This window comes from Glycine max, chromosome 6, assembly GCF_000004515.6.
Source record: "Glycine max cultivar Williams 82 chromosome 6, Glycine_max_v4.0, whole genome shotgun sequence".
Classification (NCBI taxonomy): domain Eukaryota; kingdom Viridiplantae; phylum Streptophyta; class Magnoliopsida; order Fabales; family Fabaceae; genus Glycine; species Glycine max.
In genome coordinates this window covers 23,349,913-23,494,091 of record NC_038242.2, presented here as the reverse complement: position 1 = coordinate 23,494,091, position 144,179 = coordinate 23,349,913, and the positions used below count along the sequence as shown (strand labels likewise).

General features: G+C 39.1%; 3 protein-coding genes and 1 non-coding gene across 5 annotated transcripts; 2 read left to right on the top strand and 2 right to left on the bottom strand.

The window, feature by feature from the left end:
* Positions 1-54,157: 54,157 nt before the first annotated feature.
* LOC106799039 (protein MAIN-LIKE 1-like) lies at positions 54,158-55,437 on the top strand. The gene is made up of 5 exons (XM_014776991.1): positions 54,158-54,200; positions 54,282-54,517; positions 54,623-55,000; positions 55,151-55,282; positions 55,375-55,437. The coding sequence occupies exons 1-5, from the start codon at positions 54,158-54,160 to the stop codon at positions 55,435-55,437; spliced, it is 852 nt and encodes a 283-aa protein (XP_014632477.1).
* A 1,345-nt stretch (positions 55,438-56,782) lies between these two features.
* Positions 56,783-98,639, top strand: LOC100789027 (nuclear pore complex protein NUP1). 2 transcript variants are annotated; one of them, XM_006582019.4, is made up of 9 exons: positions 57,057-57,186; positions 57,303-57,331; positions 61,450-61,505; positions 63,798-63,964; positions 65,060-65,273; positions 77,529-77,834; positions 77,923-78,000; positions 96,816-97,490; positions 97,958-98,639. In XM_006582019.4, exons 4-9 carry the CDS (start codon positions 63,822-63,824, stop codon positions 98,402-98,404), a joined length of 1,863 nt encoding a protein of 620 aa, XP_006582082.1. In that variant the 5' UTR covers positions 57,057-57,186; positions 57,303-57,331; positions 61,450-61,505; positions 63,798-63,821; the 3' UTR covers positions 98,405-98,639. The 2 variants fall into 2 exon arrangements, with proteins under 2 accessions (XP_003525901.1, XP_006582082.1); XM_003525853.5 differs by lacking the exon at positions 57,303-57,331 and having other exon boundaries at positions 56,783-57,186.
* Positions 98,640-104,713: 6,074 nt separating this feature from the next.
* Positions 104,714-107,857, bottom strand: LOC102662850 (protein MAIN-LIKE 1-like). Its single transcript, XM_006582537.1, has 3 exons — positions 107,694-107,857; positions 105,336-105,699; positions 104,714-105,223 (listed from the first exon to the last, which is right to left on the bottom strand). The coding sequence occupies exons 1-3, from the start codon at positions 107,855-107,857 to the stop codon at positions 104,714-104,716; spliced, it is 1,038 nt and encodes a 345-aa protein (XP_006582600.1).
* A 3,167-nt stretch (positions 107,858-111,024) lies between these two features.
* LOC113002045 (small nucleolar RNA R71) lies at positions 111,025-111,131 on the bottom strand. The gene has a single exon (XR_003267573.1). It is a non-coding gene; the product is annotated as a small nucleolar RNA R71 (small nucleolar RNA).
* Between the last annotated feature and the right edge of the window lie 33,048 nt (positions 111,132-144,179).

Genomic DNA, 144,179 nt, shown 5'->3' with positions numbered 1-144,179 from the left:
GTTCCCCGAAAAGTGACCGAAGGGTCATCCAGGTTCCAACAATTCTTTTTAATATAAGCCAAATTAATGGTTGGGCTTAAGGATTCAAAGGTCAGAGAATCAGATGTGACTCCTTGGGCCTTGCATAAAGCAGTAATAAGGGCTGGAAAACCTAGCCTCAAGGAGTCATGTTGCGCAATGAGAGAAATTTAACCTGAGATGAGGGATCCCAAGTTCATATTCATCTGCATTACAAGCCCATAGATTAACTTAGCCCTATCCAAAGTAATATTTGAAGTATGAGATGTCGGGGCTACGTTAGAAAAAGATAGAACACTCCAGGTCTGGGCCAAAGTAGTAAGATTCTTCCTCAAAATCTTCAGAGGCAGCCCGTCTGCATTCAGCTCAAATCCCCTCCCAGGGATACATAGACGGGCTGCAAGCTCTTGAGGATCTGGCCTTAACCTGTAGAACCTGGAGTAAGAGGGCAAGCTCTCCCCTTCCTCGATGACCACTGGTGTCTTCAAAAAGGTGTTGAGGGTGTCATCATCAAATTTAATTAGGTGCCCTCGCACCCTCACTTGCTTTGATGATTTATCTTCAAGGTCTTAAAGGTTGGTATAGAATGCCTTCACTAATGGCACGTCAATTCTCCCTTCAGAGAAGTTAGTGAGCTCCTTATGCCAATTCCTCCTCTCAATTTCTCTCCTGAATTCATCAAATTATGTAATGTACAACTTCATATTCATTTCCGGAAGGATCTTCCGGCCAAGGACATTGTCTGCGTAGCGGTCCCAAGCATCTTGCGATACAAATCTTGATCTATCATACCTAGTCTGGGACACTAAAGCTGGTGCTTTTCTCTTACGGGAAGCCATCTACAAAACAAAAGAATCATAAGACAAGATTAGACAAGATTTATTCAAAGTGAAAAGCAGAAAATAAAACTGAAATTAAGGCTGCGCGATGGCTGCACTTAGCGCGCCTTATGAAATTTTACTCATGAGCTAAGCACGATAGCCACGCGCTTAGCAGTTGAACACATAAAGATTTTTTCTACAGAATAGGCTTAGCGAGCAGGCTCGCTAAGCCCAATTCCACAATTTTTAAAGATAGAGAGGGATTAGCACTTAGCGCTGCAAGGCGCGCTTAGCGGGACTACTCTACTGGACAGCACAGGCTTAGCGAGCAGACTCGCTAAGCCCAATTCCAAGAAATATAAAAATAGAGAGGTAATTGCGCTTAGCGTGACAGGCACACTTAGCGCACAACAAAACACAAAAATTCTAAGTGTATGATACATAGCACTCACTTAGCACACAGTTGCGCTTAGCGAGTTCAACAGTTAACTTCAATAGATAATATGAATGCGCTTAGCATGACAGGCCACGCTTAGCGTATTCATCTGGAAATCCAGATGTTCATCGAAAATGATGAAATCGCTTAGCGTAGCATGGAACTTAGCGCGTTCATCGCGATTTCCAGAAAAACAGGGGCTTTCTCAGCCTCTCACTTAGGCCCATATTAGGCCATCTAACCCTAATCAAAACAAGCACATTGCAACAAAGATAAAACCCTAACTCTACTCTAACTAATAACTAACCTAACAGAACTAAGTATTAACAAAAATTCAACCTAACGCTAACTATGTTGACTAACTTAGAGTTCAAAACTAAAAATGAAAATCAAAACAAGGTCAAGAAGCTTACTTGGATTGTTGAAAGTAGTTGCGAAAAGGAAGTAGATGCAAGAACTATAGGAATGTGAGCAAAATGCAGATGAATGCAAAGAGTGAGAAAGATGCTTTGTAAGAGTGAAATGGTAACTGCCCAAGGCAATTGTGCCTTATTATTTTTAGCAGTTTCTTATGACTCGCTTAGCTCACAGTCGCGCTTAGCGAGTCCATATGACGTTTGAGTTTTAAAGGCCCATACGCTTAGCGCGTCTGCTCGCTAAGCCTAATTCAAAATAAAAACAATCTAGAGAAGTTTTTGGGATTAGTGCGAAGATATGCGCTTAGCGCATTCTGTAGCTCTGATTGGTCCTATAACTCTCTCTTAGCGAGCCGAGGCGTTCTTAGCGAATAGAATGCTCCTTAATTGCAGTGATGGTCGCGCTTAGCGCGAATAGGCTCGCGTAGCGTAATTCGAAAAAATTAAATTCCAGAGAGGTTTTTGCGCTTAGCCTAATTCCAAAAATTAAATTATAGAGAAGCTTTTGGGCTTAGCGCATCAGATGCGCTTAGCGAGAACGTTCAGCCAATGATCAGGGGTCAATGCGCTTAGCGCAAGCAAGAGCTCGCTTAGCGCATGAAGAAAATGGCGCCTAGCGCGAGTGATGTGCTTAGCGAGTGGAAAACAAAAAAAAATTAAGTTATTTTTTTGTCCATAACTTCACAAAAGCTTTTTAACCCCTTTTTCAATACTAAACATGCTAAATTCATACAATCACAAGCACTCAACTTAACTAAATGCAAGAAAAACAAATTTAAAAAGGGCTGGGTTGCCACCAGTAAGCGCTCATTTAACGTCATTAGCTTGACGCATAGTTCTTTGTTATCTTGGATCAATCTTGGTTCTCTCCTTCAGAACCTTCTCATCAAACTCCTTCACCTGTAAACAAACATTCTGGTCCAGCAATTTTCTTTCTTCATTAAATAGATCAAAGCTGATTTGTTGGTCTTCAATACCCATTTCTAACTTTTTCTTCCCCATGTCCACTACACAGCTTGCAGTAGACATAAATGGACATCCCAAAATTAAGGGAATATATGAATCTTCCTCAATGTCCATTACAACAAAGTCCGCAGGAAAGATAAGATGCTTGACCCGAACCAGAACATCCTCAATCACTCCATAAGGTCTGGTGATAGAGCGATCTGCTAACTGTAAAGTCATCCTAGAAGGCAATATCTCCAACTCTCCAAGTCTCCGACACATGGAAAGCGGCATCAAATTAATGCTGGCTCCCAAATCAATAAGATTTTTGCCAACAGAAACTTCACCTATAGAACAAGGTATAGTGACGCTGCCTGGATCTTTATGTTTTGGTGGAAGGATACATTGAATTACGGCGCTACAACTTCCCTCCACAACTATGGTGTCACTATGGTTGTACTTGTTCTTCCTAGTTAGCATGTCTTTCAGAAATTTAGCATAGAGCGGCATCTGCTATAGAGCTTCTCCAAAGGGCATGGTAATTGCTAGCTGCTTGAAAATATCCAAAAATCTAGCTAGATGTCTTTCTTTGTCCTTCCTAGAAGGTACCAAGGATATGGTACTTCTCTCCCTTTAGCTGAAGATGCTTCTTTCTTTTTCTCTCTAGCACATTCACTCTTGCTTTTTCTCTTTCCTTCTTTTCTCTCTTTTTCTTTTTCATTTTTCTCATTTTTTTTCATTTTCTTTTTCTTTTTCTTTCTCTTTTTCTTTTTCCTTCTTTTCCTTCTCACTTATTTCTTTTTCACTCACAATTATTGGTATCCCCTTTTGCTGATCATCTTCTACTTCCACTTCTTCCTCAATCTCACTCAAAGGTTCCACCACTGGGTCAATTGCTGGCTCAGTCACCAGCTATTGTTTTTCTTCACCTATCCTCTTCTCTCCTTCATTCATGCTCATCATTTTGCTTCTAGTCATAATAGCCTTGCACTCCTCCTTAGGATTCTTCTCTATGTTGCATATCTCAATATAGGTAGCTAGATCTGCATACGAGTCTTCATTAGGCAAACCATGAAACAAATTGTTCTGAATCAACTGAATTAATGAATGTGGATAGGTTATATTCTGAGCTTGTTCCTCTGGCCGCGCAATGCTTGTGAAGAATTGCGGCACAGAAGTACTTGAGTAATCTTCCAGGGTCACTCGTCTTGGCTCATCAGCCATGATATTGGCTTCAATTAATACTGTGTGAGATTCCCCTTTTTTTGGAAAACTAGAAGATGCCTCAGAAGATAGAGGTTCTTCCTGAATTGTTGTTGCCTCAATGTCCTGCAAAAAAATTCTATTTATTTCGGCATTCATTTTCCTGCAAGTTGCATTAATTTCCAAGTCTATGGGAATTAAAACACCTGCAGAAGACCTTCTTTGTATGCAAAACAAGCAAAGTAGCAGTTAACCAATTCCAAAGAACAATGAATTATACAGTAACTAAATCTTCACAAAATAAACAATGAATAAAAAAATAAAATAAAAAATAAACGCCTACAATTTGAACTAAACTTTTCTAAATAAAAAAGAAGATTCCCCGGCAATGGCGCCAAAATACTTGTTTCTGCCCCTAGGAATACTACTTGTTTGTGTGGGTGCGAAATCTACCGGCAAGTGCACCGAATCGTCAAGTAAATAATTAAAATGGAATGATCTAAGTATCGAACTCAAGGAACCTATTTTACTTGCAAAAGCATCATTCAAAATACAACTGTTTGTAAAAAGAATTAAGTATCATGAATTGAAAACAAAGGTATATTCTATTATAATCAAAGAAACAGTAAACATGAACAATTGAGTGTGAAAACAAATAAGTAAAAGCGTTGGGTCCTCCCACCGAGATACTTGATGCCATTAGGGTTTTTCTCTATTTGAAATTATTCCTGTGTTCTATACTGAGGACAAAAATACCAACACCGATGTCTCATGAGTTTGGACTAATTTAAACTAAGCTTCGTTCGCAGATGTCTATTGTTGAACTTAGCCTAATTTAAACAGCATTATAAGCACAACATAATAAAAACTAGAACCCTTCACACTATGTCTAGCACTATAGTTATCTAGCCCTGCTCTATCAAGTTCCAAGGAAACAGTACATTTGTCAATGCTAAAGTTCCTAATAGCACACACCAATGGGTGATCAAACCATAAGCATGCATACAATAAGCTTAGATAGAAACATTGAACACATGAAAATAACCTCAAATAGATAATAAAAATATTTACATCAAGTACTCAGTAGAAATTCCCAACAAAGGATTTTAGCCCTCCATTACAAGGGAGCAGCTTTCACAAATAGGAGAAGTGTTTTAGAGAAAATACCAGATTACAAAGCAGTGAGGATGTCTCCTCCACCTCTAAGAACCTAGAAAATAACTCTAAAACCTAGAATCTACCAAAAAGTTAGGACCTTTGCTTCCTTGCTTAGCTTATCCTCTATTCTTTGCACACAATTCGTAGTCAATTCAGACCTCTTTCACGTTGTCTGTTAGTCGATGAATATGACTAACTTGTGTATAAAACCTGTGTAAATTGTATCAAACTCCTCCAATTCATGGTTATTTTATAGTGTTGTAATTACATTTTGTTAAAGATAGGTAATAAATACTTAGTACTCCCATTTTGTGTGTTTAATAATCATTTCGTCTCAATTTCAGGTTAATTAGGCAAGTTTGTGAAGTGTTGATTTTCATTCTCTTGCTAAGCAAATCTTCTGGCTTAGCGAGCCATCCATTGAGCGCAACACTCCTCAGCTGCGCGTGAGGAAGAATCTGGAAGAAGGATGAGCTGTGCATTCATGCTGAGCGAAGGGTCATCTCGCTAAGCGCACTGCTTCAGTCCATCCGTTGAGCAAGAAAAGCACGCGCTAAGCCAAAATCCACTAATGCGCACTGAGCGATCCATAGTCGCGCTAGCACAAACAAAGCCACCTATTTAAGCTTGAAATCAAATTTTGGCCATTTTCTCGAAGAGCTTCTGCATGTGAGAGATTCAAGAGAGAGAAGGGTCTGAGTCCAGAGAGTTTTGAGAGATTTAGTTGTGCGAAGACCTGCAGAGAATGGAGTTAGAAGAGGAAGTCGTCCTGAGAGCTTGAGATGAGTTTGTGGGTGATTGTGAGGTTCTAGAGGTGGAGAAGACATCCTCACCGCTTGTATTTCTCCAATCCTTCATTTTTCTCTTCTCTTTGTTGTAAAAGAAGCTTCCCAATTATGGAGAGCTAAATCCTCTGTTGGTTCTTTCTTGTAGGTACTTGATTTAAATACCTGTATATCTATTTAATGATGTTTTATGTGTTCTCTGTGCTATCAGTACGTCATTTCAGTGTGTTTTTGCCTTGATCACGTAGATGCATGCTTTGTTAGGATCATTCAACAGTGGAAACTAGTCTGATTCTTAGAACTTGATAGGATAGGGCCAGTTTATTGTATTATCACGAGGGATCAGGGTACGGTAACCTAGTTGTTTGTATGTTTGTCTTAATGCTATTCTGGTCGAGTTTAGTCCAACAAGAGGAATCTGAGGATGATGCTTGCTCAGGATTAGGCTAGACTATCATGAGGAATCGGGGTTTAGCATTTTAGGAGACACCATAGAACACATGAGCATTGTTAAGAGTTAGTCGGTGAAAATGACTAACTTTTGTGTATAAAACTTGTATAAATTGTATCAAACTCTCCCAATTTATGGTTATTTTGTAGTGTTATAAGTATTTTCTGTTAAGTATAGGTAATAAATACTTAGTATTTTCATTTTTTGTGTTTAATAATCATTTTCTCTCAATTTCAGGTTAATTAGGCAAGCTTTGGAAAGCGTTGTTTTTCACCTTCTCGCTAAGCCAATCTGCTGGCTTTGCGAGCGTCCGCTAAGCGCAACACTCCTGGGCTGCGCGAGGAAGACTCTGGAAGAAGATGAGCTGTACAGGTTCACTAAGCACACCGCTTTATCTCACTAAGCGTACCACTTCAGTTCATCCGCTAAGCGAGAAAGGCACGCGCTAAGCCGAAATTCACTAATGTGCGCTAAGCGGTCTATAAGTGCGCTAAGCGCACGAGCACGAACAAGGCCACCTATTTAAGCCTAAAATTAGATTTTGTGAAGAGAGTTTGGACTGGGATTTAGAGCTTTGCATGTCTAGGGTTTCTAGAGAGAGAAAGGTCCAAGTTCTAGAGAGTTTTGAGAGATTTTGCTGTGTGAAGATCTGCAAAGAGCACAGCTTGAAGCAGGAGCCGGTTTGAAAGCTTGAGATGAGTTTGTGAGTGATTATGAGATCCTAGAGGTGAAGGAGACATCCTCACCACTTGTATTTTTGCAATCTTTCATCTTGTTCTTCTCTTTGTTGTTAAGAAGGCTTCCTGGTATGGAAAGTTAAATCCTCTGTTGGATCTTCCCTATAGGTACCTGATATAAATATATTTCTATCTATTTAATGATGTTTTGTGTGTTCTCTGTGCTATCTGCTTTTCATTCCAGTATGCCTTTACCTTGATCACGTAGATGCATGCTTTGTTAGGGTCATTCAACAGTGGAAACTGGTATGACTCTAAAGTCCTTGATAGTACAGGGCCAAGTTGTCGTACTATCACGAGGAATCAGGGTGCGATAACTTAGTTGTGTATGTGTGTCTTAATGCATTCCTGGTTGAGTTTAGTCTTACAAGAGGAATCTGCGGACGATGCTTGATCAAGATTAGGATAAACTATCATGAGGAGTCGAGGTTTAGTATCTCAGGAGACACCATAAGAACACATGAGCATTGTTAATATCTTTTTAGCATCAGGCACCTATTACGAAGGCCAACATGTTTTCTACTTATTTTTACACATCATTTCTCTCGCGTGATTTTCTTTCTTTTTGCACAGATAGTTTATACACCTGTTCATATTCACACTTACCTTTACACAGAAGACACCTATCTGTTGAAATAGCTTACCAAATAACACAAGTTCCCCAAGTGTTCGATACTCTGTTCTTACCGTTTTATACTACTTGTGTGATCCGGTGCATTTGCCGGAGGCCGAACATTAAGTAGAGAATATCCTTTTAACATCAGGCACCTAATAGGAGACCAACGCGTTGTCTACTTGTCTTTACACATCATTACTCACGTGATTTTCCTTTTAATAGTTAGTTTACATTCCTGTTCATAGTCCACACATCTCTTTTCATACTAGACACCTATTCACTGAATATAGCTTTACCAAGTAACACAAGTTCCTCGAGAGTTCGATACTTGGTTATTACCATTTTATACTACTTGCGCAATCCGGTGCACTTGTCGGCATCGAACAAGTTTTTGGCGCCGTTGTCGGGGAACTTCTTTCTATTTGGAAAGTTAGTTCAGTCCTAGGTGTCTATTCTTTATTCTTTGATAAAGTGTGAATATTTACTTTCAATTCATATTTGTTTTCCTCTTGAACTGGATAACCGCTATTTCTGTTAGTGTTTTATATGTATAGAATCTCTTACAGGTAGCCTAGTTATTCCGAAGAAATACAATCTCCTATTGCCCTATCATAAAGATTGTTATCTCTATTCCATTAATAAATTGTGATTTTGCTGGAGGAGAACATTACCAGGACAGTTGTTATTTCTATTCTATAAATAAATCCGACTGGAGACAGGAGTCGACCATGTACATTTATCATGAGAAAGGAAGAGCTCCTGATTTTGAAAGTACATTGGCAGACTTCACGACATATCAAGCTCGCTCTAAAGGTGATGGCTATTCAATGCAGCAGCAGGAAACTCAGTTTGAAAAGGACTATTCATTGGCAGATTATCAATGGGAGTCAGAATGGCAACCTTATTATCATAATGAAGCAGAAGGGTTGTCTAATCTAGATGACCTATTAATGTTATTCAAGGGTACAGTAGATTCAATGCAACAAGCATTTAAAAGAGCTGAGACTCAGATTGGTAAGTTGGTGGACGACATGATTAAAGTTGTGGTCAGAAGAGAAGAATAGTATGCAAAGATTGAAACACATCAAGAAAGCATTCTTCAAGTTAACAAAATACATCATCAATTGATCACCAAAGAAGAAAAGGATGAAGTCTCCATTATTCCAGAATATCCCTACAGAGCAACTACTGGATATGTTGTAGGCAAAGATAAAGGTCGGTTGGAACTCAGTGTAGAGGATCAGAAAATCTCCTTTGACCTCTTTGAAGCAATGAAACACCCAGATATGAGTGATGCCTATTTTGAAGAAGAAGAGGCAGAGCAGGAGATAGCATTATTAGCTTCAACCATGGTACTGCAGTTCCCTTTGGAAAAAACCTAATTATGTGACAAATTGCCTAGTGTGTGATGAAGAGCATGATGATCCAAAAGACAACTTTGTTGGTCATGTGGTTCTTAAAGAATTAGAAAAAATTAGACCAACAGAAAAGCCTAAAGCAGAATTGAAGATCCTTCCAACGCATTTAAAGTATGTATTCTTGGAGGATAATGAGACTAAACCCGTTATAATTAGCAGCTCCTTGTAGAAGGAAGAAGAGGATCAACTGGTACAGATTCTAAAAAGTCATAAAGCTGCTATTGGTTGGCACATCTCTGATTTAAAAGGAATCAGTCCATCATATTGTATGCACAACATCAATTTGGAAGCTGATTACAAGCCCGTGAGACAACCTTAGAGAAGATTGAATCCTATGATGAAAGAAGAAGTAAGAAAAGAAGTGCTCAAGTTGCTAGAGGCGGGGCTCATCTATCCAAATTCGGACAGTTCATGGGTTAGTCCTGTTCAAGTTCTCTCGAAAAAAGGAGGTATGACAGTGGTCAAGAATGATAGAGATGAGTTGATTCCTATAAGAACAATCATCGGATGAAGAATGTTTATTGATTACAGGAAGCTCAATGAAGCCACAAGGAAAGACCATTACCCGCTTCCCTTCATGGACCAAATGCTTGAGAGACTTGCAGGGCAATCTTTCTACTGTTTCTTGGACAGATACTCGGGCTACAATCAGATTGCAGTAGATCCTCAGGACCAAGAAAAGACAGCTTTCACATGCCCCTTCGGTGTATTAGCTTATTGTTGCATGTCGTTCGGTTAATGTAATGCCCCAGCTACTTTCCATATATGTATAACGGTAATTTTTGCTGACATGGTAGAGAAATGTATTGAAGTCTCTATGGACGATTTTTTTATCTTTGGTGCATTTTTTGGAAATTGTCTAGAAAATTTAGAGAAAGTGTTACAGCACTCTGAAGAATCTAATTTGGTGCTCAACTGGGAGATATGTCACTTTATGGTTCAAGAAGGTATCATGCTGGGACACAAGATTTCTAAAAGAGGAATTGAGGTGGATAAAGCAAAACTATAAGTTATTGATAAACTTTCACCTTTAGTTAATGTGAAAGGCATACGGAGTTTTTTAGGTCATGCTGGATTTTATCGGTGATTCATTAAAGACTTCTCCAAAATTGCTAAACCCCTAAGTAATCTGCTGAACAAGGATGTTGTGTTTGTGTTAAATGAAGAATGTTTAGAAGCCTTTAACACTCTCACAGCCAACTTGGTCTCTACTCCTATGATTACAGCACCAGACTGGGGACAAGAGTTTGAATTGATGTGTGACGCAAGTGATTATGCAGTAGGTGCTGTGCCGGGGCAGCGGAAAGGCAGAATGTTTCATACCATCTATTATGCTAGCAAAGTTTTGAATGATGCTCATATTAACTAACTATGCCACCACTGAGAAAGAATTGCTAGCAATCATTTATGCACTTGAGAAATTTCGATCTTATCTGGTGGGATCAAAGATAGTGATTTACAATGATCACGCAACAATTAAATATTTGTTGCACAAAGCTGACTCCAAGCCACGATTGATCAGATGGATACTGTTGCTTCAAGAATTTGATTTAGTCATCAAGGACAAGAAAGGTTCTGAAAATATGGTAGCAGACCACTTTTCCAGATTAGTGAATGAAGAGGTCACTTTAAAGGAGGCTGAAATAAAAGATAAATTTCCTGATGAATCTTTGTTTTTCATTGCAAGGAGACCCTGGTTTGCTGATATGGCTAATTTCAAGGCAGCAGATGTCATTCCCAAAGACCTCAATTGGCAGCAGAGAAAGAAATTTTTTCATGATGCCCGACATTATATTTGGGATGATCCACACTTGTTCAAAGTAGATGCAGATAATTTTCTTCGAAATGTGTGACAAGTGAGCAGGCTAAGGGCATATTGTGGCATTGTCACAATTCACCATGTGGCGGGCATTATGGCGGAGACAAAATAGCAGCTAAGGTTTTACAATCAGGATTTTTCTGGCCAACACTCTTTAAAGACGCTTATCACTATGTCTTAAAGTGTGACCATTGTCGAAGAATGGGGGGAATTTCCCAAAGGAATGATATGCCTCTGCAAAACATTATGGAAGTTGAAGTTTTTGATTGTTGGGGTATTGATTTCATGGGTCCATTTCCTCCATCTGCAGGAAATGAATACATTTTGGTAGCTATTGATTACGTGTCTAAATGGGTGGAAGCTATGGCCACTTCAAGAAATGATGCTAAGACTGTGGTGAAGTATATCAAGAAGAATATTTTTGGTCGATTTGGGGTACCTCGAATCTTAATTAGTGATGGTGGTTCGCATTTTTGTAATACTCAACTTCAAAAGGTGTTGAGTCAATATCATGTAAATCATAGAGTGGCATCCCCCTACCACCCTTAAACTAACGGGCAAGTCGAAGTATCCAATAGAGAATTAAAGAAAATACTAGAGAAAACAGTGGCGTCAACCAGAAAAGATTGATCAACTAAATTGGAAGATGCACTATGGGCTTACAGAACTGCATACAAAACTCCAATTGGTCTGTCTCTTTTTCAACTAGTGTATGGCAAATCATGTCATTTACTAGTTGAAATGGAACACAAGGCATATTGGGCTCTGAAATTTCTGAACTTTGATGAGAAGGCATTCAGGGAGCACAGAAAGATCCAATTGTTGGAGCTGGAAGAAATGTGATTAACAGCTTTTGAATCTTCAAGACTTTACAAAGAAAAAGTCAAGACCTATCATGACAAAAAACTATTGAAGAAAGACTTCAAACCAGGACAACAGGTATTGGTTTTTAATTCAAGATTGAAATTATTTCCTGGTAAGCTGAAATCCAAATGGTCTGGACACTTTGTTATCAAGAAAGTTCGATCTTACGGTGCAATAAAGCTATACAACCCACAATCTCAGAATCCTGACAGAAATGGGTAGTAAATGGCCAAAGGTTGAAACTGTACCATGGTGAAGAATTTACATGGGCACACAACACAGTACATTTGATCACCCATTGAGGTAAAAGTGTCAAGCTAATGACGTTAAAAAGCGCTTCCTGGGAGGCAACCCAGTTCTAATTTCTGCTTTCGTTTTCTTTTATGCATTGTATCATGTGGAACTTGCTTCATAACCAGTACATTGGGGTATATCAGCTTGTTTTTAAATGATAGATATAAGGGTTTTAAACTTCTTGAGAAAATGAGAGAGTTATATCTTAGAAAAATTTTCTGAAAAACAGTCTTTTCGCTAAGCGCAAGCCTCACGCTAAGCGCATCTTTGGTCATGCGCTAAGCCGAGAGTCTCTAGCACTTAGCGCTCAAACCTTGCATCTCAGGCTGATTTGGTCCGCTAAGCTGGCCAAGGCTGAGCTAAGCCCATTTCAATTCGGTTTGAATTGGTCAAAGTGATGGCCTTCCCGCTAAGTGCATTGCATTCACTGGCTAAGTGCGACACGTCACTGCTAAGCTCATTTCCTTGCGACCATTCAGGACTCTATAGTGATAATTTTCCTTCTGAATTTAATTACCGTGAAAAGAGAGAGAAAATAAAAGAAAAGAGAAAAAAAAATTCCCATGGTTTCTGTTATTTAAATTATTACTATTAAACCAGCCATTATTTAGGGACGCCACAATTGGTGGTATCAGAGCCTAGTTGGATTCTAGTGAACCTGTCCATGGTCTTACTGTGTGAATGTTGTGTATCTCTGAAACTTGGAAGTAGGTTTCGGGGAGTGACGTTCAGTCACAAATTGTGTGTAATTCTACTTTCTTGTCTTAAGCAGGAATGTGCAATTGATTTAGTAGAATTGTTGTAGATATATATATATATATATATATATATATATATATATATATATATATATATATATAAAGAGAGAGGGATATTGTTGTAACTGTCATAGCCTATATGGTACACTCTCTCAGTAGAATTTCTTGGATACTAATAGCTTCCCTACAGGTTAGGTATGGCAGGACGTGGTAGGGATCAGAACCGTGATGTCCTAGACCACATCACAGCTGTGCTGGAAACTCTAGTGCAGGAACGTGATGTGGAGCCGGCAGAGTATCGGGGACTCATGGCTTTCCGTAAGAACCACCCGCCGAGGTTCAGTGGGGACTATGATCTGAAAGGTGCTAGGTTGTGGTTAGCTGAGACTGAGAAGATTTTCGAGGCGATGGGTTGCCTCGAGGAGCATAAGGTCCCTTATGCGACATTCATGCTCCAAGGAGAAGCTGAGAACTAGTGGAAGTTCGTGAGACCTACATTTGCTGCACCTGGAGGCGTGATTCCTTGGAATGCCTTCAAGGACAAATTCCTAGAAAATTATTTTCCACGAGATCTCAGGAAGCGAAAGGCGAGGGAATTTCTGGATTTGAAGCAGGGAAACATGTCCGTTGGGGAATACATGGCCAAATTAAATGAACTTCTACAGTACTGGCCTCAATACCAAGATGCTCGGAACGAAGAGGACTTATGTGCTCAGTTTGAGAATGGGCTTCGATTGGAGATTCAAAAGGCAATTAGCTACATGCAGATCACAGATTTCAATCAACTGGTGACAAAGTGCAGAATATTTGAGGACAAGATGAAGGAGAGGCAAGCTAGAGGCTTTGGAGGACCACAGAGAAGCCATCCTTTTAGAGGAAACAGTAATAAGATGATGAAGCCATATTCTAGCAACAAGGGGAAACAACCTATGGCTACGTCCAACATGAGCTTGTCAAAAGGGACTGGGGTACAGTGCTTTCAGTGTGGAGGACCGCATCTTAGAAGAAATTGCCCACAACTCCAGCAGACACAGGAGAATCGTTGTTATATTTGTGGCAAGGTAGGCCATTATGCTTGAGAGTGTAGGATGACTGGGGGACCGACGGTAACTACCAATTCCAACACAGTCAATCGTGGGTCTACTAATCCCACAAGGAGCGGTAATGTTAGCAACAACAACAACGCTAGTGGTGGAAGACCAAAGGTACCCTCCCGGGTATTTGCTATGAGTGGATCAGAAGCTGCTGCCTCCGACGATTTGATACAGGGCAAGTGTCTGATTGCTGATAAACTACTAGATGTACTCTATGATTCGGGTGCCACGCATTCGTTCATATCTCATGCATGTGTGGAGAGGTTGGGGTTATGTACGACGGAGTTACCATATGATATGGTGGTGTCTACTCCGACTAACGAGCCTGTAATCAACTCTCGGGTGTGTTTGAAGTGTCCTATAACTGTGGAGGGTCGATCTTTTATGGCAGATTTGATTTGCCTACCTTTAGCTCATCTAGATGTGATCTTGGGGATGGATTGGTTATCTACTAACCATATCTTTCTAGACTGCAAAGAGAAGATGCTAGTATTTGGTGGAAATGTAATTCCAAATGAACCATTGAAAGAGAATGCTGCCAACAATGGAGTGGGGGATGTTCGAACCTACATGGTGTTGTTCTCCATGAATGTGGAGGAGGTCTCTGAAGTTAGCAGTATATCGGTGGTGTCAGAATTTCCAGAAGTCTTTCCTGATGACATCTGTGAATTACCACCTGAGAGAGAAGTGGAATTCATTATTGACTTGGTGCCTGGGGTGAATCCAGTTTCGATCGCGCCCTATAGAATGTCTCCAGTAGAACTAGCAGAGGTGAAGGCACAAGTGCAGGATCTCTTAAGTAAACAATTTTTTGCCCAAGCGTATCACCGTGGGGAGCGCCAGTCTTACTGGTTAAAAAGAAGGATGGAAGTATGAGAATGTGCGTAGACTACCGGCAGCTGAACAAAGTCACTATCAAGAACAAATATCCTCTACTGAGTATAGATGATTTGATTGATCAATTGAGGGGAGCGACGGTATTTTCAAAGATAGACTTGCAATCAGGGTATCATCAAATCCGAGTTAAGAAGGAAGATATCCCAAAGACTGCGTTTCGAACTCGGTATGGGCATTATGAGTACTTAGTCATGCCATTTGGAGTAACTAATACTCCGGCTATCTTCATGGACTATATGAACCGTATATTCCATGATTACTTGGATCAGTTCGTGGTTGTGTTCATTGATGATATCCTAGTGCATTCAAGGAATAAGGAGGAGCATGAGAAGCACTTGAGAATTGTGTTGCATATCCTGAGGGATAGGAAATTGTTCGCCAAATTGTCGAAATGTGAATTTTGGTTAGAGAAAGTACAGTTCTTGGGACATGTGATTTCTAAAGACGGGGTTGCGGCGGATCCGATTAAAGTGGAGTCGGTTATGGAGTGGCAACAACCGACAACTCCAACACAAGTTCGAAGTTTCTTGGGGTTGGCTGGCTATTATAGAAAATTCATTGAGGGATTTTCTAAGTTAACACTACCCCTAACTAAATTGACTCGTAAGAATGAGAAGTTTGTCTGGAATGAGAAATGTGATCAAAGCTTTCAAGAGTTGAAGAGGCAGTTGACAACAGCTCCAGTGTTAACTTTGCCCGACCCTAAGAGACCATTTGAAGTGTATTGCGATGCGAGCAGGCAAGGCTTGGGGTGTGTATTAATGCAGGAGGGAAAGGTAGTGTCTTATGCTTCACGCCAATTGCGCCCTCATGAAGTTAACTATCCGACTCATGATTTGGAACTAGCAATTGTGGTCTTTGCTTTAAAGATTTGGAGGCACTATTTATATGGTACTCGTTTTGAAGTTTTCAGCGATCACAAGAGCCTCAAATACTTGTTCGATCAGAAGGAACTCAATATGAGGCAAAGAAGATGGATGGAGTTCCTCAAGGATTATGATTTTGATCTTTCCTACCATCCAGGAAAGGCTAATGTAGTAGCCGATGCACTGAGCCGGAAGTCCTTACATGTTGCGACCATGATGAGTCTGAAAGGATTAAGAAGGACACAACCGGGTTAATTAGATACAAGGGGAGGATATGTGTACCGCCTTTAGATGATTTGAAAGTTAAGATCTTGGAAGAAGCACATAAAAGCCGTCTTAGTTTCCATCCAGGAATGACTAAGATGTACCAAGATTTGAAGAGAAGTTTTTGGTGGCATGGCATGAAGAAAGATGTAGCTGAATATGTAGCAAGATGTTTGGCATGTCAAAAGGCTAAGGCGGAGCACCAGCGACCATCGGGAGAATTAAAGCCACTAGAAATTTCGGAATGGAAATGGGAGAGCATATCTATGCATTTTGTATCTAGTTTACCCAAGACTAGTCGTGGACACGATGCTGTGTGGGTCATAGTAGATCGACTCACCAAATCTGCTCATTTTATTCCGGTGAATAAGAAGTATAAAATGGAGAAGCTAGTAGAGTTGTATATCAAAGAAGTAATATGGTTGCATGGAATTCCTTCCAGTATTGTATCACACAGGGATCCGAGGTTTACCACACGATTTTGGACAAGTCTGCATGAAGCATTAGGGACAAAGCTGAAGCTCAGTTCAGCTTATCATCCTCAAACAGATGGTCAGACTGAGCGAACTATTCAGACTCTAGAAGATCTACTCCGAGCGTGTATTATAGAGCAACAAGGCAGTTGCATGGAATGTTTGCCATTGATTGAATTTACTTACAACAACAGCTACCAAGCCAGCATTGGTATGGCTCCTTTTGAAGCTCTATACGGACGAAAGTGCAAAACTCCTCTTTGTTGGTACGATGATGGGGAAGCAGTACTCCTTGGGCCTGAAATGCTACAACAAATTATCGAACAAGTGAAATTGATTCGAGAGAAAATAAAAGCATCCCAGGATAGGCAGAAGAGCTACTATGACAGAAGGAGAAAGCCTTTAGATTTTCAGGAAGGAGAACATGTATTTTTGAAGGTTTCTCTTATAACCAGAGTCGGGAGAGCTCTCAAATCTAGGAAGCTGACGCCCAAGTATCTGGGTCCATATCAAATTTTGAAGAAGATTGGGCCTGTAGCTTATAAAATCGCTTTACCTCCGAGTTTATCGAATTTGCACCCTGTGTTTCATGTCTCTCAACTGAGACGATACAACCCGGATCCATCACATGTACTCGCACTGGATGAAGTACAAGTGAAGGATAACCTCACCTACAAAGCACAACCTCAGAAGATTACTGATCGAAGAATGAAGTCGCTCAGAGGAAAAGAGATTGCGTTGGTGAAAGTGCAATGGGGACTCGACGAGGGCGATTCAACCTGGGAGTTAGAGGATAGGGTGAGAGAATTGTACCCAAGTTTGTTCCTAGAATAGTTAATTTCGGGGACGAAATTCCTTAAAGGGTGGGAGTATTGTGACATCCTAGAAATTTCTACCCAGAATTTTGTAAGCGATATATTTTAAATAATTATATATATAAGTATTATTCAGTGTGTGTGTGTGTGTGTGTGTGTGTGTGTGTGTGTGTGTGTGTGTGTGTGTATATATATATATATATATATATATATATATATATATATATATATATATATATATATTCCTGGTAGAAGTATGTACATTGGGGGAAAGATACGCGGGTTAGGCTGATTAATGAAGAGTAATCCATAACTGGACAGTTATAGATTAATTCTCAATTAATTAGTCTAAAAATTATCGTTTTGTGTGAAACTAAAAATTTAACAAAACCAACCTCTGAACCACGCTCAGGGTTTCATTCTGAGCGTTTTAATATATATATTGCCTACTTTCGAAAACGGGCCCCGACGGGTGCAGAGAAACGCGAGGAACTGGAACCAGAGAAGCAGCACACAAACCGAGGCAAGATTTTAGCATTCAAAAGGTCAAATTTCTCTCTCCTTGTGGTTGAGTATGAAGTCACATCAAGAGAAAAGTGGGCCCTTTTGCTCCACTCAAAATGGGACAAGTGGCAAGTGCTTTATGAGGAAAAAAAATAGGAAAAAGAAAATCATTTTTCTTAAAAAGCCACATTCTCTCTCTTCACTCAGCAGAAAATTCAGAAGCTCTTCTTCTCATCTCCCACGTTGCTTTTCTTCTCCCTTTCTTCTCCACCTTTGTTCTCCATTAAAGCTCCAAACTTTGCTCATCATTTCTACTCCAAATTGCAAAAGGAAGCCATTTTCGAAGTCATGAAGCGCACCTCTACGTTGTGGGACTTCGAATTTCACGTATGGGTGGACTTCTTCTCACATGAATTTCGTGGGTATTGGGTTTTTGGGAGATATGATGGGTAGTTCTACTATGTTTATGCCTTATGTAGTTATTTGCGAAGAAATTTGTTGAAAGCATGCTAAACTTGACATGTTTGATGTGAGCCAAATTTACCCATTCTGTTTAAGGGTTTTATGATGATGCTTTGTGATGTTTGTGTGCTGAAATTGTTGGTAGAAAACTGGTAGAGATGATGGGGAGAGTTAACCTAGGGTTAAATGTGAAAATCGTAGTGATGTGAGTGGAAAAGTGTGAGGTTTTGAGGGTTTGAAAAGCTAAATTTGGGGTTAGTGTAAATTGGAGTCTAAAGTGAGTTGATGCTAGTTTAAAATGTCAATTAGAACTTGTAGGAAAGCTTGGGCAGAGTAAATGAGAAAAATGAGTGACAAAGGTGAAAGCAAGAGCCATTTCTAGGGTAAATTGGATGTTGAGGGGTCAAATTTTGAATCGGTGGAGTTTTCGCCGTAAAACCAGTTTGAGCAAGTTTAAATTAATGTTATAGACTTGTTTGAGATGAGAGTTTACTCCAAAATTACCTCATTCTCATTTTCACTTCTCAAACCTTGAAAATCCACTAAATTGATGGGTTTTAGATACCTAGATTTTGAATTGCCTTGGTCTGAAGCTTGTTTTTGGTTTAAATATGATTTATACATGATTTAGGACTTGTAGGATCCAATTTGATCACAATTGGATGTGGGTAAGATGAATTTCGAAATCTGCCAAATTGTGCAGCAAAAAGCTATCAAATTTGTGCAGCAGAATTTTCAACGTGTGCAGAAAATGCTTGTGCATTACTGGTTATGGGAAAGGTAGTACATATTGGGTTATGGACATTTTCTAGAAGACCCCAACGGTCAAAATGTAGATTTATTTACTGGGAACCTCTAGTAAAATTTTCAAGTCGATCCAACGGTTAACGAATCGGAACGAAGAGAATATTACTGGGGTATTTGAGTAAGGAAAGTTGTAATATGTGAATGTGTTTTGGGCAGATTTTTCTGCCTCTACTCTGTTTTCTTGGTTGAGGGTAGTTTCACGATAGTTGGAATTGATTTGCTTGGATATTATGGAAGCTTGGAAGGGTTGATAGGGACCCGGTGCTGAGAGGAACGAGGATAAGGGCTGTGTAGGAGTACGTGAGCTCAGTTGAAGATGGGCAACTGGGGATGGTGGGTTCATGTTTGATTTGTGGATGTGGGAGAGTTGATTTGCACCATCGCCCGATCGCCACCTAGTACCACATATGACGGGTACCCCATAATCCAACAAGCTTGATGTGAGAAAGCATGGAAGAGTCAGTCTTCCTACTTTTGTTTGTTGACCACAGAGTGGTACCTGGAGATATGTCGCGAGGGTCAGGAGACCTTGGGGACGTCAGGTGGGGTGCTATTGCCCAAAACCAAGCTTGACCAATCCCGACCCAACCCGGGCGTAGTCAGTTAGTGAGAACCTGTGATGTACCTAAATAGGCAAGCTCCTGGTAGTCAACCAATAAAAGAACAAAGACCACAAAGCAAGGAGGCTTATGTGACGGCTGGCAAGCTATGAATCTTGAGTGGTATCTGGAATTTGGCCTCTGGTAATCGATTACCAAGGGTGTGTAATTGATTACAAGGCTTAAAAATGGAGACAGGAAGTTAAGATGGCCTCTGGAAATTTTGATGATTGTATATATGTGGCTGAAGCCACCACAGTTGATACCTTTGCTCTGGATGTCACTATGTATTTTGCAAACTCCCATATTTTGGACAGTTTTAGATGATGAATGTAATTATGTTTAATCTTGTTATTTGAAAAGAAAGTGTTAACAAATTTTATTGAAAAGAGTTCATCGACCGCATTTTATTATTTTTCACGTGATGACCTAAAATGATGGCTGGTATATTTTTCTTTTTGAAAGAGCAAAATAGTTTAGAGGTTATGAGTGATCAGAAAGAAATGACTCCGAATAGAGTTGTGAACTGGCCATTTAGAACTCTATAGTGATAATTTTCCTTCTGAATTTAATTACCGTGAAAAGAGAGAGAAAAGAAAAGAAAAGAGAAAAAAAATTCCCATGGTTTCTGTTATTTAAATTATTACTATTAAACCAGTCATTATTTAGGGACGCCACAACATCAGTTACACTCACATTTGCCCAGATTTTGCAAACACTTTCCCTGCAATCTCTTTCTCCCAAAATTTGTGCACCTTGCATTTGTGCTTTCTATTCGCATTGTCTACTTATCTTCACAAAGCATCAATGATACAAGTAAGTTCCTTACTCCCTTTATTCTTTTATTTTGTTGAACCTTAGGGTAGAAAACCATAGATTTTAACTTTCAATCTTTAGGGTTTTCATGATATTAGATTAGGTAAATATTAGGACTTTGTGAATGATTATACTGTGAATATATTTTTGATTGTCTTGCATGTTTGATTATGCCTTTTAGAGGCTAAAAAAGAGAAGAAAACGAAGTTCATTTTCTACATTTTTTCTAGAAACGCGATGAACTCGTTAAGCGCTCCTACTGCGCTAAGCGAGTTCATCAAAATTGCTTGAATTTATGCATTTCCAAACGCACTCGCTAAGCACGCCTACCGCACTAAGCGAGTTCATCTTTTGAGGATGAACACTCATCCTCTTGCTGAAATACTTGTGGCTAAGCGAGGTTGAATCGCTAAGCCCACGTAACTTAGTCAAATTTTTTGTTGGAAGTCGTGCGCTAAGCCGAGCCTCTCTCGACTAAGCTCATTTCATTGCGGTAGCCATTGGGCTAAGCGAGCATGACTCGCTAAGCCCGCATACTTAGTAAATTTTCTGAATTTCATGGTGCCGCTAAGCGCAACCCTGCTAAGCTTAACGCACATCTGTTGCGGCAATCATTAGGCTTAGCAGGCAGATGCCAGCTAAGCCGATTATGCAGAAGTAGAATTTTTTGCAACATCCGCTAAGCGGCCCCACGTGTCGCTAAGCAGTAGTGTGTATTTTGTGAAGGCAAGCTAAGCGGACCATGTCTCGATAAGCCGCCACTGCCTTTTTCAGTTTTATTTTTTAGTTTTTGAATTTGAATAACTTGTGTCCTGATTAACTGTTTGGTCCCTTTATTTGCAGATGGCTTCTAGGAAACGCAAGAGTATCGGTTCAAGACCCACAACTTAATATGATACAAGGAGATTTCACTCCTTAGATGCATGGAACTGGTACATAGATAATGTATTGGGGAGAAACATCTTGCCAGAAAGGAAGGTAGAGCTCTACCACACTGAGTTTGATGATTTTAAGACTAAGTTGGAAAGGCGTAATCTCCATAAACGCCTCACCAATTTGGCTGATGGGAGCATAGATGTGGCTTTGGTGCAAGATTTCTATGCAAACCTATACAACTCTGAGAGTCCTTCACCAAAGCAAGCCAGGGTCAAAGGCCATCTAGTGAAGATCGACGCTGACAGCCTCAACACATTCCTAGAGACACCTATGGTGTTGGCAGAGGGTGAGACATTGCCCATATACTCCAAATACTGCAGGCTGCCTTTAGATCTTAGGGAGATTGAGGCTGCCCTATGCATACCAGGCCGAGGGTTCATCTTGAATGCTGAGGGCCATCCTGGGAGGATCCTGAGGAAGGACTTGACAACTTTAGCCCAAGTGTGGAGTGTTCTCTCATACTCCAAACTGGCCCCCACATCTCACACATCTGACCTGACAGTGGACAGAGCTAGGCTGATCTTTGGCTTAGTCTCTCGCATGGACATGAACGTAGGAGCGCTCATTTCTGGCCAGATGACTTCTATAGCCCATTCTAACTCTTCTAGACTTGGGTTTCCTACTTTGATCACCACCCTATGTCGAGCCAGAGGGGTTGTCTCTGACAGCCTCACTTTTGAGTGCCTGAGCCCGGTCATTAATTTGGCCTACATCAGCAAGAACTATTGAAATCCTGATGATCTGACAATTTCTATCCGAGGGGCTAGGAAGGTGAGGGCGAGGCCAGCTGATCTTCCTTCCACATCTGTAGCTCCTACTCCAGTATCCATATCAGCAGCTCCTTCAGTCCCAGCTCAGATTGATTCTCAGCATTTTGAAGCCATGCTTCAGAGCATTCATCAGGGACAGATCATTTTACTTTAGAGTTTACAAGTGGTGGCACCTCCAGGATCCATTCCTTCCGTTCAACAGTTTCTGGAAAGGGTAGCCTGGCTTGGGGCCCAACCTTCCCTTCACAGGGAAGATGAAGGTCCCACAGCCCAGGTACCACAGCATGTAGAGGATGTGTCATCTGAGGCCACCGTTCCAGAGCCATTCATTGTAGAGGAGGAGGAAGGTGAGACACAGGTTAGATAGGAAGCTGCTACTACTCCTGAGAGGTCACGAGAGGTCACATCAGATCCACCCACACCAGTGGTGGACCTATCCGCACCTCACCATGCAGCAGACCCCTCCACTCCTATACTCGAGATACCAGAGGACCCGACCACACCAGTCCTGACTCTGAACACTTCTGCTCCAGCTACTCCAGTACTTCATCTAACAGATGAGGAGGATGTTTAGGCACAGGACACTCAGGACCAGTCACAGGAATTCTAAATTCCTGATGATGCTTTTTGGATTATGATTATAATGATTATAGTTTCAGTACATTGTTTTTTAGTGATTTTGGTTAATGTTTATATCACTGCTATTTTTTTGTTTGTGGTTAGCTAGTATGCTTGTTTTGAAGCATATGGAACAATTTGACTTGATTTTGATGATATTGCAGTGAAACACTTTTATCTTTTTGTGAAAATTGGTGTTATGAATTGATTTTGGATTGCATGCATGATTGTGATGGAGTTTGTGTTTCTTTTCATAAGTTTGAGCAAGTAAGTATGTTAGTCAAAGAAAGAACAAGAATGTGAACTTGTAATTAGAATTGTTAGGCAATAGACAGGTTGATTGAGAAAGAAAAGCTTGAACCATAACCAGTGAGAGTGTGATCTTAAACTGTGAGTGAATGACTAGCTTTGAGTAATAGTCTTTGCATCAATCTCTGAATTTTAGAATGAAATGTATGAATGAGGACATGATGAAGGCCATGATTGTATATACAAGCCAATTGACCAAAAAGCTTACCTTGAATTATAATTATATCCTTTGCACCCTTTGTGTGTTGAATTACACTTTCAAAATTGAACCCTAAACTTGAATGAATATCTCCAGATACCTTGTTTAGATTCTAGGAGAGCAGATAGTTCAAGGAAAATTACCCCAAATTTGGGGGAGTTGATTGGGATGTAAAGTAAAAGGTAAAGCATTAGCACACACAATAAATAAGTTGTGTTTAAAAAAAAGAAAAAGAAAAGAAATCAAAGAAAATGTATGTTGTTGTAATAAGGTCAAATGCAAATTAAAGTGAAAGGCTGGTGAGAAACGTAATTGTATTGAAAGAAATAGTTGGATGAGTCTAGGATTTGTGCTCTCTTAGAATCTAAGCCTTTGAATCCTAGAAAAACCAATTATTTTTTTAGCCAAGCCTCACTACAAGCCTATAAAAGTCCTTCAGATTCTATTTATGCATTTTTGACTTGATGACATGAGATGAAGTTCAAAGATTGGACCTCTTGCTAGTTGTTATTAATGAATAGCTTAAACACTGGTGCTTGAGTGAAACAGAAGCTGTGAGACTATGGTTTAAGCTACTTTCCTTGATATCTGTCATACCCTAATTTCGTCCGGGAACCATCCGTTGTTGGGATGCGACCCTCGTTTGACCACTTCGAGGTATTTGGCACCCATCGTTAGGCAATATGTGAAGTTCCGAGACATGCAGGAAGCCAAAAGAAAAGTGTTGTAGCACAATCCGTGAAGCTCCGTGACATGTCGGAAATTAAAAGGAAGTGTTAGTGCACAATCCGTAAAGTTCCGTAACGTTCCGGAAGGCAAAAATGGGATGATTACGTAATCCGTAAGGTTCCGCAACATTATGGAAAGAAAACAAGTATCGTTACGAAATTCGTAAGTTTCCGTAACTTTACGGAAAAAGAATCACCAAAAAGGGTAGGGGTCTATTTAGTAAAAATGGGGGTTCAAATAGCAACTAGGCCACTTGGGCCTTCCAAGATGTTCCTCCAGAAGGCGGTTGCTTCTGGAGGAAGCAACCTAGCTCGCCTGGGAGAGCTGGGTGGCAAGCATCTCCTTCCTTTTCCTATAAATAGGGGAAGGAGGGAAGAACAAAAATGTTCAACCCTCCTGGTATCTGAGATTCACTTAAAATTAGTGAGAAAATTTGTTTCCGTGAAGAAAATCCAAGTCGAGGCGCTTTCGTAACGTTTCCATAACGTTTCCATGGGTGATTTCGCGAAGATTTTCAACCGTTCTTCGACGTTCTTCGTTCGTTCTTCGTCGTTCTTCGACGTTCTTCGTTCGTTCTTCGTCGTTCTTCGATCTTCAACCGGTAAGTTCCGGAAATCGAACTTTTCAATTCATTCTATGTACCCTTAGTGGTCCTCATTTGTTTCACATGCTTTTATTTTCATTTCATTTACTTTCTGTATCCCCTTTTGACGTGCTTTAATCGTTTATTTAAGTCATTTTCTCGCCTAATCAAAAAATAAAATAAATTTCCACCGATCATTCGTATTGTAATATCCTTTAATTTCTGTTAAAATGAATTCCGACCATTCGGTCATGCCGTAACCACGTTTAAAACCAAAAAAGAGGCAAAATAATAATATAATAATCAAAAATATCTTCTAGTAAAATAAATCAAAAAAATCAATCGGACGTTTTTCTTTGGGATTTCCCTTTCTTAATCGAATCGACTAATAACCAAAGTGAAACTAAGGCTAAAATCAATTCATAAACCAAACTTTTTGTCATCGCCTAAAAAAGCCATTTTTAAGGGTCCAACGCCTTGAAATGGTCTTTTCCACCTTTATTGTTTAAACATAGATTTCTAAAAAAGGCCTAAAATCAACACGTGACTTTATTACCTCTTTCAAAAAATAAAGAGATCATTAATGGTCCAATGCCTTAAAGTTTTATCTCTTTTCAAAAGAATCGAAAGATCGTTTAATGGTCCAATGCCTTGAATGACCTTTCATTCAATAAAAACATATCTTGCAAAAAAGGATAAAAAATAACTTAACCAAACGCTTTGTTCACAAAGAACTACGTAGGTATGATTTCCTTATCACAATTCAGGAATACGTAGGAGCAAGGGAAACACCCTCGTCGACCACAAAAAGATAAAAATATAAAGAGGCATAAAAAGACATAAGAACGTAAAAAAGGGAAAATAATATAAATTGAAGTCTCATTTACACATTGGATTAAAGGTTGTCGTCTCTTGAGACGGACGTGTGGGGTGCTAATACCTTCCCCGTGCGTAAATACAACTCCCGAACCTTTCACTTAAAGTTCGTAGACCACGTCTTTTCCAATTTTTCCGACGTTTTCCTCAAATAAACGTTGGTGGCGACTCCATGCGTATTCCTTTCTTGGAAGACGCACCCACGAGTCACGCGTCGCCCTCCCGCCGAAGGGTAAGTTGCGACAATATCTGTCTTATGTCTAACTTCATCTAATTATGCAAGTTACATTTTATTCTTCTTTATGAATAACTGCATGCTTTGTGAAAGACAAGTGATGAGGGCATTTTGCTTCATTCTTTTATCATGCAATCAATAACTTTTGTGCATACACCTTTGTACATAATCACTACATGTTTTTGTCACTTAGGGACCAGTGAGCTATTCTTTATTTGCTTGAGGACAAGCAAAACTGTAAATTTGGGGGAGTTGTTAGTCGAGGAATACGACTAACTTTTGTGTATAAAACCTGTGTAAATTGTATCCCCTCCAATTTATGGTTATTTTGTAGTGTTGTAATTAATTTTTGTTAAAGATAGGTAATAAATACTTAGTACTTCCATTTTGTGTGTTTAATAATCATTTCCTCTCAATTTTAGATTAATTAGGTAAGTTTGTGAAGTGTTGATTTTCATCCTCTCGCTAAGCCAATCTTCTGGCTTAGCGAGCCATCCGTTGAGCGCAACACTCCACGGCTGAGCGCAAGGAAGAATCTGGAAGAAGGATGAGCTGTGCATTTGCGCTGAGCGAAGGGTCATCCCATTAAGTGCATCGCTTGAGTCCATCCGCTATGCAAGAAGACAGACACTAAGCCGAAATTCACTAATGCGCGCTAAGCGGTCCATAGTCGCGCTAAGCGCGCTAGCACAAACAAAGCCACCTATTTAAGCCAGAAATAAGATTTTGGAGAGGATTTTGGCCATTTTCTCGAAGAGCTTCTGCATGTGAGAGATTCTAGAGAGAAGAGTCTGAATCCAAAGAGTTTTGAGAGATTTTGGCCATTTTCTCGAAGAGCTTCTGCATGTGAGAGATTATAGAAAAAGAAGGGTCTGAGTCCAGAGAGTTTTGAGAGATTTTGCTGTGTGAAGACCTGCAGAGAATAAACTTGAAGAGGAAGTCATCCTGAGAGCTTGAGATGAGTTTGTGAATGATTGTGAGGTTCTAGAGGTGGTGGAGACATCCTCATTGCTTGTATTTCTTCAATCCTTCATTTTTCTCTTCTCTTTGTTGTAAAGGAAGCTTCCCAATTATGGAGAGCTAAATCCTCTATTGGTTCTTCCTTGTAGGTACTTGATGTAAATACCTGTATATCTATTTAATGATGTTTTATGTGTTCTGTGTGCTATCAGTACGTCATTTCAGTGTGCTTTTGCCTTGATCACGTAGATGCATTTCAGGAGACACCATAGAACACATGAGCATTGTTAAGTAGAGAATGTCCTTTTAACATCAGACACCTAATAGGAAGACCAACGTGTTGTCTACTTGTCTTTACACATCATTATTCACGTGATTTTCCTTTTAATAGTTAGTTTACATGTTCATAGTCCACGCATCTCTTTTCATACTAGACACCTATTCACTGAATATAGTTTTACCAAGTAAAACAAGTTCCTCGAGAGTTCGATACTCGGTTCTTACCATTTTATACTACTTGCACGATCCGGTGCACTTGTCGGGATCGAACATTGTCATGCTCTCCCTTTTTCTGTGCAAATCAAGCTTAAAAGGGGCTTTCTGACCTTGAAGGCGCGCTTAGTGCGAGTAAGTGATATTTGGCTTAGCACCAATCTTGCGCTTAGCGCAAAAGAGACAACCGCCTCACTTAGCGAGCTGCATACGCACTAAGAGTTCGCTTCTAGCAAGTGCACCAGATCGCACAAGTAGTATAAAACGGTAAGAACCAAGTATCAAACTCTCGGGGAACTTGTGTTACTTGGTAAGCTATTTCAGTGAATAGGTGTCTGGTGTGAAAATCTAAGTGTGAATATGAACAGGTATGTAAACTATCTACGTAAAAAGGAAAATCACGCGAGAGAAATGATGTGTAAAAACAAGTAGAAAACGCGTTGGTCTTCCACGTCTTTTCCGATTTTTCCGACGTTTTCCTCAAATAAACGTTGGTGGCGACTTCGCGCGTATTCCTTTCTTGGAAGACGCACCCATGAGTCATGCGTCGCCCTCCCGCCGAAGGGTAGGTTGCGACAGCTAGCGACTCCATTGGGGACTGTTTTTAGAGAGTTAGGCCATTTAATCTTGTGCAATGTTTTATCATGACTTTCTCCTTTGTTGGTTTCCCTTTATTTTTCTTATGTTCTTGTGTATATAACTCTTTGATGCTTTTAGTGCGTTTTTAAATGTATGCAAGAGGTAAATATTTATTCATTTGATGCACACAAACACCAACACTATTTGCACACACGGCGAGTTGAAAAAAGGGCCCTATACCCGGGCTCATGGGAACATAAGGAGTGGAGGTGAATCTGTGATCATGTTAGGTCTCCGACTTGCTTGATTACAGTGAACCCTCATCTAGAATTTTTCTCTTTGATAACATACTGTTGCTAGTAGTCCCTACTGCTGCAATATGTTCTTCGAAGGGGATGATACCTCTAGAGACCACCAAGAGAGATATGACCACCTTGGGAATTATCACTAAAGGCCTTGTTAGCTCCCTCCCATATAGGTCCCTTGAATAGGGGCACAGAGCGAACACACTGCGTGCCATTTTTTCACACTGCCATGCATAAGTGTCATGTACCCTTTTGCTTATATTTTGTGAATATTGTCATACTATGTACATTACCGTGTTGCGCCTTTCGCATAGGCATCACGCACGGGTTCTGTCTTGATCCCCTCTCTTTTGCAAACCAACGGAGGATCCATGTCACCTTCTTAAATACATACGTCGGGCACTTTGCTACCCCAAGACGTTGTATCTAAGAAGGAGACAATTTCCTGGGCTCCCGTGTTCATAAATTGCATCTGTATCATATGCATTTCTTCATGCATTCATCCATTCCACCCATGATAGATGTCGGAGTTTTGATTCGCACCGATTTTGTTTTACTTTAGTAAAACATGGGATCAAGTCAAACACCTTCGCTTAAAAAGAGGTTCTATCAAGTCAAGGTCAAGAGCCTAGGGATCACCAGTCTAAAAGAGTTAGGGCAGTTGATGGGTCAGCTCCAGCGACAAGCTTTTCGCAAAGCTTACGGTAAAATCTGGGACCTAGCCATGGTAGAAGTCTCTACAGAGGCCATTGCCTCCCTCGTCCAGTATTATGATCAGTCGTTGAGGTGCTTCACCTTTGGGGACTTCCAGCTATCAGCCATGGTGGAAGAATCTGAAGAGATCCTAGGATGCCTTCTAGGGGGAAGAAGACCATACCTCTTCTCAAGGTTCTATCCCTCATTAGCTAGAATTTCTAAGATAGTCCAAATCTCAGCGCAGGAATTAGACCACAGAAAGCAAATTGAAAATGGGGTGGTTGGAATACCGAGAAAATGTTTGGAGGCAAAAGTGAGAATCTTGGCAGGTAAAGGCGAATAGGCCCCGTTCATAGACATTCTCGCACTGTTGATCTTCGGAGGAGTCCTCTTTCCGAATGTGGATGGTTTGGTGGACCTAGCAGCGATCGACGCTTTTCTCGCCTATCATAACCACAAGGAAAGCCCGGTTGTCGCTATGCTAGCTGACCTATATGACACCTTCGACCGAAGGTGTGAGAAGAGCAGTACGAGGATTGTTTACTGTACTCTAGCTCTTTATGTATGGTTGGTTTTGCACCTTTTTCGACAGGAGGTAAGGCATGCTTGCCCGCTAGAAAGTCACCGTTCATGCACAGAGAAAGGAGGCATAAATTGGGATCAACTCTTAGCAAACAAAGAAGGAGCGTCAATCAACTGGTTCCCTCGATGGAAAGAAGGGAGAACCAGAGTTCTTATTTCGTGCGGAGGATTTCCGAATGTTCCCTTGATGGGGACAAGGGGTTGCATCAGTTACAATCTCGTTCTTGCTATAAGGCAACTTGGCTACCCTATGAGAGGGGCACCACTAGAGGAAGAGATCACGCCTTTCATTTCACGACGTTTCAATAAGACCAACGTGGAGACACTTCAGAAGGTCCACAAGGCATGGGAGGTGGTGCGAAAGAAGGACAAAAAACTCAGGGGCAATAACAATGGGCCCATCGGTGGCTACCGTAAGTGGTTGAGAGCCTACGTGCAAGGTTTGGATTGGCTCCCAAGTTTGAGAACCGCTAAAAGGAAGGAAGTTGAGGTACAGGAGGAAGATGAAGAGGTGCAGGCCCTTAGGACAGAACTCGAGCAAGCTCAAACAGTCAAAGAAAGGTTCAAATCAGCAGCTCTGACGATCCGAAAGGAGAATGTGGAACTGAGAGATATAAATACAGCTACCACCAAAGCCTTGGAACAAGAGACCAAGAGGGCTCGTAGGGAAGAGCACGGCCGGAACAAGTTCCGAGGGGCTCTGTGGGGCAGCAACAGCGAGCTTAAGCTCCGGAGAGAAGAAAGGGACCAATCACGAGTGGACAGTTTGATCTTGAAAGATGAGTTGAAGTTTTGCTCAAGGTCCAAAAGAAGAACTAAATCTAGCCACGGCCCACGAGCATAGAGTGGCGGACGAGTATGCCCAAGTGTACGCGGAAAAGGAGGCTAGAGGAAGGGTGATCGACTCGTTACATCAAGAAGCAACAATGTGGATGGACTGATTTGCTCTTACCTTGAATAAGAGTCAAGAACTTCCCCGATTGCTAGCCAAGGCCAAAGCAATGGCGGACACCTACTCCGCCCCCAAGGAGATCCACGGACTTCTCAGCTATTGTCAGCATATGATAGACTTAATGGCCCATATAATTAGAAACCGCTAGGAAGTTTGTATTATCACTCAGATCTTGACTAGTTAAACTTTCTGAATAAAATGAGTTTATCCCGCGTTTTTACTCCAAAGAACAGTGCGAATCAAATCACTCCCGCATTTTATCTCTAGCATGCATTCATATCATGCATCGCATAAGCATCTCTTCATGGCATCATAATGAACATATCGTTCCTGCATTTGTCCGTTGTCATATTCCAACATCACATTTTGCATGAGTCATTGCATCATCATGCATATGTGTTCAACATACTTTTTGTTCTACAAATTGCATACCTTTTGTTTTCATGTTCGCTCATGCGTGATCCTTGCATTTTCCTCTACAAAACAAAAACAAAAAGGGAAGCATGAAAATTCATGATACATTCTTGGTTGCATATATTCGGTACCATGAGCCAACCATGTTGGGATCATAAACCCGTTTCACTTAAAAACAAAATGAGTGAACATGGTACCTAATGCATGGTTGACTAGGAAATGATGTTTCTTCGGGCATCTCAATTTCATAATTACATTTTCCATGCATAGCTTAAAGTATGCCCGAGTCATTCATCCCTATGAAAGGTTGTTGAAGTATTGGCGATCAAAATTGCCATTCCTTGGATTATAGGGTTGAACTAAGCTCATGCTTTTTCAAAAAAAGTTCATCAAGTCAAGTTGAAGTATGGAAGTAACCATCTTGCAAAAATTGGGGCAAAAGATGAATCGAGTTACATCACTGCTTCGTCTACTGCCAAACACATTTAGGACGGTTGATGTTCTTGTTACTTCCAGTTTCACCTTGACCAATATGTCATGAACCATGTTGAAAAATCTAAATTGATTCAACCCCATGTCCTGCATAAAAATTCGCAATACTTCAACTGTGTATCATTCACATACATCCATGCTTTTCATTGGTTGCATTGCTCATTGCATTCTTTCCCTGAAAAAAATAAAAAAATAAAATAAAATAAAATAAAATAAAATAAAATAAAATAAAATAAATACGAACTTAATCATTGTTATCAAAAAGAAAAGAACACACTTTACGGCGCCCTTGCCGAACTCGTGCTAGAGCTAGAGTAATGAGTGAAGTAGAGGAGGTACAAGAGTAGAGGAAGGCCATGAAAGAGCAAATGGTCACAATGATGGAGGCCATTATGAGCATGAAGAAGATAATGGAAGACAATGCGGTTGCAGTTGCTGCTACCAGCGCTGTTGCTAAGGTGAACCCGATGCCCCCATCTGGCCTCAACCAAATGAATCATCTAACCTCAGCTAGGGTAGGCAAAGATTTGGAAAGTACGGGCGGCCCCCATTATGCGCAAATTCAAAACAAGCATGCCTTCCCACCATAAGGTTGGCCTCCCAACTATACACCACCCAATGTGGCATACACTCCTAGTGAGGATGTCAATAACTCCACTCCTATACCCATTGAGAGCCAACAACCCTAAACTGATCATGCACATGTCTCTTAAACCGTGGGGGAGACACATGAAATTCTCTACCACAATCTAGCCAACTTCAAGCCTTGCCTCGGATATGCCACTGAAGGGCAAGCAGTTGGTGGTATACCCATGCCAAACACTTTGGAGGGCCCTCAATATCACCCACAACCACACCTCTTGCATTCCACAACAAGTAAAAACCCTCATGTTATGGCAGAAATGGGAAAGTTGGATCATCTAGAGGAAAGGCTCAAGGACATTGAAGGAGGCGAAGATTATGCCTTTGCTAACCTAGAAGAGTTGTTCCTAGTACCCAAACATGGTCATTCCCAAGTTCAAGGTGCCGGACTTTGACAAGTACAAGGGGACTACTTGCCCCAAGAACCATCTAAAGATGTATTGTCGGAAGATGGGGGGCATATGCAAAAGATGAGGAACTACTGATACATTTCTTCCAAGAAAGTCTTACTGGGGTAGCTGTTACCTGGTACACTAACTTGGAACCTTCCCGAGTCCATTCTTGGAGGGACCTAATGGTTGCCTTCGTTAAGCAGTATTAGTACAATTCTAATATGGCTTCGGATAGGATGCAACTATGGAACATGTGCAAAAAAGAGCATGAATCCTTCAAGGAATATGCCCAAAGGTGGAGGGATCTGGCAGCTCAAGTAGAGCCCCCAATAATAGAGAAAGAGATTATCACAATGATAGTAGACACGTTACCGGTGTTCTACTATGAAAAATGGTGGGTTACACACCTTCAAGTTTTACAGATTTGGTCTTCGCCAGCGAAAGGATCGACATGGGTCTGAAAAGAGGCAAATTTAATCATCCTGCTTGGACGAATGAGAAAACTGGGGCAAATGAAGAAGGTGAGGATGAGGGAGAAACCCATGTTGTGACTGTCATTCCTATACGGCCAAGTTTCCCACCAACCCAACAATGTCATTACTCAGCCAATAACAACCCTTCTCCTTACCTACCACCCGGTTATCCACAAAGGCCATCCCAAAATCAACCACAAAACCCACCTTCCACACAACCAATGCTAAACACCACCTTTAGCACAAACCAAAACACCAACCAAGGAGGGAATTTTGCAGCAAAAAGCCTGTAGAATTCACCCCAAATTCCGGTGTCATATGCTAACTTGCTCACATATCTACTTGATAATGCAATGGTAGCCATAACCCTGCTAGGTTTCCTCAACCTCCATTTTTCTGAGGATACGACTCGAACGCAACGTGTGCTTATCATGGAGGAGCCCCGGGGCATTCCACTGAGCATTGTAGGGCCCTGAAGCGTAAGGTGCAAAGTCTAATTGATGCGGGCTGGCTAAAATTTGAGGAGAATCGCTTGTGAATCCTGACATTGACAAGCGACACCACACATGGGGCAATTTTGAAAGTCGTTGTTAGATGTCTCTAATGACTCATCAGGATTTTCAAGTTTATGCCATTATTATAAACCACAGTTACAATGCTAAAATGGATGAATTTGACATCCTTGTCTCTCTCATCCTCTCACAAACACATCTTTTCTTATTCAACTTCCACCGGAATATGAGTGTAGGCCATTGGTTTGTTTGCTCAAAGCAACCTGCACTCTTGAGTGTTGACTTCCAAGCCCGTTCAATCAGAGATTACTCGTCCTACACGTTGGTGAGGGTGTCGTAAACAACGAGTAAAGAAGAAAAGTTCAAAAAGAAAGAAAAGCATTTGACTGATTGTGTTTTCAAGTAAAAATATAGACATTCATGTGACCTCATTTTATCATGCCAGAAATTTTTTCTTTTTAGAGAGAAGTGAGTTATCAAGAATAGGAGTCATTTGACTTAATCCGTCGATTGAAAAAATCTTTCAAACTATTTCTCGTCCTTGGAAAATTCTTTTTGAATCAACTGCTTCTTTCATTCTTCCTTGCTACAAGGTCATGACGAAAGACAAAGATTGGCGCCTCAAAGCCCTACATTGGGGCAATGAGGGGCACCGTGCATGAACCTCAAGTGAACCTAGGGGCAGATTAGAAGTTCTCACCCAATAGGTTCCCTGCTACAAGGTCATGACAAAAGACAACAATTGATACCTCAAAGCCTTACACTGGGGCAATGAGGGGCACCGTGCATGAGCCTCAAGTAAACCTAGGGGCAGATTAGAAGTTCTCACCCAATAGGTTCCCAGCTACAAGGTCGTGATGAAAGATAACAATTGGCACCTCAAAGCCTTACACTGGGGCAATGAGGGGCATCGTGCATGAGCCTCAAGTGAACATGGGGGCAGATCAAAAGTTCTCACCCATCTATAAATAAAAGAGGGGGGAATAAACCCTGGGATTTCAATGGATTGATTAAACATCAAACGGCTCCATTGCCGTCACTCCAAAATGATCAAGTGACTAAATCAAACAGAACATATACTTTGAGGGAGTTCTCGGAGAGATTTGCAAAAGATAGGATAAGGTTGCATGAATTATCACCTCTTTCAAAAGGACAGTCAATCTGTGTTTTTCAAAAAAAATTAAATTAAATCAAAATCAAAATCAAAATCACAAAATAGGGAAAGAATGTCATTGTACAACTTTCCATTGCATTGCATTGTTTCATATGAAGTCCGCATTTACCAAATTTCACGACAAAGGTAGCATGCATCCCTAAAAATCATGTTAACTGCATAGATTTCCTACATCTAATGTCCAATCTTTTGAATTCAGGATGATCGGCCCTCTCAATGAGACAATCTCTTGCTTTCTCATAAGGGTGGACCCTTGGGAACTAGTACCCTCGTCTTCAGAGGGCTGCTCGCCCTCGCCTTCAGAGGGCTACACGCCCTCACCTTTGTAGGGCTACACGCCCTCACCTTCAGAGGACTACACGTCCTCGCCTTCAGAGGGTCATGTACCTTCACCTTTAAAGGACTACACGTCCTCGCCTCCAGAGGACTACATGTCCTCACCTTCAGAGGACTACACGTCCTCGCCTCCAGAGGACTACATGTTCTCACCTTCAGACGACTACACATCCTCGCCATCAGATGACTCCACATCCTTGCCTTCAGAGGACTACACGTCCTCACCTTTAGAGGGCTATGCGCCCTCGCCTTCAGAGGGTTATGCGCCTTTACCTTTAGAGGGCTACATGTCCACGCCATCAGAGGATTACAAGTCCTCACCATTAGAGAACTTTACGTCCTTACCTTCAGAGGACTACACGTCCTCGCCGTTAGAGGATTACAAGTCCTCACCATTAGAGGACTTCACGTCCTCACCTTCAGAGGACTACACGTCCTCGCCGTCAGAGGACTACACGTCCTCCCCTTCAGAGGGTTACGCGCCCTCGCCTTTAGAGGGCTACATGTCCTCGCCATCAGAGGATTACACGTCCTCCACTTCAGAGGACTACACATCCTCCATTTCAGAGGACTACACATCCTCGCCTTCAGAGGGCTACACGCTCTCGCCTTCAGTAGACTCCACATCCACACCTTAAGAGAATTTAAGGTCCTCTGCCTTTAAATGCTTAACTGAGACTGGCACTCCCAGTTAAAAGGCCAGTAGTTTCCTTCTATCAGTTCCTGGGCCACCCCCTGATATTGGAGGAGGGCCAACTGTGCGAGCACAACCAGAGAGGGAGACTATCACACTGCTACTATGCATACCAAGGCAAGATTTCACCCGTGCCGCTGCAAAGAGATGAGTGCAGATCATGCGCACCAACATGACCATTCTTACACAGATATAAATGACGTTGCTACCTAGCAAAATTCTGCCCAATGACCACAATGCCGATCTCCCCCTGCGAAAGTATCGGTTGGTTTGTGCCGTCACGACATAGGTAAGTATGCATATGGTTTAACTGATTTCTAATGCTATCTACTATTTGCAGGGGTCACACCCACAAGACACCCAGTGGACCCCGAGAAATCCAACAGGGCCCTGGGGTTTCCAGCTCTGGTTACGGGCCTCTATCAGTCCTACCGGGTGCCCGTACCCCCCCGACAAGGTCATGTCATCGTGACATAGGTAAGTATGCATATGGTTCAAACTAATTTCTAATGTCATCTATTGTTTGCAGGGATCGCGCCCACAAAAAGTTTAGAGTGTTGCCTACGACACATGGCCGACCAATAGGCGACCAAGTCCAAGGCCAAAGGTAAGCAAAGTACTAGGTCCGTGACCGACAAGTCATCATGCGTCCAGCTCAAGACGTTAAAGAAGCGCTACTAGGAGGCAACCTAGTACCTTTTAAATCTCGGCTTGTTATTTGATCACCTTTGTTTCTCAAGTCATAGTAGGACACACCTAGTTGCTCATGATCCTGGGAATTTAAATAAAACAAGCACAAGCTCGAAAGGTAGTCATACCTCACAAAATATATATATGTATGTTTAGGTAGGAAGATACCCTAGATATGAATGTATGTAAACAAAAAAATACTTCACAAAATATATATATGTATGTTTAGGTAGAAAGATACCTTGGATATGCATGTATGTAACAAAAAAATATACTTCACAAAATATATATATATATATATATATATATATATATATATATGTATGTATGTATGTATGTATGTATGTATGTTTAGGTAGAAAGATACATTGGATATGCATGTATGTAACAAAAAGATACCTCACAAAATATATATGTGTATGTTTAGGTAGCAAGATACCTTGGATATGCATGTATATAGCAAAAATATCTCACGAAAATATACACATGTTTAGGTAGCAAAATACCTCATAAAAAGAAAACCACAACAACAACAAAAACAAACAAAAACAAAAAATATATCTTTCGGCTGAAAAGCCAGCATGCTGTCGAAAAGAAATAACTTCCAACTTTTCTTTGAAGAAGGATTCACTTATCAAAACAAAGGGTTTTGTTGAAAAATGTGTATACACCTAAAGGGTGAATGTTGTGAAAATTTTCCCAAATGCCCAAAATGGGCTCGGATGAATGCACAAATTGATAAAAGAACATATTTTGGAAACACTGGGTTGACTTAAATAGAGGAAATGAATCTTGAGCCCTAGCATCACATGACCATAAAAGTTTGACACTTGAGTGTCCGCATAGGTGCATGCACGACTAGTTTTGCATAAAATTTCCAAATCATCATTGTTGCATTTGTGTCATGGAAATAATGTGGGACATCCCCTTTACCCCCAAACCCTGACATAAATCATGTCCAGCCATGCTACAAGCCTTGAGCCAAAATCCCAACTTACCATAAACCTTGATCCAGGGTGAGAATGGCAATCCTTGCCCTCGGAAGAAAACACAAAAAGAAGGAAAATTCCCAATCAAAGAAAGGGAGAAAGCAAAAAAGAAGAATTCCCAATTAAAAGAGGGAGAGAAAGCAAAAAAGGAAGGAAAGAAAATTCCCAATCAAGGATCGAAAGAAAACAGAAGAAATATGCAGAGAGGTCTTTAGACCAGACAATATCTGAACAATACAGAATTGTTACCAAGAAAAAAAAGGAAGCAAACCACGACCTAAAGTAGTCCTCTCCCTTTGATTGCCAACCAACATCCTGTGCGTCGGTGACTTGTTCGCCCCGCACTAAACAAGAACAGAAAAGGAAAAGGCCCAAACACTCAGAGCCAAATTTCCCACCAAATGAACCCATTTCCAAGAAAAAGTCTTATTGATCCATGATCACGCATGTAGTCTTTGATTTGATAGGAAATGATTTGCAAAATCAAGTCATGGCATATTTATGGTTCGGAATTAGGATGAAACACTTACCTGTGTGAGATTGATACACTTTGAGTGATTTTCTTCTATTTTTGCTGAACCCAGTGTTTCCTCTAAATGGTCATTTAAAAACGAAATGCTAACATTCAAAATCTCATTTGTGGTTATGAGAAGATTTCATCAGCATACTCCCCTTCCCCGGTAGACACATTGTTTTTCATCCGAAAAGCATGTGTTGCTCTGATTAGTTGGAAGTTTTCTCTCTTTACAAAAGCATGTTCGCATTTTAGTGAAGAAAACACCGAGACTATTTTTAGTCTCACAAGTTATCCAGAACTACGTAGGTCTGAGTTCCTCATTGAGGATGCGTAGGAGCAAGAGCCTCGCTTTTGTCGGCCGCCCCACAATCTCTGTCATACTGACCTTGGAGTCATGTGACGAGCGGAAATACCCAAGCGGTTATCCGTATAAGCCTTTTGCTATCTATAAGACTCAAAGCATGATAGCATGCAGAGACTAACGTCGTCTTCTGCGCCTTTTGTCATCCAGAGGCGGTGGGCCCGATGACATGCGGGAACCATTTGGTCCCGCACTTTCATTTGCTATCTATAAGACTCAAAGCATGATAGCACACAGAGACTAACATCGTCTTCTGTGCCTTTTTTCATCCAGAGGCGGCGGGCCCGATGACATGCGGGAACCATTTGGTCCCGCACTTTCTTTTGCTATCTATAAGACTCAAAGCATGATAGCACGCAGAGACTAAGGTCGTCTTTTGCGCCTTTTGTCATCCAGAGGCGGCGGGCCTGATGACATGTGGGAACCATTTGGTCCCACACTTTCTTTTGCTATCTCTAAGACTCAAAGCATGATAGCACGCAAAGACCGTAACGTCGTCTTCTGCGCCTTTTGTCATCCAGAGGCAGCGGGCCCGATGACATGCGGGAACCATTTGGTCCCGCACTTTTAAAATACTTTTGCTATCTATAAGACTCAAAGCATGATAGCACGTAGAGACTAACGTCGTCTTCTGCGCTTTTCATCATCCAGAGGCGGCGGGCCCGATGACATGCGGTTATCCGCACGCTCGATGAGTGAAAAACGCGCAGAGACAAATTCTGCGCCCTTTATCATTCAGGAGCAGCGAATCGAGTGGTAAATGCGCATAGACGAATTATGCGCCCTTTGCCATTCAGATTTCGCAAGTTGGGTGGTAAACGAGCAGAGATGAATTATGCACCCTTTATCATTCAAGAGCAGCAAGCTAAGTGGATAAACGCCCATAGACGAATTCTGCGCCCTTTATCATTCAGGAAAAGGAAGTTGGGTGGTAAACGCGCAAAGACAGATTCTGCGCCTTATGTCATTCAAATTTCGCAAGTCGAGTGATAAACACGCAGAGACAAATTTTGCGCCCTTTGTCATTTGGGGACAGTAAGTCGAGAGGTGGGCTGAGACAAATTATGGTCATTCCGCGCACCTTTTCGCCATCCAGAGGCGATCGTGTCCGGTGGCACCCAGAGACAAATTATGGTCATTCTGTGGCTTGCCGCCCAGGCTCGATTGTGTCCAACAACACGCAGAGACAAAATATGGTCATTCTGCGTCTTGTATCAACCAAGAGGAACAAATTCAACAGTATCAGGATGATGTGTCGGTATTGATCATTTTCAAATTTTTGCAGGTTCCGCTGGCAGGGAGGTTCGTTGGCCGAATGGTGTTTCGCTCGAACAAAATTAGTGTTTTATCTTTACTTCCCTTTTATCTCCGATAAAAGATAAGTAAAGTGGGAAAACTGTCATACCCTAATTTCGTCCAGGGACCATCCGTTGTTGGGATGCGACCCTCGTTTGACCACTTCGAAGTATTTGGCACCCATCATTAGGCAATTTGTGAAATTCCAGGACATGCCGGAAAACCAAAAAAGCGTTGTAGCACAATCCGTGAAGCTTCATGACATGCCGGAAATTAAAAGGAAGTGTCAGTGTGCAATTCATAAAGTTCTGTAATGTTCCGGAAGGCAAAAAAGAGATGATTACTTAATCCGTAAGGTTCTGCAACATTACGGAAAGAAAACAAATATCATTACGAAATTCGTAAGTTTTCGTAACTTTACGGAAAAAGAATCACCAAAAAAGGGCAGGGGTGTATTTAGTAAAAATGGGGGTTCAAATAGCAACCAGGCCCACATGGGCCTTCCAGGATGTTCCTCTAGAAGGCGGTTGCTTCTAGAGGAAGCAACCTAGCTCGCCTAGGCGAGCTGGGCGGCAAGCATCTCCTTCCTTTTCCTACAAATAGGGGAAGGAGGGAAGAACAAAAATGTTCAACCCTCCAGGTATCTGAGATTCACTTAAAATTAGTGAGAAAATTTGTTTCCGTGAAGAAAATCCAAGCCGAGGCGCTTCCGTAACGTTTCCATGGGTGATTTCGCGAAGATTTTCAATCGTTCTTCGACGTTCTTCGTTCGTTCTTCGTCGTTCTTCGGTCTTTAACCGGTAAGTTCCCGAAATCGAACTTTTCAATTCATTCTATGTACCCTTAGTGGTCCTCATTTGTTTCACATGCTTTTATTTTCATTTCATTTACTTTTCGTACCCCCTTTTGACATGCTTTAATCGTTTATTTAAGACATTTTCTCGCCTAATCAAAAAATAAAATAAATTTCCACCGATCATTCGTATTGTAACATCCTTTAATTTCTGTTAAAATGAATTCCGACCATTCGGTCATGCCGTAACCACGTTAAAAACCAAAAAAGAGGCAAAATAATAATATAATAATCAAAAATATCTTCTAGTAAAATAAATCAAAAAAATCAATCGGACGTTTTTCTTTGGGATTTCCCTTTCTTAATCGAATCGACTAATAACCAAAGTGAAACTAAGGCTAAAATCAATTCATAAACCAAACTTTTTGTCATCGCCTAAAAAAGCCATTTTTAAGGGTCCAACGCCTTGAAATGGTCTTTTCCACCTTTATTGTTTAAACATAGATTTCTAAAAAAAGGCCTAAAATCAACACGTAACATTATTACCTCTTTCAAAAAATAAAGAGATCATTAATGGTCCAATGCCTTAATGTTTTCTCACTTTTCAAAAGAATCGAAAGATTGTTTAATGGTCCAATGCCTTGAATGACCTTTCATTCAATAAAATCATATCTTGCAAAAAAGGATAAAAAAATAACTTAACCAAACGCTTTGTTCACAAAGAACTATGTAGGTCTGATTTCCTTATCACAATTGAGGAATACGTAGGAGCAAGGTGTCATACCCTAATTTCGTCCGGGGATTATTACTTGATGATATGCAACCTTTGATCGGCCGCTTTGAGATACTTGGCATCCTTTGTTTCACAATATGGGAAGTCCCGAGACATGCCGGAAATCAAAAGGAAGCAGGCTTACGCGATCCGTGAAATTCCGTAATGTGGCGGAAACCAAAAGGAGGTGTTTTTGCGCAATCCGTGAGTTTCCCTAACTTCTTCGAAAGCTAAAAAAGAGTAAATAAATTATCCATGAGGATTCATAACCTTACAGAAAGAAAATAGGTGTCGTTATGAAATTCGTAAAGTTTCGTAACGTTACGGAAAAAGAATTACCAAAAAAAGTAGAAGGGAGTGCATTTAGTAAAAAGGGGGGTACAAATAGCAATCAGGCCCACTTGGGCCTTCCAATTTCTTCCTCCAGAAGGCGGTTGCTTCTGGAGGAAGCAACCTTGCTCGCCTGGGCGAGCTGAGCTTTGTATAATAATAATATAATAATCAAAAAATACCTTTTAGTAAAATAAAGCGAAAAATCAATCGGACGCTTTCTCTTTGGGATTTCTCATTCTTAATTGAATTGACTAATAACTAAAGTGAAACTAAGGCTAAAATCAACTCGCCTAGTCAAGCTCGTCCACAAAAAAAAGTCACTAAAAAGGGTTTGAAAGTTTATCATCTCGGTTTTCCTTATCAAGTAAATGGATCATTTTTAAGGTTCAACGCCTTAAAATGATCACCTTTCAAGTAAAAAGAATCGCTTGATTCACTCTTAAGAAAGAACTACGTAGGTCTGATTTCCTCTTCGATGGAGGGTACGTAGGAGCAAAAGCCCCCGCTTTTGTCGACCTCAAAAATGAAAGAGAAATAAAAGGTAAGATAACACAATTTCACAATTCTAAAAGATAGGTTGTTGTCCTTTGAGACAAATGTGAGAGGTGTTAATACCTTCCTCAAACGTAAATACAACTCCCGAACTTAGAATTTTCATTTTGACCGGTTTCCTTCGGTTTTTCCGACGTTTGCCACAAATAAACGTTGGTGGCAACTCCGCGCATCTTTCCTCCTTTGGAAAGCGCACCCGTGAGCCTCGCCTCGCTCGCCCGCAAAAGGGCATGTTGCGACACAAGGGAAACACCCTCGTCGACCACAAAAATATAAAAATATAAAGAGGCATAAAAAGACATAAGAACATAAAAAAGGGAAAATAATATAAATTGAAGTCACATTTGCACATTGGATTAAAGGTTTTCGTCTCTTGTGACGGACGTGTGGGGTGCTAATACCTTCCCCGTGCGTAAATACAACTCCCGAACCTTTCACTTAAAGTTCGTAGACCACGTCTTTTCCAGTTTTTCTGACGTTTTCCTCAAATAAACGTTGGTGGCGACTTTGCGCGTATTCCTTTCTTGGAAGACGCACCCGCGAGTCACGCGTCGCCCTCCCGCCGAAGGGTAAGTTGCGACAATATATGTCTTATGCCTAACTTCATCTAATTGAATAGGTTACATTTTATTCTTCTTTTTGAATAAGTGCATGCTTTGTGAAAAACAAGTGATGAGGGCATTTTGCTTCATTCTTTTATCACGCACTCAATAACTTTTGTGCATACACCTTTGTACATAATCACTGCATGTTTTTGTCACTTAAGGACCAGTGAGTTGTTCTTTATTTGCTTGAGGACAAGCTAAACTGTAAATTTGGGGGAGTTGTTAGTCGAGGAATACGACTAACTTTTGTGTATAAAACCTGTGTAAATTGTATCCCCTCCAATTTATGGTTATTTTGTAGTGTTGTAATTAATTTTTGTTAAAGATAGGTGATAATTACTTAGTACTTCCATTTTGTGTGTTTAATAATCATTTCCTCTCAATTTCAGATTAATTAGGCAAGTTTGTGAAGTGTTGATTTTCATCCTCTCGCTAAGCCAATCTTCTGGCTTAGCGAGCCATCCGTTGAGCGCAACACTCCACGGCTGAGCGCGAGGAAGAATCTGGAAGAAGGATGAGCTGTGCTGAGCGAAGGGTCATCCCATTAAGTGCATCGCTTGAGTCCATCCGCTATGCGAGAAGACAGACACTAAGCCGAAATTCACTAATGCGCGCTAAGCGGTCCGTAGTTGCGCTAAGCGCGCTAGCACAAACAAAGCCACCTGTTTAAGCCTGAAATCAGATTTTGGAGAGGATTTTGGCCATTTTCTCGAACAGTTTCTGCATATGAGAGATTCTAGAGAGAGAAGAGTCTGAATCCAAAGAGTTTCGAGAGATTTTGGCCATTTTCTTGAAGAGCTTCTGCATGTGAGAGATTATAGAGAAAGAAGGGTCCGAGTCCAGAGAGTTTTGAGAGATTTTGCTGTGTGAAGACCTGCAGAGAATGAAGCTTGAAGAGGAAGTCATCCTGAGAGCTTGAGATGAGTTTGTGAGTGATTGTGAGGTTCTAGAGGTGGAGGAGACATCCTCACCGCTTGTATTTCTTCAATCCTTCATTTTTCTCTTCTCTTTGTTGTAAAGGAAGCTTCCCAGTTATGGAGAGCTAAATCCTCTATTGGTTCTTCCTTGTAGGTACTTGATGTAAATACCTGTATATCTATTTAATGATGTTTTATGTGTTCTCTATGCTATCAGTACGTCATTTCAGTGTGCTTTTGCCTTGATCACGTAGATGCATGCTTTGTTAGGATCATTCAAAAATGGAAATTGGTCTGATTCTTAGAACTTGATAGGACAGGGCTAGTTTATCGTATTATCACAAGGGATCAAGGTACGGTAACCTAATTGTTTGTATGTTTGTCTTAATGCTATTCTAGTCGAGTTTAGTCCAACAAGAGGAATCTGGGGGTGATGCTTGATCAGGATTAGGCTAGACTATCATGAGGAATCGGGGTTTAGCATTTCAGGAGTCACCATAGAACACATAAGCATTGTTAAGTAGAGAATATCCTTTTAACATTAGACACCTAATAGGAAGACCAACGTGTTGTCTACTTGTCATTACACATCATTATTCACGTGATTTTCCTTTTAATAGTTAGTTTACATGTTCATAGTCCACGCATCTCTTTTCATACTAGACACCTATTCACTGAATATAGCTTTACCAAGTAACACAAGTTCCCCGAGAGTTCGATACTTGGTTCTTATCGTTTTATACTACTTGCGCGATCCGGTGCACTTGCCGGGATCGAACATTGTCATGCTCTCCCTTTTTTCTGTGCAAATCAAGCTTAAAAGGGGCTTTCTGACCTTAAAGGCACCCTTAGTGCGAGTAAGTGATATTTGACTTAACACCAATCTTGCGCTTAGCGCAAAAGAGACAACCGCCTCACTTAGCGAGCTGCATACGCGCTAAGAGTTTGCTTCTAGCAAGTGCACCAGATCGCACAAGTAGTATAAAACGGTAAGAACCGAGTATCAAACTCTCAGGGAACTTGTGTTACTTGGTAAGCTATTTCAGTGAATAGGTGTCTGGTGTGAAAATCTAAGTGTGAATATGAACAGGTATGTAAACTATCTATGCAAAAAGGAAAATTACGCGAGAAAAATGATGTGTTAAAACAAGTAGAAAACGCGTTGGTCTTCCTAATAGGTGCCTGATGCTAAAAGAATATTTTCTATCTAATAATGCTCATGTGTTCCTGTGGTGTCTCCTGAGATGCTAAGCCCCAATTCTTCATGATAATTTAGCCTAATCTTGATCAAGCATCATCCTCAGATTCCTTTTGTTGGACTAAACTCAACCAGGATCGCATTAAGACAAACATACTACAACTAAATTATCGCACCCCGATTCCTCGTGATAGTACAACAACTTAGCCCTGTCCTATCAAGGTCATTAGAATCAGACCAGTTTCCACTATTGAATGACCCTAACAAAGCATGCATCTACGTGATCAAGGTAAAGGCATACTAGAATGAAAAGTTGATAGCACAGAGAACACACAAAACATCATTAAATAGATAAAAAGATATTTACATTAAGTACCTACAGGGAAGATCCAACAGAGGATTTTAGCTTTCCATAATCAGGAAGCCTCCTTTACAACAAAGAGAAGAACAAGATGAAAGATTGCAAAAATACAAGTGGTGAGGATGTCTCCTTCACCTCTAGGATCTCACAACCACTCACAAACTCATCTCAAGCTCTCAGAACAGCTTCCTCTTCAAGCTCTAGTCTCTGTAGATCTTCACATAGCAAAATCTCTCAAAAGTCACTGGAACTTGGACCTTTCTCTCTCTAGAATCACTAGACATGCAAAGCTTCAGCTCTCAACCAAAACTCCCTTCACAAAATCTGATTTCAGGCTTAAATAGGTGGCCTTGTTCGTGCTCGTGCGCTTAGTGCAATTCAGGACCGCTTAGCGCACATTGGTGAATTTCAGCTTAGCGCGTGCCTTTCTCGCTTAGCGGATGGACTGAAGCGGTGAAATTAGTGAGATGAAGCGGTACGCTTAGCGAACTTGTACAACTCATCTTCTTCCAAATTCTTCCTTGTGCTTAGCCAATGAGTGTTGAGCTTAACGGACGCTCGCTAAGCCAGCGGATTGGCTAATCGAGAAGGTGAAAAATAGTACTTTTCAAAGCTTGCCTAATTAACCTGAAATTGAGAGGAAATGATTATTAAACACACAAAATAGAATTACTAAGTATTTATATCTTTAACTAAAAGAACTTATAACACTACAAAATAACCATAAGTTGGAGGAGTTTGATACAATTTACACAAGTTTTATACACAAAAGTTAGTTGTATTCACCGACTAACACTAAAAACGTGCTGGCGTGGAAGAACTCTCTTCAGGCTTATCCTCATGCGCTAAGCCACTGTTGTCTCGCTTAGTGGTTTGGTCTCGCTAAGCGCATGGTTCAGGCTTAGCGAGACAACACTTTTTGAACCTTCATAATTTTCTCCTTTTTACCTGAAATTGAAGTGAAATTTACATTAAATTTAATAGGAAGGCTTCTATTGAGCACAAATGAAAACTAAACTAGAAATATTTACAATCCTACCAAAAAATAACCATAAATTTGGAGATTTATTTACATTTTGGAAACTTTTCTATACAAAAATTAGTCGTAAAAGATGACTAACAGTAGACACTTGCTATTCAATTTTCAATCCAACACATTCAATTTGTGCATAAACAATAACTAAATTAATATTCATGGGATTTCACCAACAATTGAGGACCACAATCGTCACAATGCATATTATTTTTCACAACTAAGAGAATTTCAATTATTCAAAGGTCATACCCAGTACACAAACATGAATGATCATACATAATCCGATTATAAAATCTAAAATTCTACTAACCCCTCTGGTCAAATACCCAAAAAAAACATATCTTTCCAGAAACATACCATGGAAGGTTTAAAGAAATGTTTAACTCACCTCTTGAAGCAAGAAATTTGTGTTCTTCGTTATTTTTCTTCTCCTCTACCAATTGCATCGAAAGAATTTCCTCACTTTCTTTCTTTTTCTCAGTCCTTGACCAACCTACTAATGTCAAGATAGACTGTCTATGTGTGATTCTAAGAGAAGGAACTATCTACCTTTATATAAGAATTGTACATAATTTGAAATTCATTTAACCAATTTTTCTTTACATATAATTTCCATTATCTTTAGTTATAATTTTAAAAAACAACCACCAACATTTTCTCTCTCTCTCTCTCTCTCTCTCTCTTTATTATTATTTTTAAATCAAATAATTATACTAACTTCTCTTTAAAAGATTATAGTAATCTATCCTTTTCTTTTACTAAATGATCAAATAATCATATATTTAGATAATCTTTTCTTAATTATTGGGGTATTTTATGATGTTATAGTCCTCACCGAATTTATTGGGATTGGGAAAAGGTTGAAGTTTAGGGCTGGTAGGAGTCCTTTGTCTAAAAAAGATGAGGTGAAGGAGACCTCAGAGGAAGGAAATTGTTTCTCCTTAAGTTGCTGAAGCATCTGCCTCAAAAAGAGATATTTCTGAGCAGATTAAGATGACTACTAAAAAAAGAAAGTTCTAAGAAAGCTTAGAACTAAAAAAAATACTTTTGAAGACCATTTCGAGAATGCTCATAATGAGATTGAAAAGGAAGAATCCCCTTAGCATGAGGAGGATGAGCCCAAGAAAGTTTCTTCTATGGGAGAAGACCTTTCTTTTCATGATGACTCAGAACATCATTTTGAGCTAGAACAAAAGCATGAAGATCATTTTGAGCCTTAGAATGAGGAGTGTCAAGTTGATGTTGGTGTCAACTGCTCAGAATGAAGAAGAAGGAGCTCTGAAAGAGGCAACTGAAAAAGCTGAAGATGTCCATCCTTCTAAGGATGTGATAATTGCTGGAGTTTAGAATCCATTGGGTTTTGTTCCTGTCCCCAATGTTAAGGATATTGCTGAGGTGTTGGTCAGGCTAAAAATTGCTGACTCTAGCTTGGAGAAAGGAATAAAAGAATAGGAAGAAGGAAGGAAAGAAAAACCTTCATAAAAAGGTTGAAGAGGTTGTTGTTGATACCTAGAAAGCACTAGAGGCAGAGGTTGGTGAGAGGACCCCAGTTGGGTTTTAGTGTTCAACACTAAAAATCTAGCAAATCTCCTCAACTCTCTCCTCCTTGATACCTCTTTTAAAATTCCTTGTGGGCTTGTCCTTATCTTAGGTGAACCTTCTAGGGTTCACAAGGATGTTCCTTATGTTCACATTCCAACTCCTCTTGTTGTTGTTGTTATTGTTACTGTTGAACCCTCATCTAGGTCAACAGAATCAAGATTAACTTTTCTAGAGAAGCAAGTAAGAAAAAATTTTGCTGACCAAAAGCTATTGTTTACCAACATTAACCAACTTCATAAGACAATAAATGATTTCTTTGAGAGAATCCTCAAAATTGAGGAATGAATCTCAATCAAGGTAAGACCTTCCTTGATCCTTGAAGTAGTAGCTATGCAGCATGAACCACCATCACTTCCAAGAGCTAAAACTATGCCTTCCTCATCTTCAAAAATTCATCTCCTAGCAAGCATGAATGATTTTCCTCTTTGGACCTCGCTTTTGTTTTTTGATTGATGACAAAGGGGGAAAAGTGTTAGGAGAGTTTAAGTAGGATGGAGGATTAGTTTTTGTAGGATCATGTTAGACTTATGTATATCTATTTTGATGTATTTTATGATGATCCTATTTTATCAATAAAACTTATTTGTTTTAGATCAATATTTTGACTAAACGTTCATATGTTTCCTTCTCTACATTATGATGTGAATTAATCAATATGACTTATAATGCATGAATTGAGGGGCAATCTCCCTTTAAATTAAAATGAAATAGAACTGTGCATACTCCCCAAGGGGAGCTAAAAACTAAAAAGCTCATAAAGGTACTAACACCCTTTGAATTTGCTCCTAAGAGTTTATCATCATTAAAAAAATGGGAGATTATTGAATCCGCATCCTTGGTTTTAATTATGACAAACCATTAGCAATGCAAATTGAAATAATGATGAAATTTAGTGATGACTAACATTATGCTTAAGTGTTTCAGTGTTTATTACTTTGAGAAGCCAAAATGTTCTTTCATTCTGAGGTACTCAGAATGATGCCCATTAGAATGATGAAGTTTGCTTCCTTTTGAGTACTTAATTCTTGGGAAAATACTTAACAACAAGCCCTTACATAGAAGATTCATCAATGGCTATACCAAAAACATCATGGCTCAAAATAAAGATATACAGAGTCAACATCAGAATGATGAAGACCAAGACTTTGAGATTCTGAACATTAGGATAGTTCAGAAAGACTCAGAATGCATCACTTAAACAAAATCACAAGACTGAAGTCTAAACAATTCTTCACTTTGCCCTAATCAATGTGGGCACTTTAGAAAGGAAGAACTGGCTCAATTAGAAGATGCACAACTTTGAAAGATAAAGCTATCCATGAGAAGCATCAAATTGAAGGATTGAAGAAATAAACTTAGTCTTAACCATGGACAAAACACTAACACACCAACAACAAACTTTTACAAAAGTCTTTTTGAAGTATTCAAACTTCAAACTGCATGATGATGTGAAAAGGTGTTAAGAAGAAATGAAGTTGCACTACATCAGAATGAAAATTTCAATCTGCACTTCATCAAGAGAATTCAATATAACATGAACTTAGTTTTCAACAAACATCAGAATGACTATTCTGATGATTCTTCAAAATGCCTTTCAGAAAGGTTCCATAGAATGAGAACCTCAAAAAGGTTCCTCAAAGTAAGTCCTCCGAATGAGTTGGCCAGCTGTCACATAATGACAGTTGGAAAGCAAAGCTGCTTGCTCCAAAAGTGTTTCAGTTGTGTGAAGCCCACTGTTAGTCATCTTATACGACTAGATTTTGTATAGAAAACTTTTACAAAATGTATATATTTTCCCCCAATTTATGGTTCTTTTTGTAGGATTGTAAATAATTTTGCTTTGCTTTTATCTGTGCTCAGTAGAAGCCTTGTGTATAGAATTAATGTCAATTTCTCTTCAATTTCAAGAAAAAATGAGTTATTTTGAAGAAGTGCTAAAGTTGATGTCTCGCAAAGCGAGCTCAATGCGTTTAGCGAGTGTCATCCGCTAAGCGAGGCATCAATGCGTTTAGTGGATAGGAGGAATCTGGAAGGGAATCTGTCACGTAGACACGCGCTTAATGCATCATGAGCTCGCTCAACGAGTCGTTTGTCACCTTCCAAGCTTAGCGCGAGTTTGGCGCTGAGTGAAAATTCACTTACTCGCGATAAGCGTGACATCGAGGTCAGTGAGCCTTTTTTAAGCCAGGAATAGCAGAAAAGAGAAGAGAGAGTGCTAAATAGCCGTAAGAGCTTGAAGAGTGAAATACACAGAGGCAAAGAACAGAGCAAAGAAGCCAAGTTTTGATCTTTTAGGAAGATTTGTGAGTTTTTGAGTGATTGTGAGATTCCTAGAGGTGGAGGAGACATCCCCACTCCTTTGTAAGCAAGCAATTTCTCTTAATTCCTCTTCTTCATTGTTAAAGGAGCTTCCTTGCTATGGAAGACTAAATCATTAGTTAGGGATTCTTGCTGAGTAATTAATGTAAACTTTTTCCTTACCTAATTAAGGTTGTTTTTATGTGTTCATTGTTTCTATCAGTACTTTATTATTGCATGCTTGTGGCATGATCACCCATATGTGTGTACTGTTAGGGGATTTAGCATTGAAAAATGTATTGTCTCCTTAAAACATGATAGAGCAGGATTAGGTTACCGTATGTCTGGACACGGAGTGCGGTAATTTAGTTTTTATTATGATGTGATCATAAAGCTGTTCAATTAAGCTAAGTTCAACAAGAGACATATGCAAATGAAGTTTAATTAGAATTAGGCTAAACTCATGAGACATCGGTGTTTAGTACTTGAGCCTTCAACATAGAACACAAAAACATCTTTAATTAGAGAAACATCCTTAATTGCATCAATTTGCTCAGCAAGAGGACCCAACGCCTTTAGATATCTGTTTTCACACTTACTTGCTCACATTTATTGCTTTGTAATTAGAATAGAACATACTTTTACTCTCATTCACAATCATGATTTCTGTTTGCAAATGCCTGCTTATTGAACGAACATTTACCAAATGAACAAGTTCCCTGAGTTCGATACTCGGTTCACACCGTTTTAATTATTTACTTGACGACCTGGTGCACTTGCCGATAGATTTGGCATCCACACAAACAAGTAGTATCCCAGAGTGTGGACGAACACCCACTCCAACAGTCTGCTTAAGAGCTTTACAAGGCTTTTTCAAAGGCCATGAAGAATTACATTGAAGCATTCCATTCCTACAACATCTCGAACAAATTCTCTGTGTGAGAAATTTGTGTTCTAGCTTCAACCCTCTTTGTGGAAGTGACCCACTTTTATATTGTGCTCAATAACTTGTAATAATATTAGTTAGAAGTGTGAAACCATATTCTTGAGTGGAATCCCTCTTGTGAAGAGAATATTTGTTCTATGTGCAATTGCATCACATACCTATTTTTTCTGTAAATCCCAGAAGTGTCTGTAAGAGTGAAATCCAATGGTATAGCTGGTCTAGTAGAGGCTATGTTTGAAGTCCAGTGGGGAATTGAGGACTAGATGTAGCCTAATGTTGTGAACTGGTTGTGTTAGTGAAATCCCAGTAGTTATTGGTTCAGCTGTGAACTGGTTGTGTTAGTGAAATCTCATCTTGAAGGTTGAGGACTAGACGTAGCCTAATGCTGGGGTTGAACCAATATAAAATATCTATGCACTCCTTTTCCTTATCTCCTTTGTTTTTCTTTTGCATAGATTTGAAATATGATTTTAATTAAGAACACTAAATCAATTGTTTTACTCCTTAACAACATAACGAAACTTGTTTTAATCAAGAGGTTTCAATTAGACACCCATCTATGAAACAAAAGCTTTAATCTTTGAAAAAACTATTTTTTTCCAGAACAATTACATTTCCATTCTAAGCAACTTGAATTTCTATTTTGAGTTCATAACTATTTTCATTTTGAACCATCATTAGAAATCTTTTTGTTTTAAAAGAAAACTAAAGGATTGCAAAAACTTCAATTCAACACCCCCTTCTTGTTTTTTTTTGTCACTTCAAAACATGCTTCCATATCTGCATCATGGAATGACTCTATTATGAAGGGAAGTTCCAAGTCAAAGTTGAACCATGTGCATGCTTCTTTCTACCTCTTCCTTGTAATGATGGTTGCAACTATAGTGTTGTTGCCTATTTCGTTTTATGCTTTGTTTTTCTTCTCTGCTCTTAACTTGAACTCATAGTTAGCCCCTATTTGTTTATAATGTGTCCTTTCATATTCTTGCTTTAGGATGAAATGCAAAGTGATCTTAACTCGCAAGTGAAGTATATTATTAAATAAGTAATTATTTTTCAAAACTTTATTTAACTAGGACTACATTTTAGTCTTTATATTTCACAAAAAAAATTAATATATGTAATTTTATATAAATTACAATCTCACATGTTATTTTTAATTATGGAACAAGAGTGGGGGTGGGAAAACTCAACATTCACCAAGATGTAGAATGAGTATGTAATTTTTGCTTATAACAAGGATCGAGGCACCTGAGGTTGATATAGGGAGTCAGGATTAGGGTTAGAGTTGAAGGAGGCCAAACCTAACCCTGCCGAGTTGCCAAGCTTAACAATAGCCTCCATTAATGACAATTTATCAATATTATGTCAAGAAGGTGTAGGAAAAATAACAATGTATAGAAATCATATATTACATTGGATGTGGCCATACTTGTAACAATTATTTCAACCGGTTTAATTATTATTCTTTTTATTACATAACCAATAATCATATTTTCTTTTAATTTCATTCTCAAAAACAATTCTTTAAAAAATAATCATTAAAAAATAAGAAACCAAAACAAAATCAATCAAGCCCAATTTTATACTCCTTAATTTTATAATATTTGAGATAGAGGTAGACCACAAATGACACTCGTTGAGTGGTCTTCAACACTACAGTTTATATATGGGTGTTGCTAGGTGCACCTAGCATTTTTGCTGGTGCACCTAGCACTTAAAGCGAAAATTCGAAAATTCCCTTCTTATATTTTAAAAAAACTTGTGCACCCAACCATTCCGCTTCCTTCTTCGGCGAGCACCTTCTTTTGCGAGCACCTTTTTCCGTGAGCATTGTTCTTCTCCCTTCTTCCACGCGAGCTGTTGCTAGTTCTTCTTTTCCCTCACGAGGCTACTGGTGCTCTCCCGCGAGCCATTTCTTCTTCCTGCGAGTGTCTCTTCTTCTTCCATGAGCTTCATTCTTCCGTTCTTCATAGAGGTAGATGATCCACAGTAGGCAAAAGTAGATCCGCATACGTTTTTGGCCGCGTAGTTTCCTGCGGATCAAGTTGATCCATGTGAAGCCTGCGGATCAAGTTCCGCAGGCCTCACACGGATTAACTTGATCCTCAGGCTTGTTTTAAATTTTAAAAAATTTTGAATTATGTTTTAATTAATGAAAAATGGTTTTTAATAAGAGTTTAGGGTTAATTTTGAAGCTTTTAGCCTGGAGTATGATGTTTTATAATGGTTGTTTAAGATATTGTGGTTGGTGTGCATTCATATTTTGAAGGTTTTAGTGGTTTTTTACTTTATTTATATCCTGTATGGTACTAAATATGCAATTGTAACTATTTATATCCTGTTTTGAAATTTGGTTTTGTGGTTTTTTGGTTTGTAGCTTTACTTTGAACACAAACTATTTATATCCTACTTATGTGTTTGAAGCCCTCAAATTTAGTCACTGATTAGAATCCCAAAAGGATGCTGAAAACAAATTAGAATTTCTCACAGAATCTGCCCTCCTTGGCCCTTTGGTTTTGATACTCCATACTTATTAATATGAGGGCAATCAAGTTAGAGATAACATAAACATATATATAGGTACATGTGAGAAGCTCAGGAAAATATCATAAGTTAAATTTAATTTAGTTGGCTTAGAGTAGTGGAGAGCTCATATTTTGTTTCTTGTATCCTTTTTTGCCAATGTTGTTTTCCCCAAACCCCCCATTTCACAAATGGCTACTACTCTATAGCCTTTGTTGGGGTCAACCAAACATAACTCCAAAATCCTAACATCATCTTGAACACCAATTATGTCCTCTTCAATAACATGTGAGTAGGAGCTCAAAGATCTTTGCTTCCCATGCATAGAATTTAAGGCTTCTCCTTCCTCAGGCCTTATGCCATAAGTTTCCAAACTCCTTGTGAGGCTAGAAATCCTAGCTATGACATTATCAACATGAGATCCCACCTTATGGGTTTCTATGAATTTGTTGATGTTTAAAGCATACCTTTTGATGAGGCTCAAAACACTAGTCAACTTTCTTCTTGAAGCTCCTCTAAGGGCATATGACTCAACGACATCATCATAATCATAAGCAGCTTCTCTGATTTCTGAAATCCAATTCCTTAGGCTTTCATTACCATCTTGCTTTCTATCTGCAACTTGCAAGTAAGACCTCATCATCCTCAATTCAGTTTGCAGTTGCAACACTTTGTCTTCCACCCTATATAGGAACATTCCTTCTTGAATGAGTAAATTACCAAGACTTTGCACTATGAAGTTCACTATAGCCTGAGGCATCTTACAAGGTTGTCCTTCTTTCTCCCAAGCAAAAGCTTTTCCTAATTAATCACAACCCTTTTGCTAATTCTCAAGCTTATAACATTGCTAGTGCTATTTATTGAACAAACATTAAGCATCTAAAGAAGTTCCAACATAACTGCAATAAACCCAAACACAAAACACCAAATTTCTCGAAACCAAACCAAATGAAATTTCGAAAACCATACACACATAAAAGGATTGATTGGAATTTGTGTGTTTTATTGATGGAATTTGTGGTAGACATTTGCAGATCATGATTAAGACTAGAGGATTAGGCCATGTGTTAGGTAGGATTATGGCTAGAAGTCTGGGGAGAGGGGATGGTGATGATTCTGACGGTGCTCCCCAACGCTGAAGGCCGACCGCATCAGCACGCAGGCGACGAGTACTTGTCATTGTTGACGATGTTGTGCCTGCAGTACCCACGGACTCGCCTGCGAACTCGCCTACGATACTAGAGGCAGAGGCTGCTGTAGCTGGGGATAAGCCCATGGTAGATGCAGATGCACAAGACATCGGTCCAGAGACAAACACACAGAATATTGGTGCACAAGATGCTGCAAATGAGCCTGAGGGATTTCCTGGTGGACCCAGGAACCCATCAGTGCTTACAGAGTATGCTGACCATGTTGCGGCCAGTGTATGGTCTGGACAGGTATTTATAATATTCAAGTCTGATAAGTATTCTTTTTTATTGAGTTTTTGGTTACTGATTGACATTATTTGAACAAATTGTGTGTTCCTTTGTACTTCAATTCAGGAACGTCCTGAGTTGAAGTTATCCTCCCATGGGAGGAAGGTGCATAACTTGGGCAGGCCTATTCCTGCAATTGAGGACATGGTTGCTGGGACAGGATTAAGTCCTTTGATCGCGTGTTCAATAGACACCGGCGATCGAGGACTTATATCCTCCTTTTTTGAGAGGTGGCACCGGGAGACTTCTAGTTTTCATCTTCCTGTGGGAGAGGTTTCGATCACGTTGGACGACGTCGTGTCTCTTCTCCATCTGCCTATCGTTGGCGCATTCCATGACTTCCAACCTCTACGCACCGACGAGGCGGTGCTGCTGTTGGTTGAGTTACTGATGGTCTCAACAGAGGTGGCCATGGCCGAGATAGGCCAATGTGGTGGACCATACGTACGCCTGCAGTGGCTGCGAGACGTATACCAACGCAGATGTCAGATACAACACTGGACAGCTGCCGCTCGCGCTTATCTTCTACATCTTTTAGGTTGCACTCTTTTTGCTAATAAGAGTGCAACCCATGTTCATGTCGCACACTTATAGTCCCTGCGTGACCTCACTCTTGCTGGGCGGTATGCATGGGGAGCTGCTGGCCGCATCCATATGTACGATCAGCTTAATGATGCCAGTCTCAGCACCACTCGACAGCTTTCTAGTTACATCACCTTGTTGCAAGTAATTAACATGTATTTCATAATTTAATTATAACAATGTTTTAATGAGTGTATATTTAATTAACATGTATGATTTTCGTGTAAACCCTGTAGTGTTGGATATATGAGCACTTTCCGTCAGTTGCGGAGTGCAATGCTGATCCAGACTATGACTAGGTGTCACCACGTGCATGTCGGTGGATTGCGACAAAGAGGATTGTGAAGAAGGTATCTACAACGACGTACAGGCAGCGCCTGGATCATTTGAGGATCCTAGATGTCTACTGGATGCCATATGCGGAGCACCGACCTGTGCAAGACTTTCATCCGATTTCGTGCTTCTTGGGACAGCTCCGCTAGGGGCCTGTTGTTGTCAGATACAAACCGAAGAGGGTTATGCGCCAGTTCGGCTACGTCCAGTGTATTCCTGCACACCTTGTCCATTTGTGGGTGTCATATGATGACATGGACGCACTACTCAGACCATTTGGTGGCAGTAGGTGATCTGTGTGTTGTGCCAGGTCAGTGTCTGCCTGACTACATAGACTAGTTCTTCGTCATATCACATCCATTCATGACTGCGCCACAGACGGATCCTTCTCGAGATGCATATGCGACGCAGCCCAATCATAACCCTCATGAGGCAGCACCGGCATCAACACGTGCGGATCCTGATGTGGACGAGCCCAGACATGCAGTGGTAAGTGTTACTATTTGGTTAGATGTATGTAATTTACTTCAATTATTTTAATACTAATTTGTATAATTCGTTTGTTTTCTATTTAACAGGAGGCTTGCCATGCGATCGCGGAGGCGTTGGAGCAGCATCTAAATGCGCCAGACACATCCACACATGAAGAGGTCATCCAAACATGCCTCAGGATTACTAGGGGTGTCACAAAAGACTGCAATGTGTATGTGAGGTCTCGACGTAGGCGGCGCACGGATCAACAATAGTTTATTCACACTTTAGATATCATTAGTTTTTGACGATGTATTTGACTTAACATTTTGTATATTTTAAGTTATTTTGATTAATAATATTAATTTATAATATTAGTGTTATTTTGTCAATTAAGTTTAAATTACTTGATCCGAAATTTATACCAAATTCATTCCAAATTCATCGACATATTATGAATGGAAGTAAGTAAATTAGAAATGTTAAACTAATATTACAAATGTCATTTAAAATTAAGTTTCAATAAAGTTAAACTTTTTTAAAAAAATCAGTCTCCTGCAGTTCAAGTTGATCCGTGGAATACTTGTGGATCAAGTTAATCCGTGTAAGACTCACGGATCAACTTGATCCGCGTTTGGTCCGCGTGTTTTACATGGATTAACTTGATCCGCAGGAGACTTTTGCAGATCAAGTTGATCCATGGATCTTTTACGGATCAACTTGATCCGCATAACAAAACATTGAAGGGATATTTCTGGCATTTTCAAGTGATGCTGGGTGCACCAGCAATAACGCTGGGTGCACCTAGCAACACCCTTTATATATAGATCCGCCGCTACTCGTACTGTACCCGAGTCAGACTGTGAGAGAGCGCAGTGTTTGGGATTGGACTTGCGTCTTATAGTATTCGCCTTCACCTCGTCATTTCGTTTTTTTTTTTCACTTTTCCGCCGTTGCCCAGTCGGCCACTCTCATGGCCACCGATCAAATCACCGCGTCGGCGCCCTCGGAGAGAGGCGCCGGAGGCAAACTCCGAAAACCGCCGCCGAGAAAGCCGCTTCCTAGCCCTTACTCGCGTCCGCCGGAGGCCACCCGCCGCCGTTGGATTTCGAAGCTCGTGGATCCTGCCTATCGCCTCATCGCCGGCGGAGCCACTCGTATTCTCCCCTCTTTCTTCTCCGCCACCGCTGCCGCGCCTCCTCCCTCTCTTCTCCCTTGCCCTACCTCTGCCGCCGAAGATCAAGGTCACATTCTTTTTTTTTCCTTCGATTTTTCGCGTTTAATGCTTTTACCCTGTTTTGTTGTTTATGATTTTTCTGTTGCTTAGTTTAAATTCTTGAATGATTTGTGTTAGGAGCAGAGGGCTTTAGCCTTGTATTCGAGGACAAGGTAACCTCCTTGCTATGCCTAATTGAGTTAATTTCTTCCTTGTCTTTTCATTCATTGCTAACAAATATTCTATAAGAGAATCCTAACAAATATTCTTCTAGAATGGTTGCAACTAACTTCCTCAGGCACTAAGCATAGTCATCCAGATACCCAGGTCGTGTAGTGATCCTTTTGGGCCTGGCTGCTGCTGTAGTATTGCTATCAATTTGTTTCTGTTATCCATATAAACAAATTCACGTTTGGTTTTTGACAAGATATTCCTTTGTGTGTTTCCTCTGTTGTTTTTTATTTCTTGCGTATAATGCTCTATTCTGTTTTGTTGTTTATGATTTTTCTGTTGCTTGGTTAAATTCTGGAATGATTTGTTTCTGTTAAGTGTTATCCGTATAAGCAAATTCTCATTTGCTTTGTGACAATATATGTATTGCACATTTATAATAGGCCACTTTGAATATATGGTTTATGTTTCTTTACTAATAGTCTATCTTGAATAGATGAATAATCAATGTTGTGAGCCTGGGCATTCATGGTATAGTGATTAGAAATAAATTAAAATATGACTGTTTGTACGTCAAATTAAATGACAGATTTGATTTGCTCAAGATTTGTTGCTTATATGTTACAATTCCTGGAAGCTGTAATTTCTACGAATCTTAACCGCAATTTGATAACACTGGCTGAAATAGAGACTCACCCAAAGACAGACACTACTCTTAAAATGGAGGATCCCAAAATTGATCCTCCTATATTCATGATAAATATTGCCTTATCTGTTTTCACCAGCAAGCAAGGTGGAACAAACTATTCTACTTGGGCCTTGGATATTGAGCTATGCATGCCTCTTGGTTAAATGTCACACTGATTAAAACAAACCATTTGCTGTTCTTCAAAGTTCAAAGCAAATATTCAGATCCTACAATTCACCTAGCAAGGTGTGACAACAAACTAAAGAACTGTATGCCGATGATTTGCAGCAAATGTATATTGTGAGGTTCCATGTTTGTGATTTTCCCCTTCTTGTGGTACTCATCTAGGAATGTTTTGGTATTGCATTTGTGAATGAGATGCAAATTTCTTTCAATGAAGACATGGTCCCTTTCCTTTTGATGTGGAAGTGGACCAATATGCTTAGCATTAAACAAGTCTCATTGCCAACCAATTTACCTACTTGCCTTTAACATGTCTTTGTATTCATGATTATGAGAATTTATATGGTGAGATTGATGGTTTTTCTTAGAATATGGGTTTGGGCCTAACTTAACCCCAAAAGCCAACTCATGGTGTTTCTTAAAAGGTTGCTGATGTGGACCAACAAGAGAACGACACATTGGCTGCCAAACAGGCCCAACACTGGGTGCGAGTACTGTTCACCCACAAAGAAAGTTGCACACAAAATATATTATTTTGTGCGAGGGACGTAGGTGAACGTTGTTGTGGAAGCGGAGTCCGAAGGAATCTCGGTAGCCATGAAGGGAGAGGCAACAATGGTCGTTGGCAAAATGATGCCGAGACAGCTGCCAAACAGCAGCAAAGGTGTGTGGTATTGCATGCACGTTTGTGAAGAGAAGGAACATAATCTTAGAAGGACAGAGAAAGGTCCACCGGGGACAGTAGGTCCTCGACGGAGAATGACTTTTGTTATTCCTCTGTCGAGAATAACCTAAGCTCTGATACCATATAACAATGTGTTACTGTGTAATGTTGTGTGTATGTAGACCACACCTTATGCTATTTATAATATGGAAAAAAGAATCAGTATTGGTGATAAGATCAATTAATTATTGATTAATAACATCTCATGCTGTTTCAATTATTTCTGGGTTGGATACAGAGGCGGTTCCTGTGGGGTGGAGGTATGGAGCAGAAGAAGATAGTGTGGGTAAAGTGGGAGTTGGTGTGTCTACCAAAGGAGAAAGAAGGAATTGGAATCAGGGACCTTAGGAAGTTTAATTATGCAAACTCCTCGGAAAGTGGAAGTGGAACCTTTTCCATAATCAAGGAGAATTGTGGGCTAGAATATTGATTTCAAAATATGGTGATTGGTAGAATTTGGAAGGGGAAAGAAGGGGTAGTAGAGTATCAGTGTGGTGGAAGGATATAAATAGCATAGCTTTTGCCAGCATAGATGGCAACTGCTTAGATAAAGGGATAAAATGGAAAGTGGGGTGTGGAGCAAAGGCTAAATTCTGGGAGGATGGATGGAAGGAGGATAGAGTACCACTTAAGCGGAAATACCCTTCACTTTTCTCCATATCTAAACAGCAAAATCATGTCATACAGAAGATGGGCAAGTTCACAGATGCTGGATGGGAATGGGACTTCAAATGGAGACGAGAACTCTTTGATGGCGAGATGGATTTGGCTGTGAGGTTCCTAGAAGAGTTAGATGGCATCAACATTCACTCGGATCAAGAAGACAAGTGGATCTGGAAGGAAGATGCATCGGGTGTATACACCACCGGGAATGGGTACAAGATGCTTATGTCAGACCAAACTAATGAAAATCAGGATGGTGATTTTACTGAGTTGTGGAAGGTCAAGGTCCCTAGTAAAGTCTCTTTCTTCACGTGGAGACTAATAAGGGACAAATTACCAACTAAAATCAACATGCGCAGGAGAAATGTGGAAATAAATGATCCCACATGTCCATTCTGCAAATATAAAGAGGATGCAGCACATCTCTTCTTTAGTTGCAGCAAAATTATGCCGCTTTGGTGGGAATCAACATTGCGGACAAACACTTCAGCACCATTTCCGCAGAACCCGAGAATGCACTTTCTCCAGCATGTGGTTGGGAAAGAAAATGGCAGAAGTTTTCAAAAATGGAAATGCTGGTGGATCTCCTTGACTTGGAGTATTTGGCAGCATTGAAATAAGATCATTTTTGAAGAGGAAAGTTTTAATGATAGTAAGCTGTTGGAGGATGCTATCTTTCTATGCTGGACTTGGCTAAAAAATCTGGTTAAAGGTTTTGACATGCCATTTCACCACTGGTCCAGCAACATGAAAGAGGCATTTATGTGATTAGGGTGGGATAATTCTACAAGTGGGGGTAGCTGTGGGATAAGTATAATGTCAGAATTATGGTCTCTTAATTCATGTTATATACTATGTATTAGGACACCATAGTCCTACTCAAACTGGCCAATGTGTAAACTCCAAGTACAACTTGTACTGATTAATATATAATACAATATGATTTTTGCTGATTAAAAAAAAAGGAAACTAAATAATGAGTAATAAGGAAAATAATCCCATACTAAACTGTTGTAATTAAAACATATCAAATCATATATTTCAGTTTTTAGTCATAGATAGCAAAAATATGTAAATACTTTAGAGTCTGGATATAGAACTATTTCTGGTTTAAGGAATGCTTTTAAGAATGAAGACATGTAAATCAGATGTTTTTTAGGTGCTATTGCTTTTAGTTGATTGAAGTAAAGGACCCATCCATAAATCTCCTCAATAACTGAAAATGCAGTAAGATACACTTTGTTAAGCATACCTATTTCTCATTACTCATGTTTAGTCTGCCATGTAGGTGCATTAACTTCACTACTGTCTGTACCTGATATATGTGGTCATAGAAGGCTCACATTTGGCATATTAGTGGTTAATAGATGGGGCAAGCATAATGACAGCAGTACCTCTGGTGCTGCTGTCTTACTGATTAATAATAAATATATATATTTCCTGCCTTCCAAATAAAAAAAAGATGGGGCAAGCATAATGACAATCATATTGACATATTGAGCTAATAATTTTGGTATATATGACAGCAAAATCTTGGTGCTAAAATGGAAATAATGATTTTATGGCATGGAATTTGTAACATTCATTACTGACTTCTTTTGTGATGAAGTAACTTTCTAGATTTAATATCTTGAAAGATATTATTCTCTAGTTCCCCTGAACCTTCTAATTCTTCAATTTCCCAAGTATATTATCTGCATCATGTCTTTATTATGTTCTATCTTCTGTGTGAGTCGTTTTAATGGTCGAGTTTATTCTGCTCCCCATTATCCTTAGCTGTTTTGTTGATAATAAAATTTTCTGATTAATCTGGAATATTGTGATTCACTCAACTTTCTGATCAACGCTTTTGCTGACCGTAGATAAATGGCAAACTGCTGACCGTCATGAAGGTGATTCGTGCAGAAGTGATATACATGTAAGGAATTTTTTGCTTCACACGAAATTAGAAAAAAATACTGCTTCTGTTAGGATCCACCCCTTTTCAGAATGGGTTGGATCTCTAATCTAATCAAGCAAAAACATATGGAGTGACAGAGAGAGAGAGAAAAGAAAAGGGAAAGAATGAATCTTGTATTATCAATTAAGGGAAGAAGAAACCAAGAACCCGCAGGTACCCCAAAGGAGCAATTCTCCTTTCACATTGGAACTCCAGTAGACAAATACATAATCAAAATCTGCCCTCTATTTCTACCTCAAGGGCTTATTTATATGCTTCTCCTAATTACTGTCCTATACATCTATTTATTTCCCCTTTTGCCCTTCCTTCTATAATAAACCTGCAGGGTCTGTTTGGGAAACTCAGACACTGGTCTAACAATATCTCCTCCCCAGAAACAACCTTGTCCCCAAGGTTGAAATCTGGGAATTGGTTGCTGATCATCTCTGCATCTTCCTTCCCATGTAGCCTCATCACTCAACTTGCCCTGCCACTGGACCAAGAGCTGCTGACTTTGAGTTCCTGACTTTGTGAGTGTGCGCTTTCCGTTAGTTTCAACAGTTTCTTGACAGATATTATGGATTTTTCCAAGTTGGGATCCCCTTTTATTCTTATATCCTGGCCTTGATGCGCAAACTTCATATTCAGGGTTCTCCAATTTACCTTTACCTCTCCTAACATAACTAGCCAAGCTATCCCCAATATCACATCCACTTCTCCCAGGTCAAACAAAATTCTTCAGGCAGCTCATAGTCTCCTATGCTCACCTTTACCCCTTTGCAACATCCTTGGGTTGGTTTCTTGTTGCCATCTCCAAGTCTTACCTAGTATGGTTCGGTTGGTTCCACCTTCAATCCCAGTTTCTGGACCAATTTTCCCGAAATGAAATTGTGGCTGGCTCCACTATCAATCAGGATTAGCACCTTTTGACCTTGAACTATGCCCTGGAGTTTCATGGTTTGAGGTTGAGTCAACCCCTCGGCAGAACATAGGGATAGATCCATCCATTGACACCCTACCTCTTGCTCTTCATTACCTTCTTCCTCAACAGCTTCCACTTGTTCAATTTTTTCTATTAGCCCAATATATTCAATTTGCTCATCCTCGCCTAAGATTACGACTCTTAGGTTCTTCTCTGGGCACTGGTGACCAGGGCCAAAGGCCAAACTGCACTTGTAGCATTTCCTGGAATCCCTTCTTAAATATTCTGTATAAGGAAGATTTCTTGTCCCTCTATTTCTTGACCACAAGTTCGAACCTTCCCCTGTTTTGGCTGTTGTAGCTATGGTCTTACCTCCTCATGGTCCTGTTTGGCCCCATCCATTAGTGGTTGGAGCACTACTGCCACCACTGTCCATCCTTACTCTGTACACGATTCTGCCTCCTCCTTGATACTGAAAATTGATGTTGCTTCGATTCAAAGATCCCCCATAACTGCATGTCTCTGTCATTGCTTCCTCAATGTCCCGCGCTACTTCCATGGCATGAATTAAATCCTTGGGATCATGCAGGCAGACATGCCTGGCCAAGAAATACCTCAGCATTTGATTTTCTGGCATTGATTTTGTCTGCGCCATCAGTAATTCGTATTCTTGAATATATTCTTCCACACTTGCAGTTTGTAGCAATGCTGCTAATCTTTCGTTCACTGTACTGTGACTATCCCTGCCAAATCTTCGCTGAAGAGCCGTGGAGAAGTCTTGCCAAGAAGGGTTCTTGGACTTTTGATGCCAAAATTGGAACCAGTGAACTGCGTTCACTAGTCATCTTCTCTAGTGATCCCACGTGATTCTCCATTTCGGATTAGAAATCTGGCAGGTCAGCCCAAATTTTTAGGACCCACCCCTTTTCAGAATGGGTTGGATCTCTAATCTAATCAAGCAAAAACATATAGAGTGATAGAGAGAGAGAGAAAAAAGGGAAAGAATGAATCTTGTAGTATCAAATAAGGGAAGAAGAAACCAAGTACCCATTGGTACCCCAAAGGAGCAATTCTCCTTTCACACTGGAACTCCAGTCGACAAATGCAAAATCAGAATCTGCCCCTATTCCTACCTCAAGGGCTTATTTATATGCTTCTCCTAATTACTGTCCTATACAACTATTTATTTCCTCTTTTGCACTTCCTCCTATAATAAACCTGAAGGGTCTGTTTGGGTAACTCAGACACTGGTCTAACAGCTTCTAATTTTTAGGAGCTTTACTGATCCATCTAGAATTTTATTCCTTTTCCTCACCTCCACATTGTTGACTATGGTTATTCTTTTGTAGCTTTTGGCATCCAAATCATCTGAAATGGCTAGTGCTGATGACATCAGTGGTAAACTGAAAAGCAGTTCAGACTTGGTTCTGTCCAAACAAGATGAAAAAGTAGAAAAATCTGATAAAAATGGGCTTTCTGATATTGAGCAGCTGGTTCAAGGGAAGAAATTCTCTAGGTACATTAGTTTAAATTTTTATAAGTTTTTCCTCCCTTGCTTTTTTTATTTTTTTTGAAAAAGGCATGCATAGCATCAGGATAAAGTATAACATCCCAACTTGTTGGCACCTTATACCCTATCCTTTATCTACCGCAGACCTGAATTTATTAATTTTTCCCCCTCCCTTGCTTGAATGACTCATTTCTTAATTTTACTGTGAAAGTTATTCTTGTTGTAGATCAAATCATTCACCCCCATATCTTGGAGCTTTATTGTCAACATCCTTGCACAGCAATAACAGTATTTTTTGTTTTGCTGTTGAAGTGAAAAGTTTTTATTGTCATAATTTTTTTTCATTAATAAATTTATTGTTCTCCTTACAATGGATGTGGGAATGTCTTGGAGAACCAAATCATGTCTCATTTAGATATTGCATCCATGCATTGGTATGATATTAGCAAACATGTCTCCAACAAGTTAGGTTCAAATTTGTTATTAAAAATATTTTATATATATTTATTTCAAAGGTAATATATACAAAAAAATTATATTGAATTAAAACATTATTGTTATATACACATGCAAACATACCCATTGAGCTGTATAATTACTTGCCTTTAAGCTGACTCATGAGTTAATGTTGTGAAAGCTTTGGCTTGGCTCATTTAACAATCAAACAATTATTCTCATCTGATTGAGTTAATGAATTAGACCATGGAGTAGGATCAAGGGATGACTTCGCTTACTTCCATCCTAGCTTTAGTTAGTATGCTCATGCTGTTAGATAAAACTGTTCATGTACTATCTTATTTAGGGTGTGTTGGGATGGAGGGGTTGGAAAGAGGACGAGGAGGGTTAAGTTTTATTTCTAAATTGAGTAGAGACTATAGCGTATTATAAAATTTTTATAAATAGGAATGAGTGCATTTGGGAGGTTACATGACAGTCTCATTAATTTTTGTTTTTATTTTCTAATAGAAGAATATTTACTTAAGAAATGAAAAGTTTACCCTCCCTTCCTTTCCTTTCCAAGCATACCCTTAGTGAAGAAAACTATTTTTTTTGTTATTTATTGATGTACCTTATCTAAAAATCTTCAATCCCTTCATGTAGAGTTGAATTTGATCGTTTAGTGGCGGTACTAAATTCAAGGGTGATGGACCTTTCTAATGTTGAACAAGGAAAGGAAATTACAAATTTGAGTTCTAGGAAAGATGATGAGGGGCTTGCGATGACACGTGGACTTCCGAAAGTTTCAAATGAGCAAAGGCTTGAAGAGTCAACTGGGGCCATATGGGGAACCTCAACACCTCTTGGTCTGTCAAAGGTGAGTATTGCAACTTGTTGTTTGAACAATGAACCTCAACACCTCTTGCTAATTTTGTTATTGAATTGTCCAATTGTACCTTTTTTCTGTTTTCTTCTCTGGTTCTAGTGGCATTTTAACATTTGGTATACTTACAATATCATATTTAGCTTTTTAACATAAGAGTGTTTATTTATATTTTTCCAAGTTCTCTTGAATACTTAGGAGGGTTACACTTTCATTATATTCTTCATCTTCATGGCTGTTGTATTTCTCTCAGAGTTTGAGAGAGAAAAGAAGAAAGCTGGAAGATATTATTGTTGATTCAGAATTGAAAGGATGGTTACAAACTGATTCCGTTTCTCTATTTATAGAGAGAACAAATACGATTACACATAACCTAACTAAGGCAGTTAACTAACCAAAGTTAGTTATTGCTCTAACAGAATTAACAGCTTCTAACAAACTAATAGAAATAACAAACCACAACTGTCCTAATTGAATCATAACTGTTCTAACAGCTACCCTAACTGAATCACAAAGTAAAACTTACTTAATACACTAATACTCTTTGATATCGACCCGGGAATGAAGGATTGGATTTTGACTGATAGCCACTGCACTTTGGTTGTCACAGTAAATCTCTGGGGTCTAAAACGGAACAGATAATTCTGTTAAAAGAGTTTGAATCCATGTAACTTCAGTCGTGGCTTGAGCCAAGCTCCTGTATTCAGCTTCAGTGGAAGATCTAGCCACAATTTGTTGTTTCTTGGACCACCATGAGACCAAATTAGGACCAAAATAAATCACTGCACCAGAGGTAGACCTTCTATCATCTGGATCCGAGGCCCAATCAGCATCATAGAGGGCTTTGATAGTAAAAGGCTGAGAGGAAGGAGCAGCCTTGAAATGCAAACCATGATGAATAGAGCCTTTAAGGTACCTTAGAATGCGTTTAACAGCTGTTCAGTGAGGGTCCATAGGATTAGCCATGAACTGACAGACCTTGTTCACAGCATAGCTTAACTCAGGACTTGTAATGGTTGTGTATTGAAGAGCACCAACAACAGACCTATAGAGAGATGGATCATTGAATAAATCGGAGCCAGCTTTGTTTAACTTGAAATTAGCAGTCATAGGGGAAGAAATAGGCTGTGCTTTTGCCATTTTGGGTTTTTGAAGCAAATCTCTGATATATTTGCTTTGAGTCAGTAGAATAGTCCCATCAGCCACTGATTTAATTTCAATACCAAGAAAATAGTCAAGTTTACCAAATTGTTTAAGAGAAAAATTGGAATGCAGCTTAGTGGTGAGTTGCTGAATTACAACATTGGAGGTACCAGTGATAATAATATCATCTACATAAACAAGAATGTAGATAATATGTCCTTTGTTTTTATAAACAAACAACGAAGGATCTCACTTGCTGGCCACAAACCGAAGCTGTAAAAGAGTTCCTTTGAGCCTATCAAACCACTGTCTTGGGGCCTGTTTAAGGCCATAAAAAGCCTTTTGTAGCTTGCAAACCAAGGTTCTATTTGAACTTTCGAAGCCTTGTGGCTGCTGCATGTAGATAGTCTCTTCAAGATGGCCATTTAAAAAGACATTGTTGGCATCTAACTGGAACAAATCCCATTTATTAGTGAGAGCAAGAGTGATAACCAACCTGATTGTAATAGGTTTTATTACAGGAGAAAAGGTTTCATTAAAGTCACAACCAGCAATCTGATGAAATCCTTTAGCCACTAACCTAGCCTTGAACCTGTTAACAGTCCTATCAACATTCTCCTTAATTCTGAAGACCCACTTACAACCCACAATTTGTCTGTATTTGGGAAGAGGAACAAGATCCCATGTTTTATTGTTAAGATGAGCCTCATACTCTTGTTTCATAGCAGCAAATCATTGAGGGTCAGCAAGAGCCTCTTCAACAGTCTTAGGTTCACAATGTGCCAAAAACAGTGAAGGATGCAGCCTAGATTGATGAATTCCAGACTTGGATCTGGTTTGCACAGGATGGACATTTTGAGAGGGAAGAACAGGATTATAAGGAGAACTGACAGTGTGAGACTGAGAAGAAGAGGTACCAGACAATGCACTTGGATTTTTGTTAGTCAAAAACTGTGTTAGAGTGTTCATTAGTAACAAAATTTGGTTCAGCATTTGAAAGAGGAGAAGTGATGTGACATTTTGAGAATTAGGGAATTCAGTATTAAGGGATCTAGAGGGATCAGCACTTACAGAAGTAAAATTAGTTTTGGCATGTTGAGAAGAATGAGTGAGTTCATTATGGGAAGGTAAGACAAGAGGAATATGAGCAGTAGGTAGAAAATCACTCTTAGAAGAAGTGACAGTTAGATAAAGGTGGAAAAGGATCATTGAAAGGATATTTAAGCTCATTGAAGATAACATCTTTGGAAACATATAATTTGGGCCTTTCTTTTGAAGAGCATAAACACAGTTCTGTAAACATGAAGACTGCTAAGGTTGCTAGTGAACATACAGCAGAGGTAACAGCTGTGATGGGAAAGGATAAGATTGACTCATGAATATTCTATCCTTTAATTCTAGAGGGCTGGGTAGTGGAGTCAAGTGGTCAGCTATCAGAAAACTGACCTTGACCAACAATCTTGATATTCTATGTATCCAAGAAACAAAAATGGAAGCCATTGATAGGAGGACTTGTTAGTATTTATGGGCTGACTGTAATGTTGCTTCGGAATGTGCCCCTTCAATTAATGCTGCCGGTGGCCTCCTCTGCATCTGGAATAATGATTCTTTTTCAGTTGATAGAAAGGTAGTGGGGGCAGGATTTATTTTGTTGGAAGGAATGTGGATCAAAGACAATAAGAGGGTCTCCATTATCAATGTGTATGCTCCGTGTGACATCCATAGGAAGAGACAGCAATGGGATGAAATTCTGCAGCTGAAGACATCCTCTCAAGAAGGTCTATGGTGTGTAGTAGGTGATTTCAACTCTATAAGACACCAAGATGAGAGAGTGAGTGCAGCTCAGTTTGTGGGTCCTGACCCCAGCATTTCTGAATTCAATTCTTGGATTTCAGAGATGGCATTAGAGGAGGTTAGATCCATTGGAAGGAAATTCACTTGGTTCAGACCCAATGGCAGTGCCATGAGCAGATTGGACAGGTTCCTCTTATCTGATGAGTGGTTTCTGCAATGGCCAGATTCAACTCAGTTTGTGCTTGATAGGGATTTTTCTGATCACTGCCCTATTCTCTTGAAGTCAAAGAACATTGATTGGGGCCAAAATCTTTTAAGGTTATGGATTGGTGGTTGAAGGACAAGGGGTTCCAGCAGCTAGTGGAGCAGAAATGGGGCAATTACCACCCTCCTGGTTGGGGAGGCTTTGTCCTGAATCACAAAATAAAACACCTTAAGCAGAGTATTAAGAGCTGGAGTTTGACAAATGGGGAAGCTAATGCTAGAAAAGTCCAGAATATTAAAAAGGAGCTGAATGATTTGGAGACTGGCCTAATTGATAGAGCTCCATCTCAGGAGGAATTGATTCTTAAGAAATCCCTTCAAGGTCAATTGTGGGATGCAGCTTATGCTTATGAATCTATGCTAAGACAAAAGGCTAGAGTAAAGTGGTTAAAAGAAGGGGACATCAACTCTACTTATTTTCACAGATTGATCAACCATAGAAGGAGAAAAAATGCCATCCAAGGTATCTTCATAGATGGTGTGTGGGTTCACGAACCCTGCACTGTTAAAAATGCAGCTATCCTTTATTTCAAGGACAGATTTTCAGAGGAAGCTCCTAGAAGACCAACCCTTGATGGTGTCTAGTTCTCTACTCTTGATTCAAGAGATAAAGAAAGCCTTGTGACTAGATTTTCTGAAGTGGAGATCAAATCAGCAGTTTGGGACTGTGGGGGGAACAAAAGCCCTGGTTCGGATGGGCTAAATTTCAACTTCATTAAGCATTTTTGGGAGATCCTGAAACCTGACTTCATCAGGTTTATGGATGAATTCTACATCAATGGTTACTTCCCCAAAGGAACTAATGCTTCATTCATAGCCCTCATCCCAAAGATTAATGATCCTCAATCTTTTAATGATTATAGACCCATCTCCCTCATAGGGTGCGTCTATAAAATCGTGGCTAAAGTTCTGGCCGAGAGGCTGGCCCTTGTTCTTCCTCACCTTATAGATGATAGACAGACAACTTTCATGAGAGGAAGACACATTCTGCATGGTGTCTTGATTGCTAATGAGGTTATAGCTGAGGCTAAGGCTAGAAATAAACCTTGCTTGGTTTTCAAAGCGGATTTTGAAAAGGCGTATGACTCGGTTTCATGGGGCTTTCTCGACTACATGCTCATGAGGATGGGCTTTTGTGATAGGTGGAGGAAATGGATTAATGGTTGTCTGTCTACAGCAACCATATCCATTTTAATTAATGGAAGTCCTTCCAAGGAATTTGCTCCTAAGAGAGGTCTAAGGCAAGGTGATCCCCTTACACCCCTTCTCTTCAATATTGTAGCGGAAGGCCTCGCAGGTTTGATGAGATCAGCTGTGTCCAAGAATCTATTCAGCAGCTATAGAGTTGGAATTTTAAAAGATGAAGTGAACATCCTCCAATATGCTGATGATACCCTGTTTTTTGGAGATCCCACTCAGCAAAATGTTAGATCTTTAAAATGCATTCTGAGATGCTTTGAAAACGTTTCTGGCCTCAAGATTAATTATTCTAAAAGCCAGCTTGGCTGTCTGGGCAAATCTGGAAGTTGGTGCAGGGCTGCAGCTCAATTCCTTAACTGCAGTCACATGGATTTTCCTTTTTCTTATCTCGGAATTCCTCTAGGGGTGTCCTCGAAGAGCTGGAGTGTGTGGCAGCCTATTATAAGGAAGTTTGAAGATAAACTTGCAAAGTGGAAGCAAAGAAGCCTATATATGGGGGGCAGAATCACTCTCATTAACTCAGTTTTAGCTGCCTTACCTATCTATCTTCTTTCATTTTTCAAGATTCCCAAAAAAGTGGTGCACAAGATTGTCTCCATCCAGAGAAAATTTCTGTGGGGAGGTCAGCAAGAGGCCAGCAAGATTTCTCGGGTAAAATGGGGTTCAGTTTGTCTCCCCAAGAACAAAGGGGGCCTTGGGATCAAAGATTTATCCATCTTTAATGAGGCTTTACTTGGCAAATGGGGGTGGGAGCTGGCCAATAACCAGAACCAGCCCTAGGCTAGAATTTTAATCTCCAAATATGGTGGGTGGAAAGAGATGATCTCTGGTGGTAAGAGTAAATTCCACTCTCAATGGTGGCAAGACTTAAAGGCTATCTTCCAGCAGCAGCACAACAACTGTTTTGTTGATAACCTCAAGTGGAGAGTGGGTTGTGGCACCAAAATCAGTTTCTGGAAGGACAAATGGCTGGGGGATAATTATAATCTTCAAACAAAATATCCTACTCTTTTTTTAATAAGCAATCAGCAGACCTCTTCAATCAATTCTATGGGGAATTTTGTGGAAGAGAGATGGGAATGGAAGCTAACATGGAGAAGGAACTTTTTTGACTATGAAATTGACATGGTAGCTGACTTCCTAGCTGACATTGAGTCAGGCAACATCAATCATTCCAGCAGGGATTTCCTTTGCTGGAAGCCTGATCCTAATGACCTATATTCCACAAAGTCTGCTTATAAAATGCTGCAGGAGGCTCATGATAATGCTAATGAGGACAGGGTTCTTAAGCTCATGTGGAGCCTGAAAATTCCCCCTAGAGCTAGTGCTTTTTCATGGAGATTATTCAAGAACAGGCTCCCTACTAGGGATAATCTCAGAAGGAGGCAAGTGACTCTGCATTCTTATAGCTGTCCTTTATGTGACCTTGATGAAGAATCTGTCAATCATCTTTTTTTCAACTGTTCCAAGACTAGGAGTCTCTGGTGGGAGCCTATGAGATGGGTTAATAGAGTGGGTCCTCTCTCCACTGACCCAAACAATCATTTTCTTCAATTCTCTCAATGGAATAGACCAAGCAGCATAGTCAAGAGATGGGAATTTCTCTGGATAGCTCTGTCATTGTCCATTTGGCACCACAGAAATGGCATGATTTTCAATAATCAGCCTTTCAATCCAGAAATGGTCATGGATGAGGCTTTATTCCACACCTGGTCCTGGCTTAAGTGTGTGGAGAAGGGTTTCCAATTGCACTTTAATTTCTGGTCAACTAATCTGAAGGAGGCTTTTTCCTAAAGGGGTTGGGTTGGCTTTGTATTTCGTCCTATCTATCGATTCTCCCTCGTGGGGTTTAGGCTTTTTATGCCTTGTATTCATATCTATATTTTCAGTACACCTAGTACTGAAGTTCATATATAATATTTGATTTTTGCTGTGCAAAAAAAAAAAAAAAATTTGCCATTAGGAGAGAGACACTTGTAGCCTTTGTGAGAATGTTTGGGAAGAAGTAAAAACCGCTGTTTGGGAATGTGGGAGTGACAAGTCTCCAGGCCCGGATGGTCTGAATTTTAAGTTTATAAAACAGTTTTGGCAGCTTATGAAGCCTGAAATCCTGCGTTTTCTTGATGAGTTTTATGTTAATGGAGTCATTCCTAAGGGGTGTAATGCGTCCTTCATAACTTTGATTCCCAAGGTGGCAGATCCACAGTTTTTGAATGACTACAGGCCAATATCCTTAATAGGATGCATTTATAAGATAGTATCAAAAGTGCTGGCCAACAGAATGAAGAGGGTGATGCATCTCATCATACATGAGACACAATCTGCCTTCATTGAAGGAAGGCATCTACTACACAATGCTCTTATTGCAAATGAAGTGATTGAAGATGCAAAAAGAAGCAACAAGTCATGCCTTGTATTTAAAGTAGATTTCGAGAAGGCATACGACTCGGTCTCTTGGGATTTTGTATTATATATGTTGGAAAAAACAGGTTTTTGCTCTAAGTGGGTTCAATGGATTGAGGGCTGTTTGAAGTCAGCATCTATCTCAATTTTGGTGAACGGAAGCCCTACGGAGGAATTTCTCCCCAAAAGGGGTCTTAGACAAGGTGATCCATTGGCACCTTTCTTGTTCAATGTCGTGGCTGAAGGTCTCAATGGGCTGATCAGGAGGGCTGAGGAAGAGAATATCTACAAGGGCTTCCAAGTTGGTACAAACAATGTGACTATTAGCATCCTACAGTATGCTGATGATACAATATTTTTTGGGGAGGCGGTTACGGAGAATCTAATGCCAGTTAAAACAATCCTTAGATCTTTTGAACTTGCTTCAGGTTTAAAAATAAATTTTGCAAAGAGTAGTGTTGGTGCCTTCGGTCAATCACAGCAATGGAAGCAACATGCAGCCACTTTTTTACATTGCGGATTGATGACGTTCCCCTTAGTCTACCTGGGTATACCATTAGGGGCAAATCCAAGGAGAGGTCGGATGTGGGATCCCATTATACGCACATGTGAGAGAAAGCTAGCGAAGTGGCAACAAAAACACATTTCCATGGGGGGGAGAGTGACTTTATTCAAATCTGTGCTAACATCCATTCCTTTATATTTCTTCTCTTTTTTCAGGGCACCTAAATTAGTGGTGGACAAACTGGTGAGACTGCAGCGAAGGTTTCTTTGGGGAGGAGGGCTTGATCAAAATAAGATCGCATGGATTAGGTGGGACACGGTGACATCACCTAAAGAACATGGAGGTCTGGACATCAAGGATATCACCAATTTCAATATAGCATTGCTTGGTAAATGGAGGTGGGGTCTGATGCAAAACAAAGGAGAACTTTGGGCTAGAGTGGTGCAGTCTAAGTATGGCGGATGGCAGGGCATGTTGGCAGCAGATAGACCAGGTTTAGAATCAGTTTGGTGGAGAGACTTGAAGAAGACCCTCATTCACTCCCCTCAGGGGCAGATTATTAATAGTGGTATGAGGTGGAAGGTGGGCTGTGGGGAACAAACTAAATTTTGGGAGGATAAGTGGGTATGTGGGGAAATGTCTCTGGCAGAAAAATTCCCCAGGTTGTATTCAATTTCCTTACAGCAGCAGAATTTCATCCAACAGATGGGAAGCCTCAAAGATAATGGGTGGGAATGGAACTTTACTTTGAGAAGGCTATGTTTTGATGATGAAATTGATTCAGCAGCTGTCTTCCTCAACGAGATTCAGGATATGATCTTTCCACACCAAGGACCTGATGTGTGGGAATGGACAGCTAATCCTACAGGTCAATACACAGCAAACAGTGCCTACAAGGTACTGATGGAAGGAGCAGCAGCAGTAACTCAAGAGGATTGTTTTGCCAAATTATGGAGTATAAAGGTTCCAAGCAAAATAGCAATTTTTGCTTGGAGACTTATTAGGGATAGACTTCCGACAAGACATCAGTTACAGTGAAGGCAAGTGCAGGTTGCTGACACCTCATGCCCTTTATGCAGAGTTGAAGAAGAGAACGCAGGACACCTATTTTTCCATTGCTCAAAAATTCAACCTTTATGGTGCGAAGCTATGTCATGGATAAATATAAAAGGAGCTGCTCCCCTCACCCCAAAAATGAATTTCAATCAACATATGGGACTCCAAGTTGATGGTGTTAGGAGCAATAGGTGGCAGTGCTGGTGGCTGGCCCTAACCTGGTCCATTTGGAAGACAAGGAATAGCATAGTATTCTCTAATGCCTCTTTCGATGCAAACAAAGTCTTTGAAGATGCAATTTTCATTCTTTGGACCTGGCTTAGGAATTATGAGAAAGGCTTCACAGAACATTTTAATTACTGGTCCAGCAATATTAGACAATCTTTTTGTACTACTAGAGGTTTACTTTAGCCATTATCTATGTTTTTTCTTTGGGTCCTATAGAGTGGTTCCTTCTCAGACTATTCTGTCTGATTATGGAACCATTACCATGGCTACCCCCTTATGTATTCCAGTACCTCTGGTACTCTTTGTATATATAATATATTATCTTTGCTGACCAAAAAAAAAAAAAAACAGCAGAATCGACACTGGAACTTGAAAGTAAGCAGGTGGCTGAGGTAGAATCTGAGTGCAAGATGTGAAAATATGTAGAGGCCATCAGGACCCAGTGAACCTTGAAGTAGGACTTCATTGGTTCCCTGTGATTTCACAACACAATGATTAGGATAAAATTCAAAGAAAATTTAGAAAATTTGCTGACACTGATTAAGTTTTTAGTGATGGTAGGTACATGTAATATTGTTTTAAGGACAGACTGACTCTAGGATTAATAGGGGAAACAAACTTTGTGTAACCAGAAGACTTAATAGAAAGGCCTTGGCCATTATCTATGTATATTTGATCTGGTCCCTCAAATGGACCAAGCTGCTGGATGTTTTGAGACTCTCCAGTTACGTGGAATGATGCACCCGAATCAGGTATCCAAGTAGTAGAGTTAGGATCTTGATTTTCAGAATCAACTAGCATTGCACTAGGTTGGGAGTCTTTGTGAGTATTAGTTCCCTGATTCTGTTCTGAACCAAAGGTGTTTGAAGAATTGCTTTGAAACACTGGTTCCATCTGCATGAGAGATGCGTTTGGCTGAAAATTAGAGTCATTGCAAAAATGACACTGCTGCTGTGTGACCCAATTTGAAGCAAACTTAGCACTAAAAATTTGCATAATGACCGCAGCCTCTGCCGCCTCCACGACGACCTCCAGCACGGCCAAAGCCATTGCCTCCTCGACTGTAGCCACCGCTGTGGTCAAAATCATTGCCTCCATGAATGTAGCCACTGCCACGATTGAAGTCACCACGATTTCCAGAATAATTGGATCGATTTTGTGAACTGAAATTATTCGAGGATGAATTGTAAGATTCGAAGATGAATTGTAAACTTGAGCAACATTAACCGATGGTGAATCAGCGAAGCGCTTCTGAAATTTTTTCATGCGTGCCTCATGTACGAGCAGCAGTGCCTCTACTTCTCCAATCGAAAGCGGTTCAAACATACTTTCGATCACTGGACCGTACTCCTTTGGTAGGCCTTTAAGAATCCCGTCAAGATGTTCATGTGGAAGAATAGAATCTCCACACGATCCAAGCGCATTGACTATGCATTTGATGCGCAAAAAAACTCGCGCATTGTTTTGTGCTCAAGCATTGTAGTTTTGAGTTTTGTTCGAAGAATCCTAGCTTTTGCACGTGTTTGCTTTTGAAAATACTCATGGATCTGCTCCCAAAGCTGATATGAATGAACACATTTGACAATTCGAGATAGGATGGAAACTGAAAGAGTTGATTGAAGCCACGATAAAAGAATCTGATCTTGTTGTTCCCAATCGGTGTATGCTGGATTTTTATTTCCAACTTCACAATCTGCCTCTATGAGAAAGCGCATTGGGATCTGAGGACTTGCCACAAAACACTGAAGTTTATGAGCCTTGGTGACAGGTTCTACCTGTTGCCTCCATAGTAGGAAGTTAGAATCATCCAACTTTGAGGAGCTGTGGAAACTAAAGGTGCCATCTAAATATGCAGTATTTGCGTGGAGATTACTCAGAAACAGGCTGCCTACTAAAATAAATTTGCATAGGACACAAATAGAGGTCATGGATAGGAGCTGTCCATTTTGCAGAAATATGGAAGAGGATGCAGGACACTTGTTCTTTCATTGCAGGAAAATCATTCCTATCTGGTGGGAATCAGTATCATGGCTGAACATCTCTGCAGTTTTCCCGAATGATCCAAAGCAACATTTCCTCCAACATGGGTTGATAATGGCTGGGGGGATACGAACTACTAGATGGAGATGCTGGTGGCCGGCAGTAACTTGGAGTATTTGGCAGAAGAGGAATAAGATTATATTCTCTAATGACTCCTTCGACGCCAACAAAGTGATTGACGACGCAGCTTTCCTATTGTGGACATGGTTATCCAACTTGGAGAAGGACTTCTCACTACCTTTCAATCAGTGGTCTAGTAACATTAGAGAAGGGTTTTTGTATTAATAATGAAAAGACACTTACATTAGTAGCATTTCCTATCATTTTGTAGCCTGCTTGGTTCCTTCATAGACTCTATTTAGTTTGTTTTGGAACCATTTGCACGGCCATCTACCTATATGTATTTCAGTACCTCTGGTACTCTTTTATCTATATATAAATACATATCTTTGCTGATAAAAAAAAAAAAAAGAAGGAATGGATAGACTTCAAGCTCTGATTATGAAGCGAAATTCTGATTAGTTGCAATGGATAGACTTCAAGCTCTGGATACCATCATAGAGTTTGAGAGACAAGAAGAAAGCTGGAAGATATTATTTTTGATTCAGAATTGAAAGGTTGGTTACAAACTGATTCTGTTTCTCTATTTATAGAGAGAACAAATGTGATTACACATAACCTAAGGCAGTTAACTAACCAAAGTTAGTTACTGCTCTAACAGAAATAACAAACCACAGCTGTCCTAATTGAATCATAAATTATTTGCATATGTAATTTTACTTTGTGATTAAATATATATTTGGTGGGAGACTATATCCTGGATGAACATCACCAGCGTGTTTCCTTCCAACCCTATTCAGCATTTTCTCCAGCATTCATTTGTGCAAGTGGAAGGTATAAGAATCAAGAGGTGGCAAACTTGGTGGATGGCTGTTGTTTGGTCTATATGGAAGATGCGGAACAGAATTATCTTCTCCAATGAATCTTTCAACGGTAGCAAGCTCTTCGACGATGCAGTTTTTTTAGCTTGGACATGGCTCACAAATTTGGACAAAGATTTCAAACTTTACTTTTACCAATGGTCAAGTCACATCCGAGAGGGATTTTTGTATTAGCTTTCAATAGCTCTGAGTAGGATTTGTAGCAGATATTAGATACCTTTTATGTAGCCATACTATGGTTCCTTCTCAAACTACATTAGTTTTATTTTGGAACCATGAGTATGGGATCTAATCTATGTATTTAGTACCTCTGGTACTTCTATCAATATATTATTAATTTTGCTGATCAAAAAAAAAAATACCTGTAAAACACAATCTTCAATTTTTAAGAAAGAAATTATAAAAATAATGCATCCAAATCTTAGGAAAAAAATCTAATTGTTCTCAAACAAATATCCTAAGAATTAGAGAGCTGAAATAGGATTTTTTTTACTGATACTTCCCCTATCCCCAGATTGATATCAGAGAGTATTAGTGTATTAAGTAAGTTTTACTTTGTGATTCAGTTAGGGTTTGTTCTCTCCAGCTTCATAAGTTATTTGCATTGTAGAACATGCTCAATTTTGGGTCATATGTAATTTTACTGCTATGATAATCAAATTAACAACTCTCCAGGGTCAGGATGAAATTGGTGCTTCACCAATAGAGATTGCTAGAGCATATATGGATTCCCGTGCATTAGAAGCAGGTCCCTGTTCTAAGAACATGATTCATACTGTTGAAAGCACTATGTTGCATGGTGATGAAGCTGCAATAAAACCATATGATCCATCACCATCAAAGAAATCGTCAACATGTTGGCCGGGTGCTGTGGTGCAGGATGCTTACATAACACCACAAAGTCAGAGAAACAGATATGGACTTCATAACTTCCCCCGTACTCCTTATTCCAGAACTCTTTTAACAAAGTCCAAGTCCAAGGTATATTTTATTTTGGTTTTCCGTCTTGTACTTTAATCCTTCAAGTTGTATGCATGCTAGTAATGTTTTTTCTTTTCTTTTTCACCAGTTGATTCATATGAAAGGAGATAGCAGCCAGATTTCATCAACTCCCGTCCGTCAATCACATACTACTATGTATCCGGAGGTATCTTTCGGTAATGTTATCCTTTCATGATTGTATTTGACTTGTAACTTATAATTTGTAATACGTCAATTCTTTTAACAATCTGAATAACTGAGTGTAAATCACTCTGTTGACCCTTATTATGCATGCATAAATTTAAATAATGAATGGTTTTAGAAGAATCTTTTTTTTTATTTTTTTAATCTCGCATTTTTGCATCTGTTCATACCTTAATACAACTTTTGATTGTGCAAGCCGAAAATCTAAATGTCTGCTGCCTTGACTTTTATATTTCTATTTTTGTATGGCAAAAGAAGTAATGCTTAGGCGTTCTATTATTTTGGAGGCTTTGATTGCTTCCCTAATAATCTGGTTATCCGGATGTTTAGTGTCTATGCTGATACCAAAAATTGAAAAATCTCATCTCAAGTTAAAGGCATTTGAGACCTGGAAATTATCATCATCATGCAAATGGGATTTGCTGTGTTATTTTTTTTATTTAACTGAGTTTTGTAGAAGTTTATTGGAGTATGTAAATACATGACTGTGAAAACAGTTTTGTTTCATGATTGTAAGGGCTGTTAGCTCTTGCTAACAGCACCCATCTAGTATAAAAATTGTTAAGGCTGTTAGTTTTTCACTAACAGCACCCATCTAGTATTAGTCAGCAGTATAAAAATTGTTAGGGCTGTTAGTTTTTCACTAACAGCACCCAGGTAGTTACATTCTCTTAGAAGTTAGTTAGGATTAGTTAGAGTTAGTTATAGTTTGTTTCTTAGTTCAGAGGTCTTTAAATACCTCAGTTGTAACTAACTCAAATTAACTTTTCAGATCAATAATATAAGTTATATCCTTTTTTGATTTCTCTCTCACTCTTAGTTTATTGAAAATTGTATCTAGAGTCATTTTTTCATAAGCACAGTTCTTCTACAAGGTTCTCTATTGTGCGTTCATGGCTTTTGCTCCTTCCAATTCCATTTCTCAATCTTTTTCCTACTCGATTGCCAAGAAACTTGATTCTAATTACCTGCACTAGCGTCAACACGTTGAGCCAATGATCAAATCACACAAGCTGCAACGATTTGTTGTTAATCCCGTCGTTCCATTGCGTTACCTCACTGAGGACGATCACATTGCTAGTCGAGTCAACCCTGAGTATGAAACTTGGGAGGTTCAAGACCAAACGCTTATTGTTTGGCTACAATCTACACTTTCGAAGTCCGTGCTGTCAGGAGTTCTTGGTTCCAATCATTTGTATCAAGTTTGGGACAAAATCCATGAATACTTTAGCCTTCACACCAAATCTTGTGCGCGACAACTTCGTTCTGCCATGCGCAATCAGTCTTGATTGATAATCGATTAAGGAATACTTGCGCAAAATCAAAGGCTACGTTGATGAATTAGCTGGTGTAGGCGTTCCTGTTCATCACGAGCAGTACGTTGATGCGCTCCTTGAAGGGTTATCGTCTGATTACGCGCTGTCATCTCTATTATCGAGAGTAAGAAGTGTATTCCCTCCATTGTTGAAATTGAAGCTCTTCTCTGTGGTCATGAAATTTGCCTTACACGCTACAATCGAGATGCTCAGACAATCAATTTTGTGTCACTAAACTACACTCAAGGTTATTCGCATCCAAACACCTACAAAAATGGTGGTTATCGAGACTTGTATGGTCGCGGTGGGAGTGGTGGTACCTTTTCTGATCGGGGTATTGGACACGGTGGTGTTGGCTCCGGCAGAGGCCGCAGTGGTGGCCAGTTTGCTAACTTCCAGTGCCAAATTTTCTTAAATATGGACACACTGCTAATGTTTGTCATTTCAGGATTGATGTTAGCTTTCAGCCACATGAGTCTTTGACCTTTTTTGATCCTACTACGATGCAACCTATTTCTTATTCTACTAGTCCACCTAGAACCTCCACCTAGTGCGATGCTCACGAACTCGGCCTCTCATGGGACTGGTCCAACTGGCTCTACTTGGATACCAGATTCTGGAGTCAATTTTCATGTTACTGGTAATTCTAAGTCAACAGGTTTGGGTCTCAGTCAACCTAGTGCCATGCTCACGAACTCGGCCTCTCATGGGACTGGTCCAACTGGCTCTACTTGGATACTAGATTCTGGAGTCAGTTTTCATGTTACTGGTAATTCTCAAAATATTAAGTAGTTCACTCATTTTAATGGCCCAAATCAGATCTTCACAGGCAATGGTAAAGGTTTAAGTATCTCTAAAACTGGTTCATCAACCTTTATTTCTCCTAATGACACTGGTATAATCTTTAAACTTAACTAATTGTTACATCTTCCTTCTATTTCGAAAAATTTGTTAAGTGTGAGTTAGTTTGCCAAAGATAACTTTGTGTTTTTTGAATTTCATCCTCATATCTGTCTTGTCAAATCTCAGGAGACACATAAGGTCCTCCTTGAAGGAGTTGTGGGTGTTGATGGCCTTTACTCATTTCACATTCTTCAACTTCAAGGCAATCCTTTCCTGTTGATGTCTACTTCTGTCCCTGTTACAAATGTTGACCTCCCTTATTCAACTGCTAATGTCAATAATAGCTCTAACATAAGCTCAAAATCTGTTGTTTCTTCTTCCAATGTTGCTAATCTTTGGCATGCTAGGGTAGGGCATCCAAATGATCATGTTATGAAAATTGTTCTTAATCATTGTAACATTTCCCATTAGAATAAAAGCTTCGCAAAATTTTGTTCCTCTTGTTGTATGGGTAGAGCTCATAGATTACCTTCTCACAATTCTACTTCTGTATATTCACCTTTAGAACTTATTTTCACTGACTTGTGGGGACCTTCACATGTTCCTTCATATGCTGGTTATACATATTATGTTTCCTTCATTGATGTTTTCTCTATGTACACATGGATTTTTCCTATAAAGTCCAAGGCTGAAACCATCTCTGTTTTCCAAAATTTCAAGTCCACGGTTGAGTTATAGCTTAATACTAAGATCAAGAGTATTCAGTCAGACTGGGGAGGTGAATATAGATCCTTCTCTAATCTCCTAGCTTCCTTTGGTATCTCTCATAGATTAATTTGTCCTCACACTGATCATCAAAATGGTGTGGTTGAGATAAAACACAAACACATAATTGATTTGGGTTTAACTTTGCTGCATCATGCTTCTTTACCACTATAGTTTTGAGATTATGCCTTTACTACTGTTGTTTACCGAATTAACAGGCTACCTACTACTACTCTTAAATTTGTTGTTTCTTTTGTTACCTTGTTCAATGAAGAACCTGATTATCACTTTCTTAAAACCTTTGGGTGTGCCTGTTTTCCTTTGCTAAGACCAAATCATACACACAAGCTCAATTTTAGTCTCCAGAGTGCTTGTTTCTGGGTTACTCTTCTCACAAAGGCTAAAAGTGCTTGTCATCTTCTGGAAGAGTTTACATCTCTAAGGATGTTCTGTTTTATCAGAGTTAGAGAACACAGAGAGAGATAGAGAGAGAGAACATTGAGAACAGAAAAAGAAGAAACTGATATTATTGATTCTAAACGTTAGTTACAAAGTTAGTTACAAGAGGTATTTATAAACCTCTAGACCTTGAGTCTAAGCACAAACAAAGTAACAAAATTCTGTTAGTGAGAGCGGTGCTGTTAGCCCAAGCTAACAGATCTTACAAAACTGTTTTTAACAATTATTTTCGTACACTTATTCTAATACCCCCCCTAAACTCAAGGGGAAGATTTTTCAGAGGAAAAACTCTTCACATTGAGTTTGTCTCTCAGATCTTCAAATCTTGTTGAGGAAAGAGGTTTGGTTAAGACATTAGCCCACTAATCTAAGGTAGGAAGATCCTCAACTGAAAGCTGCTTAGCCAAATCTTGTTCTCTCACAAAGAACACATCAAGTTCCATATGTTTCATGCGACTATGGAATACAAATTATGAGCTATGGATATAGCACTTTGATTGTCACAATGAAGCACAGGAGTATTGAAAGAAACATGTAACTCTGTTAGAAGAGTTTGAATCCAGATCAACTCAGTGCATGTTTGAGTCAGGCTGCGATATTCAGCTTCAATGCTGGATCTTGCTGTGACATTCTGCTTCCGAGACCACCAAGATATCAAGTTTGAGCCAAGAAAAATGGCAGATCCTGAGGCGGATCGCCTATCATCAACATTTTATGCCCAATCAGCATCACAGAAAGCATAAAAGGCCAAAGGTTTCGAAACAGGAGCAGGCTGAAGAAGTAAACCACGAGACAAGGTACCCTTGAGATATCTCAAGATCCTTTTAACCATAGCCCAATGAGAGTCCAGGGGACTAGCCATATACTGACAAATTTTATTAATAGCAAAGCTGATTTTAGGTCTAGTGAGAGTACCATATTGCAGGGCACCCACTACTGATCTGTAGAGTGTTGGTTAATGAAATAAATCAGCACCATGTCTAGACAATTTGCAGTTGGTAACCATAGGAGTGGAGATAGAGTGTGCCTTAGCCATTTGAGTATTATGAAGCAAATCACGCACATATGCTTTGAGTCATTAATATAGATTTGTTAGGAAGATATTCGATTTCCAACCCCGAGAAGTAATCCAAGTGACCCAGCTGCTTGAGAAAGAAGGCTGTATTTAATTTGGAAGTCAGCTGCTGAATAAGGGAGACAGAGTTGCCCGTGATGATGATATCATCCACATAAACTAAAATGTAAACAGTATACTTTTGATGTGTGTAGATGAACAAAGAAGGACCACACTTGCTTCCCACAAATCCAAGCTGACTCAATGTAGATTTTAACCTGTCCAACCATTGCCTTGGAGCTTGCTTTAACCCATAGAGAGCCCTATTCAGCTTACAGACCAATGATTTTCCTCCAACCTCAACCTAGAGGTTGAGTCATAAAAACAGTGAGAATAGTGAGAATAACTCCCAACCTTGAGAAGAGGCATTGTTGACATCAAGCTGAAATAACTCCCAACCTTGAGAGAGAGCAATAGTGAGAATAACACAAATTGTAACTGGTTTAACCATAGGAGGAAATGTCTCATGAAAGTCAAAACCATGAACTTGATGAAAACCCTTAGCAACCAATCTGGCTTTGAACTTGTTAATTGAACTATCAACATTTTCTTTTATTCTAAAAATCCATTTGCATCCAATAGCTTTTCTGTTAGCATGTAAGGGAACTAAATTCCAAGTTCTGTTTTTCTGTTAGGGAGATTTTTATCTCCAAACAACGCAACAAAATGGGGAGGAGGTTCGGATTTGTGAGATTCAGGGGGGTCTCTGACGTACGACGACTAGAAAGTCAACTTGACAACATCGTTGTAGGAGGTATGAAGCTTTTCGTTAACGTTCCCAAATATATGAGACAAACAGGAGGACTAGCACGGACTACCGCAGGCGGCAACCCTCAGAGAAAGGAAGACAATGGAGCAACGCTAACAGGCCACCACTCACACCCTCAACCAGAGGTACGAAAATCGTCGTACACGAAGGTCCTCCGAAGCGACCCTCGTAACTCTGCGCAGAGGCGAAACGGGACGAATGCAAGCTCCAACCAAGCATGGTCGCAATCATCTGCACACATTGACTTACCGGCAGGCCAAAAACAGTGGTACTCTGACGCATGGGTGGGTCGTCTGAAGGATGTTTCGAGCTTCCTTATAGTAGAGGATGACATATCCTGGGAACTGGGTACTGATGTCGTACCCAAGTACCTTGGGGATGATATGACCCTACTCCTCGGGCTCACCGATAGTAGGGCGGCAGAAATGATGAAGGAAGAACATCAATCCGGGTCGACGCCATTTTACTCACTGCAGAAATGGAATTCGAACATCAGAACCAACTGTCGGTTAATCTGGGTCAGGTGTTGGGGAATTCCGATAGTAGCCTGGAACACCGAGAACATCCGCAAGATAGTATCCGTGATCGGCGACTTGGTGGACATTGACGATGATGTGGAGGAGCGCCGAAGGTTGGACCGAGCGAGAGTACTTATCAGGACCCCGTGGAAGCCCATTCTTCAGCACCTGGTAAACCGGCGAAACCTACCAGGTACACATCGTCGAGGAGACGTCAAACGACACCAGAGTATGCACCTGTCACAGCCGTAGCAATCTCGGCTCGTCAGAGGAGATCTCTTCATACGACGGCGACGAAGAATGGATGATTCCGAAACCTGCTAGTGGCCCGGACACCGACACCACACTGGTAGGGTACGACGGTGCCGGTTCTGGTGGGGGAAGCACCCATAACCGGCGCGACATTATCCAACAGTCCGACAATTGATGTCGGACCCGCGGGTAAAAATCGAGATACGAGGTTACCCACCAACAGTACTTTTTCAGAAGTGCCAGAAGTGCAAGGTCAAAAATGGAAGGTGTCAGCAGACTCCCCAATCCCGAGATCAGAGGTTGTTTGCGACAAAGAGGAAAGTCTCAGACCAGCGAAGGAGACAGCTCAGGGAGATCCTCCAGAGAAGCCTACGACACTTGTATCTCAGCCATCTGGCTCTGTTGACCATGCATGGCCCCAACCCTAGCACCGACACGCTACTTGTAGGGACCCACAACTGGCATATCAGGAAGGCGACAACACATACGACGATGGCAGTCGTAGGAAAGGCCAATGTTCAGAAGAAATTGACGGGGATGATCTTATTACAAAGGAAGGATTTGGGCCTGTTATCTTGGGCCTTGCTAATAACACCCCACCAACAATAACTCCAACCTTCGTTTCCGGCCCAACAGAAAACTTAATCATTTCTCCCGAACCCCATCAACCTTCTGAAACTACCAAAAGTAATCCCTCCCCTCCATCTCCTGAGGCCAACAATGGGCCTCCACAAGCAGGCCTACCAGATAACTCTAATGCAGAAGCCACACCCCATCACTACACACCCCGTACTGATTTGAAGGTATATTCTAGAGGCAGCTGGTGTAGGAAGCAAAAGGTCCATTATAGAGACATCGTGAAGCCTATGACATACGACACTAACTTCCATCAGCAGCCCAAAGCATTTCTTCTCAATATTCACGAAGCATCTCCACCTCAAAAGTTTAAGAGGCTCTACCAACTGACAACATGGAACCCATTGATTTCCTTATGGAGGCTGAAGACCATTGGAACATGGTGAAGCAGCTGGGAATTACCTGCAACACTGACCATAACAGTTTCATTCAAAGCCTGCGCAACATGGAGGACAGAGACTTGAAAGAGGCAGAGAAGCTGGGCAACAGGTTCGGGGTCCCATGAATATTCTATCATACAATGTTCGTGGACTGGGGAGGGGGGTCAAATGGAGCGCAATTCGGAGGCTGGTAAGAAAGTATAAAGTAGACCTTTTATGTCTACAGGAGACGAAAAGGGAGCAGGTTGACAAAAAACTGTGTCAAATCCTATGGGGAGACGATGAGGTGTGTTGGGAAGCGATTCCTGCAGAAAATACAGCAGGTGGTTTGTTATGTGTATGGAATGGTAAAAGATTTAAGTTGGAAACAAAGATATCAGGATCGGGGTTCATCATGGTAGACGGAGTATGGATCAATGAAGCCCAAAGACTCCACATAATTAATCTATACGCCCCATGTGACATTCAGAAAAAGAGGGAACTATGGGAATCTCTCAAACAGCTCAAAAATCTAAATCCGAACGGATTATGGTGTTTGGTGGGTGATTTCAACAGCATTAGAAGCCCAGCAGAGAGAGTGGGAGCATCTCAGCAAGGGGCAGATGACAGGCTAATTTCTGAATTCAATGACTGGTTAGGGGACATGGAAGTTGAGGAGCCACCATGTGCAGGAAGAAAATTCTCGTGGTACAGGCCAAATGGATCCGCAAAAAGCAAGCTGGACAGAGCTTTCATTTCTGCTGAATGGTTCACAAAATAGCCAACCAGCACTCAATTCACATTAGATAGGGACTTTTCCGACCACTGTCCTGTTCTATTCAGCTCCAAAAATGTGGATTGGGGGCTCAAACCATTCCGTATCCTTGACTGTTGGCTCAAGGACAGGTCCTTCGTCCATACAGTTAAAGAATGCTGGTCCCAGACTCAAGTAAGGGGGTGGGGTGGCTTCGTATTAAAAGAGAAGATCAAGCGTCTTAAAGAGAAATTGAAGACCTGGAATAAGGAGCAATTCGGCGATACTCTTAAGAAGGTTCAAACTATTCAAGAGGAGATGTGCAAACTAGAATCTGAATCAGCTGATAGGGTGTTATCTACCCAAGAAAATCTGAAAAGGAAAATCCTCCAGCAACAGTTATGGGAAGCAGCTAAATCTCACGAATCATTAATGAGGCAAAAAGCAAGGGCCAAGTGGATCAAAGAAGGAGACTCTAACTCCCGTTATTTCCACCTCCTGATTAATTCCAACCGTAAATATAATGCTGTGAATGGAGTACTCATTGATGGATCATGGGTTGATGAACCCTCCAAAGTGAAGGAAGAGGTGCTCAGGTTTTTCAGGCAAAGATTTTCAGAACCTATGCAGTGTAGACCTCAGCTGAACGGAATACCCTTCAGCAGCATTGGAGAGCTGGAAAATCAGTTACTGGTGGGAAGTTTCAGTGAAGAGGAAATTAGGAGGGCAGTATGGGATTGCGGTAGTGATAAAAGCCCAGGCCCCGACGGTCTAAACTTTAAGTTTATTAAGCAATTTTGGCCGCTGCTAAAGTCTGACTTCATTCGCTTCCTCCATGAATTCCATGCAACTGGAATTTTCCCTAAAGGAAGCAACGCATCCTTCATCACCTTAATCCCTAAGGTTTCTGATCCCCAAACACTAAATGAGTTCAGACCTATCTCGCTTATTGGGTGCACATACAAGATTGTGGCCAAGCTCCTATCTAGCAGGCTGAAGAAAATCCTGCCTTCCATTATTGATGAGAGGCAATCTGCCTTCATAGATGGCAGACAGATGTTACACAGTGTTATTGCTGCTAATGAGGTGTTGGAGGAAGCAAAAAGGGGGCAAAAGCCTTGTCTGATGTTCAAAGTGGATTTTGAGAGGACTTATGATGCAGTTTCCTGGGATTTCCTTACTTATATGATGTCCAGAATGGGGTTCTGCAATAAATGGATTTGCTGGATCCAAGCATGTCTCAAATCTGCCTCCGTATCGGTTCTAGTAAATGGGAGCCCAACTGCAGAATTTACCCCATACAGAGGTCTGAGGCAGGGAGACCCGTTAGCACCGCTGCTGTTCAACATTGTTGCCGAAGGTCTAACTGGCCTTATGAGAAATGCAGTAAATGAAAAGCTTTTCTCTGAATTTATGGTTGGCAAAGACAGCATACCAGTAAGTATACTCCAGTATGCCGACGACACTGTGTTTTTTGGGGAACCCACCATGCAAAATGTCAAGGTCATAAAGTCAATTTTGAGAGGATTTGAATTAGTTTCTGGCCTTAAAATAAATTTCGCAAAAAGTCACTTTGGTGCAGTGGGCAAACCTGACCAGTGGGTTAGAGAAGTTGCTGGATTCTTGAACTGCAGGACTTTGTCGTTCCCTTTCACATATTTGGGCATTCCCCTCGGAGCCAATCCAAGGCATGGTCAGCTGTGGGATCCGGTTATTAGGAAGTGTGAGAACAAGTTAGCTAGATGGAGACAAAGGCACTTATCCTATGGGGGGAGAGTGACTCTTATTCATTCCACACTATCCTCCATCCCTATCTATTTTCTCTCTTTTTTCAGGTTGCCGGGGAAAGTAGCGGAGAAGTTGATCCGAATCCAGCGTAATTTCTTATGGGGTGGTGGCCTGGAGCAGCGAAAGATACCATGGGTGAACTGGAAAACAGTTTGTCTTCCAAAGGAAAGAGGGGGCCTCGGTATAAAAGATATAAGGGCTTTCAACAAGGCTCTTCTTGGCAAATGGAGGTGGGACATATTTCAGCAAAGCAACAAGCTATGGTCCAAGATATTGGACTCCAAGTATGGTGGTTGGAGATCTTTGGTGGAAGGCAGTAGAGGGAATAATGAATCAGTTTGGTGGAAAGACTTAATGGAGGTTATACAAGACCAACAGCTGACTTCTATCCTCAATGATGGCACTACATGGAGGGTGGGGTGTGGGGATAAAATTAAATTCTGGGAGGACTCTTGGATTGAAAATGGAGAGGCTCTAAAGACAAAGTACCCAAGGCTGTATAGCATATCTCTTCAGCAGCACAAACTTATTCAGCAGGTGGGAAATTTTAATGAATCCTCATGGGAGTGGAACCTCTCCTGGAGAAGGGCATTGTTCGATAGTGAAATCGCATCCGCTGCAGGCTTTTTGGAAGATATCTCTCAGATTACAATACAGCGACACATATCTGATAGCTGGTCGTGGGAAGCAGAACCTAACAGATGTTATTCTACAAGGAGTGCATATAACATGCTACAAGAAAGTTCAATGGATGCAAGGCTGGATGAAGCACTGCAGACCCTTTGGAAATTAAAAATTCCATCCAAAGCTGCAATTTTTGCGTGGAGACTTATCAAGGATCGATTACCGACTAAAGATAATCTGACAAGGAGGCATATAGAGATAAATGACAGCCTATGCCCGTTTTGCAGATCTCAGCAGGAGGATGCGGCTCATCTCTTCTTCAACTGTCCCAAATCTCTAGCTTTATGGTGGGAATCCTTAGCATGGTCTGGGTCAGTAGGGGCACTCCCCATTAACCCCAGGTCCCATTTTTTGCAGCACCAAATCGGGATGAATGGAGGGCAAAGAAACAATAGGTGGCAGTGTTGGTGGGTAGCGCTAACATGGTCAATGTGGCAGCACAGAAATAAGATTCTTTTCTCGAACAAATCATTCAACGCCTCTAAATTGATGGATGATGCTTTGTTTGTGCTGTGGTCTTGGCTTAGAGCATCAGAGACAGACTTCAATATTCACTATAACTATTGGTCTACCAATCTACCAATATGTTTTTCAGTAGATTAGGATGTCTGTTATGCTGTAGGGATGTGTTTCGGGAGGGTTCATAAGCCATGAGGCTTTGTTTATGTATTTTTAGTCTTGGTTGGAGCCCACCATTGTTAGGTGGATCCACTATGACTTCAATATCTCCCTTGTAATCATAGTACCCCTGGTACTGTTATTTTAATATACATACCCTATTTTGCTGATCAAAAAAAAAAATTATACTCCTCTTGCATAGCTGCAAACCATTCTGAACTTTCCAGAGCCTGCTTTACACTTTTAGGTTCAGAATGAGTAAGAAACAGTTAAGGATGCAACCTAAGATTATGAATTCCAGATTTTGGATCTAGTTTGCATAGGATGAGTATTAGTGGGAATTGAAGTTGATGCTATAGACTCACTATGAGACACTGTATTTGATGGTTGAGGATGAGTGGAAGTGTATTCAAATGGTATAGACTCACTGTGAGATACTGTATTGGATGGCTGAGAATGATTGGAAGTGGATTCAGATGAGGATTGGTTTGAGGCAATAGAAAAACCAGGAGTAAAAGGAGCAGAGAGAGAATTAGAGGGAGGCATTTGGGAAAGTGAAGATGTAGGAGCTATACATGGAGGAGATAAGTCAGGATTAAGACTGAAATAGGAAGTAATATTCTGTATTGGACTAGAGGATGAGGAAAATAGGTTTGAATAAGGAAATCTCAACTCATTAAACAAAACATCCTTAGAAATATAAATTCTGCCAGTTGAAGCTAGACATTTATAGCCTTTATGTGATGAAGAGTACCCTAAAAATATACACTCCTGAGACCAAAAATTGAGTTTGAGTATGGTAAGGTCTCAAAAATGGAAAACAAGCACAACCAAATGTTTTAAGAAAGTGAAAATCAGGGTCCTTGTTGAAAAGAGTAACAAAGGGAATAGCAAAATTGAGAGATGCAGTAGGTAGTCTATTAATCAAATAACAGTGGTAAAAGCATAGCCCCAAAAATGTAGAGGTAAAGCTGCATGATGTAACAAGGTGAGACCTAGATCTACTATGTGCCTGTGTTTCGTCTCAAACTACACCATTTTGGTGATGGGTGTGTGGGCAAACTAATCTGTGTGAAATACCATAGGAGGTTAATAGAGCAGAAAAGGGTTTGTACTCACCCCCCAATTAGACTGAACACTTTTTATTTTGGTATTAAGCTGAAGTTCAACTGAGGACTTGAAAATTTGAAACATAGATGTAATTTCAGCTTTGGTTTTAACAGGAAATATCCAAGTGTATCTGGAAAAAGCATCAACAAAGACACATAATATTTGAATCCAGAATAGGAGGTGAGGTGAGATGGTCCCCATAAGTCTGTATAGATAAGTTCTAAAGGAGAATAAAAAAAAGTAGATGAATGAGATGATAACCTATGAGATTTTCCCATGCAACAAGAAGCACAAAAGTCTGAAATCATTTTATTAGATGATGAAATGTTACACTGATCAAAAACTAATTTCAGTACATGACTATTATGATGTCCTAACCTAGCATGCCATAGGTTAACAATGCTAGGAGTTGAAACAGAATTAGAAGCTACAACTGAATCTTTATTAATAGTAGGAGATGTGGTTGATAACAACTGAGGACTATGAGAAGGCGTATGATTCGGTGTCTTGGGAATTCTTGATTTATATGATGAGGAGATTGGGCTTTGGTCCCAAGTGGGCTCAATGGATGCTTGGATGTCTAAAATCGGCTTCTATTTCGGTGTTAGTAAACGGAAGCCCTACAAAGCAATTCTATCCGCAGAGAGGACTCGGACAGGGAGATCCGTTATCACCTCTTCTATTCAATATCGTGGCTGAAGGGTTGAGTGACCTAATGTCAAAGGCTATCAACAGAGGTCTATACAGGGGATTCTTAGTGAGCTCAAATAAGGTTGAGGTTAGTCTGCTCCAGTATGCAGACGATACGATATTCTTGGGAGAGGCAACGATGGAGAATGTAAGAGCAATCAAGGCAATACTGCGTGTTTTCGAGCTTGCATCGGGGCTAAAGATAAGTTTTGCTAAAAGTAGTTGCAGGGCCTTTGGTGTGTCAGATCAGTGGACTTATGATGCATCCAATTATCTCAATTGTAGATTGATGTCCGTTCCTTTCACATATCTTAGCATCCCTATTGCTGCTAATCCCAGAAGATGTCAGACTTAGGACCCTTTAATCACTAAATGCGAGAGAAAATTGGCGAGATGGAAACAAAGACATTTGTCTTTCGGGGGCAGAGTGACTCTTATAAATTCAGTGCTAACATCCATTCCAATATATTTTTTATCTTTTTTCATGGTCCCTAAACAGGTGGTCAAGAAGATAGTCAGATTACAGAGAAACTTTCTATGGGGTGGCTCGTCGGATCAAATCAAGATTCCATGGATCCGGTGGGAAACGGTGTGTTTGCCAAAGGAGCAAGGAGGACTGGGAGTCAAGGATATCACATCGTTTAATATATCACTGTTAGGGAAGTGGAAATGGGATCCGTTGCAGAATCAGGGGGAGACATGGACAAGAGTTCTTGAAGCAAAGTATGGAGGTTGGAGGAGTCTTGATGGACCTTTGAGGGTTAGCTCTGAATCCTTATGGTGGAGGGATTTAAAGACGATATATCATCACGCTCATTTGGGTCAGCAGCTGAATAAATCGATTTTGTGGAAGGTAGGATGTGGGGACAAGTTTAAATTTTGGGAGGATAAGTGGACAGGTGGAGAGAACAACTTGGCAGTGAAATTCCCTAGATTGTACACCATTTCGGCTCAGCAACAACATCTCATTCAGCAAGTAGGAGCTTTCAATGAAGGAGGCTGGGAGTGGAATTTTCAGTGGAGGAGACCTTTGTTTGATAGTGAGATAGATATGGCAGTCGCTTTCCTTCAAGATGTTGAGGGGTTCAGAATCAGGCCGGATGAACATGATCAGTGGAAGTGAGCGGCAGAGCCATGTGGTAGTTATTCGGCTAAGAGTGCTTATAAGGTTATTAGAGAAGACATTTCAGGATATGGACAAGTCGGACAGTTCAAGGAGTTGTGGAAGCTTAGGGTACCGTCGAAAGTGGCTATGTTCGTGTGGAGGCTAATCAAAGACAAATTGCCAACCAGAGACAATTTGAAAAAGAAACGGGTTGAGCTCCAAGAGTACTTATATCCTTTTTGCAGATTGGTAGACAAGAGTGCAAGTCATTTATTCTTTCATTGCAGTAAGATTAGCCCTTTATGGTGGGAATCGCTGTCTTGGGTCAATTTGGTGGGGGTTTTCCCATATCATCCGAGTTAGCACTTTATTCAGCATATTCATGGAGGGTTTGAAGGATTGCAGACAAACAGATGGCAGTGGTGGTGGCTAGCTCTGACTTATACTATTTGGAAACATAGGAACAACATCATTTTCTCAAATGCTACTTTCAATGCTCACAAACTAATGGATGATGCAGTGTTTCTTCTATGGACATGGCTAAGATGCTTGGAAAAGAATTTCTCTCTTCACTTCAATCAGTGGTCCTCAAATCTCAAATTTGGCTTTATTAGGACAGGAATATAGGAAACTAGTACAGTCCTTGTTCTATTAGATTACAGTGGGATCTTTCAGCTTGTATATTTATGCATCTAGCTAATCTAGATGTGAATTATCTCAAACCTGTATTTTTTCAGTACCTCTGGTACTCATTAATGTTGTATTATATTTTGGCTGAGCAAAAAAAAAAAAAAAACTGAGGAGAGTTATTCTGAAATCTGATGTTATGAAATGAATAGAGGCCATCAGCACCTACTGCACCTTGAAGAAACACTTTATTGGTTGCCTGTGATTTCACAAGACATAAGTGAGGATGAAACTCAAAGAAAACAGAATTATCTATAGCAAACTGACTCACACTTAACAAATTTTTTGAAATTGAAGGAACATGTAACAACTTATTAAGTTTGAAAGTAATATGAAAGTCATTAGGAAACACAAGATGAGGAACCAGCACTAGAAATACTCTAACCTTCTCCATTTCCTATAAAAATCTGGTCAAAGTCCATCAAAATGGGCAAATTGTTTGATATGCTATGATTCACCACCAGTCACATGAAAGCTAGCTCTAGAATCTGGAATCCAGGTTGAGCTAGTTTGACCATTGCTCTGTGATGCCGAGTTTGTCTGCATACCACTAGGTTGACTAGTTGGTTGAGCAACAGACTTGGGGTTAGGATTAACCCAAGTGTTTGAGGACCTAATTGAACTAGTTGAACAAGGGATTGGTTGGATCAATAAAAGTGATTCATGAGGCTGAAAACTCATGTCAGCTCGAAAATGGCACACATTGGCAGTGTGACCATACTTGAGGCAGATTTGACACTAGAAATTGGCAAACCTTCCTCCACTGCGACCTCTGCCAGGACCACCACGACCTCCACTGCGATCAGATGGAGTACTACGACCGCCAATACCTCGACCATAACCTCCTCTAGTTCCACCAGAATCACTAAATTTATATGAACTTCCATGTGAATAACCTCGAGTATAATTCAAAGATGGAGAAGTGAGCATTTAAGTGTCTTTATTGTACTGAACAAGACAAGTTTCGTGACCATAAAACAAAGCCTCAATCTCTGCAATGGATGGCGTACGTTTCTTGCTTTCGATTACAGAAACTACTAGCGCATAATCTGAAGGTAGACCTTCCAAAATAGCATCGACATGCTCCTCATGGAAAATCGGAACTCCGACACCAGCAAGCTCGTTGACATAGCCTTTAATCTTGTGAAGATACTCATCCATCGATTTTCCTTCGAGAGAAACCACGCGCATTGCGGTCCACAACTCTGGACTTAGTGTGAAGGCTGAAATGCTTGTGAATCTTCTCCCACACCTGATAGGAGTGATTCAAGCCTAAAACGCATGGGAGAACAAATTTCGAGAGCGTCGATTGAAGCCAAACAAGGAGTGTTTGGTCCTGTACTTCCCAGGTCTCATACTCAAGATTGATGCGATCCATGATTTGATCATCTTCTGTGAGAGATCAAGACGGAACAATTGAATTAACCACAAACCTCTGCAGCTTATGCGATTTGATGACTGGTTCGACATGTTTTCGCCAGTGTAGGTAGTTAGATCATCAAGTTTCTTAGCTATCGTCGTCGGAAACAAGTGTGATCCGAAACCTTGAGATGCGGAAGCCATGGATGTGAAGGAAGAAGCTCAATAATCTGAGAAGAACTTTTACAAAGAAACTAGCTCTGATACCATATCATAGTTAGAGAACTGAGAGAGAGAAAACATTGAGAACAGAAAAAGAAGAAACTGATATTATTGATTCTTAACGGTTAGTTACAAGAGAGGTATCTATAAACCTCTAGACCTTGAGTCTAAGCACAAACAGGGTAACAGAATTCTGTTAGTGAGAGTGGTGCTGTTAGCCCAAGCTATAACAGATCTTACAAAACTGTTCTTAACAGTTACTTTTGTGCACTTATTCTAATATGTTTAATGAGTTAAGGTTTTCTTACTCTGATCTTTTCCCCTCTTCCTCTAGTTCCACCAAAAGTATGGATTCTTACTGTAGTCTCAGTCCTAACCTCTTTCCACCTTGTGTTGCAACTATTCCCTAGGTAACTCAAGCATCACCTGGTAATTCAGGTTCTGTTCCTCTTATTCCCCCTGGGTTTTCACCTTTGCTCATTCTCCCATCACCATTGTGTTTGTACCTCCACCATCTACTTCTTCTACATCCATTTCTGCTGGACCTCAAAATTCTAAGTCCACTACCCTTCCTACATCCACTTCAGAGGCTGTTATTGCACCCACCTCTCTCCCAATTAACACTCACCCCATGCAAACAAGGTCTAAATCTGGTATTCACAATCCTAAACTCCACTCTTCACTATTTCTCACTCATTCTAAGCCTAAGATTGTGAAACAAGCTCTAGCAAGTCATGACTGGCTCTCTGCTAATCAGCAAGAGTATGATGCCTTGATGAAGAATAATACTTGGAACTTATTACCATTACCTTCTAATAGACAGGCTATTGGCTGTAAATGGGTGTATGTACAGGGTAAAGGAAAATGTTGATGGTTCTGTTAATAGATTCAAAGCAAGATTGGTAGCCAAGGGGTTCCGTCAAGTTCATGGTTTTGATTTTCATGAAACATTTTCTCCTGTAATCAAGTTTGTCGCAATTCGAATTATTCTTACTCTTGCTTTATCCTATGGGTGAAAATTGTTTCAACTTGATGTGAATAATGCCTTTTTAAATGGGACTCTTGAAGAAACTGTTTTTACGAAACAACCTCCTGGCTTTGAAGTTACAGACAAGTCATTGGTTTGCAAACTCAATAAAGTCATCTATGGTTTAAAACAAGCTCCCAGGAAGTGGTTTGATAGACTTAAGTCCACTCTACTACAGCTTGGTTTTGTTGGAAGAGTGATTCATCCTTGTTTATCTACCGACAACAAATACATACTGTTTATTTGTTTGTCTATGTGGATGATATAATTCTGACAAGCAGCTCAACCTCTCTGATTCAGCAGCTTACAGATAGGCTTAATATTGCCTTTTCCCTTGAGCAACTTGGTCATTTAGACTATTTCTTGGGCCTAGAAATCAATTATCTGTCCAACAATTCTATCTTGATGACTCAGCAAATACATTCGAGATTTACTCCATAAAACTAACATTGCTAAGGCTCACTCCATTTCCTCTCCAATGGTCTCTAACTGCAAACTGTCCAGACATGGTGCTGATGCTTTTCATGATCCTACTCTATATAGATTTGTGGTTGGTGCATTGCAATATGCCACCCTTACTAGACCTGAAATTAGTTTTACTGTCAACAAAGTTTGCCAATTTATGGCGACTCCTCTGGATTCTCATTGGATAGTGGTGAAAAAAATCTTAAAAATACCTCAAAGGCACCTTGTCTCATGGTCTGCTTCTTCAACCCACTTCTATTACAAAGCCCTTGATTATTAGAGCATTCTGTGATACTAATTGGGCGTCTGATGTGGATGATAGGCGCTTAACCTCAGGGACTGCCATTTTTCTTGGTCTAAATTTAATATCTTGGTGGTCTCGCAAACAGAAAGTTATTGTCAGGTTCAGTACAAAAGCTGAATATCGCAAGATAGCTCAGACTTCTACCGAGTTGACCTGGATTCATACTTTGCTGATAGAGTTACAAGTCTCTTTCACCACTCCTGTTATCTTCTGTGATAATCAAAGTGCTGTCTCCATTGCTCATAATCCAGTCTTCCATAGCAGAACTAAACACATGGAAGTTGATGTATTTTTTACAGGGAAAAGATTTTGGACAAGCAGCTCTCTATTGTTCATGTTCTAGCTCTGGATTAGTGGGCTGATGTTCTGACTAAGCCTCTCTCTACATCAGGATTTGAAGCCCTTCGAGGCAAACTCAATATGAAGAGTGTTTCTTCTGAAAACTCTTCCCCTTGAGTTTGAGGGGGGGTATTGGAGTATGTAAATACATAACCGTGAAAACAGTTTTGTTTCATGATTGTAAGGGTTGTTAGCTCTTGCTAACAGCACCCATCTAGTATTAGTCGGTAGTATAAAAATTGTAAGGGCTGTTAGTTTTTCACTAACAACACCCAGGTAGTTACATTATGTTTGAAGTTAGTTATGGTTAGTTTCTCAGTTCAAAGGTCTTTAAATACCTCAGATGTAACTAACTCAAATTAACTTTTCAGTTGAATAATATTAGTTATATCCTTTTATGATTTCTCTCTCTCACTCATTTTATCGAAAAAAGTTATTTGACACTAAATTTTTTAATGTGGTTTAGTTTATTTTATTTGTTAATTTTCCTTCATTTGAATTTTGTCTCTTCCTTTTTTTGCTTTACTGGGTTTTGGTTTTTCTATTTTTTAACTTCGCAACATTTTTCTGTGGTAATTGGTTGCTTAAACACAGGATAAATCTAAAGCTGGAGCATCAGAAAGTGGATATGGATCTGTTGGACCTATTCGTCGAACTAGGCATAAGGTTGGTGCACAATTGTCTTCAAGAAGAGTGGCTTATTCATCTGTGTATGGCCCTTTACAGAGAGAAAGTTCTGGTGTTATTGAAGGTTTCACTCCTGTTGAAAAGAGAACGGAACCTGTTGGGACAAGCTGCACTCATAAGCCACTAGGCCTTGAGGTGAGTGTTCCAACAGTACACATGCATAGCAGTTTGATGGCTATGAAGATTTTAGACCATATTGATAGAAACATTCCCACACCTAAAGAGAAATCTGCTGAGCTCAAGCTGGCAACCAAATGGAAGAACCCTGAATCTTCTATTGATTTCAGTACTATCTGGTCAAATGAAGATAATGGCTTGCTTAAATTAAATGATGTTAGCCCTCATAAATATGATGGGCTTGAAGGAAAGAAATCTACTCTATGGAATGAAGGTAAGGGGAAGTGCCATATTGATATGCAACCTAAGGAGGAGAGTACTGATAAATCTATCGATGTCAGAAAAGTAGGAAATCGGGCATCTGATGTGAATGCTAATAGCAGCATCCCTAGACTTGGTAACAATGCAAGCACTACGCAAAATTTTGGTGGTCCTCACATTTTTTCTATGAAGTCTTCTAAAGAGGTACTCTAATTATTTAGTGGCCGTAATTATTTTGGTGGTTCTCTAATTTTTTCCTGTTTGACTATTTAAATCTGTGTTGTTAATCTGATTAAAAAATTATAGAAACTCGAGGATAACTAAAGTGTATGTGATAAGGATATGCAGTAGTGCAATGTAGAGGTCTTAACTAAGGCAGTGGAATGTAACTAACTGCTGAGGTTGTGTGGGGTCCGAAATGTGAGAGAATGATGTATATGATCTTTTAGTGGAGTGATGTGAGGGCAGGCTGGAATAAATTATTTTCTGTTTTTCGTTGCTTCTTTTTGGGTAATAATACAATTTCCTATTACACAGGCGATGCAGCAAAGCTAATTTCTAGTAGCCAATTTTTTGATTATATTACCTATGTAATTTTGATTTACTTATTATACATTAATTTTGTAATGCTAATAAGAGAAACCAAGTGTACTGACGTGCTAACTGTGCAGGATGCTATGAAGACAACTCTCCTAAGTGGTGGTCATCCTTTAGGGGTAAATCAAGAACAGAAGCTTCTCACTAACCCTGCTACCATTAAACCAGCTTTACCTCCTATTTCGATCAAGAAGCCTGAATCAAGATGGACGTTAGCAACTGACACTGGTTCCGGATTTACCTTTCCTGTTTCAGCATCCACTTCTGTATTCTCTGAGCCACCAACTCCATCCATCACGCCTTTGCTTTCTGCCCGGGATCAGCACCAATTAAAAGAAGGATCTACTGAACTGTCATACAGTTTTGGTTTGAAAAAGTCCAGTCCAGCAGTAGTTTTTTCCTTCCCTTCTACTAGCAATACTGCTATTGAGAATGAAGTTGGAGACATAAAGTTTAACTTTGGTTCAACTAAGAAGCCAAGGATATCGTTCTCATTTGGAAAAAATGCTGTCTGCTCTTAAAAATAAAATGACAACAATGTTCCAAACGCTATCCAACTTTGTTTAGTTCTGATTATTGTATTTTTAGCCTTTAACTCCGATCGTAGTATACTTTTGCTTTTCTTTTGTTCTTTATGGGAAGATGGGTAAAAATGAAGCCGTTGAATTGGAAATTGTGTGGTTTATGGGCGAGTGCTGTTAGGTGCACCCAGCAAAATTTATAAATGGCAAAAATGCCTATGATATTTTTTTTTCATTATAAAAGTTTTTTTTTCCTGCGCTTAACACAGCTGTCATTTTTGTTTGCTGTTTTTCTGTGTTTTTGTGGTTTTCGTGCGGCATTGTCTCCGGTTCGTTGTGAACGGTTAGGTGCGGTGAAGGTGAAGGTGCGTTGCGGTGGTCGGTGGCGACAAATGAGGTACGCAAAAGGTGGTGACTGTGTCGCGAACGTATGGATTACTTACGGATCAAGTTGATCTGTAAGTGACTTACGGATCAACTTGATCTGTAACTATTTTTAAAATTTGATGTTTTTTGAATTTAGTTTTCATTTTTTTAAAATTATTAATTTGTTTGTATGACCATTTTTTGTTTGGGTTGGTTAGATGGACGAAGATGAGTGGTTGTATGAAATAATGTTTGAATAAGCGGATATGGATTATGAAAATGAAGAAGCATGTGGTGCGAATGAACCACGTGTTGATTGTTTGAATGCGTTCAATACTTCTCAGGTTATAATGTTAATGTTTGTCACAGATTTAATAAAATGAATATTGGTAGAAAACTTAAATTATGTGGATTGCTTTGTAGGTGTTTGAGTGTCGAGAGGATATTTTGCTGTGGGTTTGATCCGTTGCTCATGAAAACGGATTTGTGTAGGGGTGGGTAAGCGGGTCGACCTGCCTCGCGTAAGGCCCGCCTGCATAAGCCTGCATTGACAGCGGACCGGGTCAGTCCACCCTGCTTCTTACACGGACCAAATAAATTGGTTTGCCCCCGCACCGCGGGGTCCGCAGACTTAATTTTAAAAGAATTTCAATTTTAATAAAAATACAATACAATAAAATTAAATTCAATACAAATGTAAATAAAATCTCATCTTTTAATAAAAAGAAAATCCAAGCAATAAATTTAAAATATGAAATTAGACATCTCCAACAACAAATGATTCCATATTTGAACTAGGTTGAGTCTTCTCCATCTCTGATGTGAGCTATTTTTTATAATAAAAATATATTGAAATATCTTTAAAAAAATTTATTTAACAATTATTTTTGACTTAAATGATAAGAATTGATATTTTTATTATTTATGGCTTGTAGATATGAAAATGATATATTAAAAGAGAAAAAGATTGAGAAAATATCAAAAATGAAGTTTTTTAGCATGTTATCACTTATCTTTTTTATCTTAATCTTTTATTTATCTTATCTTATCTTTTTTTATCTTTATCATCTTTTAATTTAAATCTTTTATTTTTATCTTTAAATCTTTATCTTATCTAATATATTTCTTAAAGTGAAAAAGAGAAAATCAAACCTAATATAATTAGGTCAAGGTCACATAAATCAAACTTAATGCGGGTTGCGGGCAACCCGCAGACCCCGCGGGCCAAACCCGCATAGTCCGCGGGTTAAGCGGGGCGGGCCCAAAAATGTGACATAACCATGGACCGTTTAAAAAAATTGGTTCGTAACCCGTGCGAACGGCGGGCCCCGTGGGCCAGCCCATGGACTTGGGCCCGTGTACCCACCCCTAGATTTGTGACGGTGATTTTAAGGTCGGATACAAACACAGGTAGTAGAGGAAGGACTATGTTTGTGTTAATTGGCTGTGAAAAGACTGACGAGTATAGGTGTAGAAAAAAAGAATTTATCAGAAGAGACATTGGGACTAGGAAATATGAGTGTCCCTTCAAGCTTTGTTGCAAGCCAGTGGTTGGAGGAGAATGTTGGATGGTGAAGTTGATTTGTGGAGTGCATAATCATGAATTAGCCAAGTCATTAGTTGGACATCCATATGCAGGGCGATTGACTAAAGCTGAAAAAACACTTATTGCTGATATGACGAAGTCCATGGTGAAGTCAAGAAACATTTTGCTAACTCTGAAGAAACACAATGTCTTTTTTTAAAGCGTGATGCCCTCCCTGGAGTTATTGTCACTGACAGAGACCAAACATTGATGAATGTAGTGAAGGCTGTATTCCCTGACTGTACAAATTTGTTGTGCAGCTTTCACATAAACAAGAATGCGAAGGCCAAATATAAAAGCACTAATTGCGCAAAAAAATGTTTGGGATTATGTTATGGATTGTTGGGGATGTCTGACTGATTGTCCTTCTGAACAACAGTTTGATAAATGCCTGAAGAAGTTCAAAATGGCTTGCGCTCCTTGGCCAATATTTGTTGACTATGTTAAGGAAACATGGATAATATCACACAAGGAAAAATTTGTTTCCGCGTGGACTAATAAGGTGATGCACTTAGGAAACACAACAACAAACAAATATGAAATTGTTCAACTATTTCTATTAACGTTGATGAATTGATGGAATTGTATTATTGTATATGTTTATTTTTATTTGTGTATTTGAAATGTAGGGTTGAATCTGCTCACTCGTCTTTAAAAAAACTGTTACAAAATAGCTTTGGAGACTTATGCAGTGTGTGGGATGCCATGAATAACATGATTACGTTGCAGCACAAGGAGATTAAAGCATCATTTGAAACAAGTACACATGTCATTGGACATGTGTTCGAAAAAACCTTATACAGGAAAATTCTTGGAATGGTTTCAAGGTATGCTTTTAATCAGATTACTGCTGAATTAGAGCGTGTTGACTATGCTGGCAAGAATCCCTCAAGTTGTGGTTGCGTGGTGAGAACCACGCTTGGTCTTCCTTGTGCTTGTGAGCTATCCAAATATGTTAGTGGTTGCATTCCACTGGATTCAATCCATATGTTCTGGAGGAGACTAAGTTTTTCAGACCAAGGGTTATCTGAGCCCGAGGTGAGCATCAAGGAAGTAATGGAAACAATATTTAAAAGATTCGAAGAACTTGATGTTTGTGGTAAGTTTACTTTGAAGACTAAACTTTGGGAAATTGCATACCCTGATCAGAATTCGATGTGTCCTCCTCCAGCAAAGGTTAACACGAAGGGGGCACCAAAGAAAGCTATGAGCAGGAACCCAAGGTCAACAAAGCGCGATCCATTTTACTGGGAGTATGTAGATGCCTTTGAATCTATGCAAAATAGCAATTCGTCGGTGAGGCGTACTGCATCATCCTCTGAGCAACTGAATCGAAGAACGATGATGCCCATGTTGGACCAGTTTCAACCATATTGTTGATGTCAAAGCTTATGGTAACTGTGGATATCGATCGGTTGCCGTTTTATTAGGTATGGGTCAAGACTCTTGGTCGATGGTCCGCAATCATCTGCTTAAAGAACTTGCCAAATTCTTAGAAGACTATATCAAACTCTTTGGTGGCACGGAGAGATTTGAGGAATTAAGGATGTCACTATATGTTGATGGGTTAACCAAGGTATGTAATTTATGTATTTGATTTTTAAGCTAACCGACAAGCAATTTTTGGATGAAATTTACTACCGACAGCCTTTCACATATGCAGGTAATGAATTTCGGTTTCAATGTATGCAACTGAAAGATGATGCTGATGTTAACACAATGTTAATGTGTAATCATGAATTTTCGTTTGTTGGTCCGATGGAGTTATTATGTAGCATTGCTAGAACCCCAGATGGTATTTTAAACTTACTTCAAGCCACTATGACCCCTACTCATAATGCCCTGCTATATTACAATGGGAGGTGGAACATGACACGCCAAAATGAGTTTTTTGGTTACTTGTTCACAGGAAAAAATTCCAAAAAATTTGACATTCCCACCAGATGTACCATGGATGAACTGAAGGATTTGATCAAGCAAGTTGCGCCTCCTGGGATTCCCCCTTATGGTATTGATGAAACACAAATGGTAAGGTGATTGTTTTTTCGAAAACCAAGTCACCATGAGTATTCAGAAAAAGTTATAAAACTTGAAATAATTGAACTCAAAACCAACGATGATGTGATGAAGGTGTTTATTGGGTCTAACTACTGGAAAAAGATTGGGCCAATAGAAATTTTAGCTGTTTTTAGTAAACCTATACCGGAAATGGAAGACGAGTTGTCCATGTCGCAAAATTAGCATGAGTTAGTTGTAGTATTTGATGCAAATTTAATTTCGTTCGACTATGTTGAAGTTAATGTACTGTTTGAATTCATGTATCGCATAATTATTTTTTTTTTCTGGAAATGGAAGATGACTTGTCGTTCTCTGTTAAATTTGATTTTTACTACTTTTACTTTTTTGTCGGTCTTGCAATTTTATTTTAAATATAAAAAACAACTACAACAACCGAAAAATAGCAATTAATTATTTAAACTCGAGTAGTTCATTTATTTTAAAGAAACTACTATAAAATTAAAATTTAATTAAAATATATTTTGTCATCAATTAAAAATAATTTAATGTTGAGCTAACTAAAAATATTTAACAAAGTACATTTAACTCTCATGCAAAATATGGATTTTTATTTTTTAGTCTCTTAAAATAAAATATAAATGTTACGCCTAATCATAAAATTATAGAATATAAATCTGGATTTTTATCTTAGGAGAGAAATTAAAAAAAAACGTTTTTTTTTAATTTGATAGAATAAAATTATAATATTTTTTTAATTAGAAGTATTTTAACCATGCGTGTCCATGTTTTCAACTTCTATATTTCAATTTCCATTTTTTGTTTGATTTATTCTTTTCTACACCCTTTCCATAAATAATTCAAAATTAGATTCATTAAATTAGTTGTAGGACTCAAGATTTTGTGGTTCTTAATACTTAGATAAGTACATCATGCTTCTCACACTCTAATTAAACATTCTCCCTCAGCAACACATCTTTTATTTAAATAAAATATAAATGTTACGCTTAATTATAAAATTCTAATTAAAAAATACGGTTTTTTATCTGATGAGAGAAATAAAAAAAACATTTTTTTTTAATTTGATAGAATCAAATTATAAAATTTTATAAGCTAGGTTAGGCAAAGGGAATACACAATCAATGGAAATAAATAAAACTAACATTACTAATGGAAATAAATAAAACCAACATTACTAATGAAATGGGTTCAAGTATAATATCTGTATATACATCGAATATCAATATAAAATGTGTAAATAAACTACGCCTGATCCGTGCGTCGTCTGCGTCGAGACCTAACATATACTAGTTGGTCCTGTGTGACACTCCTGGCCATCCTGAGGCATTCTTCGATCACCTCATGTGTCGATGAGCCTGACGTGACCACCCCTAGGCTCAGATGACGCTCCAACCTCTCAGCAATCCCATAGCAAACTTTCTGTTAAATACAAAATAAACAAATTACACAAATTATTATGAAAATATTGACGTAAATGTCGTAAATTATTAGTATTACTTACCACTGCATGTCTAGGCTACTCCATAGCGGGCCTTGCAGATGTCGATGGTGCTCCTGGCTCCGGCACGTGAGGGAGTCTCTGGGGCCTGAGGGACGACTCGGGGCTGTGGAGCATGACCATCTGGCAGAGGATTTGATGCTTGGCCTGGTGTCATGAAAGGATGGGAAATGCGGAAGAACCAGTCTATGTAGTCGCTGGCACACTGACCTGGCACAATGCACCCCTCACCTGCTTGAATCATATGATCCGAATAGTGCATCCACCTATCGTGTATATCATCGTACGACACCCATGAATCGACAGGTGGAGTAGGAATGGCCTGGGTGTATCCAAATTGCCGCATGACCCTCTCTGGTTGGTAATACACAGCAACGGGCCCCCACCGTAGGAGACTGGAATAACATGAAATCATAGGAAGTCCCGGACTGGTCGGTGCTTCCTATATGGGATCCAACAGACATCCAGAATCCGGAGTCAGTCCAGGCACTCCCTGTACGCCGGTGTACGTATGCTCTTCACGGTCTTCTTCGTGGCAATCCACCTATAGGCACGCGATGAATCCTCGTCGTAGTCCTGATCAGCAGTGGACTCCGCGATTGAGGAAAATTGCTCGTATATCCAGCACTACAGAGGTAATATCAAAATGATAAACATTAATAATGAAAGTCTAACAAAATTTAAAGTTAAACATTGTTGAACCTCAACGAATGAAAAACATGTTTGTTACCTGCAGCAATGTGATGTAACCGTCAAGCTGTCGGCTGCTGCTGATAGAGGCATCGTTCAGGTGGTCGTACATATGCACCAGCGTAGCTACTCCTTAGGCGTACCTCCTGGTCTGACTAAGGTCACGAAGGGCCTCCAAATACACAACATGAACATTGGTTGCAGCTGTCCAATGACCTGCCTGGCATTGGTGCTCGTAGATATCACGTACCCATTGTAGGTGTACGTACGGTCCATGACACTGCCCTGCCTCAGGCCCGGCAGCCTCTGCAAAGACCATCAATAAGTCCACCAGCATCTGAACTGCATCATCCACGTGCAAGGGCTGAAAGGCGTGTAAGTCGCCAACCACGGGCAAATGCAAAAGCGGCGAGACGTCGTCCAGCGTGATTTGTACCTCTCGCATAGGGAGATGGAAACTATACGTCTCCCGGTGCCACCGCTCGACAAACGAGGACAAAAGTCCCCGATCGCCAGTGTCTAACGAACACACAATCAGAGGACTTAGTCCTGTCCCAGCAACTAGTCCCTCAATGGCAGGGACAGACCTTCCTAAACTATGGACCTTCCTCCCGTGAGAGGATAACTTCAACTCAGGATGCTCCTGAATTGAAGTATAAAGGAATGCAAAATTCGTTAAAATCATCATTTAAAGGAAAACTAATTTCAATCATAAGTATAATTAACAAGTAACTAAAAATAAATATCATAAATACCTCTCCCGTCCATACATTGCAAGCAACGATATCCGTATATTGGGTCAACACGGATGGGTCGCTCGGACCACCCGGAAATCCCTCATGCTCATCCTCAGCAGCCTGGGTGCTTGTGTCTGCAGGAATGTCTGCCCTAGTGTCCTCTACATCAGCTGGTGCCATCGGGTCATCCGAAAATACATCAGCCTCTACATCTGGCGCAGGGAGCACTGGCTCATCGTGTGCCGCAGTCACAGGTACTCGCTGCCTCCGTGCGGATGTGGTAGGCCGTTGACGCTGTGGAGCGTCATCGTAATCATCACGATCTCCTCTGCCCACACCTCTGCCCGTAACGTAACCTAAGGCATGACCTAATCCTCTGGTCCTAACCATGATCTGTAAATGAGTAACGCAAATTCCATCACTGATTTCATTCTCTCAAATTTCATTGGTCTAACGCATATAGGCATTATCTTTTTTCAGGCACTACTTGGTAGAAAAAGGATATTCAGTTTGAAATTAAGATATATGCATTTCTTAGAAGTGAGACTAATTTGGAAAGGTGAGAGATTTGGGAAGGAATATCCCCTTCAAAGTTAGAATCAGACAAGTTGAGATGCGTGAGTCTCACAAACCCACCAAAGACAGATGAGAAATGAGAATGATTAAAATCATTGAAAGCAAGGTTGAGTGAGTGAATATGAGAAAGATGGAATGAGAGGGTGTCATGGGGAGGAGTTTTTTATGTGCAACAAGGCAGAGGTGTCATGGGGCTGGCATAAGGAATGACAAGGTGAAAAACAAAGGATGAGCAAATGGGAACAAAAAAGGAACCAATAGTGATGAGCAATTGCAACAAATGTGAGACAATAGTTATGCCAATATTTGGATAATTTCAGACAAGCACTAGGTAACTTTTGGAATTTTTTAAATGAAGAAAATTTTCATTATCATATGTTTGGAAAATATCTCAAATCATCAATTACGTGAACCAATAGTTATAACTTTGTTCCCAAGGGTGCAAGAAATCAATAATTATCAAGGAATCCGAAGATTTGATTATTGCGGCTAGTGGAATGCTCACAATTACCAGCTTAAGTTGGTCAGATTATCACCTCTCGCTGTAAATTAACATTGATTTACATTGACAAAATAATAAGGTTTCCATAGTGCTTGAATGATTAACCCCTTTATAATACCATAAATAATGTACATGCGTGAAGAATAAAGCAAAATGCAACATTTAGTATTAGTGACTTGATAGAGAGCAAAAAACTATGCTAATCTACTCCTAAGAAAAACACTATTAAAGACTATAAAAAAAATAAAAGGAAAACAATATTTTATTAATTTCTCATTCATTCATTTCCCTGAAAGAGGATATATTTATATATAATCATAATTTATGCTAATCAATATATACTATTTATCTATATTTCAACATCTAATTATTTACAACCAAATTGTGACTAAGGTCAAAACAAATTGTGACAACAATCTAATAAGAATGATCCAAATTATAGGTAATAGGGAGGGAGGGAGAGAGACAAGAATGAACCGGTTTTTTTAAAATAATTAAGCCAGGGGCACAAATGTCTTTTCCCCTTAAGTGCTGGGTGCACCTAGCAGCACTCTTTATAGGCTCTTTTCCTCAATCCCTCTCTGTCTTGTCATTTTTCTCTCTCCTTATTTCACTGTCATCTTGTTGGAATACTGGGAAATTTTGATTGTGGTGATTTCTTTATATTTGTAGAGGTTTATTTTCAGTGGACATACTAATCTGGACCTGTATGCATGTCTTATCAAATAACCTTCAATTTTGATTAGGAAGCTAAAGCCATCAATGGTTTTCCCTAACCTTGAGTCAGAAGTTCTTTGAATCTTTAGCTTCTTTGATGGGTAGTGACTTCGGCCGAACTGGAAATGAAATGCGAACTGGTGAGTATAGAAAAATGATAAGTGCTTGAGTTTGATGCCTAAATTTGTTAAGTTTTATTATAGAAAAAAAAAACAAAACAATATTCAAAATTTTGAAAATAATGGAACCAAAGTGTAACAAGGTATTGGATTCAACGGATATGAATGTAAATTTATTTTAGTGGTGTTAAGCACGTGTTATTCCAAGAATTTAAAATAAAAAATTAAAGTTATTCAAATTTTAAATATATTAACAAGTGTGTTATATGTGTAGAAGAAAGCTTCCAAATGTATAAGGTAATATATTAGGCGTCCAATGCGCCTCTTTGAAGGCTGATGCTAGGTGCACCCAGCACTAAAGCGGAAAATACCTAAATACCCCTGGCAATTTTTTTAAAATTTGTACACCCAGCAGTACAAATTTCTTCCGCGCCTATTAGTCTCCTTCCTTCCTTCCGTGACCTCAGTTCTTCTTCCTTCTGCGCGTGGTTCTTGCTTCCGCGACCTCGACTGGGCTTTGCGCGTTCTTGCTTTCGACGGCATGGTTGTTGCTTCTTCACCATTGTTGGCGGCGTGGTGGTGGTGCTCTTCACCTTGCGCGTTCTTCTTCTGGTTGTGCTGCTCATCGACGTCGAGATGATCCGTAGTAGGAAATAGTTGATCCGCAAGCAGTTTTGCCTGTGAACTAGGTTACGAATTAACTTTATCCGCAAGGTTCTTGCGGATCAACTTATTATATAAATTTATATAAATTATATAAATGGGATTCTAATATATGTACCCGCAAGAACCTTGTGGATCAAGTTGATTCGTAACCTTCATGCGGATCAACTTGATCTGCCCGAAACTTGCGGATCAACTTGATATGTAAGAATCTATTTTAATTTTTAAAAGTGGAAATTAGGTTATAAATTATGAAAAATGGTTTTTAATTAGGGTTTAGGGTTTCTTTTGAGGCTTTTAGGCTGAAGTATAGTACGATTGAGTAATGAAATAAGTTTCAAATTAATTGTTAATTCATTGATGAAGTTGATATTGGTTTAAAATTTGGTTGAGGCTTTTTGGTTTGTATTTATAATGTTTGATATTGTATAATGTTTGTTTAAGATATTTTGGTTGGTGTGAATTTATATTTTGAAGGTTTCTCAGTGGTCCATGATGTGCCATCATTTTCTTCTATTTTCTAAACCCTTTTTGCACCATTTTAATTATTGATTGGTCTTAATTGTCAATTAATTAGGCAGTTTTATTATTTGGGCTCAATTAGCTAATTTGATGTTTTTAATCTAATTTCAGGAATTAATGAAACATTGGGCTTAATCCGGATTTTGGTTGTGGACTTGAAGAGGGCAAATAAAGCAGCGCTTACCTTAGTTAATTTCTAATTAGGAAATTTCGCAATTTTATTTTATGTTGTTAAGTGTTTATTTCGTTTTGGGCCAGAGTATTGTAATAGGGCCCAGTGACTTTGAGTGACTCTTTTTAAATAGCTGCCTTGGGATTCGTGCAGGGCATTCTATTCTGTTATGCTATTCATTATTCAGAGCTTTGTTTTAGGGTTTTCATTTTTCTATTTTGACGTTTCTGAGTTCGTAATGCAATTTTACGTTTTCTGCTTCTAATTACAATTTCGTTCTTGCTTCTTCTTCTACTCTCATTTACGTTTCTGTTCCATTTTACATTTCTGTTCGTTTACGTTTCTGTTCATTTACGTTTCCGTTCATTTACGTTTCTGCTTCATGTTTCAATTGCGTTTTCTGTTTGAATCCATGGAAGGCTAGATTTTCTGGTGTTGTTTCCTTTTGAGGACGAAGCCCAACTCTCTTTGAGGTTTCGCTTGTAATGTGGTTTCCTGGCAGTTCTCCCTTCACCAGTATCCCAAATTCGTGAATATTAATCAGTGCACGCTTTGTGTTCGATTAATTGCCTCTGAGCCTAACTTGCGTTGATGCTTAATGGATGAAGGGCTAACTGGTGTATGTGGTGCCTAATCACGTATTGAAAACCCTAAGTTGATTTTCGCTTAGTAAATTGAAATAGGGCTGGATTAAGTGGTTGACTGTTAGGGACGAATTCTCTAACCCAGGATAAGAGAATGGCTTCTGAATCAGAGGAAACAACCCGTTTTTAATATTAGTAGTTTCGAATTTCAGTTTACTTGTTCTGCTCTTTAATCACAAAACAAACAAACCCCCCCCAATCGTTACTGTTACTGCAAGTATATTATGAACATTTGGTTTGTCACTGCTCGTTGGGAAACGACCTAGGATCACTTCCTAGTTACTACATTTTCATGTTAATTTGATTCGGGTACGGCCTCGATCAAATTTGGCGCCGTTGCCGGGGAGCAGTGTCCAAAGGTTCATAATAGCTAGCTAGTGTTGTGTGTTTAATCCTTTCGTGTTTTATGTTTAATTGTTAGTATTGTGTTAGTATGTGTGTTAGTGTTGTTTAGTGTCCTGGTATTTTGTTTAATGTGTGTTATGTTTCAGTTTTTCCATTAAGCGTTTCCCCTGTTTCAATCTTGGTTGTTTTGCTGTGAAGATTGTGCTTGAAAACAGAGTAGTAGTAGAAATCATCTTGCGGAAAAAGAGAGTAGTAGTAGAAATCAATTAGAGACGGATTTTAGCGACCACCCATGCTGAATTATTTGAGATTTTTTGTTTTAGTAGCTAGGGTTGTTATTTTTGGCTGAATTTTTTTGTGGTAACTTCTTTTAATCCATATTGTGTGGGAAAAATAGCTAGAGCCTTTAGTTTGGTCAGATTTGAAAGTTCCAAAAAACTAGCAAATTTTGTGTTTGTCAAAACTTCAAACGGCCATAACTTTTGCTCCGGTTATCAGAATCGCAATTATTATATATGCATTTGGGGTAGAAAAAAATTTCCTACGCCGTGGCAGCCTGCCATAGGCCGGCTGAGGTCTCCATCGTCCAAAAAAAGCGATTCTGTCAAAAGTTTTTTATTTTTCAAGTTTTATTCACTTATTTTTCTTAACCTACCATTTTTAGTTTTCATAGTTAGACTTTAAATTTTTGTCTGAAATTTTTTGTGCTATCTTCTCATCATTTTATAGGGTTGCTCACAAAATTTCAAGTCATTTGGATATCATTTGAGGGTAGCTGTAGTTCAAACCTACACCTTTATTTACATGACAAGGCAACTAGTTGTGTGCATGCTGAATGTAGTGTATGACTAGAGGCAATCCATCTGACTTACAACCCTTTGATCCTGAGATAGATAGGACATTTCATAGATTAGTTAGGCATCATTTTATACCTTTTGATCATTCTGAGCATTCCATAACTGGTGAATCTGTGCATTCTGTTATTTGTGATTTTGAACATCCTGATCTTGAGCATTATAATTTTGAGCATTCTGATTCTGAGCATTCTGATTTTGCACATTCTGAGAACATGGCACAACCTCCACCTCGTGAGAGGACTCTAAGGGAAATGGTTGCACCTGATTTCACCTACGAAAGCTTGTGCATCCAATACCCTGATGAGGATGTCCCATATGTTCTTAAAACTGGACTAATTCATTTGCTTCCAAAGTTTCATGGCCTTGCAGGTGAAGACCCGCACAAACATTTGAAGGAATTTCATATTGTCTGCTCCACCACGAAACCCCCAAATGTCCAAGAGGATCACATATTTCTGAAGGCTTTTCCTTATTCATTAGAGGGAGTGGCAAAGGACTGGTTGTATTACCTTGCTCCAAGGTCCATCACGAGCTGGGATGACCTTAAGAGAGTATTCTTAGAAAAATTTTTCCATGCTTCCAGGACCACAGCCATCAGGAAAGATATCTCAGGTATTAGATAGCTCAGTGGAGAGAGCCTGTATGAGTACTGGGAGCGATTTAAGAAACTATGTGCCAGTTGCCCTCACCATCAGATTTCAGAACAGCTTCTTCTCCAATATTTTTATGAAGGACTCAGTAATATGGAGAGAAGTATGATAGATGCTGCCAGTGGCGGAGCCCTTGGAGACATGACTCCTGCTGAAGCCAGAAATTTAATTGAGAAGATGGCCTCCAACTCTCAGCAGTTTAGCGCCATAAATGATGCCATAGTCATTAGAGGAGTGCATGAGGTAGCTACAAACCCATCTGCATCATCTGAAACTAAGAAGCTTGAAGGCAAACTGGATGCATTGGTTAACTTGGTAACCCAGCTGGCCTTGAATCAGAAATCTGTACCTGTCGCAAGGGTTTGTGGTTTGTGCTCCTCTGCTGACCACCATACAGACCTTTGCCCTTCCATGCAGCAACCTGGAGCAATTGAGCAGCCTGAAGCTTATGCTGCAAATATTTACAATAGACCTCCTCAACCTCAGCAGCAAAATCAACCACAACAGAACAATTATGACCTTTCCAGCAACAGATACAACCCTGGATGGAGGAATCACCCTAACCTCAGATGGTCCAGCCCTCAGCAACAACAGCAGCCTGCTCCTTCCTTCCAAAATGCTGCTGGCCCAAGCAGACCATACATTCCCCCATCAATCCAACAACAGCAACAACCCCAGAAACAGCCAACAGTTGAGGCCCCTCCACAACCTTCCCTCGAAGAACTTGTGAGGCAAATGACTATGCAGAACATGCAGTTTCAGCAAGAGACCAGAGCCTCCATTCAGAGCTTAACCAATCAGATGGGACAATTGGCTACCCAATTGAATCAACAACAGTCCCAGAATTCTGACAAGCTGCCTTCTCAAGCTGTCCAAAATCCCAAAAATGTCAGTGCCATTTCATTGAGGTCGGGAAAGCAATGTCAAGGACCTCAACCCGTAGCACCTTCCTCATCTGCAAATGAACCTGCCAAACTTCACTCTATTCCAGAAAAAGGTGATGACAAAAATTTACCTAACAATTTCTGTGCAGGTGAATCTTCTTCCACAGGTAATTCTGATTTGCAGAAGCAGCACATTCCCCCTCTTCCATTCCCTCCAAGAGCAGTTTCCAACAAAAAAATGGAAGAGGCAGAGAAAGAGATCTTGGAAACGTTTAGAAAGGTAGAGGTAAACATACCTCTATTGGATGCAATAAAGCAAATTCCAAGATATGCCAAATTCTTGAAGGAGCTGTGCACTAATAAGCAGAAGCTTAAAGGAAGTGAACGGATTAGCATGGGCAGAAATGTCTCCGCATTGATTGGTAAATCTGTTCCTCAAATTCCTGAAAAATGCAAAGATCCAGGTACATTCAGCATACCTTGTATCATAGGGAATAGTAAGTTTGACAATGCCATGCTAGATTTAGGAGCTTCTGTTAGTGTTATGCCTCTGTCTATTTTTAATTCTCTATCTCTAGGTCCCTTGCAGTCAACTGATGTGGTAATTCATTTAGCTAACAGAAGTGTTGCCTATCCTGTTGGTTTCATAGAAGATGTCTTAGTTAGAGTTGGTGAACTGATTTTCCCTGTTGATTTTTATATCTTGAATATGGAAGATGGATTTTCTCAAGGATCAGTTCCCATCATTCTAGGCAGACCCTTTATGAAAACTGCTAGAACTAAGATAGATGTTTATGCAGGCACACTGTCCATGGAGTTTGGTGATATAACTGTTCATTTTAATATTCTGGATGCTATGAAATACCTATCTGAAGATCTTTCTGTATTTTGTGTTGAAATAATTAACCATGTTGTTGATGAATACATGACTGATCTTTATTCTAATCTGCATGCCTCTCACTCTTCATGCATTGAGTCTGAAATTGTACTTGATCATATGTCTGAATTTGATGCTGAGAGTGAATCTGAGAGTGATATTGATTGCATACCTGGTGGTGGTGTTTTACCTCTTGAGATTGATTTTATAGAGTCAGATAGGACTAACCATGTTTCAGGAAGTACACATACCTCTGACTTTCTTTATGAGGTAAAGGCTGAGAAACCATCTCCTTCTACCACTGTCCAGCCGACCACACCAGAATTGAAGCCTCTGCCATCAAATTTAAAATACGCTTACTTGGATGATAGCAAGAGTTTTCCAGTGATTATATCTGCCTCCCTTGCTGATGAGCAAGAGGAGAAGTTGTTGTCAGTTCTCAAGAAGCATAAGAAGGCTATAGGCTGGACCCTGGCGGACATTCCTGGTATTAGCCCATCCACATGTATGCATCGAATAAATTTAGAAGATGTAGCTAAACCAGTATGACAGCCACAGAGAAGACTCAACCCGGTGATTCTTGATGTAGTGAAGAAGGAGATAACCAAGCTTTTGCAAGTTGGAATCATTTATCCTATCTCCGACAGCCAATGGGTGAGTCTCGTCCAGGTAGTCCCGAAAAAGACTGGCCTCACAGTGATCAGAAATGAGAAGGAGGAGCTGATTCCTACTCGGGTGCAGAACAGTTGGAGAGTCTGCATTGACTATAGGAGGCTGAACCAGGTTACCAAAAAGGACCATTTTCCCCTGCCATTCATTGACCAGATGCTTGAACACCTGGCAGGTAAATCCCACTACTGTTTCCTTGATGGTTTTTCTGGTTATATGCAAATTACTATTGCTCCTGAGGATCAGGAAAAGACCACATTCACCTGCCCCTTCGGCACTTTTGCTTATAGGAGGATGCCTTTCGGCCTATGCAATGCCCCTGGTACCTTCCAGCGGTGCATGATTAGTATTTTCAGTGATTTTTTAGAAAATTGCATAGAGGTGTTTATGGATGATTTCACTGTATATGGATCCTCTTTTGATGGTTGTTTGAATAGTTTGGAAAAAGTTTTGAATAGATGCATTGAAACTAACCTTGTTCTAAATTTTGAAAAATGTCATTTTATGGTTGAGCAAGGTATAGTTTTAGGCCACATTATTTCCAATAAGGTCATTGAAGTAGATCTTGCAAAAATTTCTGTTATTTCACAATTGCCTTACCCCTCTTGCGTGCGAGAGGTGCGATCTTTTCTTGGTCATGCAGGATTCTATAGGCGCTTTATAAGAGATTTTAGCAAAGTAGCCCTTCCACTATCCAACTTGTTGCACAATGAGGTGGAGTTTGACTTTAATGATAAATGCAAAGAGGCTTTTGATTGCCTCAAAAGAGCACTGACTACTACCCCATCATCCAGGCACCCGATTGGATAGCCCATTTTAAGCTTATGTGTGATGCATCAAATTATGCATTGGGGGCTGTCCTTGCTCAGAAAATTCATAAATTGCCTAGGGTGATATATTATGCTTCTAGGACTTTAGATGCTGCCCAAGCGAATTATACTACTATTGAGAAAGAGCTACTAGCCATAGTTTTTGCTCTTGAAAAATTTCGATCTTATTTGCTTGGTACTCGCATTATTGTTTATACTGACCATGCAGCTCTAAAGTACTTGTTGAAGAAGGCTGATTCTAAGCCTAGGTTGATCCGATGGATGCTCTGGCTCCAAGAGTTTGACTTGGAGATCCGTGATAGGAGCGGAGCACAAAATCTAGTTGTTGATCATTTGAGTCGGATCGAACGTGTCTCTGATGCAGATTCACCTATTCGGGATGACTTCCTGGATGATCATTTGTATATATTGTATAGTATTTCTGACTCTCTTTCTACTCCCTAGTTTGCTAACATTGTCAATTATTTAGTTGCCTCTGTTTTTCCTCCCTTAGCATCTAAGGCCCAAAAAGATAAGATTAAAAGTGATGCTAAGCATTTTATTTGGGATGACCCCTACTTGTGGAAATTGTGCAGTGATCAGGTCATTAGACGGTGCATTCCAGATCATGAGACTGACTCAGTCCTGCAGTTCTGTCATTCTTCCACACCGGGAGGTCATCTGGGTGTTCAAAGGATAGCTCGCAAAGTGCTTGATTGTGGTTTTTATTGGCCCACCATCTTTAAAGATGCGTGGAAGATCTGCAGCACTTGTGAGCAGTGTCAGAGAGCAGGAAATACACTTACATGGCGACAACAAATGCCTCAGCAACCTATGCTATTCTGTGAGGTGTTTGATGTCTGGGGTATAGATTTCATGGGTCCTTTTCCTGTCTCTTTTGGTTATGTTTACATTCTCCTTGCAGTTGACTATGTTTCAAAATGGGTGGAAGCCAAGCCCACTAGAACTAATGATGCTAAAGTTGTCGCAGACTTTGTCAGGTCTAATCTGTTTTGCAGGTTTGGAGTACCTAAAGCAATTGTTAGTGATCAAGTAACCCATTTTTGCAACAGGGCAATACATGCCCTGCTTAAAAAGTACGGGGTGGTACACAGGGTATCCACACCATACCACCCCCAGACTAATGGACAGGCAGAAATTTCTAACAGGGAAATCAAGAGAATTCTAGAGAAGATTGTGCAGCCAAGCAGGAAAGATTGGAGTACCAGGCTTGATGATGCTCTCTGGGCACATCGGACTGCCTACAAAGCACCCATAGGAATGTCTCCTTATCGGGTTGTCTTTGGAAAGGCATGTCATCTTCCAGTGGAAATTGAGCACAAAGCATACTGGGCAGTGAAGACTTGCAACTTCTCTATGGATCAAGCTGGCGAGGAAAGGAAGTTGCAACTGAGTGAGTTAGATGAAATCCGCCTAGACGCCTACGAGAATGCCAAGTTCTACAAAGAAAAGACCAAGAAGTTCCATGATAGCATGATAGTTAAAAAAGACTTTGTGGTTGGGCAAAAAGTGTTATTGTATAATTCTAGGCTTGGACTCATGAGTGGTAAGTTGAGGTCTAAGTGGATTGGTCCTTTTGTTGTTACTAATGTTTTTCCTTATGGTACAGTTGAGATCAAAAGCGACTCCACAAACAAGAGCTTCAAGGTCAACGGACATCGACTTAAGCCATTCCTCACGAACCCTTCTTTAGTGGACGTAGTGGTGGAAGAGACTTCCTTACTCCACCCTACTCTTCCTCCACCATGACTTAGGGAGTTTTTCTTTTCCTATCTCCTTCTTTGCTTTTATTACACTTGTCCGATTCTCTTTGATGATTTAATTGTTTTTAATCTTTTAATTGTGCTACATTGAGGACAATGTGTTGTTTAAGTATGGGGGGGAGTGTTCTTTGGTTTTGCTAGTTTTGTTGGTTTTGTTAATTTGTTAGTTGTGTTAATTTGTTAATGTTGTTAGTTTCGTCGGATTTTCAGTTTAATATTTTGGGTCAATTTCGTGTGCACGTACGACTTTGCATGTTTTTCTTTGCATTATAGGATATGTTCAAAAAATGGGTAATTGTTTTGAAAATAAAAGTTCTTGACATTTTGTGACTTGAAATCCTTGATTCTTCTCTACATGTCATGATAGTTTTGAAAGCTCAATTTGAAAGTGATGATTTTACCTTTGTGAGAATTTGAGCCATCCATCATTATAATCATTTGGTATGTTTTGCCCCATTGATTGCTTGCACAATAGCCTTGGCTTGATTCTTGTTGATGCGTCCTAATTCACATGCATATTTGGAAATGATTAAGGCAATTTTGTTCTTATAAGCTTCTAGCCAAATGGACTTACCTTGAATTAATTCCTTTGATAGCCCTTTTGAGCCTTGTTTCCCTTTCCTTGTTTTGAAGCTCACTACAAGCCTTAAGTGAAAAACCATGATATTACCATATCCTTAAGGAATTTTGGAGCTTTGGAATTGTTTTGGGAATAAGTGTGGGGGGTTTTTGTTTCATTGGACAACTTGTTTTGTTGGCTATGCTTCATGATGTATTTTGGGTCATACTTGATGTACATTGTATATTGGTTAAATGTTGGACATGCTGAATGAAATGTTGTTTCTCAAAGGCTAAAGAGTTCAAAAAAAAAAAAAATTCGAAAAAAGAAAAAGAAAAGCAATAAAGTTGAGTGAATAAGATCTTAAATGGCACAAGAATGATGAAACTCTTGGTTCTACTCTTCATGTTTAATTTTTATCTTTACTTCTTTTTATTTCCTTATTTTTTTTCTTAATATGCACTTATTCCCCTTTGCTCCTCTATTCCTTTGGGATTTAGCCACTTATTCCATATTTCTCCATACCTTGTCCTTGGCCCCATTACAACCTTAAAAGACCTTTTGATCCTCATGTGCTTGTGTTTATGGGTTGATTGTCAATTTTAGAATCTTGCCAAGTTTATGTGGTGTTTGCTTTCATGGGTGCTTTGAGGGTAAATAGTAGCCTAGACACTTGAGAGATAGAGTGTATATCTTGTGAGGCTTTATCACTTTTCATTCTTGAGCTGATTAACTATTTTGCCATGATTGGGTTGCTTGGATGATTTTCATGAATGTCTTGACTTTTTGGATCTCCTTATGTTAGATGTTACCCATTCCTTTCATTCCTTGATGTTCATTGAGAAATATGTGAATGTTTTTGTTTGTCTCCCTTTGATATCCTTGGATTTTGTTCTTTGTTTCATTTTGCCCAGGAGTGCAAAAGGCTAAGTATAGGGGGTTTTGATGTGCCATCATTTTCTTCTATTTTCTAAACCCTTTTTGCACCATTTTAATTATTGATTGGTCTTAATTGTCAATTAATTAGGCAGTTTTATTATTTGGGCTCAATTAGCTAATTTGATGTTTTTAATCTAATTTCAGGAATTAATGAAACATTGGGCTTAATCCGGATTTTGGTTGTGGACTTGAAGAGGGCAAATAAAGCAGCGCTTACCTTAGTTAATTTCTAATTAGGAAATTTCGCAATTTTATTTTATGTTGTTCAGTGTTTATTTCGTTTTGGGCCAGAGTATTGTAATAGGGCCCAGTGACTTTGAGTGACTCTTTTCAAATAGCTGCCTTGGGATTCATGCAGGGCATTCTATTTTGTTATGCTATTCATTATTCAAAGCTTTGTTTTAGGGTTTTCGTTTTTCTGTTTTGACGTTTCTGAGTTCGTAATGCAATTTTACGTTTTCTGCTTCTAATTACAATTTCGTTATTGCTTCTTCTTCTACTCTCATTTACGTTTCTGTTCCATTTTACATTTTTGTTCGTTTACGTTTCTGTTCATTTACGTTTCCGTTCATTTACGTTTCTGCTTCATGTTTCAATTGCGTTTTCTGTTTGAATCCATGGAAAGCTAGATTTTCTGGTGTTGTTTCCTTTTGAAGACGAAGCCCAACTCTCTTTGAGGTTTCGCTTGTAATGTGGTTTCCTGGCAGTTCTCCCTTCACCAGTATCCCAAATTCGTGAATATTAATCAGTGCACGCTTCGTGTTCGATTAATTGCCTCTGAGCCTAACTTGCGTTGATGCTTAATGGACGAAGGGCTAACTGGTGTATGTGGTGCCTAATCACGTATTGAAAACCCTAAGTTGATTTTCGCTTAGTAAATTGAAATAGGGTTGGATTAAGTGGTTGACTGTTAGGGATGAATTCTCTAACCCAGGATAAGAGAATGGCTTCTGAATCAGAGGAAACAACCCGTTTTTAATATTAGTAGTTTCGAATTTCAGTTTACTTGTTATGCTCTTTAATCACAAAACAAACAAACCCCCCCAATCGTTACTGTTACTGCAAGTATATTATGAACATTTGGTTTGTCACTGCTCGTTGGGAAACGACCTAGGATCACTTCCTAGTTACTACATTTTCATGTTAATTTTATTCGGGTACGGCCTCGATCAGTCCACTTATAGTATATATTGGTTTATTACTTTATTTATATCCTGAATGTTATTGAATAACAAGTTGAAAATAGGAACACAAACTATTAAGTTGCAGCACTACTTTCATGTCCCTGTCTCCTCTCATTAACCAATCTCCAGTTTTGCTGAAAGTTTTCTCCTACTTCTGTGTTTGAAGCCCTTAAATTTAGTCACTCATTAGAATCCTAAAATCATGCTAAAAGCTTAGAACCCTATAAACTCTCATGAGTTATATAGTTAGAGCATGTTGCCTCCATGCTGCAATCATTCAACTGTTTTATTTTCAAAAGCTTAGATATCTCCATCCATATCACAACCCGAGCACTCATTTGGAAGAGGTCTGATATAAATAATTAGTTACTGGTGTTAGTAAATAACAACAAAAGTCTTACCTAGGTGAGTTTAAGTAACATAGCCAATTTCAAAACTCTATATAGATAAGATGTAATTGTATGTGTGATTTCATACTCATAGTTGCTTAAGTAACATACTCAAAGTTTTGTTGCCGTAAATATTTGCAGCACCATTGAAAGGCAGATGGAGTGCAATCATAACCACATTTTTTAGTCACTTAAGAACTCTATCATAACCCCACCAAGTTCTTCATTCATTATCCTTGCATTTTACATGTTCAGCGAAATACCTTAATTATGAGTGGATTATGTTGTCTTCTGCTTTTTATAAGGACATACATGGTTGTCTGTAGAAGTTTTCTGTTGACTCATTGGTCCTTAGCCATGAGTCTTTGGACTTATTTATCGATCTTGGTGTGGGAGTTGAGACCCACATTGTTCTCCTTGACACTCAACAACACCATCACCTCCAATTTTTAATGATGTTGTACATGGCCTGTGTTTGTGGTCTGTGACACATGGTCAACCCAAATTAATCTTCTTCACCCTCAAACCAATCACACTTAAACATCAGAAACTTGAAGTGACCATAATAGTCTAACTCAATTAAATCCTTGATTCCTCCATAAAAAGTGTTACACCAAAATTCTGAGTCAATGAAATCCTTAGAACTCGCATGACTTTGAGTCAATCAAATCAGTGTTACACCAATGAAATCAATGAAATCCTTCAATATCACTTAAGCATCCTTAGAACTTGCATGACTTTGAGTCAATGAAATCAATGATGGAATTTTTGGTAGACATTTGCAGATCATGGTTAGGACTAGAGGTTTAGGTCGTGCCATAGGTAGGGTTATTGGCAGAGCTCTGGGGATAGAGGATCGTCATGATTCTGATCATGCTCCCCAGCGGTGAAGGCCTACCACATCGGCACGTAGGCAACAGGGTGCTGTCCCTGTTGCCGAGGATGACCCTGTGGTAGCTGCTGATGAGCTTATGGTAGTTGCAGACGCTGGTGCAGACGTTCATCCATCTGGTGCAGACGTACATCCACCTGGTGCAGACACCGGTGCAGAGGCTGCTGCAGATGAGCCTGAAGGATTTCCAGGTGGACCGACCAACCCATCAGTGTTTATCGAGTATGCTGAGCATGTTGCAGCCAGCGTATGTGTTGGATCAAGTGGCCTCATAATAATTAAGAAGGGGGTTGAATTAATTATTCCTAAACCTTTACTAATTAAAAATTACTCTTCTAAAGCTTTTACTAAATTGTTAAGAGAATGAGGAGTAGAAGAGAAACTTAATAGAAAGTAAAAGCGGAAATTAAATACACAGCGGAAAGTAAAAGAGTAGGGAAGAAGGAGACAAACACACAAGAGTTTTTATACTGGTTCGGCAACAACCCGTGCCTACATCCAGTCCCCAAGTGACCTGTGGTCCTTGAGATTTCTTTTCCAAACTTGTAAAAATCCTTTTACAAGCAAAGATCCACAAGGGATGTACCCTCCCTTGTTCTCTTTGAAACCCTAGTGGATGTACCCTCCACTAGAACTGATCCACAAGAGATGTACCCTATCTTGTTCTCAATCAAACCCAAGTAGATGTACCCTCCAATGTGTTAATGTAGAAGCAAAGCTTCATGGTGATTCAAAGGTGTTTTGATGATAACAATGATGATAACAAAAGATGATGACAAAGGTGATGACAAAAAGCTCAAAGATCAATCAAAGAATAACTCAAGTGAATAAAGAACAATTCAAGAGTTCAAGATAAGAATCAAGAAGAATTCAAGACTCAAGAAGAAAGTCTAGAGACAAGAATCAAGATTCAAGGTTCAAAGATCTCAAGAATCAAGATCAAGATTCAAGAATGAAGAGAAGACTCAATCAAGATAAGTATTAAAAAGTTTTTCAAAACTTTGAATAGCACAAGAGTTTTTGACAAAACCTTTTACCAAAGAGATTTTACTCTCTGGTAATCGATTACCAGATTGTTGTAATCGATTACCAGTAGCAAAATTGTTTTGAAAAAGTTTTCAAATTGAATTTACAACGATCCAATTATTTTCAAAAAGCTGTAACCGATTACAATGTTTTGGTAATCGATTACCAGTGCCTTTGAAGGTTGAAAATTCAAATTCAAATGTGAAGAGTCACATCCTTTCACACAAAAGCTTTGTGTAATCGATTACACTAATTTGGTAATCGATTACCAGTGACTGTTTCTTAATAAATCAAAAGATGTAACTCTTCAAAAGCTTTTTGATTTTTTCAAATTAGTTTTAAGTTTTTCTAAAAGTTATAACTCTTCTAAATGGTCTTCTTGACCAGACATGAAGAGTCTATAAAATCAAGGTTTTGTTTTGCATTTTTTAATTCAATGAATTCTATACTTTTCACATTCATTTGATCAATCCTTTACAAGCCTTGAATCTCTTTGAACTTCTTCTTCTTATTTGTACCAAAAGCTTTATGAAGTTTTCTGGTTTTCCAAACCTTGAAAACTTGTGCTATTCATCCTTTCATTCTCTTTTGCCTTTGCCAAAAAGAATTCGCCAAGGACTAACCGCCTGAATTATTTTTGTGTCTCTCTTCTCCCTTTTCCAAAAGAACAAAGGACTAACCGCCTGAATTCTTTTGTGTCTCCCTTCTCCCTTGTCAAAGAATTCAAAACGACACAGTCTGAGAATTCTTTTGATTCTTCCCTTTCCTTTATACAAAAGTGTTCAAAGGACTAACCGCCTAAGAATTCTTTTGTATCCCCATTCACAAAGTATTAAAGGTTTAACAGCCTGAGATCTTTGTCTTAACACATTGGAGGGTACATCCTTTGTGGTACAAGTAGAGGGTACATCTACTTGGGTTTGATTGAGAACAAGAGGGGGTACATCTCTTGTGGATCAGTTCTAGTGGAGGGTACATCCACTAGATTCAAAGAGAACAAGGGAGGGTACATCCCTTGTGGATCATTGCTTGTAGAAGGATTTTTACAAGGTTGAAAGAAATCTCAAGGACCGCAGGTCGCTTGGGGACTGGATGTAGGCACGGGTTGTTGCCGAACCAGTATAAAAACTCTTGTGTGTTTGTTTCCTTCTTCCCTACTCTTTTACTTTCCACTGTGCATTTAATTTCCGCTTTTACTTTCTGTTAAGTTTCTCTTCTACTCCTCATTATCTTAAAAATTTAGTAAAAGCCTTAGAAGAGTAATTTTTTAATTAGTAAAGGTTTAGGAATAATTAATTCAACCCCCCTTTCTTAATTATTCTGAGGCCACTCAATCCAACAAGTGGTATCAGAGCAGGTTTCTTGTAGAAAGTCTAACAACTTCAAGATTAATTGCCTCTTTAGATTCTTTGTCTTTCAAAAGTATTTTCAGGAACAGGTCACTCAAAGATGATGATGACGACCAAGTCAACTTGTGTCTCATGACAAAATCTGATGAGAATAACAAAGAAAATTCTATAAGGATGAAATGGTACATAGACAGTGGATGTTCCAAGCACATGACGGGTGATGTATCCAAATTCACAACTATTTCCCCCAAGAAAAGTGGACATGTTACATACGGCGACAACAACAAGGGTAAAATTATTGGAGTCGGCAAAATAGGTACGAGTTCTTCTACTCCTACTGAAAATGTGTTGCTTGTAGAAGGTTTGAAGCATAGCTTATTAAGTGTTAGTCAATTATGTGATAAAGGATATAAAGTATCTTTTGATTTTGAAAAATGCGTTATTAAGCATGAGCATGACAAAGATATTGAACATATAGGTTTTAGAGAAAATAATGTTTACATGATTGATCTAAAACAAAAATCTGTAAATGATAGATGCTTTTTAAGTAAAGATATTGATCCATGGTTATGACATAAGAGAATTGCTCATGTTAACATGGATCATCTAAATAGGTTAATTTCAAAAGATCTAGTTATTGGATTGCCTAGATTAAAATTTGAAAAAGATAAGTTATGTGATGCATGCCAAAAAGGTAAACAAACAAAAGTATCCCTTAAATCTAAAAATATTGTTTCCACCACTCAACCATTGCAATTATTACACATGGATTTGTTTGGACCATCTAGGGTCATGAGCTTTGGTGGAAGTTACTATGCAATAGTAATTGTTGATGATTATTCTAGATATACTTGGACTTTATTTCTTACTCATAAAAATGAATCATTTCATGCATTTAGAAAACTTGCCAAAGTCATTCAAAACAAAAAGAATCTCCAAATTATCTCCATCAGAAGTGATCATGGAGGTGAATTTGAAAACAATGATTTTGAAATGTTTTGTGATGAGTATGGTATAGAACACAATTTTTCTGCACCTAGGACACCCCAATAAAATGGAGTAGTAGAAAGGAAAAATAGAGCCCTAGAAGAAATTGCTAGAACTCTTTTAAATGACACACCTCTTCCAAAATACTTTTGGGCAGAAGCGGTTAACACCGCATGTTATATTATGAATATAGCCTTAATCAGACCCATTCTTAAGAAAACCCCATATGAACTTTTCAACAATAGAAAACCAAACATTGCACATTTACATGTTTTTGGATGTAAATGTTTTGTTCTAAACAATGGTAAAGAAAGCCTAGGAAAATTTGATGCCAAGGCAGATGAGGGTATCTTCCTTGGATATTCCTTACATAGTAAAGCATTTAGAATATACAACAAAAGAACCATGACAATTGAGGAATCAATACATGTTACTTTTGATGAAACTAATATTATCTCCCCGAGAAAGGAGTTTGTTGATGATATTGCAGATGCTTTGGAAGATACTCAAAATGAAGAAAGAAATCTGAAAAGAAAGAGAGATGATGAAGACAAGGATGATCAAGATGACACAAAACAAGAAAATGATAATCTTCCCAAAGAATGGAAAACTTCAAGAAATCATCCTCTTGACAACATCATCGGTGATATCTCAAAAGGGGTAACAACTAGACACTCTCTTAAAGATTTATGCAATAGTATGACATTTGTTTCATTAATAGAACCTAAAAACTTTAAAGAAGCTATTATAGATGACCATTGGATAGTAGCTATGCAAGAAGAATTAAATCAATTTGAAAGAAATGATGTATGGGAATTAGTAGAAAAACCTTCAGATTATCCAATCATAGGAACTAAATGGGTATTTAGAAATAAATTGGATGAAAATGGTATAGTAATCAGGAATAAAGCTAGACTTGTAGCAAAAGGATATAACCAAGAAGAAGGTATAGACTATGAAGAAACTTTTGCACCTGTAGCTAGATTAGAAGCCATTAGGATGTTATTAGCATATGCATCTATTATGAATTTTAAACTATATCAAATGAATGTCAAAAGTGCTTTCTTAAATGGTCTAATTCAGGAGGAGGTATATGTGGAACAACCTCCTGGGTTTGAAGATTCACAAAAACTAGACCATGTCTATAGATTAAAGAAGGCACTTTATGGCCTAAAACAAGCACCTAGGGCTTGGTATGAAAGATTAAGTAAATTCCTATTAGAAAAGAATTTTACTAGAGGGAAAGTAGATACTACCTTATTCATGAAAAAGAAGGATAATGATATCTTGTTAGTACAAATTTATGTTGATGATATAATTTTTGGATCTACTAATGAATCTTTGTGCAAGGAGTTTTCTATTGATATGCAAAGTGAGTTTGAGATGTCCATGATGGGTGAGTTAAATTACTTTCTTGTACTACAAATCAAACAAACAAATGATGGGATCTTTGTCAATCAAGCAAAATATTGCAAAGAACTCATTAAGAGATTTGGAATGGAAAACTCAAAACACTTGGCTAGCCCTATGAATACAAGTTGTTATCTTGACAAAGATGAATCCGGTCAACCTGTCGATCCAAAGCAATACAGAGGTATGATTGGATCTCTACTTTACTTATCTGCAAGTAGGCCAGATATTATGTTTAGTGTATGCATGTGTGCAAGATTTCAATCAAATCCAAAGTTTTCACATTTAATGGCAGTAAAAAGAATCATAAGATACCTATTAGGAACAGTTAGTTTAGGATTATGGTATCCTAAGAATTCTTTATGCAACCTAGTAGGATACTCAGATTCAGATTTTGCTGGATCAAAAACAGATAGGAAGAGTACTAGTGGTACATGTCAATTCATAGGGTCTGCACTTGTTTCTTGGAATAGCAAGAAACAAAATAGTGTAGCATTATCCACAGTAGAAGCATAATATATTTCTGCTGGTAGTTGTTGTGCATAGATTTTGTGGATGAAACAACAACTATCTGACTATGGAATAGTATTAGATCACATTCCCATAAAATGTGACAACACAAGTGCCATAAACATATCTAAGAATCCAGTTCTTCACTCTAGAACCAAGCATATAGAAATTAGGCATCATTTTATTAGAGATCATGTTCTAAAAGGTGATGTTGTTTTAGAGTTTGTAGATACTAAAAATCAACTTGCAGACATCTTTACAAATCCACTAAGTAAAGATATCTTCTATAACATTAGAAGAGAATTAGGACTAATAGATGTTAGTGATTTATCAAAATAAATCTCTATATTACTATGGTATTTGAACAATTTATTATTTCCTATTTCCATGGTATGTTTGAACAAACATTAAGTATGGTATTTGACAATATGGATTTTATAGTTAATCTATTTATGATTGTTACTTCATGATTCTTGCTTCATGGTTTGGTTGATATTTTTTCATGAATGCTATATGAATGTTTAAGCTATATTTGTATACTTTAAGTTTGATACGCACTTTGGCTTTTTGTTGATGCCAAAGGGGGAGAGAAATGGGGATAAATCAAGAACTCACATGAGTAATCAATTTAATTTTAAGACAAGCATAAATTCAAAAACAAAGGGGGAGAATTTATGAGAGTGATCGTCTAGGAAAAAGTGTGTGTGTGTTTCTTAATTTCAGAAGTTGTCATCATCAAAAAGGGGGAGATTGTAGAAGCAAAGCTTCATGGTGAATCAAAGGTGTTTTGATGATAACAATGATGATAAGAAAAGATGATGACAAAGGTGATGACAAAAAGCTCAAAGATCAATCAAAGAACAACTCAAGTGAATCAAGAACAATTCAAGAGTTCAAGATAAGAATCAAGAAGAATTCAAGACTCAAGAAGAAAGTCTAGAGACAAGAATCAAGATTCAAGGTTCAAAGATCTCAAGAATCAAGATCAAGATTCAAGACTCAAGATTCAAGAATGAAGATAAGACTCAATCAAGATAAGTATTAAAAAGTTTTTCAAAACTTTGAATAGCACATGAGTTTTTGACAAAACCTTTTACCAAAGAGTTTTTACTCTCTGGTAATCGATTACCAGATTGTTGTAATCGATTACCAGTAGCAAAATTGTTTTGAAAAAGTTTTCAAATTGAATTTACAATGTTCCAATTATTTTCAAAAAGCTGTAATCGATTACAATGTTTTGGTAATCGATTACCAGTGCCTTGGAAGGTTGAAAATTCAAATTCAAATGTGAAGAGTCACATCATTTCACACAAAAGCTTTGTGTAATCGATAACACTAATTTGGTAATCGATTACCAGTGACTGTTTCTTAATAAATCAAAAGATGTAACTCTTCAAAAGGTTTTTGACTTTTTCAAATTGGTTTTAAGTTTTTCTAAAAGTTATAACTCTTCTAAATGGTCTTCTTGACCAGACATGAAGAGTCTATAAAAGCAAGGTTTTGTTTTGCATTTTTTAATTCAATGAATTCAATACTTTTCACATTCATTTGATCAATCCTTTACAAGCCTTGAATCTCTTTGAACACTTTTGTATAAGGGAATGAGAAGAATCAAAAGAATTCTCAGACTGTGTCGTTTTGAATTCTTTGACAAGGAAGAAGGGAGACACAAAGAATTCAGGCGGTTAGTCCTTTGTGCTTTTGGAAAAGGGAGAAGAGAGACACAAAAAGAATTCAGGCGGTTAGTCCTTGGCGAATTCTTTTTGGCAAAGGGAGAAGAGAATGAAAAGATGAATAGCACAAGTTTTCAAGGTTTAGAAAACCAGAAAACTTTGGAAAGCTTTTGGTACAAATAAGAAGAAGAAGTTCAAAGAGATTCAAGGCTTGTAAAGGATTGTATGAATAAGTGTTCAATATACTTGAAATGCAAAACAAAGCCTTGCTTTTATAGACTCTTCATGTCTGGTCAAGACAACCATTAAAAGAGTTATGACTTTTAGAAAAACTTAAAAACCAATTTGAAAAAGTCAAAAACTATTTGAAGAGTTACATCTTTTGATTTTATTCAGAAACAATCACTAGTAATCGATTACCAAATTAGTGTAATCGATTATACAAAGCTTTTATGTGAAAGGATGTGACTCTTCATATTTAAATTTGAATTTCAACGTTCAAAGGCACTAGTAATCGATTACCAAAAACATTGTAATCGATTACAGCTTTTTGAAATTAATTGGAACGTTGTAAATTCAATTTGAAAACTTTTTCAAAACAATTTTTCTACTGGTAATCGATTACAACAATCTGGTAATCGATTACCAGAGAGTAAAAATTCTTTGGTAAACATGTTTTGTGAAAAATCCATGTGCTACTCAGTTTTTGAAAAATCCTTTTCATACTTATCTTGATTCTTGAATCTTGATCTTGATTCTTGAAGCTTGATCCTTGAATCTTGATTCTTGAATTCATCCTTCTTCTTGAATCTTGAAGTGTTCTTCAACTTTTCCTCTTGAGTCTTGAATTTGTTCTTGATTTCTTCTTGAACATCTTGAACTCATCCTTTGATTGACCTTTGAGCTTTTTGTCATCACCTTTGTCATCATCTTTTGTTATCATCTTTGTTATCATCAAAAAGGGGGAGATTGTAGAAGCAAAGCTTTATGATGAATCAAGAATGATTTGATTCAAAGATGTTTTGATGATAACAAAGATGATAAGAAAAGATGAGCCCGGTGCAGACGTTCATCCATCTGGTGCAGATGCTGGTGCAGACGTACATCCATCTGGTGCAGAGGCTGATGCAGATGAGCCTGAGGGATTTCCAAGTGGATCGACCAACCCATCAGTGTTTACCGAGTATGCTGAGCATGTTGCAGCCAGCGTATGGACCAAAGAGGTATTTATAATTTTCAATTTAAGTTATTTGTTAAGTATGTGTTATTATTGAAGTTTGTGTTCCTTTAAAATATTATGTTAATGAATTGTCTATTCCTTTATACTTCAATTCAGAAACGTCCTGAACTGAAGTTATCCTCCCATGGGAGGAAGGTGCAGAAATTAGGTAGGCTTGTCCCTGCCATTGAGGGACTAGTTGCTGGCACAGGACTAAGTCCTTTGATCGTGTGTATAGTAGACACTGGCGATCGGGGACTTATATCCTCATTTTTGGAGAGGTGGCACAGGGAGACCAATAGTTTCCATCTTCCGGTGGGGGAGGTTACCATCATCCTGGACGACGTGGCGTCTCTTCTTCATCTACCCATCGTTGGCGACTTGCATACCTTCCAGCCTCTGCATGTCGACGAGGCGGTGTTGATGTTGGTTGACCTACTACTGCTCTCACCAGAGGCAGCCAGGGCCAAGACAGGACATTGTCATGACCATACGTATGCCTATCTTGGCTACGAAATATATATCAGCGCAGATGTCAGGCCAGACATTGGACAGCTGCAGCTCGTGCCTACCTTCTTCATCTTTTAGGTTTCACTCTTTTTGCTAACAAGAGTGCAATCCATGATGCATGGGGAGCTGCTGCCCTGGTGCATATGTACGATCATTTGAATGGTGCTTGTATCAGCACCAGCCGACAGCTTGTTGGTTACATCACCCTCTTATAGGTAATTAATATGTTTTTGATAACTTAATTACAACAATGTTTCAAATACGGTAATTTAGACGTTCATTTGAAATTTGTATGATTTGCATGTAATCTTTGTAGTGTTGGATATATGAACATTTTCCGTCAGTTGTGGAGTGCATTGTTGATCCGGACTATGACGAGGTGTCACCACGTGCATGTCGGTGGATTGCGACAAAGGCGACTGTGAAGACCATATCCACATCAACGTACAGGCAGCGTCTGGATCGACTCAGGATTCCTGATGTCTGCTGGATGCCTTATGGGGAGCATCGACCGGTCTTGGAGTTTCATTTGATTTCATGCTTTTCCGATCAGCTCTGCTGGGGGCCCGTTGCTGTTAGACACCGACCAGAGAGGGTCATGCACTAGTTTAGATATGTCCAGAGTATTCCTACACCGCCTGTCAATTCATGGGAGTCATTTGATGAGATAGACAACAGGTGGATGCACTACTTAGACCATCTTGAGCCAGAAGGTGAGATGTGTGTTGTGCCAGGTCAGTGTTCGCCCGACTACATGGACTGGTTCTTCATCATTTCTCATCCATTCATGACAGCGGCACAACCATCAGATCCGCCACGAGATGCACCTGCGACCCAAACCAAACATATCCCTCATATCCCTCAGGTCCTGGAGCCCTATATTCCTCAGGTCCTGGAGCCAGCAACAACATCGACACATGCTCGTTCTGATGAGGACGAGCCCAGACATGCAGTGGTAAGTTTGACTATTTGAGAGATATGTATTAAATGTCATTTACGTCAATTATTTTAATACTAATTTGTGTAACAGAGACACATGAGGTCATCGAACAATGCCCCAGGATTGCCAGGGGTGTCACAGAAGACCGCATTGTGTATGTGAGGTCTCGACGTAGGCGGTGCACAGATCAACTATAGTTTATTTACACATTTGATATTATCATATTTGGATGATGTATATACTTTTCTTGTATTTGAAAACATTTTTGTTTTTGACTGAACATTTTTTATATTTTAAGTTATTTTTGTTTATAATATTAGTGTTAATGTTTAAATGTTATTTTTAAATTACTTGATTCCAAATTCATTCGAAATTCGACGAAAAGGTATGAATGTCATTTAAAATTGAAGTAAACAACTAAAAACTAATTTGAAATAATACAATATGGATGTAACTAATTTAGAAATTTTTTATTCTTATTCTCTTACTAAAAACTATTTTGAAGCAAACTGCCTAATTTCTATGTCATCAATATTATTTTTCATTTGATGTTATTATAAAAACAAAGAGACTAAATTAGAACACATTTTAGCCAGCAAATAGTTCAAATATTTTAAACCATTTTTCTTGTATCCTCAATGAAATAACTATAGTTAAGGGTGGAAGGTTTTGGAGGGTTTGTATAGACTATAGTCAAAAGGTGAATTTATACTTTTTTGAGTCCTTTTTAGTTGTTCCAGATCATCACACACCCAGAGAAGGCCTAAGTCCGGCCTTGAACAAGATTCTTGAACTACCAATAAAGTGTATATATGTAGAGGATAGACATGCATTAACATGTCTTTATTTATGGGTTATAATAAGATTTAGGGTTTTGTTAATCATTATTTTTTTTACTAACTATGAAATTAAAATATTTTTTTTTATCAGAAATCATACAAGTATATATTTAAAATTATAATAAATTGTATTTTTTATAATTAAATTTTTAGTTCCATAACTTTTATATTTTTTAATTTTTCAGTAGTATTTTTAGTTTTATTTATTTCCATTTTTGGTCTTTCCTTTATTTTTATTATTTAAAATTAGTTCTCATTTTTTCTTTTTTTAGTTCTTCATTTATTTTATATTTAAAATTAATTTTAAACATCGACAAAAACTAAAAGTTGTAGAAAAAAGTTGAAAAACTAAATATTTACATTTAAAAAGTTAAAGGAATAAAAATTGAATTGACCTTCAAATTATTATAAATAAGAAAAAGAGTTGGATTCCTTTTAGAGTGACCACACCACCAAAGACCAATACCTTGTAGAGAGCATACATAGTCTTTTTCTGCTAGAACATCTTCTTCCAGTACAGCTAAATTAGTCAAAAGAGCAAAGAAATAAAATTTGCATCAAATACTACAACTAAGCCATGCTAATTTTGCGATCTTCCATTTCAATTACATGTTTACTAAAAACAGTTAAAATTTCTATTGGCCCAAATTTTTTCCAATAGTTAGACTGCACTAACACCTTCAACACGTCATCGTTGGTTTTAGCTCAATAATTTTGAATTTGATAATTTTATCTGAATACTCATAGTGACTTGGTTGTCCAAAAAACAATCGCATTACTGTTTGTGTTTTATGAATACCATAAGATGGAATCCCATGAGGCGTAACTTGCTTGATCAAATCCTTCAGTTCATCCATGGTACATCCGGAAGGAATTTCAAACTTTTTGGGATTTTTTCCTGTGAACAAGTAACCAACAAACTCATTTTGGCGTGGCATGTTCCACCTCCCATTGTAATATAGCAGGGCATCATGTGTACGGGTCATAATGGCTTCAAGTAAGTTTAATATACCATTTGTTGTTCTACCAATGGTGCATAAAAACTCAATCGGACCAACGCACAAAAATTGATGATTACACATTAACATTGTGTTAACATCATCATCATTTTTCACGTGCATACATTGAAAGTGAAGATGGATACCTGTGTCTGTGAAAGGCTGTCGGTAGTAAATTTCATCCAAATATTGTTTGTCGGTTAGTTGAAGGGTATTGTGTATTCTAGTTTTTAACGTTTGAAAATCACAAGCGTTAGGTACTCGAATGGGTACTGGAGTGAAAGTTTGAAAATAAACACCACTGTCGTTGTGAACAATGGATCCATTTGGAAAAATAAAACTTAATGTCGAGTTCACAATTGTCTGACTGCTTGTTTCTCCTAAGAATGCGATACTTTGTTCTAAGAATTGGGTTAGGAGAGAATGTATTTTTTACAAGAAAGTCTATGTCATATATATAGATGAGTTTTAATATCATTGCTTCAATTTTTAAAAATAAATACATATGCGCGCACATGGTTTCTGTTTGTGTTGTCAACTACACCAATGACGTGACATGCTTTATCTTGCAGCAAATCTGAATGTGTAGTCAAGTCTTACAATGTCCTGTCACACTTTATGTTAACACACATGCATTTCACAATGTATTGTCAACTCAGACAACGATTTATGATACATGCGTACTTTATTTTAGTTGTACCAATTAATTTTTTTCTTAACGCACGAATTAAGTAATATTTTTTTGTTAACATAACAAATATACAAAGACAGATAACTCTAATGTGAGATTCAAATTCAAAATGATCAGTCATTAAAAGGTACATGTTCAGTCATCTTTTATGTCAACATAGTCTCTTTTGAACATCATGAAGCTCCTGTAATGCTGCATTCTACTAATATATGAAGTTGGCCACTACTTCGCCTGAGGATAACAATTGCTAGAGCATAACAATGCTACATGAGGTAAAGGACAATGGTCTTTTAAATAAACCTGTCGTACATGCAAAAAAAAATTAACTCAATCGTACACAACTAATTTTAGCGTAAATATAAAAAAAACACTTTATATCTAGAATGTACCTGAACAAAATGATTGTCATAGACATGACCGATACAAATTATGCGATGCATCGAAGAATCTACCGGTTGTTGACTTCTTAGAGGAAAAAACGTCATGCTTTGTTGTTGAGACAAGGATACAAGGATTACATTATATCTTGATGCAATGACATATCTCATGTTGGTTATATCCATCCACTTATCCATAGTCACCTGAATGAAACAAATATAGACGTCGAAGTTAATTTTAAAGTTAAGTACCTTGGTTAACCCATCAACAAGTAGTGACATCCTTAATTCCTCAAATTTGTCCGTGCCACCAAAGAGCTTGATATAGTCTTATAAGAATTTGCCATCTTCTTTAAGCAGATGGTTGCAGACCACCGACCAAGAGTCTTCACCCATACCTAATAAACCGGCAACCGACCGATATCCACAGTTTCCATCAGCTTTGACATCAACAATGTTATGAATGAAGTCGTGGATAAATGGCTGAAATTGATTCAACATAGGCATTATCCTTCTTGGATTGGGCTGCTTAGAAGATGATGCACTAGGCCTCACTAACGAATTTCTATTTTGCATAGAATGAAAATCATCTACATACTCCCAGTAAGATGGATTGCGCTTTGTTGACCTTGGGTTTCTATTCATCGGTTTCTTCAGTGCACCTTTTGTGTTAACATTTGATGGAGGAGGACACATTGAATTTTGATCAGAGTATGCAATTTCCCAAAGTTTAGTCTTCAGAGTAAACTTACCACAAACATCAAGTTCTTCAAATCTTTTGGTATTGTTTCCATTTCTTCCTTGATGCTCACTTTGGGCTCAGATAATCCTTGGTCTGAAAAACTGAGTCTCCTCCAGAACATATGGATTGAATCCAGTGGGATGCAACCAACAACATATTTCGATAGCTCACAAGCACAAGGAAGACCGTGAGTTCTTCTCATGACACAACCACAAGTGGAAGGATTCTTGCCAGCATAGTGAACACGCTTAAATTCAACAACAATTTGATTAAAAGCATACCTTGAAACCATTCCAAGAAGCCTCTTGTATAAGGTTTTTTTGAAGACATGTCCAATGACATGTGTACTTGTTTCAAATGATGCTTTAATTTCCGTGTGATGTAGTGTCATCATGTTGTTCATGGCATCCCAGACACTGCATAAGTCTCCAAGGCTATTCTGTAATACTCTTTTTAAAGTCCAATGATGCTATTGTCCTTAGAGGAGTCCGTGATGTGGCCATGAATTCATCTACATCTACTGAAAATAAGAAGCTTGAGGGAAAACTTGATGCCTTGGTCAACCTAGTAACTCAGCTTGCCATAAATCAGAAATCTACATATGCACCTGTTACTGTTGCAAGAGTCTGTGGTCTATGTTCTTTTGCTGATCACCATACAAATCTTTGTCCTTCTTTGCAGCAATCTTGAGTCAATGAGCAACCTGAAGCCTATGCTGCAAACATTTATAATAGACCCCATCAGCAGCAAAACCAACAACAACAAAATAATTATGATCTTTCAAGCAACAGATATAATCCAGGTTGGAGGAATCATCCAAATTTGAGATGGACAAATCCTCCACAACAACAACAGCCTGTCCCTCCTTTCTAGAATGCTATTGGTCCAAGCAGGCCATATGTTCCTCTTCCAATGCAGCAACAGTAGCAACAACAACAACAAAGACAACAAGAAACTGAGGCCCCTTCTCAACCTTCCTTAGAGGAATTAGTGAGGCAAATGACCATCCAGAATATGCAATTTCAGCAAGAGACAAGAGCCTCTATCCAGAGTCTGAAAAATCAGATGGGGCAGATGGCTACTCAGTTGAACCAAGCTCAGTCCCAAAATTCTGACAAATTGCATTCACAAACTGTGCAGAATCCGAAAATGTGAGTGCCATCACCTTGAGGTCTCGCAAGAAAATTGAAGTGCCTCCACCAGTAGCAGCACCTACACCTGAACCTGTCAAGCTTCATTCTACACCTAAAAAAGAGGATGAGCTAGCTACACAAAAAAGAAAGCTTCCTGATCATGAGGGAGCTAACAAAAATTTTCATGCAAGTGGACCTTCTTCTAGTAGTTTTGACTTGCAGCAGCCTCCTATCCCTCTTCCATTTCCACCTAGAGCAATTCCAAACAAAAAGATGGAAGAAGTGGATAAGGAGATCTTGGAGACCTTCAGGAAAGTAGAGGTGAACATACCTCTGCTAAATGCCATCAAGCAAACTCCAAGACATGCCAAGTTTCTAAAGGAGTTATGCACCCACAAAAGGAGGCTCAAAGGCAATGAAAAGATTAGCATGGGCAGAAATGTGTGAACATTGATAGGTAAATCTGTTCCTCACATTCTTGAGAAATGTAAGGACCCAGGTACTTTCTGTATACCATGCATTATTGGGAACAACAAATTTTAGAATGCCATGCTAGATCTAGGAGCATCAATTAATGTCATGCCTTTGTCCATTTTCAATTCTTTATCTCTTAGACCTTTGCAACCTACAGATGTGGTGATTCATTTCGCAAATAGAAGTTTTGCTCACCCCACAGGTTTCATAGAGGATGTGTTGGTTCGGGTTGGTGAACTTATTTTTCCTGCTGATTTTTATATTCTTGATATGGGAGAGGGATTTTCCCATGGTTCAGGTCCAATTATTTTAGGCATACCATTTATGAAAATAGCCCGAACCAAGATAGATGTTTATGCTGGCACATTGTCTACAGAATTTGGTGATATTGTTGTTCATTTTAACATTTTTGATGCCATGAAACATCCATCTGAGGATCATTCTATTTCTCGTGCTGAGATACTTGATCAGATTGTTGATGATTATATGTTTGATTTCGATTCTCTTCATGGTAGGAAACTGTAGAAGCAAAGCTTCATGGTGAATCAAAAGTGATTCAAAGATGTTTTGATGATAACAAAAGATGATAACAAAAGGTGATGACAAAAACCTCAAAGGTCAATCAAAGGATGAGTTCAAGATGTTCAAGAAGAAATCAAGAACAAATTCAAGACTCAAGAGGAAAAGTTGAAGAACACTTCAAGATTCAAGAAGAAGGATGAATTCAAGAATCAAGATTCAAGGATCAAGCTTCAAGAATCAAGATCAAGATTCAAGATTCAAGATTCAAGAATTAAGAGAAGACTTAATCAAGATAAGTATGAAAATGATTTTTCAAAAACTGAGTAGCACATGGATTTTTCACAAAACATGTTTACCAAAGAGTTTTTACTCTCTGGTAATCGATTACCAGATTGTTGTAATCGATTACCCGTAGCAAAATTCTTTTGAAAAAGTTTTCAAATTGAATTTACAACGTTCCAATTAATTTCATAAAGCTGTAATCGATTACAATGTTTTGGTAATCGATTACTAGTGCCTTTGAACGTTGAAATTCAAATTCAAATGTGAAGAGTCACATCCTTTCACATAAAAGCTTTGTGTAATCGATTACACAGATTTGGTAATCGATTACCAATGATTGTTTCTGAATAAAATCAAAAGATGTAACTCTTCAAATAGTTTTTGACTTTTTCAAATTGGTTTTTAAGTTTTTCTAAAAGTCATAACACTTCTAATGGTTGTCTTGACCAGACATGAAGAGTCTATAAAAACAAGGCTTTGTTTTGCATTTCAAGTATCTTGAACAGTTTTCCAATCAATCTTATACAATCCTTTACAAGCCTTGAATCTCTTTGAATTTCTTCTTCTTCTTTGTGCCAAAAGCTTTCCAAAGTTTTCTGGTTTTCTAAACCTTGAAAACTTGTGCTATTCATTGTTTTCATCTCTTCTCCCTTTGCCAAAAAGAATTCACCAAGGACTAACCGCCAAAATTCTTTTTGTGTCTCTCTTCTCCCTTTTCCAAAAGAACGAAGGACTAACCGCCTAAACTCTTTTGTGTCTCCCTTCTCCCTTGTCAAAGAATTCAAAACGACACAGTCTGAGAATTCTTTTGATTCTTCCCTTTCCCTTATACAAAAGTTTTCAAAGGACTAACCGCCTGAGAATTCTTTTGTATCCCCATTCACAAAGTATCAAAGGTTTAACCGCCTGAGATCTTTGTCTTAACACATTGGAGGGTACATCCTTTGTGGTAAAAGTAGAGGGTACATCTACTTGGGTTTGACTGAGAACAAGAGAGGGTACATCTCTTGTGGATTAGTTCTAGTGGAGGATACATCCACTAGGTTCAACGAGAAGAAGGGAGGGTACATCCCTTGTCGATATTTGCTTGTAAAAGAAATTTTACAAGGTTGAAAGAAATCTCAAGGACTGCAGGTCGCTTGGGGACTGGATGTAGGCACGGGTTGTTGCCGAACCAGTATAAAAACTCTTGGGTGTTTGCTTCTTTCTTCCCTACTCTTTTACTTTCCGCTGTGCATTTAATTTCCGCTTTTACTTTCTGTTAAGTTTCTCTTCTACTCCTCATTCTCTTAACAATTTAGTAAAAGTCTTAGAAGAGTAATTTTTTAATTAGTAAAGGTTTAGGAATAATTAATTCAACCCCCTTTCTTAATTATTCTAAGGCCACTCGATCCAACAGAAACATCCATTTTTATCTGATCTACATACTTGTCATTCCTCATGCATTGAATTTGAATCTAAGTTTGAATTTGATCCTGTATCTGATTTTTATGCTGAGAGTAAATTTGAATTTGAGTCTAGTTCTGATTTTCTGGCTGTTGTACCTCTTGATGTTGATTTTTTAGAGTCAGAATGCACTAACCATGTTACATGAAGTTCATATACTTCTGACTTGCTTTATGAGTTACAGGCTGAGGAACCCTCCTCCTCATCTCCTACCCTGGTTCCTCCCACTGTTCAGCCACCACCCACACCAGAGTTGAAGCCCTTACCAGTAAACCTCAAGTATGCTTACTTGGAGGACAAGGAAAAATTTCCAATGATCATCTCTACCTCCCTTGCTGCTGAGCAAGAGCAGAAGTTGTTGCTAGTGCTCAAGAAGCACAAGAAATCCATTGGATGGACTTTAGAAGACATTCCTGGTATTAGCCCATCTACCTGCATGCATAGGATACTTTTAGAGGATGGAGCTAAGCTAGTGAGGCAGCCACAACGGCAACTCAACACCATCATTCTAGATTTGGTGAAAAAGAAGGTGACCAAGCTCTTGCAAGCTGGAATCATCTACCCCATTTCTGACAGCCAATGGGTGAGTCTAGTCCAAATGGTTCCTAAGAAGACAGGCATCACAGTGATCAAGAATGAGAGGGATGAGCTTATCCCCACCAGAGTGCAGAACAGCTGGTGAGTCTGTATTGATTATAGGAGGCTGAACCAGGCAACCAGAAAAGATCATTTTCCGCTGCCATTCATTGATCAAATGCTGGAGTACTTGGCAGGTAAGTCTCATTACTGTTTTCTTGATGGTTTTTCTGGTTATTTACAAATTCATATTGCTCCTGAGGATCAAGAAAAGACCACATTCACCTATCCCTTTGGCACTTTTGCCTATAGGAGGATGCCCTTTGGCCTATGCAACGCCCCTAGTACCTTCCAGCGGTGTATGCTTAGCATTTTCAGTGACTTTTTCGAGAGTTGCATAGAGGTGTTTATGGATGATTTTACTATTTATTGATCCTCTTTTGATGCATGTTTGGATAGTCTGGATAGAGTTCTTAATAGATGCATTGAAACTAACCTTGTGCTGAATTTTGAAAAATGTCACTTCATGGTAGAACAAGGTAAAGTTTTAGGGCATATCATTTCCAATAGGGGCATAGAGGTTGACCCTGCAAAGATAGCTGTTATTTCATAATTGCCTTACCCCTCTTGCGTGCAAGAGGTTCATTCTTTTCTTGGCCATGCAAGGTTTTATAGGCGCTTTATCAAGGACTTTAGCAAAGTGGCCCTTCCACTATCCAATTTGCTGCAAAAGGAGGTGGAGTTTGATTTTGATGATTGGCGCAAAGAGGCTTTTGATTACCTCAAGCGTGCGTTGACTACCACCCCTATCATTCAGGCACTTGATTGTACAACCCAATTTGAGCTGATGTGCGATGCATCCAATTATGCATTGGGGGCAGTCCTTGCTCAAAAGATTGACAAGCTGCCTCGGGTGATCTACTACGCTTCCAGAACTTTGGATGCTGCCCAAGCAAATTACACTACCACAGAGAATGAGCTATTAGCGATAATTTTTGCTCTTGAGAAATTTCGTTCATATTTGCTTGGTACTCGTGTTATTGTTTATACTGACCATGTAGCTCTGAAGTACCTGTTGAAGAAGGCTGAATCAAAGCCTAGATTGATCAGGTGGATGCTTTGGCTCCAAGAGTTTGATTTGGAGATCCGTGATCAGAGCGGTGCACAGAACCTCATGGCTGACCACCTGAGTAGGATTGAGCATGCATCTGAGGACTCACCCATTCGGGATGATTTTCCCGATGACCATTTGTACATTCTGTATAATATTTCTGATTCCTTCCCCACTCCTTGGTTTGCTAATATTGTGAATTATTTGGTTGCTTCTGTTTTTCCTCCCTTAGCATCTAAAGCTCAAACTGTTAAAATTAAGAGCGATGCTAAGCATTATATTTGGGATGACCCCTTTTTGTGGAAGTTGTGCAGTGACCAGGTTATTAGGAGATGCATTCCAGACCATGAGATTGACTCGGTCCTGCAATTATGTCATTCTTCCGCATCAGGTGGCCATCTTGGCATACAAAGGACAACTCGCAAGGTGCTTGACTGCGGTTTCTATTGGCCCACCATCTTCAAGGATGCGTGGAGAATCTGTAGCACTTGTGAGCCTTGTCAGAGAGCAGGCGGCTCACTTTCATGGAGACAGAAAATGCCTCAACAACCCATGTTGTTTTGTGAGGTATTTGATGTCTGGGGTATAGACTTTATGGGGCCTTTCCCTGTCTCTTTTAGTTTTGTTTATATTCTCCTTGCTGTTGATTATGTTTCAAAATGGGTGGAAGCCAAAGCCACTAGAACTAATAATGCTAAGGTTGTTGTGGATTTTGTAGGTTTGGAGTCCCTAGAGCCATCGTTAGTGATCAAGGCACCCATTTTTGTAACAGATCCATGTATGCCTTGCTCAAAAAGTATGGGTTCGTGCACAGAATTTCCACACCTTACCACCCCCAAACTAATGGGCCGGCTGAGATTTCAAATAGGGAGATAAAAAGGATCTTGGAGAAGATTGTGCAGCCGAACAGAAAGGATTGGAGCACCAGGCTTGATGTAAGCTCCATTAGAGCTTGTAGGCCTAGGATCTTCTTCATCAATGGATTCCTTTGCTTCTTGGAAGATGAATGGAAGCGGAATGGAGAACAAAGAGAGAGAGGAGACGCCACTTCAAGGAGAAGATGAGTCTAGAAGAAGCTCACCACCATAGGAAGCCATGGATAAGAGCTTGGAGGAAGAAGGAGATGAATGAAGGGAGAGGAAGAGAAGAGCACAAAATTTTGTGCTCTAAAAGAGCTCTGAAATCTGAAGTTTAATTTTCAAATTATCAAAGTTGAAAAAATGCACACACATGGCCTCTATTTATAGCCTAAGTGTCACACAAAATTGGAGGGAAATTTGAATTTCAATTCAAATTTCACTTGAATTTGAAATTGAATTTGTGGAGCCAAAATTTCACTAATTATGATTAGTGAATTTTAGCTATGGTTCAGTCCACTAATCCAAGATCAAGTCCAAGATTCTCCACTAAGTTTGCTTAGGTGTCATGAGGCATGTAAAGCATGAAAGACATGCACAAAGTGTGACTATATGATGTGACAATAGGGTGTAGCAAGCAAATGCTCACCTCCCCTTCAAAAATTTAATTGGATTGGGCTTGTCCCAATTCTATTAAATTTATTTCCAACCACACACATCAAATATTCACTCAATGCATGTGAAATTACAAAACTACCCTTAATACAAAAACTAGTCTAGGTGCCCTAAAATACAAGGGCTGCAAAAATCCTACATTTTTAGGGTACCTTACCTATATTATGGAGCCCTAAATACAAGGCCCAAAAATAATGAAACATTAATCTAATATGTACAAAGATAAGCGGGCTCATACTTAGCCCATGGGCCCAAAATCTACCCTAAGACTCATGAGAACCCTAAGGCCTTCTCTTGCATCTCTGGCCCAATTTTCTTGGGGTCTTCTATCCAATGCCCTTATGGGGTAGGATTGCATCATTCCCTCCCCCTTGAAAAGGATTTGACCTCAAATCCTGAGGTTTTTAAAACTCTGGGCTTTTTTCGTCAACACCTGTAAAAAGAACAAAAACATATGTATTAGTGGTGTTTGGTATGTTGAAGTAAGGTAAGGTCTGAAAACCCATTTCCTGGGCATCTTCCCATGAAGGGACATGGTTCCTCACCAACTCAATGAGTGGTGCTACAAGTATAGAAAAATATGGGACAAACCTTTTGTAAAAGTTTGTTAAGTCATGGAAGCCCCAAATTTTCCTTATACTTGGTGGAGTAGACCACTCAGGAATGACCTTTATTCTCTTAGAGTTCATGGGAACCCCTTGATCACTATTTAAAAAATTAAGAAAGTAATGCAATAAAACATACCTTTTTCTGTATTTTCATGTTGATTATTCCTACCAAAAAGTATGACAAACCTAAGGTGTCCCATACGAGTACATAAGTTTGTATTGAAACAAAAAATAAGAACAAACCTACCTAATGAGTCCCTATGTACACAAGTCATGAAGATGTTGGGTGCACGAGTGATTTTATAAAAGAGGGTTACACCATTCAAAGCATTCATCATACCACCTATTTTAGGGATTTGGTGCCTAATAATACCTATTTTGGGCACCAAAAAAGCACAAGGATTTAAGCTCTTGCGAACCCAACCCTCATCCAACAACTCCTTTACTTGAGGAATAAACTCAAGTCTAAGAGGTGTGGCAATGCTAACAAGTGTCTTTTTACAAAGGAGAAAATGTGGAGGTTGTCTAAGAGGGGAAATTTCTTTAATATTTGTCTTTATTTCAAAATGTCTTTCCTTCTTAGCTAACCTCTTGGAGGAGACACTTACCTCCTTACACTTCTCCTTAACCATTAAAGGTTGTCCTTCTTCTTGGGGGTAGATCTCTTTACTAGATTCCCCTTTTGCTTCTTCACTTTCACTAGAGGAAGGTGAACTAGTAGCCTCATCTTGGCTACTATAAATATCTTGGCCCATCATAATCATGGTTTTCTTGGTGGGGCATTGAGAAGTAATGTGTCCTCTTCCAAGACATTTAAAGCACTTCATGGAGCTAGTCTTTTCTTGCATACTAGCCTTAAGGGGTTACTTTTTTATTGTCTTCCCCTTATCATCTTTGGGCTTAGAAGGTGTCACCCCTAAGATGCCTTGACCTTGGTCTTTCTTTGGATAAGAGTGAGAGCCATAAGATTTTGAAGTAGACTTTCTTTTAAGTTGTTGCTCTACCTTTATTTCCCAATCTAAGTTAGCCTCTACATTGTCCTTCCCATGGAAGTATGGCAGGTTAATGTTAGCCTCTTGAGGCTTTTTTTCCTTTTCTCTCCTATTGGAGTGAGGTCTAAGATGTGACCTATGCCTTCCTTCATAATAGTCACGAAGTTCATCACTTAGGCTCTTGCAAGAGTTATGACTACTATAGGAGGCATGCTTTCCTTTTCTTAACTCTTTTAGTATTTTCCTTCTTTCTTCTTCCCTTATTTGTTCCCTCTCATCTTGATTTATTTTTACCCTCTCTTTTCCTTTTCCTTTTCTTTCTAGTTTTTCTTTCCATAACTTGAGGGAACTCAACTCATCTAAGATTCTAGATAGAGGGTCCTTATGACTAGTACCCTCGGCATTAACACTAGATGAATGATGACTCATGTTGGTTCCTAAGTTGTGGTTCTTTCTTGTTGGGGGTTTGTAAAAAAGGTAAAAGCTAAGGTTCCAAAAGAACTCAAGATAAGCGTGATAAGAAAGAAGAGATTACTATGCAATAACAAGATAAACTAGGTGTGGCTAGTAAAGAAAATAAACTATGAAAGTAAGCAAGAAATTAAAGTGAAAGAAATGTAAACTAGGCGGATCCTAAGAGTGTTTGGATGACCTCATTTAAGATTCCCAACAAAACACTCACTATCCTAAGGAAAAATTTCATAAAATTATTACACACAAATTGAAGTAGGGTGACCTATTAGAGGCTCCCAACTTACTTCCAATGAAAGACCTTTTTGTTACAAAATTTGAAAGCAATGAAGGTAAGTAAATTCAAAATTAAAAAAATTACAAAAAGGTCCTCAATTTTGGTGGTTGTTCTCTCTTTGGTGATTCACTCAATTTGGAGTGCTTCTTAGTCCAATAGCTCTTAAGGTGGTTGGCCCCTTGATTCTTGACTCAAATTCTTCAAGGGATGGCACCAATCCTCCTTTCCAATTCCCTATATGGCAACTCACAAACAAGGAAACAAAGAGACAAGCAATAACCAAAGACCAAAAGAAATGAAATGAAAGCTAAACCAATAGAGTTTTAACGAGACAAATTTTCAAGGATTATTCAACAATTAAAGCAAAGAAAAGCACATAAAAGCAAGCTAGGACTCAAAGAGAATCTTAGAATGGCTCTAGAGTAGAGTAAAAAAAAACTAAAAAAAAGACTCAAGAAACCTCGAGTTTTGGAACTTGTATTCACAGTAATTTTAAATTGAAATTTCAGAACTAGGATTGATATAAAATAGGCACCAATTATAGAACAAAATTTGAGCCAAAACAACAAGCACACTTCCCTTACACTTTTTTTTTTCCTGGACACTGATTTTTCTTCCAACTTGTGTGATTTTTCTTATTTTTTTCCTTTAATCCAAATTGCTTGGTTCTTTTTTCATAATTTTGGTGAAGATGTATATAAAATTTATTAAAAATTTCAGGTCAAAACAAGTAGTGACCAATTCCCAGTAATTTATACAAGTTTGTATGTTCAAGCTGCCAGCACCAGCGATTCCAACCTAGAAATCAAGAGTAGTGTTTATGTTGCTTAAGGCTTGGATAGTTACAATTTGTGTTTGCTTATGCTCAATTATCTTGAATAACAAAATTCAAGAGAGCTTAAGACTTATTTTGATTCACAAATCCAGCCACAACTCAGCACCACAACTCAACTTCATCATAGGCATCATGTAGGAAACTTAGAAAACAAAAAAAAGTTCAACAACAAGATTACTTCTAGGAAATTATTTAGAACATGTTATGAACTAAATAACATGCATGAATTAGACTCAAAATTCAAAAGATAGGCTAAGAATGACAAGAATACATGAACAAATTTATCTAGAATTCAATCAACAAAATAAAAATTCAACACAAACTTAGAACATAATGTGACAATTATTATGACTAAGCATGACTCTAAGACAACATGGATTAAGTGATTTACACTTAGATTTTTGTGTTTTTTTTTCTAATCAATATTTTGGAAGAAAATTTAGATCTAAGGTTCAGCACAAGAATATTATGAATGAAAAATGATAGAACCTAAAATCAACACAAAAACATGATTCAAGAGTAGATCTACAAAATTTGAACCATAGAAATGCAAGAACAAGTGTAGATCTAAGATTTAAT

What these genes read in the sequence shown, in the direction of transcription:
- LOC106799039 (XM_014776991.1), top strand. Translation starts at nt 54,158, where the DNA reads ATGGCTAGAAGTCTGGGGAGAGGGGATGGTGATGATTCTGACG. An exon ending in GGATGGTGATGATTCTGACG is followed by an intron (nt 54,201 to 54,281) that starts GTGCTCCCCAAC and finishes TTGTGCCTGCAG; the next exon opens with TACCCACGGACTCGCCTGCG. An exon ending in GTTACATCACCTTGTTGCAA is followed by an intron (nt 55,283 to 55,374) that starts GTAATTAACATG and finishes TAAACCCTGTAG; the next exon opens with TGTTGGATATATGAGCACTT.
- LOC102662850 (XM_006582537.1), bottom strand. Translation starts at nt 107,857, where the DNA reads ATGAGCAGCACAACCAGAAGAAGAACGCGCAAGGTGAAGAGCACCACC. An exon ending in CAGAAGGAAGAAGAACTGAG is followed by an intron (nt 105,700 to 107,693) that starts GTCACGGAAGGA and finishes GATCATGGTTAG; the next exon opens with GACCAGAGGATTAGGTCATG. An exon ending in GCAATGTATGGACGGGAGAG is followed by an intron (nt 105,224 to 105,335) that starts GTATTTATGATA and finishes ACTTCAATTCAG; the next exon opens with GAGCATCCTGAGTTGAAGTT.
- LOC100789027 (XM_003525853.5), top strand. Translation starts at nt 56,916, where the DNA reads ATGGCCACCGATCAAATCACCGCGTCGGCGCCCTCGGAGAGAGGCGCC. An exon ending in TAACAAAGTCCAAGTCCAAG is followed by an intron (nt 77,835 to 77,922) that starts GTATATTTTATT and finishes CTTTTTCACCAG; the next exon opens with TTGATTCATATGAAAGGAGA. An exon ending in CTATGAAGTCTTCTAAAGAG is followed by an intron (nt 97,491 to 97,957) that starts GTACTCTAATTA and finishes CTAACTGTGCAG; the next exon opens with GATGCTATGAAGACAACTCT.